The 144,179-nt window shown below is 43.7% G+C and overlaps 2 protein-coding genes across 3 annotated transcripts in view; one reads left to right on the top strand and one right to left on the bottom strand.

The window, feature by feature from the left end:
* Positions 1–3,180: 3,180 nt before the first annotated feature.
* On the top strand, positions 3,181–82,954 carry PPP2R3A (protein phosphatase 2 regulatory subunit B''alpha). Of its 2 annotated transcripts, none has more exons than XM_075861175.1 (13): positions 3,181–5,654; positions 62,542–62,808; positions 63,936–64,039; positions 66,972–67,074; positions 67,777–67,851; positions 69,398–69,484; positions 70,936–71,092; positions 74,262–74,310; positions 75,546–75,635; positions 76,199–76,374; positions 76,478–76,596; positions 78,768–78,874; positions 80,447–82,954. In XM_075861175.1, exons 1-13 carry the CDS (start codon positions 3,675–3,677, stop codon positions 80,541–80,543), a joined length of 3,411 nt encoding a protein of 1,136 aa, XP_075717290.1. In that variant the 5' UTR covers positions 3,181–3,674; the 3' UTR covers positions 80,544–82,954. The 2 variants fall into 2 exon arrangements, with proteins under 2 accessions (XP_075717290.1, XP_075717291.1); XM_075861176.1 differs by lacking the exon at positions 3,181–5,654 and adding an exon at positions 46,285–46,678 and having other exon boundaries at positions 80,447–82,952.
* Positions 82,955–133,094: 50,140 nt separating this feature from the next.
* MSL2 (MSL complex subunit 2) overlaps positions 133,095–144,179 on the bottom strand; it is a 12,453-nt gene continuing 1,368 nt past the window's right edge. The window contains exon 2 of the mRNA XM_075861178.1: positions 133,095–136,907. Coding sequence (XP_075717293.1) covers positions 135,310–136,907 — 1,598 coding nt within the window. The 3' untranslated portion in view covers positions 133,095–135,309. The remainder of the gene's footprint in view (positions 136,908–144,179) is intronic.

Genomic DNA, 144,179 nt, shown 5'->3' on the forward strand with positions numbered 1-144,179 from the left:
GTGTTCATGTTATTACTAAGACAAAGTAGATTACGGTAAATACTTTATTATGAGGCGATGTTCACATTTCATTATGTCAACGCGTTCTATGTACACGCCGGGTGCATACACCAAACGTAGCTGTAGGCCTCCATTCACCCGACGGTGACTAAAAGAGTGTCCTTTTGGCCTTCGATGGAATGTTATGCTTTTTTTTTTTTTTTTCTTTCATACTGTATAGCAGACTGAGCTTTCCTATACAGTGGGCAACCACAAAAAACATATACCACACAGTTACCCAATGGCTGACATATGCCACTCTATGGCTATACAGTGACACATGAGATATACGTCAGGGAATACTCTGTTCACATCTATACGTCCGGTATGAGGCTTTAAAACTACCTGTTGTGATACATACATGAGGTGATAGTGAACATAGGAAACCCCCCCCCCCCCCCATAATTTTATTATTAGGTTTGGATACACTGATGTATGGGCTACTGTTGTGTACACACTTTGACTGTGTGTGTGATAATCTACACCACTCACATCCAGCATCCAATAGTCGTTTAAAATCTATCGCGTTCAGTCGTTTCACGTTTTCCTTCTTTTACCTCCAATGATCTGATATCCTCCGCATCTGCATAAAATGTCCTAATGGTCATAATAGCTGGTAAAGCCGGCCATAAATATTAAACTACAGTCTGAACCTGATGATTTCTTCGGGAGCAGCCGATGATCTAATGTGTATGGAGGGCCTCCGGACTATTCTCTGGTGGCAGGCTTTCTTTCTACTAAAGATCTGTTCTGCTTTGTGTCAGAGGTTATGGTATTTTCTGACCGGAAGAATAGCCTAGTCTGCAGCGCGATTCTTGCTGTCAAAAATACTGGAAACCTGATGGACCCCATTAAAATTTTTAATCGACTCTGCCGATATCCATTTGGAAACTGATCTGGTATTTCTGGCATGGCTCTGTTATAAACGAAGGCCATGACACTAATGTGTACAGAGCCTATAAGCCTTTTTGCACATGACAAAGTGCCACTTGGGTTGTTTTTCACGTCCTCCAAGTGGCACCCGATAGTTTTCACAGATCACGGGCGGGACACACGGTCGTGTGCATTAGGGCTAAGAAAATCAAATTTGGTTCCTGGACTGGTTTATTTAGATCATAAAAAACATTGATTTTGTGCGTGTGCATATATTGCCCCCAATCGTCTACCTCCATGAAAGTAATACTGCAGTAGAATTCAATTCAGATTTGAGAGATGCCCCAGAAATTTACAGGAGCTGAAGCTGAAATGCAAGTGTCAGGGATTTGTGAGAGGAGAAACACCGTACCAAGAGACAGACGACTTATACCGGTGATGTAGGGTTCGGACTTGTGTATATCTGGCCACAAAATATTTTGTAGGATCAGCGCTAATACCGTTAATCAAGATCCTACTGCAATGGTGAATGCGCTGAGGTTTGTACCCTGTAGCACGGGCCGCCCTGATAGTCCAGGTATGAGTAGTGCTATGTTGTGGGATATTGAGCGGTTCTTACTGCTTGTTTGATATATAATTGTATTTTATTGATCTAGGTCAGAGACTTGAAATAGAGGACTTTACGGGAATGACCTAAAATAGTCTAATGAAAGAATGGCCTTTGTCGGAGTAGTAATGTGTCCAGTTTTCAGCCTACGTAAAAATGTTCATGTTTCTGGTAGAAACAGGTTTTGTGTGATCTTTAGGGGTTCATCGAATGATTGCGTCCGATAGCGCATCACGTATACAAACTATTGCAGAGGCTTTTAATTTCTAGTGCTGGTTACGAAATGAATGAATTGGATCTAATTTAGTTTCTATGGGTAATTGCTGCACTTTTTTGTCTGCTTTTATTTTTATACATGAGGTCTCTGGTATTCGTCAGTAATCCTTGACATGCTTTGAAGAAAAATTAGACTCGAAGACCATAAAATATTGCCGGAGAATTGGGTTTTGACTGGAGTACAAAGCTTGACATATAAATATTACGGTTTGCAAACGGCAGAAAATCAGGACTCGGTCTCTTATGTTGTTAAGCAAACAGAATTTTCAGATGTTTATCTAATAATTTGTGGCAAGTGGCAAAAAAAAAATCTCAGGACTGCTTCTCTTCCAATTGAAATGAGTTCAGAATAAATATTAATATAAGTAATGGTATTTATCTTTAGAGTAAGTCTGAAGTGGCCAGCGCCTGGCAGTTATTTCAGCTGTCAGTACACGGGAGTCTGTGAGCACTCGGCTGGGCAAGAAATGATTTAAATACTGGTGTGGACTACTGATGCGGGTAAATCACAGTTTTAAGGTTGACAGCTGGTCACATGTCCACACAGGGTATATCACACACGTGCAAGCTGTCATTCTTAAATAGCATCAGGCAAGAGTTAGAGTGGTTGCGGATCTTAAAGGGGCAGGTCAAATCCATTATTGGTACATTTTCATGCGTGCCCAAAGCTTGTGCGCTTCTTGTTCGCTATGGGTAACAGTCTATGTCTCAGCAGATTGTTCTTAAAGGCATCTTTGTACATCTTTTGAAATCGTGTTTTGTTTTTTAAATAGTTGTTGATCCGTGTGATTGGTGCAACTTCCTAAATACATTTTATTAAAAATTATTTTAACTTTTTGAGATACAGCTACTTTGTATACTGTATACAGAGCAGCTGTATCTGGCGTATCTGAATCGGTCAGGTCAGCGGCACTAAAGGGTTCAATTGCAGCGGTCCTGCTATCCACTGTAAACTATCACATCTAAGTTCATAGCTTAGATATGATCGATTACAGGTGGATCGACCCGCAGTCAATGAACCCGTCACTCACGCTGACGTGGTGAATTCAGGTCTTGGTGCACGATACAGCTGCTCTGCATACAGAATACAAAGCAGCTGTATTTCAATAATTTCAGTAAAAAGTATTTTTAATAAAATGTATTTAGGAAGTTGTACCAATCAGTGATAGTTTTTTTTTATTTTTAAATAAAAGTCTATTTCAAAGGTGTACATAGCCTTCAACCGTGCCAAAAAAATCTACTATGCCTGAGGGAATGAAGGGTTTGTTCATCATACAAGAAGTTTATTTTATGTTATGCCCATTTCTTCGCTTGTACTATTTAATTTTACAAATATTTTGGTTCTTAATTTTTTTTTTCTCTTTCTTCATAGGTAGTCCTCTGAGTAGTATGCCTGAAGTTTCTGGGGAATAAATCTTCACTGTGCAAAAAGGAATTTGAATTTTTTTTTCTCAAAAAAACGGATTTCCTGTATGGGACTTGGCTGTTTTTTTATGGTCATGTTCTTGCATACGGTTGTCTGTATTTTTACACGGAGCCCCACACGGTTAGATGGAAAGACCATTAGGAGATGTAGTTCTGTACGAGCTGGAGACCAAATACAGAGATAAAGTATTACTTCGCGCATCCCCATCAAAGTCGACTGGAAACTGACATCGCTTATTGGATTACTCGTTGAATTGTTGTGTTTTGGAGTTGCTATTTATTCTCAGCATGTGTGTATTTGAATGGTTTTGTTATCTTTAATACCATTTTTATGGGAAGAATATGTCAAGCCTTTTCCATGTGGATACATTTTCAATTAGAACTAAAGCATAAGATGGGTACAACCTTTTGAGTTTCTTCCTTTTTGAATCTAATTTATTTATTTATTTTCCTAATGGCTGCACCTTACAAGGTGATTGTGAGCAAAATCACGTGTTACAATAGCGTAGTACTGGACAATCGGTTTCAGAATGTAGTCCATTATTGTCCCGGAAATTGTCAGGCTCATAGACTAGGAGTACAGTGCCTAGTTGCACATCACACTGTTTGCTCAGAACTTTTGAAAGCTCCGGAGGCAACCCCTGATCATGGCGGAGATATTAGCCACAACATCTCAGTGGGTGAAAGTGTGGTTTGCGGTGAGGATTACTCTCATCTGAACCTTAAGGTTAAAAAGACTTCTACCGTTCAAAGTACCAGCAGCCTGAAAGATATAACAGGTGAAGCTATAAATCTTGCAAGTGGGAAAACCAAGGAATTCTCTTTCGAAAAGCTGAAGAATGCCTCAAACCAGCATGTCAATCTCAGGAAAGGTCGAAAAGTCCGTCCCGAATCTTTTGGCAGGAAGTCTGCCGACTATGACTTTATATATGGCCAATTTAGCAACAATGAAAATTGTCCACCTTTTGGTTTGCTTCAGTCTCAGGGCTCAGAAGAAAAAACATTAATGTCCCATGGCACAACTTTAGAACAAAATATTAATATGGCCTCATTGTATCTGCAAGGGCTATCCGAAGAGAACCTGATCAACCAGATTTTGAAGAAGCATAAGCTTGACAGCTCTGGATCTGGTGAGGATATAAAGATGTGCTTAGACATTCTTCTGAAATGTTCGGAAGACCTGAAGAAATGTACTAATATAATAAAGCAGTGCATAAAAAACAGATCAGTGGGTGGAAGCAGCGGTGGTATGGGGGATGGTAAGGGTTCTGATCATTTTCCAAATCCTGAAATCATTTATATGAATGTCATGGCCAGATTATCTTCTTACCTAAAAAAGCTTCCCTTTGAACTGGAACAAGGTTCCCATGGAAGAACGGAGCCTAATGACCTGGCAGAACTTGTAAAAAGCCTCAACAGTCTACAGCAACATCCATTTTCCCCAATATACGGTCACGAACAGCCTCCGAAGTATGAAGATGTTGTTCAGACTCCCCCTTCTTTGAAAACCATATCTTCAATCACCAATGTAAATCATGAATCTGCTCCACAACACACCAGTGTCAGTGACTCTAGTACAGTAAAGTCCATGCCCGATGTTGCACCTCCATTACCTGCAAAGACTTGGCAAAGAAATAAACAGAACCAAGCCAGTGCTCTTAAAAATCAGTCCCCAACTACTCCGCAAACCAATCCTCCAACACATCTACACACTAGAGAGAGGTTGCCAAAGAATTTAACAGAAAAGCTTTTTATTGAAGAGGATTCAGATTCTCAAACCGCTCCTTCTCCCCAAAAGAAGTCACCAACCATGTGTGCACCAGTAATGTCCGAGCGTAAACGCTGGTCAGCTGAAAGTCTCTGCCATGATCAGTCAACCAGTTGTATTGCACCTACCGAATCTCCTTTGACTAGTTCTCCAGATCTTCCCAACAATGCCAATGAAAATGCCCGAACAGCTCCCATTAATGTGAATACACTAGTGCCAATGAGAGTGGGCAGGAGCAATGACCACGAGGAAATAGACAAACTGCTTTTAGACTTGGAACGTTTTTCTCAAAAAATTGAAAGCACTTTAAAAAACCCACCAATGTCTTCATCTGCACCTTCCAATTTACCAGCTGGACTGCCTGTTCTCAAGGAAGACTTGAAAGCACAATCTGATCCATCTGCATTTGGATACGAAACTAGCACAAGTACCACAGGAGATGATGACAATCTTTTGTTGCGCATATTAGGCAGCATTGAGGACTTTGCTCAGGAGCTTGTGGACTGGAGGTCCGGTAAAGGAACACTGTCTAAGCAGAAGGAAGTTATGCAGATCCTCCAAGAAACTTTGGTTCCTCAGACTCCCCTCTTGTCCCCAAGTTTTCAGAGCCAAGTCCAGGATTCTGGCTCCACTTTGTCGATTCAGCAGACACCTGAAGTTATCAAGGTAAGCACATGTATATAATACAATACTTTTGAGTTTTTGCAATAAAATCTGCAAAAACCCTGAGACCTAGTCAGAGACATTCGTTACTGAGAAACCAGGAGAGGGAAAACAAGATGGTGGATGAAGAGACATAACTAAGAATTTTTCTGCCCTGTATTTATATCCTTTGCCGAACTGAATTCTATCTAGCATTACAAAAATAGGTTTCATCTCGGTCGCGCTACATGTGCCCTTTAGTTGTTTTTTTTCTATTGACGAGCTATGGCTATATTCCGCCTCTTAAGCTCTGTTCACATCCGTCATAGGTACACCTTCAAAAATGACTGACACCTAACGGAACTAATTAAAGTCAATGGCTCCTGTTGATCACTGTTGGTGTCCATCATGTGACGGATCTGTCACCGCAATGAATTCAGTTTCTCTGCTCCTATGACGGAACAGAAAAACAGCATTTCTAACCCGAATGTGAACAGAGCCTCACTTAGGCCTCATTTACGCTTGCATATGAAAATATGGATGAAATGTGGAGGCGCAGTACGTATTTGTTCAGTTTTTTTTGTTAAAGGATTAACTATTTTTTTGCTTTATTTTGCAATGCTGGAGAAATACAGATGACCAGAAACCTGAGCAAATACGCACGTGTACTATGCAGACACGATTCTAAATTAATTGATTAATTTTATTGGCTAAAAATGGTACCCATAAAGATCAGTTGGGGGAACGCTGCGTATTGAAAAAGAAAATGCCACGTGCATAAACGCTTATATAAAAAAAAGGCAAATGTGTATATAAAACAATTTAAATGTATTGAAGCTTTTTCTATAAAAAAAAAAAACTGACTACGTATCTGTAATTCAAAAGTGTGAATGAGCCCTAAACCCAAATACTACTTGCCTGAGCAATACGTTTGCTTGGTTACTGTTAATACAACTGGATCCCCCTGCCCTCCCCTATTCCATTCTGCTTGCACAGATAACAGCTGGTTGACCGACTCATTCAGCATTTTGTATAACCCCCTTCGCATTTACATGTGGCTGGTCCACTGTATAAAAAAAACTACCTACCCTACTGTATCATGACCCTAATTACGCTTCGATTGACTCTGTTTGTGTCATTTTTGGAGATGGTTTGGGGTATAAAGTTGTCCAGTGTCGCTTCTGTATGTGCTTCATATTCCCTTATTGCACCTTATAAAGAATAGTAACACTCTATATTGCAGATATTGCTTGTATATTACGTATCCTTTAGATGTGTATGTATATTATACAGTGAAACCTCTCCAAAAGACCACCTCTTTGAGTAGACCATCCCCTTATCCGTGTCAGATTTCCAATTGGGCGTACTGGAAATCTTTGAGAAGACCACCTTTCGCTGTGTATATATATCACTTATCTTGCATACGTATTGCAGATATTACTGTTGTTTTTGTTTCCACTTTGTTGCGATTCTCCCTCTATTCTGATAATAGACTTTTTCTTCTTCGCTGTGTGACAATGAAGTAAAACGAACACATTACCATGTATGGAGCAGCGTTTAAGGCCTTTCTAACGCTTGGTTTATGAGTCTGGCTCCATTCTATCTCAAGGGAGCTCATTGATGAGACTTTGCTCAGCTTGCCTTCAGTGTGAGCTCTCTAACATATGTGCTCAAAAATGTTTGCTTAGGTCATTTGAGTATTTCTGATCTACGTCTTTGTTAACACGTTGTTAGAATTATCTCCTGCATAACCGTCTGAAACCGCAGACATTTCTTTTCATCCCTGCTCAATACCTTGTCCTTGTTTGCCTCATGTACTTACAAGGCTCAACTCAAAGGTTAGAGCTGGATGGATGAAGAATTCTATATGGCATGTGATTCCACTCCCCTAGTCTATGAAGTCTAGGATGTATTGAGGAACAATGAAACCTCATGAGTGTATGATCCAGAACAAGTTTTATCAAGTTGCTTTAGATGTATAACGCACATCTAGGTGTAAACCTGAAGTTGGAACATTTCTGAGGATTCATACTGAGCATGGAAAGAAGAAATAATCAGAGCATTTAAAGGGTTGTCTCTCCACAGACCACCCCTTTAATACAAGGGCCACCTCTGAAATCAGCTGTTCAATGTGGGTCCAGCTCTGAAGACCCCTGCATACATCTGATTATGTCAGATGTTACCATTGGGTGCTCATTTTCCCTGCAGTAGCCACCACAGGAGAAATGTAGTATTATATGGACTGCCCGAGCGAGAGCTGCTATTTGTTAGCAGCTATCCATTCTGGCTCCTAGTGGGGCACGCTATTGACTTGATGGGGCAACCTCTTTGAAGTTCCAATATATAGTAACGTGTTTACCCCTGTGAAGCAACCTGCATCATATTTCCCAAGGGGCCTGCAGCTTATTACGGGATATGGTGCACCCTCACTTGCAAATCCAGACAAGCATACCTTGGGGCCGTATGCCAGCCTTAATAAATCTTCCACACAGGCAGGCTAAGGGTGTACATAAGATTTGTGGGGTGGCTGATCTTGGATTAGTAAACCTGCCAGCCAGAACAGGATTCTTGGGTATAATAATGCATGGTATTTGAAAGTGTACCTAACTCTTTAGGTGACTTTTCAGAATAAGCTGGTGTGTGTACATGAGTAATAACACTATTTCTGGCCATCATATGACTAGTTTTCTGCATTTTTTTTAAACTTTTTTTTGCAGTTTTCCCCTCTGCAGGCTCTTTAATTCAGTTTTTTCTGAACTAGTGGGTGGAGCCTAAATGCTATCATGTTTTCTATACACTGTCAACATAGAATCTAATATATATATTCTGCTGCAACAGCATGTAGGAGATGATAAAGCAGTAATGAGCAGTGTAGCTGAGATCTTGGGTGATATATAACACCAGCAGTCTATCTCCTCTCTGTTCCGGCTTCCCCTCCTCCCTCCATAGACTTCTATGGGCAGGCTGTGAGGAGACTCACCCTCTTCCTGCAGTCTGTCTTCTCTGCTCTATAACTAGAGATTTTGCCTAACCGGGGCTGGACAGCAGATTACAGGAACGGAGACACCTAGAAGTTGATCTATATCCGATATACTATTAAGGGGGTTTTACACTGGAGCGATTATCGTGCAGACGAGCGTTCATATAACGCTTGTTTCCGATAATTGCCCTGTGTAAACAGCACAGCGATCAGCAGATGAACGAGCAAACGCTCGATCATCTGCTGATCGTATAGTTTAAAAAAAAGTTAAATATCGTTGTCTGCAGCACATCTACCTGTGTAAACAGGGAGATGTCCTGCCGACATGATAATAATGTATGGGGACGAGCGCTTGATTCACCCACACTGCATACTGGATCCTGGTTCACAAAAAAGATATGCAGTTCAGACATTTAGCATTAAATACAGCATTAGCCTCAATAAGTAAAATGCATCAAATTAAATAGATTCCTGCTCATGTTCATTGGGGAAGATCTATTAATGCTTTTGTCCCATGTGAGCAATACATCCTTAATTCTCCAGCCCTAAACGTTGTCTCAACATGGTAACCCCTTTAAATATTGAAGCCTGTCTGGATCCTAGGATCCGAGCAGGGGGACCCTTCTATGATGACCATATCCCTGCAAGCCTTTTAAAGCTATTTTTAGGGAAATCTGTTCTCATACCAAGGGTCCGATGGCAATTTAGCAAGGCATTAAATTCTGTTTGCTTTTGACTGGACTTCTAGGAGCTAAGCTTTCACCAAGTTCCACCTGACTCCTATTTTGGGAAAAGATTTCAGAGTCCCTAAAGTAGCGCATCAAAACTTTAACTAAAGGCCTAGTAGTGCCCAGTCTGAACCTACTATGTACCTCTGTCTAGAACAGGGGTCTCAAACACCTGTGGGGCACAGTATCTCCCTCGGGAGGGGAGAAAGCAGGCCAAAGGAGGAGCGTCCGAGTGCTAGAAGGGCTCTGGGGAAGCCCCTGACATCACTGTCCATATATGGGCAGTGATATCTGGATCAGAGCTGGAGTTCCAGGCTAGTAGCTCTGGGGTTGCCCCAGACATCCCATTCATAAATGGGCATCATATTGCCCATTTACCCCGCCGAATTTGAGACACCTGGTCTAGAATCACTCATTGAATTTTTGCACGCACTACTGTCGGTGTCTAGAAAGTAAAAAAAACAATCCAGAACCAGTTGATAAAATCTTTTGGTTACGTGATAATTCAGCTACATATACAGAAGCCATTCCTCATGATCAGGGAGAAGAAGTTTCTGCAGCGTATAACTGATTGTGTTCAGATTTTCTGGCAGTAAAGGCTTTAATTATGGCTTGGCATTTTTCCTTGCGTTTTCCGTTTGGGAATATGTTGATATAAAAAAAGGAAAATACCTAAATTATACATTTCAGTACAAATTTGGGCAAAACACGTCAATGCTGCAAAAAAAACAAACCACATTTAGACTTTTTCTGCATATTACAACTTTATTGTGGAGAAAATTTTTGGAAAGAGTCAGTCATGCAGTTTACTTCAGTCCAAATCCTAGATGTGGATGTTGTGTGCCAGTTATTATTGCTATGACTGTGTATGTGTGGGTTTATGGCTTGTTTGGGCAGGATTCACTTTCCTATTATATCATGTATACACGATGTTATGGTTATGTCACTGTTATAATTATACTTATGTAACTATGACTATGTGCAGCATTGTAATCAATAACAATCTTTACCAAATGAAATATCCAGAAGTCACATCATCATTACCAAAAACGTTGTGTGTCTGGGCTGTACCAACATATAGTGCGTTAGGGGCAGAGTTCAGGTTTTGGGCAGCTTTGACCAAACTGGGGCAGACCATACGGGATGTTTTTTTGCAAATCTCTCCATTTATCTACTGTTAGCTACTGTCCTAGAATCCACCTCGATTCTACAGAACTTGCTGATGGATTCCACTCGCCAGCAGGAACTGTAGGCTCTTTAACATTGTTCTTTACAGCTCGGGGGCCAGTTTTATAGATAATGGGGCCCTGGGCAACAAGCAAAGTTTCTACTTCTTGCAATTTTACCCCCATAATACCACCGAATTGTGCCTAAATATGTAGTATATGTAGTGTGAGTGGTCGGTGCATTGCCCATGCTGTCTACGTTATTTAAACAATAGCCACACATTGCCTGAGCAATACGTTTGCTTGGTTATTGTTAATCTATGATGGGATTTGTTTGCTATTTTGGGTTTGAGCCGGACTGTTTCCTGACATTTTAAATGCTGCCTGTGTCCGTCTCATCGTATTGCATGAACTCTCCCTTGGATTTGTATGACCAAACTTCTGTTTATCAAGTTAGGTACGTTTTTTCGGAAATATATCATCTTCAAACCATCAGCGGTTGCTAATAGACTACTCCAGGGATACAACCTGGGTATACCCTGCCCAAATCCTTTACCGGTGAGGAGCTTGTTTTAAACTGAATATTGCAAAATCCCTTGGCATGTCCTAGAAGTCAATATTCTGCAGTCTCCTTATAGTGACTAATAACCTGTGAATGTGTATATCATTTGAATATTAGAACATTGCAATTAATTAAGCAGTTTGTTAGGACGTGTGTCTATCGATGTATACAGAGCTGCTGCGTGGCGGCAGGGACCCAAGCACGTCCAGACTGTGGTGCTGGATGAGGTTTCTCAATGTGTTGGCTCAGCAGGAGATGAAGAATGCTGCGAGAGCTGCACAATTATTCAAGCTGTTTAACCACTGAGGTTTCTGGATAAGTAAATGGAATCCGACTGAAGTTTACTGTACAATAACAAACCAGAAGATCGTAGGTTTACTCTATGGTGTTTAGGAGTTCCCACTCTTGCACGCTGAGGTCTACTTGGCATAGTGCAGAATTACATCTTCAGCTACATTTGTAGGGTGGCCCAGAAGAGCGGGACATGCCGTTATTTACAGTTCTATACTATGGCAGTCTATAAGACTGTATCTCTGCATTGTGTATTGTGCACATCATACTTTGTCTCAATATCTAGCACATCTTTGGGCTTGTTATAGGACAGGAGTATTGAACACCGTTTCATAGCATAAGGCCTAATTCAGACGAACGTGTCCGCTTTGCATCTGCAAAAAAAGACCGTATTTCATACGTTTCAGTTCTGTGTGGTATTTGTGTGCTTTGCGTGTGGCATCAGTGTTCCTGTTTTTGTTTTTTTGTTTTGTTTTTTCCCTCATCGTTTCTTTAGCAACTGGTGCACGAAAAACACGGACAGCACACAAATGTCGTCTGCGTGCTGTACGTGTTTTTCATTCACACATTGACTTCAATGGGCGACGTGGTCAGCAAAAACTGATCAAAATAGGACATGCAGTGAGTTTCACGCAACGGACACACGCTTCATGAAAAACCACTGGCGTGTGAATTTTTTAACGGACAGCACACGGACGTATAATACGCTCGTCTGAATAAGGCCGAATGCTGTAGTTCAGCTTATTTTTATGGAAGATCAGCAGAATTCTATATACACTATAGCTTCTTTTACTTTGATTTCTGATGGTTCAGAAAATCTTAGGCAGTTGTTTCCAACACAGAACTGCAAAATGGTCTGAAATCTCATAAAACGATATTTAGAACACTATGTAGAGATGTCCATTAAGGAGTCTCCATTTGATTAATATAATTGTTTTTATTTTTGGAGGTTCTCTTCTTAAATACCTCCTTTTATATAGTTTTATGTGTCCTTCTAATAAGTGTGTGTGAGAATCCATGATCTGTCAGATCCCATTCATGCTGCATTTTAAAGGGGTTGTCTCATAAATGCAACCCCTGTCTGTATTCATTATTGGGGTGTATGGATATCATAGGGTGCAGGATTTAAGAGCCGCTCCCGCTCTGGCAGACCCAGCCTGTCAATACAATGCAGATATGGCTTCCCCAATGATAACAGCTGATCTCTGAGTTAGAGAAGTTGGCTATAACAAGGGGGTCGTCTTCCTGAGACAGACCCTTTTAGGGCATTTTACCTATGTAGAATTAGTGTAGCACAGGTTGAAATAAATTGGAAAATAAGAGTGACTGAAGTGCACTTTATAGTAAATGTTTGACAGGAGTTGGATCAAAAGTTTTCATAGGTAGGACCCCACCACCACTATATGTTAGGATGAAGCTGCTAAAGTTCTTTTCAGATTTAACCCCCACGACGTCTTCTGATGTTGTTCTGAAGAGCTAAATATGGCCAATACACTTGCTTTATTGTCTATAAGGTCATCTTCACCCCTCTTGAGTAAGGCCAAAAGAAGCTCCTACGCACTCTAATAATAATACCTATTCCACATCTGTGGACAAGACGCATACGAGCATTGCACGGCTTATACTATTGGTGTCGTCTCCAAAATCAGTACCAGGAGACTTCACTTTGAACAGAATATATAACGCAAGTAGAGCATTTCTAGAATTTTCCATATTTTAGCCATATTCCTCTTTCTGGCGAATCCCTTCCTTTAGGAATTGGGCTCTAGATCTGTTCAGCCTAGAAGGGGTTATGTGTGTTTACATACCAAGTCTCAGAGACACCTAGTCGCCTGCAGGAAACTAATCCGAGGGGCTGCTCGGCGAGGGGTGACTCCAGGGAACTTGATCCCAACTTCTGGCAATGGACCAGCTATGTAGACGTAGGGTGGATGTTCATGCCAGCCTGTCATTGTGCCGCCTCCTCCCTACAAGCCCACTTAGCGGAGAAAATTGATTTATAATACATAATTGGCTTTTCCTGTGAAAACGCAACACCCTACAAATAAAAGCAGTGCCCTCAGGAAGAGTGGTGAAGTTTAACAGAATAATGTAGGGTTGTGACTGAAGAGCAGAATACCCGTAATAACTCGACTGTCAGCGGAGATGCGTCAGACTTCTCATTATTTATGGACTAGTAAAATGTTTGATATGAAATTACAGCTCCCCCCCGGCCTTGTGTTTCATCCTACTATTCTTTGTTACCTCCTTTTCCTCATACAATTCTTCATCCCCATTTCATATCCTCAGGCTGGGGACAGGTTAAAGTCCCTTGATAAAGGTGGTGCCCACATGTGTTGGGATCTGGCCATTATCTCACTAGTGTTCCGATATAAGACTGTTTATCTTTACACCCCATACAATCAAAGATGTTCTATAATTGCTATATATATCCTAGCAGATATTATTTTAATTTAGAGAACTACTATGGAAACTCATTTAAACAATTTTCAAATGTAAAAAATACCTAAATCAATACTTTTTATAAGTTGAAGTGACAAGGCTGTCTGTGAGAAGAGATTCTGAACCTGTGTCCACATGACAGCACTTCCTGTCCCTATCGTTCTCACAGCGACTTTGGACCTTATTGCGAGCAATCGCAATCAAGCTCTTCTTCTTCTTCCTCTTCTTTTTTTTTTTTTTTTTTTTTAGCATTGAGATCTGATTGTTGGCTGTGAGGCTCAGTGGGTATAGGATAACTGAGCTTCCTGGGAAAAGTAGAGGAAGTGTTGTCATGGGGACACAGTATCGGAATTTACTCTTACAGGCAAGCCTGTCAATTCAACCACTGATAACTCCGCAAAGGAATTAGGTATTAGAATTATGTTTTTGTGTTATATTTTTAAACTAGGACGCTGAACACACGCAATGCCATAAATTTAAAAGTCTTAGTTAGTTTCTGCTAAAGGCTGTGATTGTAACATTAAAGTGTAACTAGGAAACGTGGGGTTTCTAGGATTAAGTTAGAGAAACTTCAACTTCCAAAACACGAGGGAGGTCTGGCCCTGCCGAATGCGTGGGTTTATTTTCTTGCCGCACAATGCCAACATTTTAAGGGATGGCATGACACTGATAATTGGGGGTCTAGTACGCTTATCTTGTTGTATTTTGGGGGTGGGAGAAAACTGCTTTAGGGGCTAGAGACATAGGCCGACTTTGCTCCTGATGCATAAAGTATGACAGAAATGCAAGCAGCTTCTACGGGTAGGCGAGTGCACTAAACATACTCCTTTATGGAATAACCTGGTTTTGTGGGAATTGTACAGCCTAGAGGGCATGCACGGGTGGGATCATAAGGGCATATCGAAACTCCGTCACCTATTCAAGGAAGACACAATGAAATCCTTCCAACAACTGAAAGATGAGTTTCAACTGGTGCAAACTGTTTAACCAAGATCTACAGATCCGTCATGCTTTACAGACGCAGTCTAACTCGGTTGATCTGGAGATTCATTCATTGGGAGTGCTGGAACTTGTGGCGCGAGCGGATGGGTCTAAGGGATTGATCTCCTTGGTATACAAAGTTAAATTGTCAAAACATCTAGGGGACCTCATGGAACCGGTTAGAGTGAAATGGGAGCATGACGTGGGCCCTATATCGAAAGAGCAGTGGAGAGATATTTTGGAGTCCTCTAGTACCCTGTCCATAAATATTGCGCAGCGACGGTCGCATCTCTTTCTGTTACATGGGGTGTATAGGACCCGTAGATTCTGCAAAGAATGAGGGTGAGCGAAAATGCTAGGTGTCCTAGATGTACGGAGGAAAGGGCTGATATCCTGCACATGTTCTGGACTTGTGGGGCTCCGGGAACGTTATGGGGGGAGATATCTGCTTTGGTTGGAACGGTGTATGATGTGAATCTTCGGGCAGATCCACTAGTGATTCTTCTGGGCTATGTAGGTAATCTGGAAGGGGATAGGATGGAATGTTTGGCAATTGCTAAGATTTTATACCAGGTGAGGAAGACTATAGCTAGGTATTGGTTGGATGCTGAACCACTGACACAGGGAAATCACCAGGGCAGTAAACCACACCATCTTAATGGAGCACAGAATATATTTCAAGAGAGGGAATATTAAAAAAGTTGACAAACAATGGGGTAAGTGGCTTGACTGCTCAGGGCTGGGGTCTCCGGAAGTGCTCAGGCTACGAATATTAGTATAAGGGGCGGTTGGGAATGCTTTGTATATGTGAAGGTCTGGAGGTGCTGGTGTTCATAACTGTTTCAAAAAAAGAGGCCGTATGTATAATAAGAAGCTCTAGGTCAGGGGTCTCAAACTCGGCCGGGTAAGTGGGCCACATATAGAAAAAAAGGGAAGTTGACGGGCCGCATTACTTTCAAATTTGATACAATACAAAATTATTGTTAATCAATTAGTTATTTGAACTACTATAACACTATATTACTATAATAATAATACATTACTATAATAATACCGCTAGATTTAAAACTTGAGAGAATTCTCCACGTGCTTATTTTAACAATCCAGTTTTCCAGTTTGACGCCCCAGTGCCCTCTGTGGATACTGCCCCAGTGCCCTCTGTGGATGCTGCCCCAGTGCCCTCTGCGGATGCTGCCCCGGTGCCCTCCGCGGATGCTGCCCCGGTGCCCTCCGCGGATGCTGCCCCGGTGCCCTCCGCGGATGCTGCCCCGGTGCCCTCCGCGGATGCTGCCCAGTGCCCTCCGCGGATGCTGCCCAGTGCCCTCCGCGGATGCTGCCACAGAGCTGTCAGGGGCAACACCAGAGCTGCAGTCCCGGGCAGAGCGATAGTAGGCTCTTCCTGGGACTCCAGCTGTGCTCCTGACATCACTGGGACTCCTGCTCTGGGGAAGCCCCTGACATCATTGTCGATGTATGGACAGCAATGTCAGAGGCTTCCACAGAGTCCCGGAGCAGAGCCTATACTAGCGCTCTGCACGTGACTCCGGCTCTGGGGAAGCCCCAGACATTGTGTGTCTAAACATGGACACCGATGCGAGGGTATTCCACAGAGTCCCGGAGCAGAGCCGATACTAGTTCTCTGCGCGGGACTCCGCTCTGGGGAAGACCCTGACACACTGTCCATACATGGACAGCGATGTCAGGGAATTCCACAGAGTCTCGGAGCAGAGCCTATACTAGCGCTCTGCACGGGACTCCGGCACTGGCGAAGGCCCAGACATCGCTGTTCATATGTGGACAGCGATGTCAGGGAATTCCAGAGTCTTGGAGCAGAGCCTTTACTACCGGCTCTGTGTCCCGTGGGCCGCACATGACAGCCCCAGGGGCCGTATGCGGCCCGCGGGCCGCGTGCTTGAGACCCCTGTTCTAGGTCATGTTTCATTTGGACTACGACATATATTGAGGGACTGGAGACATATTCCGGGGCATACTGTGGGGATGACTGTGAATTGCTAGGGAGACCCAATAAGTTATGGCTATTTGTCTTAGACGATTCTATGGTATTAGCTGAGGGTATAAGTTATTGGGACTGTACTGGGAGGGCGGGAAGTTTGTGTGGGGGGTGTTTGATATGTTTTTATTATTATGTCCAATATGTGTTCTCTCAAAGATTGCCACTGTTCTTACTTGATGACCAATGTATTGAGAAACTTTGTCCATAAACTTGATCTGATTTAAAAAAAAAAAATTACAAAAAAAGCGTAACCGCTAGAAACAAATTTTCAAGGGCTTTTTTTACGGTCTTAAAAATTGTGTGCAAATGGTTTTATTGCAGTTAGATTTAGCACATACCTACTACTTTTATACCTGCCAATATTCGGCCGGTGCAGCAAGCACAGATCAACGAGACATCGTTGATCGGCGCTCGTTTGCTCCTGTAACACGGAGCTAGGTATGGGGATGAGTGGTCGTTACTCCAATCGCTCGTCCCCATACATTATCATGTCGGCAGCGCGTCTTCCTGTTTACACAGGGAGATTTGCTGCCGACAACTATCACTTTTTTAAAACCATACGATCAGCAGATTATTGAGCGTATGCTTGTTCATCTGCTGATCATTGCCCTGTTTACCTAGGGCAATTATCGGGAGCAAGCGTTCTATGAACGTTCGTCTGCCCGATAATGGCCCAGTGTAAAAGAGCCTTAATGTACTGCCTGTAGGTGAAATGCCTCTGTAAGCTAGTCTCCCATGCAGTCACAATACCATGCTCCTGGTGTTTATCTCCTGCTTGTGTGATGCCCTGTACACTGAACATGTGGTTATCTCAACTCTCCCCCTCCCTGTAGTACAGGACACCACACCCTCCTCCCTACCTCTGGAGGGATCATGTTCCACATGCTGGGCAGCAGATAGTGCTGATTATAGCAGCAGAGCAGCAGCAACGTTTCTCCATAGCAGTGAGTAATTACAGCACTACCTTATACTAGAAGGCCATGCATGCAGGCAACTGTAAATAGAGGCAATGATTATGAAAGCAGAAAGGAATCATGGGAACTGTAGTCATTACATGGTAATCCTGCCCACAGAAAGCCCTAACAGCATTAAAACAGAGCTGCACAGCATTGGGTAAGATAATGAAAATGAAAAATAACTATTTCTGAGCTATGGTGAAACATGTTGGTACTTTTTTCTGTGTTTTTTCATAAGCTCAAAAAAACCTTAAAGAACCTTCCACATTGAAAATGCTGCCTGGACTGCGGGCAGCATGTTATAGAGCAGGGATAGGTGAGTAGATTGTTTTCCCACACAGCTTTATAATCATTCAGTATAACTTTTTTTTATTGATCTAAACCTCTTCTCATTCTGGTATTAGAAGTCCAGTGGACGGTCCTACTCAGTGATTGACAGCTATATGTATGTGCCCTCATACAGGGAAGGCTGCCAATCACTGAGTAGGTCCGCCCACTGGACTCCTAATAACAGAGCGAGCAGAGGTTTAGATCAATAAATTACAAGTTATATTGGATCTTGAACCACAAATCTATATAGCAATCTACTCCTCTCCTCTTGCTCTATAACATTCTGACCAACTACGTTGGATTGTCGTATTTTAATTACAAATTCAAATCACGCATTAGGAACACTTCAACGATATGCAAGCCGTAGGCATTAACAACTCTCATCCTGCTAGATGATGCCACAACTTGTAATGTAACATTACTTGTAATATACATAATGCAATACATCAGTGTAAACCGTAAAACAGGAACTCCACCGTCTATAGAAAATAAATTAGTCTTGGCAGTGAGAGTTTTTGATAGAATTGACTTAGGAGCGACCGGTTCGTTCTTCTTATGTAGCTATAGTATCTAAACAGAGCTTAGCCTTTATTTCAGAAATGGTTATATGAGCAATTTCTTAAAGGGGGTTACCATGATTTTATATACTAACCATTCCTGTGCTGCTACTGTGTTGGTACCTTGCCCTGGCTTAGTATAACCGCACCATTAAGTTTATTTCATGGACATGTGACCGCCACGACCATTTGCTGCGTGCCGCGAGGATTCACTGTGGAAGTCATTGCACCATTGAGGCGATGGATTGTCCAAGGATGAACCATCATTGCACTGTGAGGACAAGGAGCAGGAACCCTGAGAACTAGAACTTTAAGGGAGCGTATATTACAATTTTTACATTATACAATATTTGTTTCCTACTTTCATAAGTAGAGGAAGGAGAGCATTAAAAAGAGTAACAGCCCCTTATTAACTTTTTGCCCCTTGTTTAGCAGCATCCCCGTCATGAATACTCTCTAGTTCACTGAAATCACAGACTATTTTAATCTGCTCTATCCTCTGGCGGTGTGACAGATGATTATAAGGTTAGGAGTAATTTATTGATTGTGACAGCATTAGACCAGTACATCTTTCCGTAAGACGCTATGTCAAGGATGGTGAAATGATTAGATCTGTAATATCCCCATCTTGCAAAGTAATTGACTTGCTCAGACCTATTCCAAATAGCTGAATAAATCAGACTACTGATTCCAGCCCCCAGCCAAAACTATACAGTTGATGGAAAGCAGAAGGAGCAGTTCAGCCCGAGGCTGGAACTCATATCTAAACAATTCCCAATCATTATAATACATTCAGCAAGATAAAACTAGGTGGAGGACCCACCAGTGTATATTATATTGACTGGGTCTATGAAAAGTGCTCCCACGGTCTAAACTGTGAATGTGTAGACATCTGCATGCAAAATTGCTTTATTTTCCCACTACAAACATATCCGTAGGATCTGCCACAAATGTTTGTAAGAGCTCCTTAACGATGTGACCCCTCCCTCGATGAGCCAGCGTGAACTGTTGCTAACAAGCAGTGACTTGCGCCCTGGTGTATTCGGTCCATCCGTCCATCTATTACTTAGGCCTCATGCACACTTCCATCACCGTTTTCTCGGCCGTTTTTGACGGATCCGTGTGTCCGTTTTTGTTTCCGTTCCGTGTTTCCGTTTTACACGGACGTTTGGCTTCCGTTTTTCCGTTTAAAAACCGGATGTGAACTTCATTTGAACCTGTCACATGTCCCAGGAAACACCCATAGAAAGTTTACAATAAGTTTTTGGTGCTGTTTTCTGCAGCTTTCAGAGCATAGAGAACAGTTTGAGATTACTCTGCTTGGCTTACTTTGTTTTTTTTGGGTGTTTTGGAGTGAAAATATGAGCCTTCCGTGTGCCATCCGATTTTTTCACTGACCCATTGACTTCTATGGGCCACACGGTCACTGAATCACTGACCAAAGTAGGACATGCTCTACTTTGCACGAAACGGAACAACGGATCCGTTTAAATAACTGAAGTGTGCATGGGGCAATTGAAATGAATGGGTTCAGGGTGCCATCAGTGACAAAAACGGATAGCACCCTGAAGGAAAAGACTGAAGTGTGCATGAGGCCTTACTGGTGGATTGTCAAAGCATTGACGTACTTTGAGCTATAGCAGGTCTAAAAAAGTAGAAAAGTCACAAATATGTTTTTTGGCAAAATTTGCTACACTTTTCTATGGCAAAAAACGGATAAATTAGTGATCAATCCCCCCCATTGTGTTGCCTATCCCTTGGGTCATTAGGTACAATAAATGTATTTCTCCTTTAAGAGTATGTTTACCATCTTTTTGCATTGCCCTCTTTTCTACTAGCTGTTCTTTTTTTATAAACTGACTTGTTAATAAATTTACAAGACAAAACCCTCCCTGACATTTTCAGATCCCCGCAGGCATGAAGCAAGACAATGAAATCTTATCCATTAATAAACAGTGTCACTGTACACCGAGAACCCTCTCTATTTATACTTCCCATCCAAGACGCGCTGGGTAACTCCAGGACAAGCGCGCTTCTTCTCCCCTATCTGTCACATCCCCACGCTCTCCATAAAACCTTCCTTTTTTTTTCTGCCTGATCTTGCGGAGGTTTTTTGTGAGCGCTGCACATTCCGGCTCGGTCTCCCATTCCTGGCCAGGGAAACGTACAAACTTCATACTTTTCGAACATAAAACGATCGTCCCAGTTCACATTTGTAATCCGTCTGGTATGAATCACCCATACGATAAACCTATTAGGGATTTTGTGTACTTTCTAAATATTTCCGTTGTGTGAAGTCACAGAGGAATATTATGGCCCTCGGCTCTCTTCCCCAAAATATTATACGTGTTATTTCAGGCTCTGGAATCTTTCAATCTAGAAATATCAAGTTCTCCGGCATAGTGAGGATTAGATTTCAATAATGAGGGATTAGAAGTGGGAGATTCTGCCTCCCCTTGTATCTGGATGGTTGATGTCTGTTATGATTGCTGTAGATACATCTAAGGGAAAAGCCATACAAATGCTACAAAGGAAACGTGTCCAGATAATCCATCTGATCCCACCACGTTTGGTATGCACGTTCAGCGTGTGTAGGAAAGCGTGGCCTGCTGTGTTTTCCTATAGGGTTGACCACTGCAAAAATCATGTACTGCTCTGTATAGGTTTTGTTTTTTTTGCTTGGCGGACTATGGTGTATAGTGGTATACTTCTGGAGATTTCCCAAGTTGTGGTGCAGTATGGCCTATATCTGATGTATACTGTAGTGTACCTATAGGCTTTTTTTATTGTGCAGACTTGCGTAAAGTGTCCTTTTGGGTAAAGTTGCATGCCTATGTATTTGTTTATTTTGCACTTCACATTTTTTTTATAAACTTCACTTTTTTTTTTGCGCTATGCTTTTTTCGTCCTATGTGAATCAGAGGTCTGGTGCTTTAAAGATCCATGGTTAGTCATTTTTCAGCAGAGAATTAACAGTAGTCTGTAATATTTCCCTGTGCATCGTATATACACGTGTGCAGCGGACATCAGTGACCTCCTGTATGTCATTGTTTTTTTTGTTTTTTTATCCTGATGGTTGTGTTTCTTTAACCAGGAGCACAGGTGGCAAACTGTACTGCAGCAGTGATGCCTCCATATGATGTGACTACCAGCCTGTTACGAGCTACACATGTTTTATAGCTTAGTATCTCCAAACATTAGCAGGGTTTTCCATAGCAGCGCCAAAATATATATATATATCTCATATTCAATGACTGAGTGACCTCCAGGGCTGAATGGCATCTTCTGTAAATTGCACAGCAACTTATTGACTTTTCCTGATAAGTATATACACATTGATTATAATAAGAAACCCTTTCCTCTGTGTGCAGCTTGTGCGGAAGCCAGGTGTGACCATCATTTCTGCTGCTTCACACTTCTTCAGTATTGTGTATTTGGCGACACCTAGTGGTTAACATTGACAACACATGGGGAAGCGGTGAGAACTCGCCACCACTTGATGGGCTCTTGGACGATGTCCGGATTGATAATTCTTATATCCTTGTATTCATACTCAAAATAACACTTCACATAAAGTTGTAGTGTTCAAGTTGAATTGTTGGCTATTTTATAGCCTAAAGAGAGGTATTTACAATGAGGGTAAAGTTTTCTATATTTTAATAACCAGAAATGAAAGTCTAAAAAATATTTTGGGATGGATATATATATAAAATGTTTAGTGGTGCTGCAACGAAGTCTCTTCACTACCTCTATAGCTAGTCATGTCCATGCTATAGGTTTGCTTTTAGGCCACGTGTACACCGTTTTTTGCAGGCAGATTTTTGCCTGCCTGCACTTTCATTGCCACGGTTTTCATGGTGTTTTTCGACCACGGCCATTAAGCACCACGGGCAAAAAAAAACGCAGGAGGTCAGAGACAGAACTGCAGAAAGAAAGAGCATGTCGCTTTTTTTTCCGCTCGCGGGTGAAAACTACTCTGCTTCCCATTCAAATTGCGGCTTCCGCATCAAAAACCGTGGCATAAAACTGTGTGAACTAGGCGTTAGGCTAAGTTCACACTTGCGTTGTATATTCCGTCACTGATCCGTTTTTAATCTTTGTTCTGATCTAAAAATGGATCTGTTAAAAATCCCATTTAGTTCAATGGTTGCATCCGTTAGTGTTTGCGTCCGTTATGTTAGTCATCCATTGTTTTGACTGAGCTAAAAGTGCAGAGTACAGGACTTTCTTTCCGTTCAAAAAACGGTTGTCTAATGGATGGGTTGTTTTTATCATTCGGTGTCAATGTAAAACGGATACAAATGGATTGTAATCCGTTATTGTGATTTCAATGGAATTTCTAGCGGATCTGTTTTTATCCTTATTCTGATCTAAATACGGATCAGAGTAACTGATTATACAACGCAAGTGTGAACTTCGCTTTATGGACACCAAAAACTCTGTGTATCCAATAAAGCTTCCATTTTGTTCCCCCTTGTCACAGACCGGAGGTCCCTTTTGGGTATGTTCACACGCAGTGTTTTTCAGGCATATTCTGGGGCGTAAATGCCTCGAAATATACCTTGAAAAAACGCTAGTGAAACGCAGACAAACCGCTTCCCATTCTAAAAAAATGGGAAAAGCTGCGTTTAGTTCAGATGGGGCGTTTTTTTTTTTAGGCGCGTAAAAAGGAGCATGTCACTTCTTGAGCCATTTTTGGAGCTGTTTTTCATAGGGTCAATTAAAAAAACGCTCCGAAAACGTCTTAAAAAAAAAAAAAGGCCCGAAACGTTTCCCTTGAAAACAGCTCTGTAATTTTCAGCAGTTTTTATTTCCGCGTGTGAACATACCCTTTTAGTGAAGCCCCTTAGTCACACCCCAGCTCTTTTTCTTTTCATGCTATGTTTTGCCAGTGGCTCACATAAATAGATTTGTGTTGCCTTTTACGTTTTATGTATTTTATGACTAGGTTTAGTCACCCTTTCGGTGCGCAGGTTCTTTGTTTTTCTGTCTATATTTTATTTGCTCTGCGGACATCTGAATGCTGAAATCTATGCACATGTTGGAGAAACAACCTCATTCAGATGTATGGCACTTATTTTCATATGCAGATGTTTCTGCAGCAAATCTGCCTTGTGTGAACATACCCTGATTTCTCTTTGTGAGCCTATGGCCAAGAAAAGGGAAGAAAATCCTGCAATAAAGAATGGCATAAAAATCCCTACTTCCCGAGGGTCAATGTATTGCATTTGGTCATTTTAACATAAGTAATAAGAGGCTTTTTATTATATGGCTTTATTATGTTTGTAGTGGACTCACAAGTGGAGCGAATGAATAGTCGTAACTGTTATATGAATGGTGACAATATATTGTGTAACGCTTTATGCTGTCCCTGGAAGGATCTGTAGAACATTATATTCCTATTTAGCCACCCGGTATCCAGCAGTATTGATGAAAGTTGTGAATGTCAAGTGTTAGTCGGTAGACAATCCTATAGAATTACAAATCCTACTGCTATACAGAACACATAACTATAATGTATAATATAACTTAACATCATACAAGATGTCAAGTGGAAATAATGGGCCATGACCTTTATAAAAAGTGCACAAAAAAGAATAGAACTTAAAAAAAAAACATTGCCGCAATTCAGCTGGTAAGTATGGTCTTTTTTTTTTTTATTATTATTATTTAAAGTAGATAAAATCCCAACTATAATAACTTTTTTTTTTTTCTGTGAAAATGCATTTATTCCATAGCAACAAAAAAACAAACAGCATTTGTTGCAGATTTCCACTTCCCCATGAAACTCAATGGGGAAAACCAGCACAAATTCTGCGGCGCATTAAAATATCTGCACCGCAAGTCAATTACTGCACAGAAATTTTCCGGAAACTCTCCAGCAATTACGCTACGCGTGGACATCCTATAAATGGAGCTCAGCCATCGGCTCGGGACACTGAATGTGGGATCAAGATGCCTACGTATCACTGAAAGAAAAGGCCATACTTACTGATAGAAGGGTCTGTTGGAGTAGCAGCCCCTGCAGCATGCAGACGAGTCACACTGTTATATAGAGGAGGTAACAAGTGCAAAATACTGAGGAACAGCCACTAACACGGGCATCTATAAGGTGTAAGTCACGGGCAGTATACAGGATGGCCTTGTAATGTTGGGGGAGAATGGGGTGTCCGTATGGTGTGGTACATTCAGAATGTGCTCAGCAAGCCCGTCTGATCGAATAGTGCTCTATAGGGTGTGACGCAGGCTGCTAGCCTATAGCCTAAATAAGCAATAGATAATATGGAAATTATACAAATACGGCAGGCGGATGAGCGCACGGTCATGATCCAGAAGGTGGATTGCTACGGTGACAAACCTCTGCTGCAGAAAACCAATTTTAAAAAAAACAAAAACTAAAATACGGAGCTGTTTTCAAGGGAAAAAAGCCTCAGATTTCAGCCGTTTTTGGAGCCGTTTTTCTTCTAAGACCATGAGGACGGCTCAAGAAGTGACATGCACTTCTTTTTACGAGCCATTTTTCAAACGGCCGCGTAAAAAACCGCCCCGTGGGGACGGAACGCTGTTTTTCCCATTTAAATCAATGGGCAGATTTTTCGAGGCGTTCAGCCTCTGTTTTTAACCGTTTTTCGGGGCGTTTACAGCCCGAAAAACGGCTGAAAATAGCCCTTGTGAACATACCCTCATTGTGGTAGAATTCAAGATCCAATGTAACCTGACCAGGGAAGACTTCTTCCCCCGCTATGACCCACGCAAAATATATATTTAAAGGTTATTCACATTTTATAAAGCTATGGCATAGTATATTCCATCACTTTATGATCTGTGGGGTTGAGACCTCTGAGACCACCACGAATCCGGAGAATAAAGGGGCCGCATCGCTTATTTAGCACAGGTTTTTTTGGGTTTTTTTAACTTGTTTTCCCCTATTTAGGAGTCATAAATCAAGGTTTAATAATAATAATCTTTATGTAGCGCCAACATATTCCGCAGCACTTTACAATTTAGAGGGAACATAAACTGACAATATCAGACATTACATAGTGACAAAGCTAATTTACAATTCAGACAGGAGGATTGAGGTCCCTGCTCGCAAGAGCTTACAATCTATGGGGAAATAAGGGAGACACAATTTGTTCTGTACAATAGTCCAGCCATCTTTTATACACATGCGGTGGTAACATAAAGCTGCATGAGCCGGTCACCAGCCAGTATCCGTGTATGACCGACATGAAATGCAGTACGGTTCAAGGAGTGTGAGGGGACTAATGGGGCAAGGAGTCAGATTAGGGAATGTTATAGGCCTGTCTAAATAGATATGTTTTCAGGGCACGTTTAAAACTGTGGATATTGGGAATTAATCTGATTTGTCTGGGGTAGCGCATTCCAGAGGACGGGTGCAGCACGAGAAAAATCTTGGAGACGGGAGTGGGAGGTTCGGATTATGGAGGATTTTAATCTAAGGTCGTTGGCAGAACGTAGAGCCCGAGTAGGGTGGTGGACAGAGATGAGGGAGGAGATATAAGGAGGTGCAGCTCTGTGGAGAGCTTTGTGGGTGAGAGTAATAAGTTCGAATTTAAAGGGGATGTGCAACCAGTGCAGTGACTGGCACAGGGCAGAGGTATTGGTGTAGCGATCCAGTGCAGTGACTGGCACAGGGCAGAGGTATTGGTGTAGTGGTTGGTCAGAAAGATCAGCTTGGCTGCTGCATTGAGGACAGTTTGGGGAGAGGGGAGAGTTTAGTGAGGGGAAACAGACTAGTAATGAGTTACAGGAGTCAAGACGAGAGTGAATCAGAGCAACAATGAGAGTTTTGGCGGTTTCCTCCGTAAGAAAAGGGCGGATTCTGGAGATGTTTTTTGAGGTGAAAATGACAGGAGCGTGAAAGTGATTGAATGTGAGGAGTAAAGGAAAGATCGGAGTCAAAAATAACCCCGAGACAGCGGGCGTGCTGCTTAGGAGTGATGGTAGTGCCACACACTGAGATGGAGACATCAGGTTTAGGGAAGTTAGTAGATGGTAGGAACACAAGGAGTTTTAGAAAGATTCTGTTTCAGATAGAGAGAGGACATGATGTTAGAGACAGCGGACAGTCAATCACTTGTGTTTTGTATTAGAGCAGGGGTGATGTCACGGGAAGAGGCATATAATTGGGCATCATCTGCGTAGAGATGGTACTGGAAGCCAAATCTGCTGATGGTTTGTCCAATAGGCGCTGTGTAGAGAGAAAAGAGGAGCGGACCTAGGACTGATCCCGGAGGAACCCCGATAGCAAGGGGGAGAGGAGTGGAACCAGCAAATGACACACTGAACGAGCGGTCAGAGAGATAGGAGGAAAACCAAGAGAGAGCTTCGACTTTAAGGCCAATAGAGTGGAAAGGTTTAAACAGTATATCACACCAGTATTGATGTTTGTGTCAATGGTCTTTGGAATTGACAGGTGGGTTTTTCTTGGTTGTAGTAAAAACCCTTTAACATAAAATAATATGATAAGTAGATTGGGGGACGTGTACAAAGGCTGCCATGACTGAAAGCAGCAGTGGTATTTATATTCTCGGTGTGTACTTGGCACATTTTCCCTACACAGTGACTATTAAAGCTTTGACCACTAGAGGGAGCTCTAGGCATTCCATAATGTAATGGTTTGCACATAGGCATGAAGGATCGATAATACTTTTGATACGCATGCAATGTGTAATACACTTATAAGGTTTAGTTCCAACATTTCAACACCCGCTTAAACCTAGTGCACTATTCTTGAGGTACAGGAATATAATAGGAAGCCTCCACAAGAAGTTGCCGTTTGAAAGGTGCCATTGCAAAACAGGGCCCCTCACCTACGTATACCATTTATGATACTGGTGTCTTATGTGGCAGAAGGGCCATTATGCCAGGTCCCGGGTGAAACTGCGTCCTCTATACCCCCTATTTCTACACCCCTGAGCCTTGAATTCATATGATGCTTACCTGTCAAAAAATTCTTCAGATTTTTTTTTTTATCTACATGTAAATTCCATAAATGTAACTCCTACTTGTGTGAAAGGGGGATCCCATTACTCCCATTTTACAACACACGGTGGCCAGAAGTGACCCCAAATGGGAAGAGTGGGCAGAGCTGTCCATGCGTGTTCATGGCTCTCTCTATTGAAATCGATGGGAGTTATGGGAACCGCTAACCATCCTTACTCAACACTTTCTGTAACTCTCATAGACTTCAATGGAGGGAGCTACACCCAGCTCTCCTATATGTATAGAAGGCCTGTGGATATCCTCTTAAAGGCGAACATCTACTTCGCTTTCTTGATACTGCAAGCTAATCTTACAAAATTTCAAGTAAATAAGTTTCCATCATATCTAGTAGTAACGTTTCGTTTTCTTTTCTTATGAATGAGTATTTACTCTATATAGTGCAGCCTCCTATATATGTACTGAGGATCCTGAATCATTTATTACCATATCTAGGACTCTTCCCTGTGTTCCCATGGGCCGGATACGTTGCGTAAAAATCACGCAGCGTATCTGACCTGGAACCTGCAGCACCTTCCCTACATTGTGGTGCGGGTTTTTGGACGGGATTTCCTCTGCATAAAAAAAACCCTCCGTTCTTTGACTTCCGCTCCAGCCTCCTACGATGACGTTGCAGGCCATGTGACGCTGCGTTCTGTGGCTGGCTGCAGCGGTCACATGGGATGAAACTTCCTTCCAGGAGGCCGGACTGCAGGAAGGAGGGCGTACTGGGTAAGTATGATTTTTTTTATTTTTTTTTGCAATTTTTGTCATGTAATAGCTGCGAATACGCCACAATAGTCGCAACACTTGGCTTTCTGTTGCAGGTTTTGCATCCCCATTGAATTCAATGGGGAAAATCCACAACCGGAATTAAACAAAAACTCAGCATAAATTGACATGCTTCGAATTAAATTCCACCAGGCATGTCAATTTATTAACGTTTACACAGTGGAGTTTTTCCGCAGCGTGGGCATGAGATTTTCTATATCTCATCCACTTTGCTGCTACTGTAAATGCTGCGGTATTTCCGCACACCATTTCGTTGCTGAAGTTCCGCAGCATTTACGCTACGTGGGAACTTGGCCTACATCTTCTTTTAATACTAAAATAAATTTCCAACTTTTAACACCGTTATTAATAGGCCTTGTTCACACATCGTGGTTCCTGATAGTCCATTAGTATACCGCCGGCATTGCATGTGAATGGGGTATTTTATGTCGTATAAACATTGTCTGGAGAACAAATCTGTGCGGAATAATGAATGCGCCACAAATTTCAAAATGTGATCATCGGCACGGATTCCGGTTGGATCCGGATGCTAATCTTTGGCAGATATGAGTTTCGGCTACAAATTTCTGCCAAAGATGATCTTCAAAATCCACATTGCCCAGTGCAGCCGCCACTAGAGGGAGCTTACTGCATAAACTTTTATTGTTCAGTTCAATGTTAAAGCGTAACTAAACGTTCAATCAACTTTTAATTTTCTAGCAGCATGCGTAAGATAAATGTATTTTGTCATATGCATTATCAATGATTTTGGGACCCTTTTTTGTGTTGGGTTTTAAATGGCCACTCAGAGGCTTTTCTGCCACATTTTATTTCTTGTATTTCTCCTGTTGCTAGCAGAAATCCGTACACTGTTTGAATGTACTTGGTGTGCAGCCTGCGTATACAGGTGGGCGGCGGATCCATCATGACGTCAGGAAGGTCTCTCTGCCTCTGTACTGTACAGATCTCTATAGAGCAGCAGCAGAGCGCAGGGAAGAGAATGTGATGCGCTCTGCTGCTGTCCGGTTTATAGTATGTGATAGGCACTACACGAGGAGAAGCGCAGGTCTAAAGAGGGTACAGGGAGCCGCCGCCGCCAGACCTGCGCTTCTTCTTCTAGTGAAGCGCCTGTCACATACTATAGACCGGACAGCAGCAGAGCTCATCACATTCTATTCTCTGCGCTCTGCTGCTGCCGGCTACTCTATAGAGCAATGTATAGTACATTGAAACAGATTTATGAATGTTTTTCTTTTTTCTTTTGTGTTTTTTTTAACGCAGGGTGTCTGAGATTTGTTCAAATCTCATCCACTTTATATCTATTGTATTACACTGCAGATTTTACGTAATTAAATCCGTTGTGGAAAATCTGCATTATTTACACCAATTGTGATCCTGGCCTATCGGAGAGACGTGTCAGAAACGCGTAGGCACATTCTGATAAGGAAAACTTTGATCCTCTACCCATCACTCATCCCTGTACTGTCACATTGTAGAACTATCCTATTTAGTTCTTTTTACTTGTTATACTAATAAAATTGGAACAGGAGTTCCTTTTTACTTACATCAAGCGCTGGATTTTGGCTTCACTTTTTCTCCTGGTGGCAGGTAAATGTGCAAGAATGGCATGGGTTCAGGAGCTGAGCACGCGCACTCCGCTGTGGGTGTCATCTGTTACATACAGTTGACACCTGCTGCAATAACGGGATTAGAGCCAATTCTGAAGCCTGCCATTTTAACTGCTTAGAGGCTGTAGCGATTACAGCACCTCATTGTTTTACAGAGGGAGGGGACGCCTAACAAAGGCCCATGAATGCGAGCCTATTAGGTTATGCCATATCCGTTACGACCCGTACTTTAAAATCATCATGATAATTATCCCACACATTGAACACTGTAAAAAAAACAAAAAAATGCCAGATTTGCTGTGTGTTCATCTCGTCTGCCCAAAAAAAAAATCATAAACAAAAAAATGATTACATTGGTGGAACAGTAAAAGTTATTACTTTTGGAATGCAGAGATAAAAGTAAAACAAAAAATCACTGTCCTTGAAGCAGACCTCCAATTATAAATGATAGTCCATAAAGCGATCGTACAAGCGAAGATAAGAACCATTGCATTACAGTATATATTTAGAGAAAAATGCCCCTTTCTCCACTAATCAGACAACCGTCTGGAATTTTGAGGCAGATTGTGTAATCCTGTTTTCGGTACGTGACAGTAGTTCCACGTGGAGGCAGGGACTCCTAGCATCATAGTTATGTACGATGCTAGGAGTCCCTGCCTCACTGCCGGACAACTGTCCCGTGCTGTAATCATGTTTTCAGTACGGGACAGTAGTTCCACGGAGAGGCAGGGACTCCTAGCGTCGTACATAACTATGATTCTAGGAGCCCGGCTCCCTGCAGTGTGTTCGGTCCGGGACTTGCGGCCGAAATATGTTCTATCCATTACGGACGTAACATGCTCGTGTGAGCCCAGCCTAAGGCTGTGCTCAGGGAAAACTGACAATTCGAGGGAGAGAGCATACAGAGGGGGGAAACTACTAAAAAAAAAAAACAAATGCAGAAAGCAAGCCATATAATGGTCAGAAATTGTGTTATTCCTCAGGAACACACATAAGACAGCTTTTCCTAAAGTGTCACCTGACGCTATGGGTACGTTTTAAGGCCCAAATTAGGCCGCATCCTTAAGTGGGTTAGAGCAGGATTCCAGTTGAAGTGTATTAAATTGTAATTAGTATGCCACTGAGACGGTGACACTTTAAATACAAAGCTCTGTAAGACTATAAGCAGTTATGACAGCGGGCACAGACTGCCGCTGAACTGCGGGCCGCTGGAACACGCAGCACTAAAGATAGGAGGAGAGCTTCTGATATACTAGGCTCTCCTTTCAACCCCTTACCACATAAGCTTTTCACAGGGACTGCAGAAGGGACTGCATTCACAGTGCAAGAAAGTACATTGACTGTATTAACCAATCATTGACAGTCTTGTGCAGGAGTTTGTGATTGACATTAGGTGTATGTGCATTAAGGTCCTTTTACTTGGGCAGATATTACGCCCGTTAAATTAGCGCCAATCAACAATACAATACGTCAAATGGCGCTTGTTTGCTCCATTCAAACGCAGCAATGGTCGTAAGTATTGGGACGAGCGATCCCCATACATTTTGCATCTCCTCGGCAGCACATCTTACAGGGGAGGATATGCTGCTGACAAGCGACAATTTTTCTGGCCGCTTAAAAGATGCGACCAGCAACAAACGAGCGTTTGCGCGTTTTTCAGCTGATCACGAATGAGCATTCATACAAGCGCTTGTTCGCTCCATTATTGGCTTGTGTAAAAGTGCTCTGCATGTGAATCTAAGGCTGGGTTCACACAACCTATTTTCAGACGTATTGGAGGCGTTTTACGCCTCGAATTACGTCTGAAAAAACGGCTCCAATACGTCGGCAAACATCTGCCCATTACTTTCAATGGGCTTTACGATGTACTGTGCCGACGACCTGTCATTTTACGCGTCTCTGTCAAAAGACCGCTCGTAAAATTACAGCCTCGTCAAAAGAAGTGCCAGGACGCTTCTTGGGAAGTTTTTGGAGCCGTTTTCTCATAGACTCCAATGAAGAACAGCCCAAAAACGGCCGTAAAAAAAGCAGCGAAAAACGCGAGTTGCTAAAAAAACTTCTGAAAATCAGGGGCTGTTTTCCCTTGAAAACAGCTCCGTATTTTCAGACGTTTTTTGTTAAGCGTGTGAACATACCCTTACACTGTCCAATCAGTGCAGACTGTGTAGAGCCACGCCCTGTTGACAAAGGGAATGGTAACGCCCTGTACTCCATTTATTCATACATTTCCAGGAGGAAATCAGACATGTCAGGAGAGCTGACGGGTCGGCTTCAATGCCAATGTCCCTAATGTGATAAAGCTCCTGTCCTCGTACTGTACATATACCAGAGTACAGATATAGCCCAGCTGTCATCAATGTCTGCCAATTTCAGATTTTTCCTTACATCTTTTTCATTGCTCTTAACCTGGATTTGGCCATGCGTTCGCCAGTACATTTTTATATCTAAAGTGTTGTGTGACGTGGTAGCCGGTGAGGTGTACTCCGTATTAAGACAACCACCCTTCCCCAAAAAAGAGGCTTTGGATCTATTACAGTAGTGTTATTTTATTAAAAGGATAAAACTGCTTTCTCATAGTCTATAAATACAGATACAGCTGGTATTCGCTCCCCGATGTAATCTCCACACCTGTCAAAAGATGGCATGGATTCAAGCTGTCCCATTCCGCAGAAGGTGAAAAACCCACAATGTCACCTCTTGATGTACTCCTGATCTAACCCTCCCTCCCTCAGCATTATACAGATGTCTTTTTTTACAAGTTGAATCTCATGTATGAAAGAGGTGGTGGTGGGTTAAAGGGGTATTCCCACTATTGACAATTATCACCTATTCACAGGGAATGATAAAGCTGAGTTATCAATTTACTCATACATTTCCGGGAGGAATAAGTCTATGTTCACACGCTTAGCAAAAAAACATATGAAAATACGGAGCGGTTTTCAAGGGAAAGCAGCTCCTGATTTTCAGTAGTTTTTTAATTAACTAGCGTTTTTCACGGCTGTTTTTGGAGCTGTTTTTCTATAGAGTAGATGAAAACGTCTCAAGAAGTGACATGCACTTAGTTTTCGCGGCCGTTTTGAAAAACGTCCGCGTAAAAAAAAATTGCGGATAAAAATACTGACACATTAATTTCTATGACCCAAAGACCCCTCCCCGTATATTTACGATTAAGTATCCGGGCCGCAGAAATGACTCGCAATAAATAGGACATGTCTTATTTTTTAATTTGCGATCTGTGTTCCTATACTTTATAACAAGAGCACGACCCACAAATGCTAGTGACAGTCCGCGGCCGTCCGTGCACGTAATCACGGACCGTGCACAGGGGGCCTTTATTATGTCTGCTGTCGGACTAGTATGTGTAAAGGCACTCAAAATGTTATGTAGATTGTAATTCTAGAATATTTTAGCCTTTGTTCACAGCTGTTCGACGCATCTCCGTCGCAGATCCGGTCCAAAATTTTGGCCAAAAATAGCACAGCATGCTACGCTATTGTAACGTCTGTGGCCGAGGGCCGTCGGTCAGACTTACCCTCTGACGGCCCTGGCCATGGATATCTATGTTCTCGGCGACATCTTCCTCCAGGGAGACGCCGGCACTCTCTTCCGGATTCTCGGACTGTTTCCCGCAGGCCGCGTGCTCCGCCTTAAAGGGCCTTAAGTACGCGTCCAGCTGTCATCACTCAATAATTAGCCCAAATGGCTGCTGGACTATAAAAAGGGCTCTGCCCACTTGATCCTTGCCTGAGCGTTGTTATATAACTAAGTTTGTCTTGCAAATGGTCTCCCAGTGTTTTCCAGTTCCCAGTGTTACCTGTTCCTGCTGAGTTCTCCTATAACAACCATACTAGTGAGTCAACCACCTCCAGTCCGTTCTTCATAGTCTACGGCCAACATCCTTGAATACCTCTGCCTGTCTCTACTATGTCCCAGGTGCCGGCAGCTGACTCTACCTTCAGGGACTTTCTGCAGATATGGCAACAGACACGATCTTCTATTCTGCTAGTGGTGGACCGCATGAAGAGAAAGGCAGACACTAGAAGACTAGAACCCCCCCTCCCGTTTCTTCCAGGTACAAAGGTCTGGCTGTCTTCCAGGAATATCCGGCTGAGGGTGCCGTCTTGCAAGTTTGCTCCCAGATTCCTCGGACCCTTTGAGATTCTGCTACAGATCAATCCTGTGTCGTACAAGCTTCGACTACCTCCTACCCTCAATATCCCTAACTCCTTCCATGTCTCCTTGCTGAAGCCTGTGGTCCTGAACCGCTACTCCAGGACTCCTAGTACCGCAGTGTCTCCTGGCTGTTCGTCTGGGACTTTCGAAGTGAGGGAGATCCTGGCCACCAAGAAAGTGGGAGGAAGGACGTTTTATTTGGTGGATTGGAGGGGATTTGGTCCAGAGCAGAGGTCTTGGGAGCCAGAGGAGAACATCGATGCCCCTGTTCTCGTGAAGAGATTTCTCTCCCGCTCTGGCCCCAAGAAGAGGGGGCGTAAGTGGGGGGATAATGTAACGTCTATGGCCGAGGGCTGTCGTTCAGATTTACCCTCTGACGGCCCCAACCATGGATATCTGTGTTCTCTGCGACATCTTCCTCCAGGGAGACGCCGGCACTCACTTCTGGTTTCTCTGACTGTTTCCCGCAGGGCGTGTGCGCGGCCTTAAAGGGCCAGTACGCCATCCAGCTGTCATCACTCAATAATTAGCCCACTTGGATGCTCGACTATAAAAAGGGTTCTGCCCACTTGATCCTTGCCTGAGCATTGTTGTATACCTAACTTCGTCTTGCAAATGGTCTCCTAGTGTTTTCCAATTCCCAGTGTTACCCTTCCTGCTGCCTGTACCCTGTATCCCGTGATATCGTATCTACAGTGAGAGTCAATTTGTGTATAGGTTCAGACAGCACCAGATACGTGGAAGGGTAGGGTTTTGCACGGATAGGGGCCCAACCCATATATAAATATAAGAGAGTAGTGGCGCCATGACACAGCGGCCAGCCGCTATCAGCACCACTAGCGCTCGTCTATACAGTTTTCCAATACGGCTCAGTGCCTGATGAAGGCCACTTAGACCGAAACGTCGCACTATGCCACTGGCATTAAAAACCAAAACGAAATAAAAATACCTTTTGTTTCAAAATTGGTGTGCCGGATACTCTTTTATATTTACAGTGAAAGTCAAGTCGTATCTTCCGCTGCATCTACTAGCCATCTGCAGTCAAAGTCAAGTTGTGTCTTCGCTACTTTCTACATTGCCTCAGGTACCCGTTCTGGACTATAGACATTGTTTTGTACCTAGTTGGCCAGCCGCTACGCTATTTTGTCTGAAAGAACGACGGACCCCATAACAGGAAACCTGATCGGGCGCCTTAGGTGTCAGTCATGCAACGGATCTGGTGCTTTCAGTATCTTCATTCTGCTCATATGACAGAAATGGTGAACAAAGCCTTAAAGGGAATGTGTCGCTAGAAATGTTATTTTTTTTCAGTTAAACAATTAGTATTTGAGTGATTACACATTGTTTTAATTTTTTTAATTCTTTCACAAGTCAGGAAATATTATAAATTAGATTCTAATTTATAACATTTCCATGTGCTGGGCACTAGAGGGAGCAGTTCCCAAAATTGCAGCCTTGTCACTGTGGTAAAGCAACCTCATTGATTTATGCTGCAAATTTGGGGTGGACACACTCTCTCTAGTGTCCTCACACATTCCCCCCTCCCTTTTTCTGGCAAGTGCCAGGAGAAGGAAGGGTTTGAATCTTCAAACCTCCTACGCTGTGTGCCGCCGTTTTCTGAGCGACTGCACAGTGTAGGAGGATTAGATACAGGGCTCAGCAGACAGTATCACACGAACATAATACACATATCACATACACGAACATAAATTACCTGCCGCCGCTGGTCTACGCTCCTATTCCTTGCTCCTGAACATATGGCCAGAAGCCGCGGCCGGAAGTAGTCATCTTACTGTCTGGCAGCGGCTTCCGGTCCACATGAAAGTGGTGCCGGATTTCGCTCTGCGATCGAGCTTAGTTTTGGTCTGTGTAGGAGCAGCGCATGCGCCATTCCCACACAGACGGCGTACGCTTCTGAGAATGGGACGTATCCCGTTCTCATTCTCTATGGGGTTGTATGTGCCGTATTCCATCTCTGTATGTGTCGTTAATCGACACATACAGAGATGAAAAAAAAAATGGCAGCCCCCATAGAGAAGTAAAAGTTTGAACACAGTAAAAATGAGAACGTGACAACACTAATAAATTAATTTTTTGTTTCTTTTATTAAAAGCAATATAATAAAAAAATGAAAAAAAATCATGACACCTTCCGTTTAAAGGGTTGTTCAGTATTGGAGTTCTGCTTTAAACATGTTGCACCCAAAAAAGTCTAAAGATCTGGTCACCACTGGACAATAACCAAACTGAACGGTACTGATATTTTCATCATGAAACTTGCAGATGAATAAACTCTTCCTCCTTTTATAAAAGTCCCTTAAAAGTATGAGGAGTCCGTTAATGGTGACACATGCTCAAGGACAAATGCAGATCATTCATTAAAGGGGACGTATCATCCCTGCTATGGAAACTGAGCCCATGTCAAAGGAATGGCTGTTAAAGAATCTTGAACAAACACTTTAAGGAAAAGGCGCTTAGACCTATTTTTATTCTTTAATTTTGGTGTAGAGAGGACGGGACGAGTCTTTGTACATGACCTTGGAAAATGATCTGTTCCTTCGTTCAGAATTACAGATCTTTAATTTGACACTGACAGAGTTCCGTGTGACAAAGTACAGTGGTCGCTCCGCTTCTATAGTGGTGACTGTGCATTCCCTTCCTAAGTTACATAGGTGGCAGCGAGCCAAGTTCAATAAACAGATGTGCTCTATGGGTCAACTCATGACAAAAACGTTTTTTTGTTTTTAGGGATAATTTGGACAAAAACAACTATATAAATATGGGTTTGTCCAATATTTGTGGTGTATGTTTAAGCCTCTGATTTTCTATAACTCAACGTGACTTGGTGTGTGATTTTGCATACATAGTTCCATTCACATTGGGAATAGACTCGGTATTCCCTAGGATTCTGGCAGCTAGACCCCCAAGCTGTAACATGTTACCATAGTGCTTCAGTGGTAAACCCCTTTACAAGCTGATTTTATACATATATAGCAAGGTAAGTGGTTTTCCTTGTTGGTTGGTCAAAACTTAAAGCATATATCCTCTTTGAACACCATTATAAATTTATACAACATTTAGTTAGAAAGTTACCCAACTTTTTATGTATATTCCGTATCTTGCACTGATTATGGCTTACATCATGTATTAGGCTGGATTCACCGAACACAGTGCAGGGAGCCGGGCTCCTAGCATCATAGTTATGTACGACGCTAGGAGTCCCTGCCTCGCTGCGGGACAACTGTCCCGTACTGTAATCATGTTTTCAGTACGGGACAGTAGTTCCACGGAGAGGCAGGGACTCCTAGCGTCGTACATAACTATGATGCTAGGAGCCCGGCTCCCTGCAGTGTGTTCGGTCTGGGACTTGCGGCCGAAATACGTTCCGTCCTTTACGGACCGAACATGCTCGTGGGAATCCAGCCTTATAGTCCAGAGCTGCATTCACAATTCTGCCTGCAGTATAGCTGAAATCTGTTACAGACTTAATGTCTGCAAAGAGTAGTTTTACACCAGAAAATGTAAAGTATTCTGATGTGGGTAAAAGCAACTATCTCACTGCATTTTAGGATTTTAGCTACCTTTGACAACAAGCGTGTCATTTGGTATGACCTAGTATAATTGTGAATTCAGCTCTGGTCTATAATATAGGCTGTAACTCAGGGTCAGTACAACATAAGATATTCAAAGTATTTACATATACATTGTTGTTCAACGTTTTTATGTAGATTGATTCTAATTATAAATTGCACATTTGTGCTCGAAGGTGTACATATGCTTTAATGGGTTTCCCCACCATTGATATTTATCACCTATTCACAGGATAGGTGATAAGTGTCTAATCGCTGAGGTTCCCACAGCTGGAGCCCCTACCGATTACTATAATGTTGTCCCCAGACCCCTGTTCCTCTTCACTGCACGACCACAGTGAGCAGTTTGAATCGAGCATGTGCGGTGCCGTTACATTAAAAACCTGCAGGAGTGATGGAGGCAGCCCAGTACAGCGCTCAGCTGTTTCCGTCAGCCCCATAGACATTGGACAGAGCCACTCCTTTCATGCTTCTCCTCACTGTGACCGTGCAACAAGGAGGAACAGGGAGTACGGTACCCCCATTTTAATGACCGAACATGAAGCAATCAGATATTTATCACCTATCCTTTGGATAAATGATAAATGTCAATTATGGGAAAACCACTTTGATGGTATATCTAGAGGTGCCCTTCAAAGAGTGCCACTTGCTTTGGAGGATGTAATAAGGTCATTCATTACTCAAACAGCCCATTGATTTAAATTTACATCGTGTAATGCTTAATTTCTCCCGTGGTGCTGGTGACGCAGGGGTCCGTTCGCATGTTGTGTAAATACTTACGGAATTTGTTGCAGAAAATCCGCAGCAAACACAGAAGCAGCAAATTGGATGAGATAAAGCAAATCTCATCCACACGCTGCGTAAATACGGAGCGGAAAAAACACTCAAATTTACCTGCGGTGAGTTTTATTCCGCAGAATGTCAATTGTATTTGCATAAACGCTGCTTATTTGTTGCGGGTTCATGTAAATTCAATGGGGAGGTGAATCCCGCAACAATTAGCAGTTGTTGCGTTTTTTTAGGCGGGTTTGCAGCGATTCCGCCGCAAAAAACGCAACTCAGAAAAAAAAAATCATCTCATACTTACCCAGAAGTCTGTGTTCCTCCATCCCAGGAGGCCGGCCTTTTAGCAGGCTGGCTAAGTGCTGCAGTTTTTCGCAGCGGACATTCCGGGCGAAAAACGGCACAGTTTGGTGCGCTTTTTCGTCCGGAATACCCTGCGGCGCACAGGGCGGATACGCTGCGTGCTTTTACGCAGCGTATCTGACCCGTGTGATTCTTCCACGCATTACAGTTAATCTCTGGGAGTCCCAGCAGTGAAAAACCCTGTAGTATATTGTAACGGGTTTCTTGTAACAAAAAGGGATTACCCAAAATGGGCAACCCTTTTATTGTGCGTGATTCCTTCGTTCAGAATTAAGGGGAAGCCCGGTATATGATTCCTATGCTATGGATAACTTCTCTGGCAATGCCTGCGACTAGCTTTGCTGCGCTTGGGGGACCCTTGCTCTTAGGCCTGACAGCAGAGTGCAGAATTTCATTAATGGAAAAAGGAAACCTCTACAAAGCCCTAGCAAGGACTCGACTGGCAAAGTGACAGGTGCAGCCTATATTTAGGAAGCTTAGAATTTTGAACTACTCAGCATAGAATCCTTATTGCTGACTACAAGGCTTGTGTGATCACTGATTCCTATGCACCACTGCGGCCTTTAGGTTGCAAATTCAAGAGTTGGGCCATGTTCAGACGTAGCGGATTTCCTGCACTGCGAGGGCATTTCTTCTTCGTCATAGGGCAACAGGATCTCAAGTATTTTGATATATTCAAACTGATCCATGATCCCTTGTATGCGATAAATAGGCCCAGCCCAGCACGTGGTATGAGAAACATCCCCATATCATGATTTTTGCAGCACCATGCTTTACTGGTACATACTGCGGCTACCAGACCCAATTAGAACAATTTTGCTTTAATCAGTCCACAAAATGTTGCGCCGTTTCACTTTGGGCCAGTCAATGTGATCCTTGGCAAATTTTAACCTATTCAGGACATGTGTTTTTTTTCAACAAGGCGACTTTGCGGGGAGTTCTTGCTGGTAACTTGGCTTCACTTCGTCTTCGGACTGTAGTCGTACTCACTGGTAACTTCACGTCTTTGATCTTTCTGGAGGTGATCGTTGGCTGAGCCTTTGACATTTTGGCTGTTCTTTGATCCATTTGAACAGTAGTTCCCCGCTTCCTTCTGTGTCTTTCAGGTTTTGGTTGCCACTTCAAGGCATTGGAGATCATTTTAGCAGAGCAGCCTATTAATTTGCTGCATTTCTCTCTTTTTCCCTCTCCAATCAAGTTTTTAATCAAAGTAAGTTTTTCATCAGAACAATGTCTGGAACGACCCATTTTTCCCCAGTATTTCAGAAGGAAATGCACTATAACCAACATGTGCAACATTTGCCACCCTCCAACCTTAACTCGTTAGTGACCACCCCATAGTGTTTTTACGGTGGCCACTAACGGGCTTTATTCCGATGCAATAGCCTCTTTACGGCGCTGCATCAGAATAAATAAACGGCAGGGAGCTGTTAAATCTCCCTGCTCTCAGCTACCAGAGGTAGCTGAGGGCTGGGGGCATCCCTGCTCTAACAGGTGAGATTGATATCCATATCGATCTCACCCGTTTAACCCCTCAGATGCGGCGCTCAATAGCGAGCGCCGCATCTGACTGGTTTTGGAGAGAGGGAGGGAGCTCCCTCTCTCATCGCACCAGCACCCGGCAAAGATCGCCGGGTGTCGGGGTCTTCTATGGCAGCCGGGGGCCTAATAAAGGCCCCCAGGTCTGCCTGTAGTGCATGCCTGCCTGTAGTGTATGCCTGCTAGGTGATGCCGGAGTCATGACCTAGCAGATGCCTGTCCATATTACACGGACAGGCACTAATACACCAATACAGAAGTATTGTAGTGTATTATAAATGCGATCAGAGGATCGCATAGTGAAGTCCCCTAGTAAAAAGTTTGATGAAAAGTGAAAAATAATAAAAATGAAAAACCCAATTTTTCCCCTTACAAACTGCTTTATTAAAAAAAATAGTTCAAAAGTTACACCTATTTGGTATCGCCGCGTCCGTAACGACCCCAACCATAAAGTTATTACATAATTTAACCCGCACGGTGAACGTCGTAAAAAATAAAATAAAAAAACATGCAAAAATTACTGTTTTCTTTGAATCCTGCCTTAAAAAAAAATTTGATAAAAAGTCGCATCTACTCCAAAATGGTACCAATAAAAACTAGAAGTCGTCCCGGAAAAAAATTTCCCTCATACAACTACATCGGCGAAAAAATAAAAAAGTCATGGCTATTCAAATATGGAGACCTATAAACAAATAAATTTGAAAAAAAAGTGTTTTTACTGTGTAAAAGTAGTAAAACATACAAAATCTATATAAATTTGGTATCGTTGCAATCGCAACAACAACAATAAAGTTGTTATTTATACCACATGGTAAACGGCGCAAATTTAGGACGCAAAAAAAGTGTGGCGAAATTGCAGGTTTTTTTTCTATCCCCCCCCCCCCCCCCCCCAAAAAAAGTTAATAAAAGTTAATCAATAAATTCTATGTACCCCAAAATGTTGCTATTAAAAATTACAACTTGTCCTGCAAAAAACCAGACCTTATGCAGCTATGTCGACGCAAAAATAAAAAAGTTATAGCTCTTTGAATGAGACGATGGAAAAACGTAAAAAAAATAGCTTGGTCATTAAGGTCTAAAATAGGCTGGTCACTAAGGGGTTAAATAAGGGCCAAAATTGACCCCTGTTATTCCACAGAATGAAGGACTTCAAAATAATAGCAGTGAGGAGTTCAATTGGTGAACAAGCCCCTTTCAATTAATGATTCAACTCCTCCGAATGAGCGGCCTGCAAGTCCTAATTGTTGGCTCTGGGTTTTTTTTCTACTACACGTACAAGTAAATTATTTTTATATGTAGAAATATCACCTCTACCAAAAGCATTGATTTTATCAGGTTAATATGATGTTGGACTGCTATTTTTGTGACCACTACTGTAATGTCGAGTATGCTGTCCATCTAAACGGCAAACCTGCTGGCAAGATTTAGTAAAAAAAAAAAAAAATGAAGTGAATGAGACCGAAGCGCTTTGTTTGCGTATTTAGGCGCCATGCCCACTTAAGTCTTTTTCTTCAGGGTGCTAGCCGTTTTTCAGACGGCTAGCACCCTGACCCTTTCATTTCAATGCGGCCATGCACACTTCAGTTTTTTTGACGGTCCGTTGCTCCATTCCGACAAAAGTAGAGCATGTCCTACTTTGATCCAAGATTCCGTGACCGTGAGACCCATGCAAGTCAATGGGGCCGTCAAAAAAACTGAAGGCACACGGAAGGCGGCCGTGTGTGACGGAGCCATTGCCTAGCAACGGCTGGGCGGGCAGAAGTACATTAGAGATATTACACTAATCGGCAGCCACTTCTCCTATCCATCACTGATAGAGAGAAGAGGCTGCTGATAAAAATTTAATAAAAAGCAGTTCATACGTACCCCGGCCTTCTGACGTCATCCAGTCCGGCGTGACCGCCACTACAGCCTGTGATTGGCTGCAGCGGTGACATGGGATGAAACGTCATCCCAGGAGGCCGGACAGGAGGAAAATGCACAGAAAGTATGAACTGTTTTTTTTATTTTTTATTTCATTAAAATTGTATTTTGCGAGAGCCGAGCATGGTCATTCTTCAGCGCTAGTCACTGTTCAGGGTGCTGAAAGAGTTACCGCCGATCAGTGCAGCCCAGTAACTAGCGCTGAACAACCCTGCTCTTATAGCACCCTGGACAGTACCATGCTCTGCGCTCGGAAACAGAAACACGTATAGTGCACATGGAAACCACACGGCCAACAAAACGGGCACACGGATCCGTCAAAAACGGCTGCTAAAACGGTGAAGGAAGTTTGCACGAGGCCTAACTGAACATATATTGTGACTTCACTCAGGCCAAGTGTGCGGGTTTTTACAAGTAGAAGAGAAAACCGAAGACGATTGTAAGGCCTCACTGGGGAGTTCTCTGGCCATTTACTGGTTAATATTTAAGCGTTTGCATTTCCAGTAGGGGTCGTTATATAAAAAAAAATTATCTCGATGATGAATCTAAGTTCTTCCTGATGGAAGTGTCTCTACTTGTGTAAAGCAGATAACTTCAGAGGAAAAGAAAATCTGAGGTATCACGTATGAGCCATACGTCCGAGGTATTCTCCTGGACGATTTCCCAACATATACCTCCTAAGGAAGACTGCGACGTATCCCACTAGATCAGCCCATAGGATCCCATTTTAAAGGGAAAAAAATAATTTCTTTACTGCCTTTGTATAAAATAGTGTAGTCTACTACGCTATTCCTCTCTGCAAATGCATACCAACCTGGCGTACGCTAAAAGAACACCCTTTTGTAATATTCCGGGTAAATGGGGGCATGTGGATAAGTTTGGTGTATTCGCTGGAAGCTCTTTTGTCGTATATGTCGAACGTAGGGCTGATGTGATGTGAATAGAGCCTTAGATAAAAACTTGGGTTCCTCACCTGGAGCCTTGATTTTTTTTTGATTTCTTTTTACTTCCATTGTTGGCTACATTCAGAGAAGTGGAAAACCGTGTGCACTAAGTAAAAAGGCTTATGCCAAACATTTTTTAAAAAGTATCTGCGCTTTCAGCAAACCTTTTAATATGTCAGAGAAATATCAAAATGTTTGGATCGATGGGGTCGGGGTGCTGAGACCCCATTATTACTGAATCTAAGCATCAGAAGCACTCCGCTCAGCGCCCCACACCTTTGGCTGTGATCAGCGCTCCTTGAAGATGGCTTACATAGAACGTCTATGAACAGTCTTCCTGATAACGAGGAGCGCGGTTCACAACTGAAGATGCAGGGTGCCCAGCTGAGCGCTTTTAGAACTTAGTTTCAGTGACGGTGGGGGTCTTAACACCCTGACACCCCTTATCCAAACTTTTAATTTGTCTCTCTGACATAAAGGTTTGCTGAAAGTGCAGATACTCTTCAGTTTTTAAACCGTTTTATTTATTTAACGTTTCAAAGTAGTGCCCCTTTTTCAGAGCTGGGCAGGGCTTGATGATGCTACTAAATTTATTCGAATTTAAAGATTTTATCAAATTCCTGTAAAACACATGGTACTATAAAAGAGGTAATATCTGATTCAGTATAGCTATAGACCTGTATCCTACTTAAAGGAACACTCCAGGAAAAATATATCCACTGTGTTATATCTAATGCAGAGTCTGAATGACTTCTTAATTTGGTGTTCTAGTCATGCTCCGCCCCCTCAGGCCCCGCACTAGGCATGACACACAGTGTGTCAGTTTTGCCTGGAGTTTTCCTTTAAAGTGCTTCTCTAGTTTGATACCAAGAGGGCTAAATAACTGAGGACTTGTAGTGCTATGGTTACTAATATTGTACGTCTTAAAACTCACTACCTCAAGCAGTGATCTCTGATACAAGTGGCTATAGATATGAGATTATTTTTGGCAGATGGCCAGATCTGCCAACAAGCTCATGTCTGTGTAGTCTGGCAAATGCCATGCATCTCAATATTCACAAATACATGTGTGCTTCAAACAATGACACTCAGGACGAAAAAAACACTCACGAACCTGTTATAGGCGAAACGCGAATCAGGCGTTTTTTTGTTTTGTTCCTGCTACTCTGGCGTTGTGGTGGTTCCTGCCTCATGGATTCTAATTGTAAATATGAGTTTATTTAAACCCTTTATTTTCTTCTCTTGTGCATTTACTTCACAAGTAGATTTGGGCCTAATATATTGTTTTGCCATTCTGACCCTTATTATTTGAGCTACTACCAGTGCAGTAATGATCGTACGATGGACCTTCCTTCAGTGACTATTGTGCACTATTGCTTTATTCTCATGGGGCTGTGTACCGCCACATGTGTATTACTGTCATTTACCTTCAGTAATTTACCTTTTTTGTCATGCATCAGTGACCTTTTTGTGGGTTTAAAGCGGTTGTCCGGTTTCAGAAAATGTTCGTTTTTACTTGTTGTCATTCAGTAGGAATATTCATGGTTTACTTCCAGTGGATAAAATTCTGTCCATGGTCATGTGATAGACAGGTGCTAGGATTGTTACATGGTCATGTGATGGACACACAGGTGCTGCGATCGTTACATGGTCATGTGATGGACACACGTACTGGGATTGTTACATGGTCATGTGATGGACACACATACTGGGATTGTTACATTTGATGTACACGCACTGGGATCGTTACATGGTCATGTGATGTACACGCACTGGGATTGTTACATGGTCATGTGATGTACACGCACTGGGATCGTTACATGGTCATGTGATGTACACGCACTGGGATTGTTACATGGTCATGTGATGGATACACGTACTGGGATCGTTACATGGTCATATGATGTACACATGTACTGGGATTGTTACATAGTCATGTGATGTACACGCACTGGGATCGTTACATGGTCATGTGATGGACACACAGGTGCTGGGATCGTTAGAAGACACCGCTCTGATAAACAGACTAACAGTAACGATCCCAGCACCTGTGTGTCCATCACATGAGACAGAATTGTATCCGCTGGAAGTAAACAATGAATGTTCCTACTGAATGACAACAAGCAGAGATCTTAAAAACCATGAGGAATGAATACAGAAAGTATAATGTAAAATTGCATAAATTTTAATTATGCAAAAAAAATAACAGTAATTTTCTCAAACTGTACAATCCCTTTAACTGTCTGTGCGAGTGTCTCTGTTTCAAACACATGTAGTTGTGAAGTAATTTCAAGATGCAATTATGTGTTTGTACTTAATACTTTGATACGTTAATCATTTTTATTTATTGGTTTGTGTTCCTCTTTATGATTGTAGGTGGGATAACTTTGGTTGACATATCGGTATGGGACTTTTTCTTATTATTCTTCCATATACTGTATGCTGATCCTTATGCAAGCAAACACTGAATGCTTTACAGCACCCTGAGGTTCGTTTTGGGGATCCGATTTTAACCCAATGTATATTAGTTGGAGGACTAGACTGCTGTTTTATCATTTTAGTTGATTGTCATTAGTTTGTGCCAAGTCCTATAGCCATATGAGACCAGGTCACATTGCGTACATGCTGCTTTGACCTGTAATCGCTCTGTGTAGCTGGTACTTTGTTCCCGTGTATGGCTGACCTTTCAGACCATTGAGGCTTATTAAGTAAACACAAGAAGGGAAGACTCTTTATATTAAGTATGTTGCTTTGGAGTGTCTAAGTTTAGCAACAGCCGGCAGCCGTTGGGTGCTTCCTTTCCCAGAATCCTTCCTCTGGGCTCCCACTCCCCCACTACCCCCACCATCCCAGGCCAGCACTGGCTGTCTGTCACCCAGCAGCACTATTCCGAGGTCATGTTTCTCAGCTGCTCAGTGTTAGGAGATTTCAGAAAAAGACAGACAGTTTTGTTCTTGCTAAGAATTTGGTTTTGTCAAGACAAGACAAACGTTGGGGCTCCGTGTCGCTGTACAATGCTGGAGTCTGGGAGAAAAGCGTTGGCCTTCCATTGCAAGACTCGGGGACTCTCCTTGCTGCAAGGAGTCTAATAGAATCACCGCTACCAAGATCCTTGAACTCTTGTACCTTGCGCCTTTAAATACAGCCCAAAATTTTATTTCAGACCAGTCTTGAGAGCTGGTTCTCCAAGATGATGATTAAGGACACGTCGTTGAGAATGGACCCTGATTTAAGGGGGGAACTGGCTTTTTTGGCAAGAGGCTGTGATTTTGTGCTCCCATCCCGTTTCAAAAAGCGGATCAAGTCTTTCCAGCAAGCTCAGGTTTGGAGGTTATTTTCTTTGTACGCTTTGAAAGATTATGTAGGTTTGGTGGGTTTTGGACAGGTGCGGGTGGTGCGGGAACCCTCCTCTAATAAAAAAAGTGTAACAAAAAGTTGTTGCATTCAAGACTCATCGATGGAAAGATTGAGGAGATGCAATAAGACGTTTTATCATTTTGACTATTTGGAGGACTGTAGAGCGTGTAGATATAGGACTCCTTGTGCTGGATATACATTGACCTGGTTAGGAAAATTTGCAGACCATTTAGGGTGGAGTTAGAAGTGATGTGGTAGTTGGAGGTGGAGTTGGGGGATCACCTCTGAGGTCAGCAGGCCTTGAGATGCTTTACTGCGTATGATGTAATATTGCTGGAGCACGTTTACATTTCAATATTTCGTCAAAAACCCTTACCTCCTATGTAGTCACATCCGATTTAGCATTTCTATATTGATTCGTTACAGTCGTTTAATCAGCAGCTTACTATAAAGCTCCATGTCTGATTTGTATGGTTTGGGGAATAATTCACGTGTATATTTGAGACCTCTTGTGGTGACCTTACAGAAGACCCGATGATTGCACATTTTCCATCAAGTCACTTCTGTTTAACGCTCTGATAGGACTGAATTACAGACTAAGGAGATGTTACTGTATATATCACATTAGTATAATTTCTCATAGTGCTCAAAAGGATTGTGACAATTAATTTTAGCCTCTGATGTGTCCAGCGCCTCATGTTCCTGGTAAAAATAGGTGTCTGAAATTAAAATGAATGTTCCTTCAGTTATTCGCGTTGGATGTGTGTTTCATGCTCTGTTTTTAGCAGAGTGAGCTCTATTTTCATGGTGTCCGCTGCCTAAATCTAGACTACCAGGATTTTACCAAATCATGGATTATTCCCAACCCTGTATCCTTTAACATAATTTATATCTAAAATTATAAAGAAATTACCACTGAATACTTGTCCTTCGTCTTATGGAAAATCTGGGTGACCACATTTTGTCTATTAGACTATGTTTACACATCACGATTTGTTGCAGTTTTTTGTGCAGATTTTGATGCGTATTTTTTTTTAGCCAAAGACAGAAGTAGTTTCGAAAGGAAAGTATAAAGGAATAAATTGGGCCTAATTCACACGACCGGTTTTAGACCGTAATTAACGACTGCCGAGATGGCAGTATTTCCCGGACCGAACAGAGTGCAGGGAGGGATGCTACTAGCATCATAGTTAAGTAACGATGCCAGGAGTTCCTGCCTCGCTGCGGGAGTAAAGGGACAGTAGTTCCGTAGGGTGGCAGGGACACCTAGCGTCATGCATAACTATGATGCTGGGAGCCCGACTCCCTGCAGTGTGTTCGGTCCAGGAAATGTGGCCGACATGCGGACCGTATGTCACGGACCGAACACGGTCGTGTGAATTAGGCCTTAAACTTCTTATTTTTCCTGGCTCCACTTCTGGCTTGGGCTCCAAATCTGCACCTAATCGCAATGGTTAAACATAGCCTTACAGCAGGGGTCAGCAACCTACAGAACTCTAGCTGTTGTCAAACTGCAATTTCCAGCATGCACTAACAGGCTTTGGCTGGAATATTAAAGCCGTTGGCTGTCGGGGCATGCTGGGAGTTGTAGTTTCACAACGCCTGGAGTGCTGACCCTTGCCTTACAGCTTCCACAGTGGTTTTTTGAATGGTTAATCTGCTTAGATAAGCAGTGATAGATTATTACATGGCTGAAATACTATGCAGATTTCCCTGTCATGGGGGTTGTTACCAAGATTTCCGAAATCCTGAATGGTAAATCTACCAATATGGGATTCATGGGTTTATAATAGCACATCTAGACAGATTTATTGTTTAGGAGGCTGGGAAAGCGGAGTTACGACCTTTGGGGCTGTAGTGGCTACTGTATTGTTTTGTCGTCTCAGTTTTCCAAAAAATAGATGGTGGAAGTCACGAGACAGTCCCGAGTCCATGGTACGACGGATGCCACTGTCGCCCGACAGACTCCATTGACCACAATGTGGTTAATCAGGGTTTCAACGTGGTGGCCATTGTTTTGACGGGACGAATAGTTCTGCATGCAGTGCTATTCAGTGCTGAGTCTTCAACGCAAATGTGAACAGATCCGAAAAGATTGGTGAATCAAGAAGAGGACATCAGGAGAACTTTGCTTTACTCGTGAATTGTTTTTTAATAGTACTGAAAACCAACTGAATTTTAATGACTGGTATAATCAGATTAAGGAGAAAGTTGACATGTAAATTCTTATGGTTCAGGAAAGGTGTGCAGTTTCTCAGCTCAGTTGCTTGAAACTGAAGATGGGAGAAGTTCGAAGCACAGACACTAGAAGTAGTTTCTTCCTGTCAGCCATTTTAGTTCTCGCTCGGCCAGCCGGCCAAGCACAGTCTTGGTCTCTATGTAATCATTTCGCGATTCTTAGTCTGCATATGCCTTTATATGTTGTTGAAAATCTACAATCCCAATGTGCTATGACATATGCAAACTGGGACTGGTAGTTTCACAGTATCTGCGGAGCAAAGTACCAAATAATGCAAGTGAGCGTTGATGGCACAAATTGAATAATGTCGGGAAAACACAGGAAGGGATTCCAAGCTAGTTGGTGCCCATGACAGAGAAGGCCGAATTCCATTCCTTGCACCTTCTCTTTCATGTACTACATCACACTATTTTACATAGGGTGGTATAGGGTTAGTGATTAGTATACCTGTCATACTCCTGTATCTAATATCCATGGAGGTCTTGGGTGGTTAACACTTAAAGTCGTTGTTCACTTTATGTATAATTTGAACAAATGTGTACTAAAGATTATTACAGGCAATTTACCAATATATACTTTGTGGAAGTTCAGTGCCCTAATCTGTGAGGCCACGCATCCATCTTCTGTCCCGACCGAACACCGCTGCATCCATAAAATGGCCACAGATTGAGGGGCTTCTGACAAGACACCTACAACAGCCTCCTCCATAGCAGCATACTGCGCAGGCCCTAGTCCTGGACCTCTAGATCCTGTGTAAGTGCCAATGAAAGTCTGACTCTATAGGGACATGCTCCTTTTACAAGGTGAATGGTAACACCCAGATGTCAATTTATTCATACATTTCTAGGAGGAATAACTGAGGAACAGCACAATGGAGTTCTAAGAAAAGATGTTCCAGAATTGTTATTTCATGAGGAAAACAAGTATTGAAACAAACATGACAGGAGAGCTGACAGTTCCTCTTTAACTCCATGTTTGCACCTAAGCTTTATTGGGGTGGGTGGGTTCCGAGTACTAGGACCCCCATAAGTTTGCCCATGAATATAAAGACCGCTCTGGCTCCTCAGTGGTTTAGCCATGCTAGGCCATGTAGTTCTGTCATGACAGCAAGGAGGGAGGGAGTTAAGACATGCAGGGGATTTGACTTCTGCTCTCATAGAAGTCAATGGAGTGAGTAGCCTAAAGAAAGTGTAAGCGAGATTAACAAGAAAAACAGCAATAGCAAATTTATTGTAGACCCTAGACATATCAAGAATGATTGTTTTCTTTCATTCCTGATGACTGCAAATGCTTTTGAAGATCCTGCATTCTTCTAAGTATACTTAGAGCCAAAAATAATGTGTGTGACAAATACATTCTGTTCTGCGTTTTTCATAGATACGGTATTAAGGGTTGAGAATTCTTATATATTCATTATGAGGGTTCCCGAAATCTCGAATTTTATAGACTTTTCCTATGGTCTCCCTTAAGGTTCAGACAGTTTTGGCAGTGATTTTTGTAGGTTAGACAAGCACCTCCTTAGGTGATGACTCCCATAAGAATTTATAGGGGGCATGACTCTATTTAGGAGTTTAGTTGTATGCATGGATGTCCAATAATTTGCATTTGTTCTAATTAAAAAAAATAAATCCCATATTTAGAAGCCTTTTATAGTTATAAGTAAAATGCGTTTACAGATGACATAACCGTAGCCAGCTCTGGTTACCCCTGCTGGTCAGCCGTTGGTGCTGGATATCCATTGGTCACAGTTCACAGCGGGTCAAGAGGCCTGCATGCCATATCTTAAGAATGTGAACACAGATGCCATGGCCTATTTATAGTGGCGAGTGAACAGTGTTTCAGTGTACTTGAAAGTACATAGCTGTTAGTGTTAGCGTGTGCCAAGTTACAAATCAGGCCCAGGCTTGTTCTTTAAAGGGAATGTATCAGCTATATGTATATTTACATATTTCACCAGATAGTGAAACCTATATAATTAGATTATTTTTTTTCCGTATTTAATTTTTGATTGTAGATCTTTTTTATTCAATTTTCTTTACATGATTTATGGGGTTGGCCATCTTGTTAACAGCATTTAAAGATTTGCTTTACAGCAGCCACAGGAACCTGTGAACAGGAGGAGACCCATTGACTTTTATATGGGAGAGTTTTCTAGGCACACTCTGTGGCCTGTGGGGAAAGGAAGGGGGAACTGTGTCCATCACCTATTTATAAATGGTGGATCCTGCGTTCTCTATGTAGAGGTGTTACCTGTCAGGGAAATCCTGCCTGTGATGATAATGAGATGGCTGCTGAGAAGTGATCTCTACAGAGCAGGAAGGGTCAGTCTATTGTGAGGATCGCTATGTTTTGTGCAACGTTATAATTACATTTTATTAAAATGACACACAGGATCGAGCTGTTCCCGAATACATCTATGTTCAGAGACATGCAGGACCCGCTTACAGTGCACCAGTCAGTGCCGCTGACCTGACGGATTCAGGACTTAGCGCACGATACAGCTTCTCTGTATACAGAATACAAAGCTTCTGTATCTCAAAAATGTAAAATATTTTTTACTAAAATGTAATTACATGGCACTCTGTATAGGCAAGAATGACATTGTTACCTTTTTTTAGGTTTACTCATGGCTTTAATTTCTGTTTTAATTAGTCATTTGACCACACCTTTCCATCCAGAAACATGAACACCCAATTTTGAACATGGCACAACGATGTAAAGGACGTGGCGCCATGTACACAAAAATGTTGCACTGTTTATGAGCAATATGTCGAACAAGACCTCTTTGTTTCTGTTGTCGCACATTTCTGTGACCATTTGCCTTTTTGTCACTAGTGTTAGAATTATTCCATGAAATCCATACCCCAGGCCTTCTGCAAATTTGCAGTTGAGGCGCTTTTTATACATGTCCATTGTCTTAAATTAATGTGGACCTGGTAATAAAATGTAGAGTGTGTGTGTGTGTGTGTGTGTGTGTGTGTGTGTGTGTGTGTGTGTGTGTGTGTGTTCATATATCTATCGCACAAAAAATGGCGACTGCAAACACTAATGCCACTAAATATAAATAAATATGCATTACTGTTGAATCTACACTACCGTTCAAAAGTTTGGGGTCACCCAGACAATTTTGTGTTTTCCATGAAAACTCACACTTATATTGGTTAGAAATAATGATTTTTATTTCAAATAATAATTTTCTCCTTCAAACTTTGCTTTCGTCAAAGAATGCTCCATTTGCAGCAATTAGAGCATTTCAGACCTTTGGCATTCTAGCTGTTAATTTGCTGAGGTAATCGGGAGAAATGTCACCCCATGCTTCCAGAAGCCCCTCCCACAAGTTGGATTGGCTTGATGGGCACTTCTTGCGTACCATACGGTCAAGCTGCTCCCACAACAGCTCTATGGGGTTGAGATCTGGTGACTGCGCTGGCCACTCTATTACAGATAGAATACCAGCTGCCTGCTTCTTCCCTAAATAGTTCTTGCATAATTTGGAGGTGTGCTTTGTGTCATTGTCCTGTTGTAGGATGAAATTGGCTCCAATCAAGCGCTGTCCACAGGGTATGGCATGGCAAAATGGAGTGATAGCCTTCCTTATTCAAAATCCCTTTTACCTTGTACAAATCTCCCACTTTACCAGCACCAAAGCAACCCCAGACCATCACATTACCTCCACCATGCTTGACATATGGCGTCAGGCACTCTTCCAGCATCTTTTCAGTTGTTCTGCGTCTCACAAATGTTCTTCTGTGTGATCCAAACACCTGAAACTTCGATTCGTCTGTCCATAACACTTTTTTCCAATCTTCCTCTGTCCAATGTCTGTGCTTTTGCCCATATTAATCTTTTCCTTTTATTAGCCAGTCTCAGATATGGCTTTTTCTTTGCCACTCTGCCCTGAAGGCCAGCATCCCGGAGTCGCTTCTTCACTGTAGACGTTGACACTGGCGTTTTGCGGGTACTATTTAATGAAGCTGCCAGTTGAGCACCTGTGAGGCGTCTATTTCTCAAACTAGAGACTCTAATATGTACTTGTCTTGTTGCTCAGTTGTGCAGCGGGGCCTCCCACTTTTCTTTCTACTCTGGTTAGAGCCTGTGTGTGCTGTCCTCTGAAGGGAGTAGTACACACCGTTGTAGGAAATCTTCAGTTTCTCAGCAATTTCTCGCATGGAATAGCCTTCATTTCTAAGAACAAGAATAGACTGTCGAGTTTCACATGAAAGCTCTCTTTTTCTAGCCATTTTGAGAGTTTAATCGAACCCACAAATGTAATGCTCCAGATTCTCAACTAGCTCAAACGAAGGTCAGTTTTATATCTCCTCTAAACAGCAAAACTGTTTACAGCGGTGCTAACATATTTGCACAAGGGTTTTCAAGTGCTTTCTAATCATCCATTAGCCTTCTAACACAGTTAGCAAACACAATGTACCATTAGAACACTGGAGTGATGGTTGCTGGAAATGTGCCTCTATACACCTATGTAGATATTGCATTAAAAAACAGACGTTTGCAGCTAGAATAGTCATTTACCATATTAACAATGTATAGAGTGTATTTCTGATTAATTTAATGTTATCTTCATTGAAAAAAAATGTGCTTTTCTTTCAAAAATAAGGAAATTTCTAAGTGACCCTAAACTTTTGAACTTGCAATAGTGAGGTTCTTGGCACACATTTTGATCAAATTGTGTGAGCCCATCTGCCACAACAAGGGAATTTATGCTGCACATACACCCAGAACTGGGACTAAGCCTACACATATCTGCGGGATGGTAGGAACCAGCATTAAACTAATTAAAATAACCCAGGCCAAAATGGGAAGAGCGCAAGATCAAAAAATGGAGTCAGTCACCAACCCCACATATATGAATCACATAAACAACACAAGTTTGAACTGCACATTCCAGCAAAATATATATATCTCTAAGGACTGGGTACAGGCCCAGTTATAATAGTTAACCCTGACAATTTGTGAGGAAATAAACCTGACAATGTGTCCAGATGTTGTTGTTGTTTTTTTGTGTGCTTTTTGTTTTTTTAAGACTTTCTGTTTAAAATTGTTTATACATATGAGATAGCTGACAGACGACAAATATTTTTTCCAACTCCATCATAGACATGCACCATCCAGCATGCATGATCCCTTTTCCCCCAACGTTTGCTAACCCAATACACATAAGACAATCGGCCAATCTCACCGAAATTAGCAGGTTTGTCCGGCTTTTATTGTATGTGTATGGCCAGCAAAATATGTTGCAGCAGTAAATATAATCATTACCAGCGTGGAGTTTGTGATTAGTTGTGCTATATTTGCCATTTCATAATGGAACAATGGTCAAAACTGTGGTTGGTGGCCAAATTGGTTGAAAACGGACAATTCATATCTGTGGTGGGTTCTCTAAATCGTTTTAGTTTATGTGAAAAAGAGTCGAAGACAACAAAATTCTATCTATGACTCTTTTAGATTGCTGCCTGGGAGTGGACTTTATCTTGATGACTGCATTTAACTACGCATTATTTGCGTTTGGTTCTGTCCCAAATGTGAGTGCAGTTTCTTTCATTCACACCAAGTCAACTGTGGTCCTGCACCAGGCACGTTTGTTAATAGTACTGTTGCCCATTACAGCTGCAACATTAAAGTGGTTGTCAGGGATGAGGAGAAGATCTGCTATTTTTTTCTTCCAGAAACCATGACACTGTTGTCCTTGGACTCCATGTGATATTGCAGCGATCCCCATTTACTTTGATAGTGCTGAGCTGCAATACTAAGCACAGCCAATGGACAAGATTGGTGGTTTTTCTAGGGGAAAAAAAGCAGACTTTTTTTCTAAGATCAAAATTAACTTTAGGGCTACATGGTGACTTTGGCCACTACACAGGTTGCATGGCCACAGATCACTTTGTCGCACTGGCTGCATCGAAATAAGGAAAGTGAATGCGGCTGTGTTGTGACCCGAATGTTGCCGCAATGTGACAGTCGCAAGCAATCCTTTACGTTTGGATCTCTTGCGACTGTCGTGTCGCAGTAACCTGTGGGTCAAAACGTGGCCACATTCAATTCAATTACTGCGATCACACAGTGATCGTTGGCCAGGCGTCCTGTGTCGCGGGCGAAGTTGCCATGTAGCCCTAGCCTAAGGTTTAGAGACTGGATATTAGGTCTTCAATAACCGGTGTTTTGGTTTTCCTGCTAGTTACTCACAGGGCTAAACGTATTATTTAACTGAGCAGGAAGATAATGAAGAAAAATGCATTCTATATTCCAAAATAAAAAATAGACTCACATTGAGTGGACCGCATGGATATGAAATCCGAAGTAGAGGAATTGCATTGGATTTACATATTATGATTTTGCCCCCAACTATTCTAGTAGTACATTATCAGAATGACTGAGTATCCCAAGTGAGCAAAAAAACACTGCTATTCCCCATAATTCTCTGCAACCGATTTTCTTTTTTTATTGGTTACTCTGCGGTACGCAATATCTTTGCAATGGGTCCAGCGGAAAAGGGTCTGGCGCCTGACCACCCATCACCAAGGCCAATTCTGGAGCAGGAGTCAGGACATAATGATTTTAACCCCTTCCCGCCGCAGCCCTTTTTCAGATTTTCATTTTCGTTTTTTCCTCCCCACCTTCCAAAAGCCATAACGTCTTTATTTTTCCGTCGATATAGGCCTATGAGGGCTTGATTTTTGCGGCACGAGTTGTAGTTTTTCGTAGCACCGTTTATTTTGCCATATAATGTACTAGGAAACGGGAAAAAAATTATTTGTGGGGTAGAAAATGAAAATAACATCGATTTCCTCCATGGTTTTTTGCGTGCTGTTTTTACGGAATTCAGTGCAATTAAAACAACATGTTAACTTTATTCTGTGGGTCAATACGATTACGGCGATACCAAATATATATAGTTTTTTCTATATTTTACTACTTTTACAAGTAAAAACCTAAGTGTAAAAAAGAATTTATTTTTCCGTCGATTTTAATAATACCATTTTAGGGTACATGCGACGTTTTGATCACTTTCTATTTCATTTTTTGTGGGAGATTAGGTGAGCAAAAAATAGAGATTCTGGCATTTTACTATTTATTTTTTCACCGTGGGGGTTAAATAATGATATATTGTAATAGTTCAGACTTTTACGGACGCGGCGATACCAGTTATGTTTATTTATTTTTTTACTATGCTCTAGGGGGAAAATGGGAAAGGGGGGGGTTTTTGAACTTTTAATTTATTTTTTTTGACAAAAAAAAACCAACCTCATTTTTGCTTTTAAATGTGCACCTATTATGGCAGGGCTTAATAGGTGCACAAAGATGGCGGACCTGGGGGCCTTCATTAGGCCCCCAGGCAGCCATAGCAACCATCACCCATCCCCCCCCCCCCCGGCCCGAGATTGCGTTGCGGGGGGCACGATGAGCTGTTAGAGGGGGTCGCCCCCCTCTTTCTAACGATTTAAATGCTGCGGTCGCTATTGACCGCAGCATTTAACAAGTTAAACGAGCGGGATCCGCTAGTTACGCTGAAGTATCGGCTTTAACAAACAGCTGACACCGGCATCGTATGGAGCGGGTTCACTCCGTGAGCCCGTTCCATACTTCCCCTACCCGACTTTGGCGTATGGATACGTCAAATGTCGGGAAGGGGTTAAAGGGCTTGTCTGGTTTCAGCAAATTATTAATTTTTTTTATAATTAAGTTACCGTATGTTATTTTCCAATATACTTAATATATTCATTTTTCAAGATCTCTGTTTTGATTTAATAGGAACATTCAATGTTTACTTCCAGTGGATAAGATCTGTCCCTGGTCATGTGATTTACACACAGGTGCACGGCTCGTTACAGTACGTGTATCAGAGCTGTGTCTTCTAAGGGTATGTGCACACGTAGTGACCAAAAACGTCTGAAAATACAGAGCTGTTTTCAAGGGAAAACAGCCCCTGATTTTCAGACGTTTTTTGAGCAACTCGCGTTTTTTGCGCCGTTTTCGCAGCGTTTTTTACGTCCGTTTTTGGAGCTGTTTTCTTTGGAGTCTATGAGAAAACAGCTCCAAACAGCTGCGACGCGTAAATAACAGGTCGTCTGCACAGTACGTCGGCAAACCCATTCAAATGAATGGGCAGATGTTTGCCGACGTATTGTAGCCCTATTTTCAGACGTAAAACGAGGCATAATACGCCTCGTTTACGTCTGAAAATAGGTCGTGTGAACCCAGCCTTACAATCACAGCACCTGTGTGTCCATCACATGACCATGGACAGAGGTTTTTGTCCACTAGAAGTAAACCATGAACGTTCCTACTTTTAAAAACAACAATCAGAGATCTTGAAAACCTATGAAGAATTAATACAGACAGTATATTGTGAAATTGTATAACTCTTAATTATACAAAAAGATAGCATTCATTTGCTGAAACTAGACAACACCTTTGAGACTTTTCTGGATTCTGCCCTGTGTTTCCAAAGGGTTGTCTGAGGTTGTCAAACACAGTGGGGGTAGCAGTCTCTTATCTGTGTATACCCGTTTCCTCCATTACGTTCTTCAGTGAGACACCTGGACTTTTAGATTTCAGAGTGTGGTGGTTATAATTTGTTTGCTCTTCAGTATTCTGTGGTGGTTTTTTTATTTTTTTTTACGGCTCATGTCTTACATTTTAAAAGGGAAAATCCACCTTTTCTATACACAGTCGAGTCACATTATTATGACCACCTCCTACTTTCAATGTCGGCAGCGCGTAGCCCATGAAGGAAGTGAGGTGTCGTGGGCTGGCTTGGTGGGTATATAAGGTATGCGATAGGCGGTCTTGACATACATCACTCGTTGCCATGGGTAAAAGGGGCGATTTATCAGAGTTGCAAAAAGGGATGGCTACTGGCTTTCAGGCCAAGGGTGGCGGTATTTCTCAAACAGCGCCGTTTGTGTACTGTTCGCGTGCTGTAAGTGTATCGTGAGTGGACAAATGGCACCATTGGGAATAACCGACATGGAAAATGTGGAGCACCACGTGTGCGAGGGCCGAACAACACGCTACAGTGGAGCAGCTCACCGTGAAAATCAACCAGGGGGCTACCAAACATGCGTCTAAAACAGTTCAGCGAGCCCTACTTAGTATGGAGCTCCGAAGCAGATGGATGGTCACTGCTCTTTTGCTACCAAAGGTGCATCAGAAAAAAAAGTTCTATTTGCACGGCCGTATCGGAATTGGGCCTCCGATTAGCAAAGGGTTGCCTTCACCAATGAGTCACGTTTTCTGCTTCATCAAATGGATGGACGTTGGTGTGTCAGGTGAGAAACATCAGAACAAACATCCTTCAACCATTGCTGGAAGAACACAAGCTGGTGGTGGCAGTGTTATGGTCTGGGGAATTTTTTCATGGCATTCTCTGGGCCCAGTCGTCCATGTGGAAGGCGCTCAGAACCAATTTGTATATGAATCCATCTTTGCAGATCACGTCCACCCATACATGCTGCTTGTCTTCCCAGGGGCAGATGGAATCTTCCAGCAAGACAATGCGACATGTCACACGGCTAGAATTGTCCCACAGTGGTTGGAAGAGCACGACCAGGACTTGCAAGTACTTCCCTGGCCCCCTAATTCGCCAGACTTGAACCCAATTGAGCATTTTTGGGACCACCTCTATCGTCTTGTTCGCTCTATGTATCCTCCCTCACGCACCCTCCAGTAAATGTGGGATGCACTGCAGTCAGCATTGCTCCAGATACCTGTGGCAATCTGCCCGCACCTTATTGAGTAACTCCTAGACCGTCTAGCTGCTGTCCGTGCTGCACACGGCGGTTACTCTGGATATTAGCTGCTGGTCATAATAATGTGACTCGACTATGTATATTCTAACCTCATATTTAAATCCGTGGTGGTCTGCTGCTGCTGATGTTAGGAGATTTCCGCCATTTAATATCTACATCACTCTAACAACGTGTTTGGGGCTATAGTAAGAAAGCCACGCTCCTTTATTGGGACCTGAGGTCGTGATCCCTTATTTATTCGCTCGCATATCTATAAAACATGACAAAATATACATTTTAGGTTGAGTTTCTCCAAGAGAAAATACGATTGAAATATTAATTTATGAGTGAACATTTTATAGGGAACCTTTCTCGTCGCATTCTTTAGCTGTTCACGTCCATTGAGGTCTTGGCTTAATTTAGATCCCTTTGTAACTTGTTTTAGGGTCGAGGGCTATCTTTATTTATGGAAGACGTGCTTCTTCTTACAACATAACGAGTGACCTTTAACCCCCACAGGTCAGGCTATGTTGACTGATGAGTAAATATGCTCAAGTTGCCAAAATATAAAAATTCCCTATCTCACACACCGCATGGTTTTTAGGATTTTTTGTTTTAAATTACAGTATGCCCCTAGCCCTCCTAATTTTGTCATGGCTTTCATCAAGTTTTCCCTATCGACTACAATAGGCACATTACAGAAAAAGAGAAAACTAGTGATTGTCATACCAGATTACTGTTTCCATGCAGTTTTTCCATACAAGCAGTCCTAGGAACATTTCCTTGAACAGAGTCTTTAAAAGAAGTATTAAACGGCATGTGGTTTATGCAGACATGACCCCCCAAACAGTAATTTTGGGTCAAGTTGGAAGTGTCCACCTCCAACCACAACTCTCATAGTCTTACAGAATCATTAAATTATTTCAAACTGGAATGTTGTGGGGTCACTCTTCTAGCAATGGAGTAGTAGCCAGCGCACCATCTCTGAGAGCCCAATATGTTGGTGTTAAGGGTTTGTCCTGGTCTAGAGAAGATTGATCTGCTTTTTATTTCTTAAATTTTTTTCATTTAGGAAAAAAAATGCTGAAAACTCCCCTCACTTGAATATATAAGCACTTCCACATGTGTATGAATGGGACCAAAGTAGAGCAAATTCATACAAGTTCTCCCAGCACTTTGTGGGGTCGTCCTCCTTTTTATTTAACGAAATCACATGGTATGCGTTGGGTCCTCAGGCTTTTGTGAATATGTTGTTAATTCCAAGTGGACAGATGAGCGGTATTGATATCCCACCTTCAGCCCGTGTAGACAACCAATTTATAGGTACTCCCTTTCTTTAATACTCGGTAACAATACAAGGCTGGGTTCACTGCGTATTTGTTGCGTTGTGTTTGTAGCATGGATTTTTCTTTTGTTTTGGTATATAAACCCTCTCGATGAAAGTTCATCAAAAAAAAAACGCATGCTAAAAACGCATAGTGTGAACCCTGCCTTATGCTGGTAGAGCAATTTGTTCCTCTGCCTAGGATACGGTCGTTCATATAATCATGTCCGCTGAGTTCTGTCCGATTCTTGGGACCCCCGACCCAGTTCCATTACACGACATATGCAATGTCTGGTATCCGTTTCTGCAGGAGTAAAGAAGTGTTGAAGTCAACATCTGCTTAAAGCAGATCTCCATCCCCCGCTACCCCCTTTTAAGTCTCCTTTGGGTCAGGCCATGTGTAACAGTTACCGGATAATCTTCTTTTTCTCACTGGTAATTTAGTTGATTGTAGTTTATAATCATTCTAGCCTTGCTATATTTAAAATCCGCTTTCGCAGAAGCTACTGCAGTATAAAGTAAGGTGGGCAGGAGAACAGCTTCAGGCTCTGATGTGACAGGAGCTAGCTTTCATACCTCAGACAGGCCGAAAGGCAATGGAATTAAGCTGCAGACATTGGGAATAGCTGTGCCCTAGTAGGGAAGAGCTTAATGGGTAACTAAACTTTCAGAAAACTTCTGACGTGTCAATGACATGTCGGGAGTTTTGATCAGTGCGGGTGCGAGCACTGAGACCCCCACCGATCGCTAAAACGAAGCGTCAGAAGCGCTCGAGCCACTTTGTTTATGATCGTCTTTTCTCGGAAAGCCGAGTGTATGGTGTACGGGCTCCATAGAAAGTCTCTAAACCCTTATACCAACTGCTCGGATTTCCGAGAAAAGCCGATCAGAAACTAAGCGGCTCAGTGCTCGCCCAAGCTCTTCTGCTGCTTCGTTTTAGCCATTGTTGGGGGTCTCAGTGCTCGGACCTCCACCGATCAAAACTTCTGACATTTCACTATGATATGTAAGAAGTTTTTTTGAAAAAGGCAAAGTTAAAAATAATAAGTGATTAATAAACCATCGTCCGTTATGTATCTGTGAAATCAGTAAAACAAAAATTGCTGACATCACTTCAATGACCCAGGTGCAGAGGTTTGCACGTGGCGTTCTTGTGGTTCACGTACTACAGAGCCGTAGGCACTCCATGTGCTGCTCAGCACAGCGACATATTACGGAATCATTGTCACCTAGAAGCAATGATCTGTAATCTTTGTAACAGGGTATCTGATGGAGCATTTCAGGATTTTTATTCAGTTGGATTTATACAGAATACGTATGAAGTCTATGGATGCCGTATTATGGCTCCCTACAATCCAGAGATTGTACAGAGCCGTAATACACCCGTGTGCATTAGTCCGAAAATCTGCTGCATTATTTTAAAAGCAAGACTTATCATGATGCAGTCCTAAAAAGTTGAATGACATATTTAGCTCTGCTACTTCTGTATTTAGCCACACTACTTCATCTTGCAGTTGAAATCCTAGTATTGATTTCCACCAACGCAGTGTTTCTTCCTTAAATAAATTCACCATGTTTTTCTTGTACTTTTAACTGTATAAGGTCTTGTTCACACAGTGCAGATTTTGCAATTATTTTTTAAGCCAAACCCAGGAACAGAACCTAAATAGAACCCTGGATCCAATTTTGGTTTTGGCATAAAATGCAAAATGTGCAGCAAATGCACACTGTATGATGAAGGCCTAAGTCTTACCGTGTAGGGGACTACTAAAACCCGGACCCGCCGGAGGGAGACTTATGGGATTTTCAACATTAGGGTCTCTCCTCTGGGATATTTTGGTGGGAAGATTTTTCCCGCCAAAATAGAGGGTAAAATGCACAGCTGCCTAGTGACAACGGTCATTGGGCCAGAAGTAGACCAATGTCGTCTCTGTTGCTGGGGCAGTTTTCCCCTTGGTGGTGACAGTGGTTTATTGGTAAATAACGTAAACCTATAAATGTGTAATGCGCGGTGTTCTTGGTCAGACCTCAGCGCGGTGTTAAAGAATTTCCCCACTCTCCCTCTCTGCTTATTTATTTATATTGTCACGGCTTTTTATTACAATGGGGGTTAGTTGCTCATAAACACGAATGGACATATGGTGACTGGTTGGCTTGAGCTTATGGCTAACCTCAGTATGTTAGTTTTGGTTTACATGTTATGTTATAATAAAGCAATATTTGGTATGTTATACCTTTTAATAAAGGCCGTGGGCAAATTTTTATACCACCAAATCTTTTTGTATTGGTTTTAATTGTTAGATAGTTTATTAAGGTAATCGGTATGTATGTTGTATAATACCATGTATACCACCGCCTGTGCAGTGCCTTAGGTCAGCCCCAGACTACCGCTTGCTGGTAACGTCTGTTCTGTCCACTTTATACTGAACAGTACACAAATTAATAGCAATGATGTATGAGAACAGAGGTTTATATTTCGGTATTCTGAATAATCTGATCTCCTATATCTTACCTTTCAGATTCAATACAAACAAGAGAAGAAGCCGGGGACCCCTCCTCCTGCCCCTGTCATTGCTCCTGTAATTCCTCGCCCAGCCTCGCCACCTCCTGCCCACAAAGTCACCGTTGCCCCTTCCGTGTCCATAAACATTCCACGATTTTACTTCCCAAGGGGGCTGCCCAACCCTACCACCAACAATGACGACTCCATCTCCAAGATTGAAGCGGCATTCTCTAGTATAGAGGATGAAAAGGCAGACATCTACGAGATGGGGAAGATTGCCAAGGTAATTCAGAATTTATGGGAAAGTTAAAGATTTTGTCTCTAAAGGAATTTGCCAAAATGGATAAACGTATTACAGAATGGACTTTTCTAATGGATTGAAATGTTTTATACAGATTATGTACTAATAAGCTGGTAATGGCGTGAATATCAGGGACCTCACGATAATCTTAGTGAATCAATTTGATGGATTCTCCTCATTTTTCCTACTATGTCATTGTACTGAAAACTTTACAGAAATGGGGGGAAAATGGTCTTGTGGTTTTGTTTTTGTATTTTAAGTCTGTTCTACCATTATATTGTAACGATTACCTAGACTGAAGTGACAACTATACTGAATTAAAGGGGTTGTACAAGATTAGAAAAACGTTGCTGCTTTTTTCCAGAAAACAGTGCCACACCTGTACACAGGCTGTGTGTGTTATTGCAGCTCAGCCGCATTCATTTCAATGGAGCGGAGCTGCAATACCAGACAAATCGTCTGGATGAGTGTAGCGCTGTTCTGGAGGAAGGAGCCATGTTTTTCTAATCCTGCACAACCCTTTTAAGCTGGGTTTGCACAGTGCAATATTTCAGCTGGATGAGATGAATCAGTCGCGTATGTAGAGGTATTCCACCTCCTGACCTCTTGTAGCGGTCAGTTTTGCACAGGGAGATTTTCTGCATGTCATGTGATCACCCTACCCAGCGGGATCTGACCAGTGTTGTAGCAGGGATACAGATGGCTATATGCATATAATAAATCCGTAAAGTACATGATATATTTAATATTCTATTTTTGGAGTCTCTATTGGACTGCTGGAGATAGCGGAGTCTATCACCCTGCTGTACTATAGAGCAGAATGGAGCTGCAGCGCGCATGCGACCTGGGACCCCTGTTCTCTTAAACAGTGGGGGTCCCATTGGCGTGACCCACAGCCATAAAACACTTATCACCTGTCCTGTTGATAGGTGATGAGTTGTTTTGGTGGGATAACCCCTTTAAGGAAAATATGTCCATTGGACCCAAAATATAAGAATGGGAACAAGTGTAGGGGAATCAGAGCAGTATATATGTCACCATTGCAAGGTGACTTCTCTTCCAGATGTGGGTATTGCATACTGAATATACATAAACCACTTGTTCTTTAGGTATGTGGCTGTCCATTGTACTGGAAGGCTGCCCTGTTTAATGCGGCAGGTGGAGAGAGGACTGGAGTCGTGTCCGTGCATTCATTCATTGCAACGTGGAGAAAGTAAGTAATAACTTTTATTTATATAGTGCCAATTTTTTTTTGCAGCTGTTCACAAACAGAGGAAACATTAAACATAAAAGATAAATAATTATTAACAAATAGAAAATGAGACAACAGGAGATGGTAATGACGTTCGTTTACAGTCTGAAGAGGATGTGAGGAGCGATACTATAGGTATAAAGTGCTTTGGCGCAGCCACTGGTATGTACAAGGGGGAGGGGGCGACATAAAGCTGCGTGAACTGATTACCCGGCCAGTATCTGTGCCAATGCTGATATAAAATGTGTAGTGATGCAATGAGGGCAGTAAATGAAGGACAGCAGAATTGACTAAGGAGAGATCAGTAAATAGATCCGGTTCCATGTGGGCCATGGGTTGTTATTCATCCAAATGTGATAATGTGACATAAACATCATTCGAAGGTCTGAGATTTCAATGCAAGCTTAAGTGAATCTACCTACATAGACCTACAATGAAATTAATCACGATGGCTGCCCGCAGTCACCACTAGGGGGAGCAGGAGCTTACTGCATGCTATTATTAACCCCTTAAGGTCATGGACCAGTTTGGATTTTTTCTGTTTTTGAGCTCTGCATTCCAAAAACTCAAAATATTTATTCCTTATTTTGTCCCCTCAATGTCAGTTGTCTATTTTTGGATAAATATAATGTATTATATAACTTTTATAAAAAATTTTGTGGGGTGGTATAATGGTGGGAAAAACTGCAATTCCATCCTCGGTTTTTGAGATTTCACAGCGTTTACCATGCAGTATGAATAACATAACTTTATTATGCAGGTCGTTGCGATAACGGCGATACCAAAATTATATTATGTTTTTTTGTGTGTGTTTTAATGCTTTTGCACAATAAAAACACTTTTTTTACAAAATAATTTGCTTTTGTCTTGCCACGTTCGAGAGCCATAACATTTTTTATTTTTCCATCAAAGTAGCTTTATGGGGGCTTCTCTTTTGCGGGACAACCTGTAGTTTTTACTGATAGACTTTTGGGGTATGTACGACTTTTTGATTACTTTTTATTGCTATTTTGGGGAAGCGGAATGAACAAAAAACTGCTATTCTTGCATTGTTGTTTTTAGCCCCCCACCTCTTTAAAACCACTTAGGTGCATCTGAGGGGTTAATCTGTCTGGATCGGAGTTACAGAAGGGTCTCAGCTGTATGTTAAAGCTGACACCCTTCTGCAGATGATGCGGGTACAGCTCCAGAGCCCGTGCCATCCCTGCGCCGCTCTATTACGGAGCTATGCGGGAAGGGGTTAGTTGAATTCAATGTATAAACCACAAACTCCCCTTAGTAGTAGCTGCCATAATTGTATGTCTGAACGGGATTTGTAGACCTGTATCAGAGAAATGGAACTCTAAGGCTGGGTTCACACGAGCATGTTACGTCCGTAAAGGACGGAACGTATTTCGGCCGCAAGTCCCGGACCGAACACACTGCAGGGAGCCGGGCTCCTAGCATCATAGTTATGTACGACGCTAGGAGTCCCTGCCTCTCCGTGGAATTACTGTCCCGTACTGAACATGATTACAGTACGGGACAGTTGTCCCGCAGCGAGGCAGTGACTCCTAGCGTCGTACATAACTATGATGCTAGGAGCCCGGCTCCCTGCACTGTGTTCGGTCCGGGACTTCCAGCCGAAATACGTCCGTCCATTACTGACGTAACATGCTCGTGTGAACCCAGCCTAAATGCTACGTATATAATAATAAATGTATCCGCACAGAATTTTGGACCAATTTAGATTAAAAATTACAAAGTGGTGTTCACGGATGGATGTTCATTCTGAGGCCTTGTTCACACGGTGCAAATTCTGCATGCATTTGTAAAGCCAAACCCAGACATGTATCCAGGAGAGGAGATATATATGGCCTTCCTTTGTATATTCTGTTTAGGCTCCATTCCTGTTTTTGGCTTGAAAAATACATGCAAAATCTTCAGCTAATCTGCACTATGTGAACAAGGCCTAAAGCTGTGAATGCGTTCCATAGTCTGAGTGCAGCACAGGGAGGAGTAATCTGAATGAAAGCCTGTAATAAGGGAGCATGAGAACTGTAGGTCGTTGAACCAGTGAAGAGCACAACTGGGTTGGTACACGGAGTAATGAAGAGCACTAATACAATGACTTTTGAATGACCAGACATTATTTTTTCCTGTACATATTGTAGGAAAAATACTTTTCTGTTGTCAAATACTTTAGAGAAAGATGGCGTTCTGTCAGAGTACCATATTTATAAAGCCCTCTGCGCCACTTTGTTCTGACACATAGGAAAAATGGACTAGTAGACAAGGCTTCAGAGACTCTTGGGCTTGAAGGTTTTTTGGTTTTTTTACCCTTATTTCTACTCCGAAAAGTGTCGGTAACTAACAGGTTTTTAGTCAACGCCAGATTTATCAACTGGGTCCACGCCAATCTAGCACATGTTGCATTGGGCAGAGAGTGGCACACCTTATATACGGTGTGCCCGCATTAATCTCATCCATTGTGAGTAAGCATCGTTCAGGCTGAGTGTAGTTCCCTTTTAAGGATAACTTAGCTTTTTTTTTTTTTTAACTCCTCCTCTTGCATACTCTTACTTTACATAGATCGGTAGGGTCCTTCCTAACCCCTATTGCACCCTCTGGTCATCCTTGAAGCACTAGCAAGTCTGGTGAAACAAGGACATTATTGGGGGAGCCAAAAATGGCGCCACAAATGAGGAAATCTATAGAACCAGGGAGCCTCACAGCAGAAATGATTAGATTCATAGTATGCTGCACTCAGGCTTTGTGGCCTTCTAACCCTCAGGTAGTTTATTATCATACCTGGCGTTTTGAACAGAACAGTAATTTTAATATAAGTGTTTAATACTATAAAATTTATTTTCTTATGATGACCGGCTAATATATATTATTTTAACTCTTCCAGGTTACTACAGAACTGCCATGATGACACTTCTAAGTTCATGAACCTTTTAGCAAAACCAAGCTGCAGCTATTTAGAACAAGAGGACTTCATCCCCCTCCTACAGGTGAGGACGTCCGTCTCCTGATCAGAGCCAGCATTGTGATTTCATTTTGGGAATTGTGTGGTTGGAGAGTAACGTTGGACCCACCAATTTTGTCTACTGTTTTTGATCTTGGGGAAGTCACTTTGTGTCTCTGGTTTCCAGACTAACAGCTGGATAATATACTGTATTGGTTAGGGAATTAGGCTGAATGAGTTTCAATTCTAAGTTTAGAGGGGTTGTCCTGGATTGAAAAAAACATGGCGCTATTTCTTCCAAAAATAGCGCTACGCCTGGCCACAGGCAGTGCCTGGTATTGCTTCTCATTCTCATTGACTTCAGTGGAGCTGTTCTGTTATACCAGACACAGCAAATGGGCAGGTGTGGTACTGTTTCTAGAAGAAAGCAGATATGTTTTTCTAATCCTGACAAACCCTTTATATTTTAAAGATGTACATTCTAGTCTGACAATAACAGTCCCTTATAGTAATGGCATTCTTGCCATAGAGGCAAACCAGTAAAGAGGAGGGAGTCTTTTGCCATGGAGACACTTGGCCTGTAAAGAGTTCTCTAGTTTTTATGTTTTATGGTGTGTGTTTGGTACAGGACTGGTCTCGTTTACCTCTGGTTGGTCTCAGCCATTTTTGTTTAGGGCACCTTTGCTCTACGTTCTGTGAACTCAATGTCCTCTGCTTGTTTAACAGTATTCATTTTCTATTTTTGCAGGACATAGTGGACACACATCCTGGATTGACGTTCCTGAAGGAAGCGCCTGAATTTCACTCCCGGTACATAACTACGGTATGTGCTTCATGTATTCAAGGTGTCTAATATTGTATATAAAAAATCTGTTCCATGTCTTACATTGCTCTATAGTAATCTTGTAGTATGCAGAGTATTACTCTAAGGCAGGGGTCTCAAATTCGGCCGGGTAAGTAAGCCACATATAGAAAAAATGGGAAGTTGAGCGCACCGCCCTCTGTAGCTGCTGCCGCGGTGCCTTCTGTAGCCGCTGCCGCGGTGCCCTCTGTAGCCGCTGCCGCGGTGCCCTCTGTAGCCGCTGCCGCGGTGCCCTCTGTAGCCGCTGCCGCGGTGCCCTCTGTAGCCGCTGCCGCGGTGCCCTCTGTAGCCGCTGCCGCGGTGCCCTCTGTAGCCGCTGCCGCGGTGCCCTCTGTAGCCGCTGCCGCGGTGCCCTCTGTAGCCGCTGCCGCGGTGCCCTCTGTAGCCGCTGCCGCGGTGCCCTCTGTAGCCGCTGCCGCGGTGCCCTCTGTAGCCGCTGCCGCGGTGCCCTCTGTAGCCGCTGCCGCGGTGCCCTCTGTAGCCGCTGCCGCGGTGCCCTCTGTAGCCGCTGCCGCGGTGCCCTCTGTAGCCGCTGCCGCGGTGCCCTCCGTAGATGGCTCCATAGGAGTGGAATCCCCAGCCAGAGTGTTGCCGACGCTTTGGCTGGGGATTCCTCTGCTGTTGGACTCTGGCGAAGACACACACATCAGTGTCCATATATGGACAGTGATGTCAGGGGCTTGCCCAGAACTGGAGTCCCGGAGCAGAGTCGCTTCTAGCACTCAACCTGGGATTCCAGCTCTGCTCTGAACATCTCTGTCCATATATGGACATGGATGTCAGTGGCAACCCCAGAGCTGGAGTCAAAAGCAGAGCGCTAGTAGGCTCTTCCTGGGACTCCAGCTGTGCTCCTGACATCACTGGGACTCCAGCTCTGGGGAAGCTCCTGACATCACTGTCGATGTATGGACAGCGATGTCCGAGGCTTCCCCAGAGTCACGGAGCAGAGCCTATACTAGGAATCTGCCTGGGACTGCAGCTCTGGGGAAGATCCTGACAACACTGTCCATATGTGGACAGCGATGTCAGGGGATTCCACAGAGTCCCGGAGCAGAGCCTGCACTAGCGGCTCTGTGTCCCGTTGGCCTCAGATGACAGCCCCAGGGGCCGCATGCGGGCCGCGTGCTTGAGACCCCTGCTCTAAGGTGAGCGGTCGGCAACATGACATTCTTCAGAGGTCTCACAAAGCGGCAGATTATTGCTACAAGCGACAATTTGCTATAGCCGAAACAGCAGTTTAGTCTGACTGAATAGTCAAGCGGGTGGTAGGACTACACCACCCAATGGGCTGCGCAGAATGTGATACTTTACTGTAGCTGTACTGTACTTGGCATCATAGTAACTAGATACTACACTTTGGAGTCATTTACTAGTTAAGGAGAAGGGAAGAAATTAATGTAATTCAACGTCCATTCATTTTGTTTGTTTGCCATGGAAGAAAAGTCCTGTTAAAAGTTATGAAAGTCGTATTAGCAATGAATGTAATTATGGCTGTTCTAACCGGCAGGTTATTCAGAGAATATTCTACACAGTGAACAGGTCGTGGTCTGGCAGAATCACATCTACTGAACTGCGCAGAAGTAACTTCCTACAGGTAGGTGACCCCTCATATGTGGGTGCCAACACTCCCAGGGCTAAGGATAAGAGGGCGCAGATGGCCGTTTCCTGAAAACATTACAAGAGTTATTGAGACTAATATTACCCTTCTTAAACTTGATAGAAGTACCTCAAAAACAGACCTAAGTGCAGTTATAGCTTGGACACATCCCTGCCCTTAGGTTTTTATTTCCATGCCTTTTAGAGTACTTTTTTTTATGGGCATAGTCTTGCATTCTTCTGGATCCCCAGCGGAATGGGTGGTGAGATTCCGCAAAGAGACATCACCTAGTTCTCACTGACAATTTTCTATGATCACTGTGTTCCCTGCATTCCCTTACTGGAGCGTCTTCAGCTTTCCCTTTCCTCAGCCCTCCGAGCCACTGAAGAAGGTTAGGGAGTTGGACACTGCGCATAATCAGCGCTGTGCCCTAGTGTTTTAGAAAGTAGGGACTGTTTCCATAACTCCCATAGAAGTGAATGGCAGTTACAGAAACAGTGTAGCTCGCGTGCTACGCTGCTTCCATAACTGCCATTCACCTCTATTGGAGTTACGGAAACCGCTCAGCGAGCTAAGCTTTCTTCGTAACTCCTGACCGTCTAGTCAGGAAGTGGCTGGGAGGTAGCAGGAACCAAGAAAGGTAGAACGGAGTTTAGGGGGCCCCGTTCTAGAGATAGGTGCGGGTCCCAGAGGTGGGTCCCACATCTATCTGACATTTATGGCATATCCTGTGGATATGCCATAAATGTCCCTGATTGGCAAACCCCTTTAAATAACCATTAAAAAAAGTCCTAGAGTTGTCTTTCTCTTTTAGGTTGTGTCTTTAGAGAAAAGCTTCCTTTGAAGTTATTACCCAGCTTTCCTACAATACTGTATAGCAAATCAATCTAATTACATAAACATACTTCTACTTTTCCCATACCACTGCATTACTAGGCCATTCAGCAGTCTGGGAAATGTGGGTGACAGTCACTTTAGGAACACAAATGGCATATTAATTTCTTAGAAACACGTATAAATAAACACCTCTAAATAGAAAATCTAACTCTTTGACACAAGAGGACAAATCCTATTTACTGATGATTTTCTCTTTACAGGGGTTGTCCACTTTGCACAATCCCTTTTTTGTTAGGATAGTCCCCTAATGAGGTGATCCCAGGATATTCCGCTACGGAGATCGATAGCAATAATCTGTACTCTGTGGGAGAATACTGCAGCATCACCACAGGGGAAATGAAGCATTACGCAGTTCGCATTGAAATCAGTGGGCTATCTGCGTAATGCATGGGCATATGAGAGACGCTCTTCTTAGTTGCTCCTCCTCACTCTGGCTAATAGAGGAGTCACAAATTGGAGATACCACTCTATTAACTTAGAAATGAGTTTCTTTAAGGATTTTGGCTGTTGCTCTACCATTATATTTATTATCATTATCTCCTGCTGTGCAGACGTTGGCTCTGTTGGAGGAAGAGGATGACATTAACCAGGTGACCGACTACTTCTCCTATGAACATTTCTATGTCATCTATTGCAAGTTTTGGGAACTGGACACTGACCATGACCTATACATTGACCAGAAAGACCTGGCAAGATACAACGACCATGGTGAGCATGTATAAAAAGGCATAGCTAATATACTGCATGCGCTGTGTCATCCATAACGCCCTTGACCTGGTTACATCTCCTCTCACTAAAGAAGTGTGTGTGTGTGTGCGTGTGTGCGTGTGTGCGTGTGTGTGCGCGCGCGCGCGCATGGTTTCACTGCAGAAGTGATTTTTTTTCTGTCATGCCGTTTACAACCCTGTGCTTTCCAAGCAGCTACATTGCACCCATCAGGTAATGGGAAACAGCGGACTGCTAATCCAGCAACTCTCATAACATATCGGATACTTCTATAGCCGGCTTTAGATTAATGACCATTACATTTATAGCACTGTAGCCAAACTAACTCGCGGTCGGTGCGAGACTTCAAAGGAGTGACCTCTCCTCGTAGATAGTAGAAAGAATTGCGGGGAAGCAGCACTCAAATAAATATAAAAGGATTTAATCACCAAAAATCTCACAGCAACGTTTCACCCCCTCTATGAACACATTTTCAAGCGTTACAAAATAGTGATCTTCGGGTATAAATAGGGAGCGGAAGCTCATTACACATCATACGTGATTAACAATATAAATCTCAAAATTACAGTGCAAATACCTATATAGGTCAAAATGATCCATCGCATCATGGATGTACATAAAGTGCAAAGTGAATCAAGTATTGTACATTCATATTATTCCACCACATTGTCATATAAACTTAAAAGTGTAATAAATACATACATAATTACTAACGTGTTTCCCTTAATCCAAAATGAAAAACAAGTTGGCACTCACCCCTACACCAGAACTAATGGATACCGCATCGTACAATGTGGATCAACATCGGCGTCCCAGCCTTTGCACTGCACATGCCCCGCTAGAGCTCCGTCATTCTACCGAGCGCACCATGTGACCCCAGATTGTTGGAACGCAATCACTGACTCGAGACTAAAGAGATCTCACACATGCTCAAAATACTATCGTTTAATCTCTATTGTTGCTAGACAAAGGTCTTGCGCTTGCCCTCTACACATCACTGAATATATAACCGCCATCTTTGTTGCGTTTATTATCCTAATTGAAGTATGATTCGGAATCTTCCGAAAAAGAGAGAAGACATTGGTATCATTAATGCAGTCAGAAAAGGAGGCATACAGTGGATATAAAAAGTCCACACACCCGTTAAAATGACAGTTTTTGAAGGTTACAAAATCAGTAGAAGATGAATCATTTCAGAACTTTGTCCACCTTTAATCTGCCCCATAATCTGTACAATTCCATGTGAATATGCATCTGTGTTAAAGCCATAATGTAGGAGCTGAAATTGCAACCGGGTCTCACTGTAGATGTCTACTGTCCCTAGGGAAGATACATCCGACAACCTTGTCCGAAGCATCTCCACTAGTGGAAGCCACGCTGCACCCATGGGACTATATAACCCCCACTGTTGCAACAGGAGGCTGCCATTCCGGGATCCCGGACTATTGTACATACAATCAAGTATAATAGCATTGTAAAATTTGAACCCCTATTTTGGGAGGGACATAGGCAGAATCTATTGTACATGGGAACCTATGATTGGAAAACCCCTTACGACCATTGCTGCAATATATGTTTAAGCTACAGCATGTCTACATCCTAGAGGATCCCCTCTAGTTAATTTAGTTAAACGCATTCAACGTATAGTCTAATCATCCCAATTTGTGTATCCAGTGTGTTTCACGTTGTTTAAGGAGAAAATCCCTGTTACCCCCACGTTTTAGAGGAGAAACACGATCAATAATACTAAATCTAAGCTGCTGTATTGAGTGGCCTACTTCCACAAAGTGTCGTGGGACTGGAAGTTTGCATTTTTTTTGTTTTTATACTGGACTTGAGGTTATTTAACCGAAGACGACATTCTGTTCTCGTTTCACCAACCTAAAGTAATTTACATGGACGTTGTAACACAAACCACGTACTCGCTTTTGCAAGTGTAAAAAGACTTGATTCTATATTATTCCCCAGTACCTGGGTGTGTAAACGAATCTCCGTTTATCATTGACGGGCAGCTCTCGCATGGCAAGTAGGGGAAACAACCGCTACGCCCCATACCAGATTTTCCTATCCCGGTCATATTATCACTGGCATTTGCCTTTACCAACTGATCTTCAAGGTGACTGAAGCTCTGTTCTAGAACTATAATAGTTAGCTAGGATCTGCCAATGTTTTTATTATGAATAATGCTACATTCTAACTGCATTTATTGTAGGTAGAGATAATAGGAAGTCGTCTAGTTTTATGAACCCTTTCTGACTGTTGTACCGGTTATCTATCCAAGTTATTCACCCTCTCCAGATGACCCTGTATAATTTTTTACATCTCCTCTAGCCTTTTTTCCAGATCAATCGGATCCTTCTACTATGCTGTCAATAACCGGCTAAATGGTAATGATCGTACCATGGGTCTCGGGTGGTGACTATCATATTTCAACACATTGTTGCGGTCCGTGGATTTTACATATAAATCTGTACTGAGTTTATCACCGACTATAAATACCTTCGTATCAAGAAATTGAAAGCTCTGTCTCGAAACTACCCTCGTAAACTTTATATGTAAATGAATATTGTTAAGGAAAACAAAAAATGCGTCCAGTGCAGGCAAATCTCCTGTCCAGATAAGGAAGACGTTGTCGATGTATCGCCATCACCTCAGCACAAAGTTGAAGCGGTGGAATACATAGATAGACGTCTCCTCCAAATCTGCCATAACTATGTTGGCGTATATCGGGGCCACTTTTGACCACATCCGCGCCCTATTTATACCCTGTGATCACTATTTTGTAATGCTTGAAAACGCCTTCATAAAGAGGGTGAAACATTGCTGTGAGATTTTTAGTGATTGAATCCTTTTATATTGAGTGCTGCTTCCCCACAATTTTATATATATATAATATGAAGATTAAATACGGAATGCTGGTTGGATCCAGTGTGTGGGGGGGGGGGGGCATGAGCTGTACATCTTTTGTCCAGGTTATACATATAGATATGTAGAGAATTGTTGCACTCTTTGAATCATGGGCTGTCAAAGTTGTTTTAGGGTGCAGTCTGTGGAAACCTGTACGGCAAGTATTTTATATAGAACCTGCAGTACATATTGTCTGTCCTATAGTAGTTCCACAGTTAAATTTTTTAATTTTTTTATCTTCCAGCATCTTCAAATAGAATCATAGAACGGATATTTTCAGGAGCAGTTACACGGTAAGATGAGGGCAGCTGCTTCATAAAGAGGAAATTAATGACATTATTTATACTACAAATTCAGTGTTGTCCCAGATAAATCGCATAAAACCCTCTTGATCTGCTAATTAGCCAAAAGCGTTAAAGGGCTTGTCTAAATTAGAAAACCCATATACCCTATTGGGGAAGTCTGAGTTTTAATTGAAGGTAGTCCTCTGTTCAGGTTCCTCATCTCTTGGCCAGAGTGAAGAGCGGTTATAAAGTGTGTCTCGCTCTGGAGGACCTGTCCTGTATTACACTGACTTGAATGGACAGTGTGTAATTCTTAATTAACCCTGTGGAGGCACTGCAGGGAGATTTAACACTTACTGCCAGGTTTCTACACGGATTACAGAGTGCTGGGGGGTCCCAGCCAATGGAACACTTTGTGATGAGCTCAATGTCAAGGTACTCTTCTAGCAAGTAGGCATTGTCTATAATGGACTCCTATAAGGAGAGGGAACCTCAACATGCACTCATTGGCATATGTGACTCATTCTAGACTTGGGGTGCCACCAGGTCGGTAAACCACTGGCCCAGCTGGTATTAACACCGGGATCCGGTAAAAATTAAATATTTTTGCCAGCAATGGCATGTGCCGCTATCTCTGCATAATAAAACAGCGGCTTCTATTGGGTAATATATATATATAGTGGCAATCCTATTCTAGACCCCAAGAGACTTAGCGATGAGAGGGAATTTTACTCAGTACTTTTTTACCCACTAGTTAAGCATTATAAGGGCATTTTACAGATTCCCTTATTTATAGGGATCTGCCCTGGTGACAGATTTTCTGTAAGAGAGCCCTATTTCTCCCTTTAGCTGTGTTGTATGCACACAAAAAAAAGTCATTTACATATACGAGACCAGCAGTTTGATTAAAATAATGAAGCAGAGTGACCTCTAGTGGCTGTCTTTTGGTATTTAACGTACAGTTATAACCAACTACATGGTTAATAAGTGCCAGTTGCCCAGCTATAGGTACTTCACTTTTATTCTGTCACATTTCTTTAATGGGATGGTAAGAGAAAGGAGGAAGCAGAAGGGACCTCCAAATGACCTTCCATAGCCGTCTGCTGGGTACAAACAATTGTCATATTAAAACTGAATTTATCATTTCTAGCACACAATGCCATAAAGAATGATAAATCTCCATGGTGCCGTGCAAGTGCAGCTTATTAATCTCTCATAGTAAATTATACTGTATTTATTCACAGAGGAAATGCTGTGCAGAGGGAGGGAAAGATGAGTTACGCAGAATTTGTCTGGTTCCTTTTATCTGAGGAAGACAAGAAAAACCCCACAAGGTAAGAAAACAGGTTACATTTTTTAATACAACACAATATGGTTTATTGGACTTGGGTCGTAGATCCAGAAATGAGGAAATTGTGAAAGCCGAGCATGCAGAAGATGTGTAGCCTGTTGCCTCCACCACCTTGACGACCTAGGCGGTCCTCCAGCACCTACCTGCACTCCCTAGGCCAAGTTTGTCCAATCTTCTTGGCTCAGCATTTTACAGTACCACCCCTGGCAGGAAAACAGGCTTCCCCTGATGACTGCTCAGCCATCCATGCTGACTCGAATGTCTCAATAACTCCCATAGACTTCAGAGGAGATTGCCTATAGGTATCTGTCATGGGGAGATCCGGATGCCAGGGGTGGGATTTCTTGCTCAGGGCACCTACATTCACCTGGCCCTGCCTCACTCTATGCAATTTAATAGATTCAAAACGGTAAATGAAAATGGTGCTTTATGTCTTGTTAGTAGTTGCACAGTGAATTGTGCAATATAATTTAAGGGCATATAAAAAGGTTGAGTTTTAGTGTCATTTGTCTTCTGACACAAAAATCTTGCCATATCTTGCTATAGCATTGAGTACTGGTTCCGGTGCATGGACCTGGATGGAGACGGAGTGTTATCCATGTATGAACTGGAATACTTCTATGAAGAGCAGTGTGAAAAAATGGAAACTATGGGCATCGAGCCACTACCCTTCCAGGACCTGTTGTGCCAACTATTAGACCTGGTAAAGCCGGAAGATGAAGGTACAGAGCACTCATATAATATGTGACATTATTGCTTGAATTCTAGACAATTATATGATCGTAAATTCTACATTTCATGCCTTTTTCTTACTTTGCCTTTTAGGTCGGATCACTCTAAAAGACCTGAAACGCTGTAAAATGTCTCACATATTTTACGACACCTGCTTCAATCTTGAGAAGTATCTGGACCACGAACAAAGAGATCCCTTTGCAGTGCAAAAGGTACCATCCTCTGGTCTAATCGTGTGTTCTCTCTTCATCCATTGACCTAGTGATGGAGTGATCTATGCTTCTTAATAAGGGGAAGTCAAATAATTCATGTATCTTCTGTTCTAAGAAATGGGATGAAAAAAGTGGAGAGGATTGATCATAGGGTTTAGGCCAGGTTAACCCCTTAATGACCAGCCTATTTTGGACCTTAATGACCAAGCTATTTTTTAAGTTTTTCCATCGTCGCATTCCAAGAGCTATAACCTTTTTATTTTTGCATCGACATAGCTGTATAAGGTCTTGTTTTTTGCGGGACAAGTTGTATTTTTTAATAGCACCATTTTGGGGTACATATTATTTATTGATTAACTTTTATTAACTTTTTTTGGGGGGGAATAGAAAAAATTTCGCCACTCTTTTTTGCGTCCTAAATCTACGCCGTTTACCGTGTGGTATAAATAACACAATAACTTTATTCAGCGGCTTGTTGCGATTGCAACGATACCAAATTTGTATAGTTTTTGTATGTTTTACTACTTTTACACAGTAAAAACGCTTTTTTTTCTAAATTATTTGTTTTTGTGTCTCCATATTTGAAGAGCCGTAACGTTTTTATTTTTTCGCCGATGCGGTTGTATGAGGGCTTTTTTTTGCGGGACGACTTGTAGTTTTTATTGGTACCATTTTGGAGTAGATGCGACTTTTTGATCACTTTTTAATCACATTTTTTTAGTCAGGATTCACAGAAAACAGCAATTTTTTCATAGTTTTTTATTACATTTTTTACAGCGTTCACCGTGCGGGTTAAGTAATGTAATAGCTTTATAGTCGGGGTCGTTACGGACGTGGCGATACCAAATATGTGTAACTTTTTTACTTTTATTTTGGTTTATTAATAGTAAAGCAGTTTGTAAGGGGAAAAAGTGGGTTTTTCATTTTTTTTTCACGTTTTTTTTAAATTAACTTTATTAAACTTTTTTTTTTACTTTTTTACTAGTCCCACTAGGGGACTTTAATATGCGATCATGCGATCGCTATTCTAATACACTGCAATACTTCTGTATTGCAGTGTATTATGCCTGTCCGTTTAAAACGGACAGGCATCTGCTAGGTCATGCCTCCGGCATGATCTAGCAGGCATTCATGACAGGCAGACCTGGGGGCCTTTATTTATTTATGCCATTGGAGTCACAGACACTCGGCGATCGTATCGCCGGGTGTCGGTGGGGGAGAGAGGGAGCTCCCTCCCTCTCTCCAAAACCACTCAGATGCGGTGCTCGCTATTGAGCACCGCATCTGAGGGGTTAAACGGGTGAGATCGATACTAATATCGATCTCACCCAGCAGAGCAGGGACGCTCCTAGCCCTCAGCTGCCTCTAGCAGCTGAGAGCGGGGAGATTTGACAGCTCCCTGCTCTGTTTACTTATTCCGATGCCGCGACGTAAAATGGCTATGGCATCGGAATAAGGCCCGTTAGTGACCGACGTAGAAACACGATGGGCCGGTCACTAACGGGTTAAAGATAGTTTTAAGGAATTGTTTAAATCAAAACCCTTTACAAGCTTAGGCTCTGTTCACATCTGCATCCTGGCTACTGTTTATAACAGAAACCAGAATACAGATCCATTGTACGATGGATACCGCAAGTGCCTGACAGACCCCATTGACTTATAATAGGTTACACTATGGTGTCCATCGATTTGACGAGAAAAATAGCGCTGCCTGCAGCTCTTTAATTCTCGTCAAACATGACGGAATCTACAAGTGAACCTCTGATGCAGATGTGTACATAGCTTAAAGGGGTTTTCCCAAAAGGGACATTTATGACGCATGGATAGGTCATAAATGTCAGATGCGGGTCCCACCTATCTCTAGAACGAGGCCCCTAAACCCCGTTCTACCTCGGTGTTCAGGCTGATTTTCGACCATGAAGAAGAAAACAGCATAGCTCGCTGAGCTGCGCTGTTTCCAAAAGCCCCATAGATCTGAATGGTAGTTATGGAAACAGCGTAGCTCGCATGCAATGCTGCTTCCTAATATTCCATATTGCATAAACCCCAAATCACCCACACACCACTGGAACAAAGGGGTCCAGTTCTTGAGAAAAGGGAAAATGGGTAAACATTTTGGAAATAACCTGCACTCCTGACTCGTACCCAGCATCATCTCTATCTCTGTGCAGGATGTTGACAGTGAAACGCCGGAGCCATCAGACTGGGACAGATACGCAGCTGAAGAATACGAGATCCTGGTTGCTGAGGAAAATGCCACTGAACATTTACAAGAGGGGTGAGACAAGTTATATTTTATAATCGGCAAGTGTTTTTTTGTACTTGGCCATAGCTCATAGCTGTATTCTGCGCCCCCAAGTGGATAACACAAAAACATAGTTGATGGTGGCATCTCAAGCTGTAAATGTTGAAAGGATAACCCACAATGTGTTTAGGCCACCCATCTTGATGACACTATATTAACTAGATCAACGTAGACATACCGGTTTCCTTATATACATGCCTTAGACATTGATCTAGGTTTGGCTTTGTAGGAGTAAATATACAATATATGCAAATATATAAGGCAACCTTGATATGTGTGCCTCTACTTTGGAGTTATACTAGGCAGTGATTATTAGGGAATTGCTTTTGCAGGAGCTCCATAATATACTGTAAATTCTTAAAAAGTAACGGAGACTTGATACAGACATGGCCATGAGCCCTTTAAAGAGAACCTGTCATCTACATTATGCTGTCATCAGTGGGAGCAGTATAATGTATTGGCACACACGCTTCAGCGGTCTGTCACGTATGTGCTATGGGAACCCTTTTATGAGAAGTTACATGCAGATCCGCCAGAGATGAATCCAGCCTATTGCTGAGCTGACGCTAGCGCCGCCCACTCTCTGCTGATTGACAGATGTCTCTATGCACAAAAAAGGCTAGGGCTACATGGCAACTTTGGCCGCGACACAGGTCACACAACCAAAGATCGATGTGTCGCCCTGCCTACATCGCAGGTAATGAAAGTCAATTCAAGGTTGACACGAGGGTCGCAAGAAATTAGAACATGCTGGATTTTCTGCAACTGTCATCTTGTGGTCGCAGCAACCTGTGGGTCGCAATGCGGCTACATTGACTTTTATTACCTGAGATGCAGGCAAGGGCCGTGCAGCGATCTTGCTGTGGCCAAAGTCGCTGTTTAGCCCTAGCCTAATAGAAAGACATCTGTCAATTAGTGTAGAGTGGGCGGAGCTAACGGTAGCTGGGTAGAGCACGAAGGTCTTTGGCTTTTACCAGACCCTGTGCCACCTTTGTCCGTACACTGTATTGCAGCTCAGCGTCACCTGAGCCCCAAACATTTAAATTGGGCTGAGCGGAAATACCATTGAGACTGTGTCTGGTAAAACCCAAAAGGTTTGCAGCGGCCCCATAATTCTCTTAAAAGGTTCGGCTACGTTTACACGGAGGAATTCTTGCGGCGCAATGTGCCGGAAAATTCTGCCTCTTGTTGATTTCAATGGGAGGTGGACGCTTTTTCCAGCTAGCTGATTTTTTTCAGCCAGCGGACAAAGGAAGCGTCCTGCCTGATCTTCGGGCAGATTCCACGCAAACTTTCCATTGAAGTGAATGGGAGTAGGAATCCTCCTGGTGACGGCAGGAATAATTCTGCAGCAGAACCCGCCAAGCAGAATCCGCCGTGTGAACATAGCCCGAGGGTTTGAGCAGTCGGACTTGTACCGATCCGCATTTTAATGGCATATTTCAGTGATAAACTATCAATTATTTTTAATACAGAACCACTTTAATTAACATGCAGAATAAACGTAAACCAGTAAAAAATGTTGTGATCTGTTGCTGTTCCCAGGTCATTTGAAGAGGACTATGATGGAGATGAAATCATTTCTGCTCCCGAAATCGTCAATAAAATGGATAAATTGGTGATCTCTGACCTGACGGCGTGAGACTGAACCTGCATCCTTCACTGGACAATCAGACTGACCAGTATTTATGGACTGAGCCCTGGTCACGAGAAGACTTTCAGGGGGAAATAATATATAAATATATTTTTATGATTTATTTTGTGAAGAGAATTGCTTTGTTTTGTAAAAAGATTTAAGTTCTGCTTTTATTTTACCGCTCGTGTGTGAGTGCACAAGTTTGCTGTCAAACGAACAAAAAGCCATTTATGTGCAATATGTCTTAAATAAGGGGCCTTCTGTATCCACACTAGTGCCAAGGAGGACTGAAGCAGCTGCTCTGAGCAACCAATAAGATTCCAGCTCTCGATTTCTCACCTGCACTGGATCGATGAAAGCTGGAATCTGATTGGTTGTTATAGGTAACCGTCCTGGTCCGTCTCTGCACTAGTATAGATATGTTGAGGGCCTGTGTGTTTATTGTAGAGAAATGAACTGATGTAATTGTATTTTATCACTGCCTTTACCCACCTCATATCTGTACGCTGCCAACACATAGAACCAAAGCTCCACCGACAATAAATCCCAAAACCTCCTATGAGATAAATTGTATATGTAATGAGGAGGAGATAAGCATGGAGTCAAGTGTTTCTATTTATCACAGGTTTATATTATGTATAATTCATACCTATCTCTATATAAATATGTGTAAGAGGAACATAATGGAATTATCATCCACAATTATTACAGGGATGGCTTATAATGATGAGGTTGGCAGAGCATTCTGGGACATGGTTTTCAGTAGTTTCCCTCTATTCGCTTTCAACATTGCAAGCAATACACAGATGAAGCAGAGCTGAGCTATACAGCTCGCCTGGATATCACCATGTGTTATATAGATTTACATAGGGCTGCAGGAAACCTACCCAACATGCACTTCATTGGCTGCTTTTACTTAAGGGAATTATCAGGGACTCTTAAAAATCATCAGCAGCGTCCCAGATAACCCTTTTAACCCCTTAACGACATATATTCGCCACGAGTGGGTGCTAGTTCCCGCATCGTGACCCATCACTCGGGTCTCGTGGGTACTACCACTGTACCCTACCGGATCAGTGGCAGAAGCATGGCTGTTATACACAGTCTGGCTCCCGCCAGAATCAGCAATAACTCTGGTTCCGGCAGTTTAACCTCTTAGATGCCGCGGTCAAAAGCGACCGCGCCATCGAAGGTGTTTGACAGAGGGAGGGGACTCCCTCTGTCAACCCATCAGCGTCGTGTGGCGCCGATGCTTTAAGACACAATGATGTACAGTTTTTGTTCCTGTACGATCACTACGGAAGCCCGGCAGTGATTAACAGCCAGGCACCCGCTCTAATGGCCAGGATTTGAGAGAATACTGATCCCAAAGCCGTTTAACACCTTAGATGCTGTGGTCCGTAATGAAAAGAATCTAAGGTGTTTGACATAGGGAGGGGGTTGCCACTGCAGTTGGGAGCCTAACAAAGCCCCCAGGCCTCATGGCTGTATGCCCATTAGGCATGGCCAAATAGATTGCCTGTCAGTTCTATACTGAGTATATCAAAGTATTAAATAAGCGATCAAAGGAATTGTGAAGTCCCCTACTGGGGCTTAGAAAAAGTATTAAGTAAAAAAAAAAAAGTGTTCACAGTAAAATAATTTATTTTCTTAAAAAATTGTTTTTATTTTGCAAGTGTTAAAAAAAAAAACATATTTGTCACTACAATCATAATGACCCGTATAAAAAGTGAATATGTTTTTTTAAACCACGTAGTGAAAAGTAAAAAATACGCAAAAACCTACAGCAGAATTGCCTTTTCCCCTGACTTCCATATCTCTACGTTTTCTGAATGAAATGTCCATTAATGAGCTCTGCGGAGGAGAATCACTGCCATTACACCAGGATGAGAGAGCACGTCCCAGAATGCCCAGCCACTCGTGTGTAGGACCAGATAAAATGTCCCTTCCAGTTGAATACGTTTTGGCCCCCTGTGTATGAGCCACTTTTAGAGCATTTTACGTCATCCACTCATCTGATGCCAGGTCTCCCTGTGTCTGCCTTGTCTGTTACTTGTTATTGTTTGATCCTTCCTAGGATGTGCCTTCACTCTTTGTAGACAAATATATCAATGCAGAGTTTTAGTTTTGTAAGTAGTGTATATATATTAAAAGTGAGTGGTACCTAATGTTGGTAGTGCTGTATGATCAAAGACCGAACCCTTCTCAGAAACAGGTTTGTGCATCTGTGGATCTCCCAACTTAGGCCCCATACACACGACCGTATTTCTCATCCGTAATTACGGACCCATACATTTCTATTGGCCGTGGACACCTTTCTGTATTTTTACGGATGGGTGTCCGTGCTGAAAAAATGATAGAACCTGTCCTATTTTTGTCCGTAATTACGGCATGGACTCTCCCATAGAAGCCTATGCGTGCTTCCGTAAATACGGATGGCTACGGATGTGCATTCGTAAGCCATCCGTATTTACGGAAGCGTTGCTATGCAACATGTTGGTGATAACCTTTGCAGCCTCTCTACTTTTTTTTATTTTTTTTACGGACCCGTATATACAGATCAAATACGGATGCATTACAAACCGTATTTGCGGCTGACATTCCATATACGGATAAATTACAGATCTGTATTTACGGACAGTATTTACGGATAGATGCAAATACGGTCGTGTGTATGGGGCCTTACTCCCCCAATCTCAGCTTCAGTTTTTAGCTATGGTTTGGGGATCTGATATTAATCCATATAAAGAGTCTGGCGATGTCATGTACTGCCAAGATCCCACTTATGGGTGACATACTGTATATAGTGACTACATCACATGTACACAATGACAGGCTTATTTATTAGTAACCCATAGCAACAAAAATCAACACACATGTTATCTGCCTGGCTAGAACTTAAGCACCTTTAGGGTTAAATTAGATAAGACCCTAACATGCAGTGATGTTTTCTATTGGCCCCTACAACCAGACGATAGTACATGTTTGCTACTTGGATGTTTGTTTTTTCCTAGTCTCCTATATTGGCGTGGACAGTGGTGGGATACACATCAGTGTAATGTCTCCAGCAGTGTGCTCTGGTGCTTTTTCATCTATGAAGAGATCTCTGTACATCTTAAAGGGTAACTAAACTTTTAAAAACCTTTTGACATGTCAGAAGTTTCGAGCGGTGGGGGGTCCGAGCACTGAGGCCCGCACCGATTGCTAAAACGCTGTGCTGCTTCTTTGCTGATCAGCTTTCCTCGGAAAGCTGAGCGAGGGATGTACGGACTCAATAGACGTTCTATAGAACCCGTACACAAAGTTGCTTGGCTTCCGGGAAAAGCCGATCGGAAAAGAGGAGGCACAATGCTCACCTGAGAGCTTCTGCCACTTCATTTTAGTGATCGGTGGGGGTCTCAGGGCTTGGACCCCCACCAATCAAAACTTCTGACGTGTCACTATGACATGTCAAGTGTTTTTAAAAAGTTTAGTTACCCTTTAAGTCCGTAAAATGAAGGTTCAATATTAAGGTGAATAAGTTAGATAATTACTTAATATGGTGTCATTAATGTCATTTCTCCCTCGGGTGTGCGAGTGATATGTTCTCTCCATTCTCTTATTTGGAGTTGGGAAGGAATTTTTTCCTTCCTCTGGATCATCACGTCAGGATTATAGGTTGGACTTGAGTCTTTTTTTCAAAACTTATCAGCTATGTAACCATGCCTTCCCTGCTACCAGTCAGTAGACAACAGAATATTAGGAAACCAAAGTGAATTAAAAATTTCCCAAGTTACTCAATGATTTATTTTAGCAAGTATCTCACAGCTGAACCTGCACTTTAAACTCCATAAATGAATGCATTATCGGGCGTTACGCTGTCCTGAAGACTTCTACATAAAATCTTCTCAATGAAACAGATTTACAAAGACCTGAGAACCTGTAAGGGCACGTTCAGACGTGGCGGAATTTTTCCGCTGCAAATGTTGGTGCAGATTTGGGGCAATTACGCAACGAATCTGCACCAACATTTGCATATTTGACAGGTAATTCAGACGTTGCAGAAAACACAGCGGACTTGCCATAGATTTCAGTTTTTGTATTGCAAAGGCTGAAATACGCAGTGAAATTCCGCTTCTCCGCAACAGACAGTGCATGCTGCGGACTGAAAATTCCGCACCGCAGCCTATGGTCCGCAGCAGAGTTTTCCGCAACGTCTGAACTGACTTGCCTAAAAATGTATTGAAACAAATGTAAAAAAACGTCCGCAGAAGAATTCCACAGCAATTCCGCCACGTCTGAATGTGCCCTTATAAGGAATGCTGTCAGGATCAGTGTTGTGAGCCATGTCCCCCAGCGGGTGCGCTCTTGCTGGAGACTGCAGTTCATATTGTCCCTTGAGTTGTTCAGAAAAAATTTCATAAATCTGTCACTTGGTCCAGCTGGAAAGCCACGCCAATACAAATGAGAAAAGTCGTGTGTGTTGGGAATAGTGGTGGTGCTATTTTCTATAGATGTTGTGTTCAAGTCCCCCCACCACAGAATACATCATTCATGTAATTTTCTTCATGCATGACATATACTTTGTATTATACGAAGTAACCTGCAGGGGGCAGTAGAGCATATTGGATTAAGGCCTCATGCACACGGTCGTGCCCGTAATCACGGCTGGCGACTGCGAGGCCGCGGGCCGCATTTTCGGGCTGTGCTCCCATGCAAAGTATGAGAGCACAGCCTGTAAAAATCGAAAAGTAGGACATGCTCCATAATTCCCGACACGGTTCTAAGGTGGCTGCAGCCAATAGAACCGGGCCGCAATTACAGAGTACGGTCGTGTTGTACATGGGGCCTAACCAGTACTGTGTTCACTGCTCTTCAGTATAGTATAGTAAGTGGCATCTATAAAGCAATCCGTTCAACTTCAGATAATTTATCATGTTATTTAACTGAACTACGATCGTCCCACACGCCGATGCAAACTGTATAGGACACGAACGATCATTAATACGATCGGTTGATCCCCATACAGTTCACATTATTGTCGGCAGCACAACCCCTGTTTACACAGTGATTTTATAGGATGCATAATCGCTGGTATCAGCCATCGAACAAGCGTTCGCTCGTTTGTCATTTGATCGCTGCCTTGTTTATACGAGCCAAGGATCGGAAACGAGCATTCGTACGAACGCTCATTCACCAGATCAATGGCCTGTGTAAATGGGCCTTTACTTTTTTGGGCAAATCAATGTGTCTCAGATGTAAATTACACCATAAGGGGCATTTCCCCAAAAATAAAAGTATACAAAAAAACAAACAAACTTGAGTTTCATACAGATATTTCTTGGTTAGAGTGTATTCTCATGGACAAGTTTTGTGTTGTATTTTTGCTGTGACTATCCCAAAATTATGGGAAAAATTCAGCCTTTTTTTTTCCAAAAATTTTTTGCTAAACCACTGCAAGGTGTTTGAAAAAGAGAAAAAAAACACAAAACCTGCCTGTGTGAATACACCCTGAGGCTGGGTTCCCACAGTGCAGATTTGCTGCAGATTTTGCATCAGTTTTTTTAAGTCAAAACCAGGAACGGAACCTAAACAAAAGAAATATGTAAAGAAAGGCCTTCTTGGTCTCCTCTCCTGGATCCAATTCTGGTTTGGGCTTACAAAATGCAGGCAAAATCTGCGCTGTGGGAACCCAGCCTTAGGGTCTGTTCACACCATGTCAGAGGTACATTTTGGGAGGATTTCCCAATGTATACCTCTGAGTAAAGCCTACGACATATGCCAGTGTATAGGCATACGTAGGCCACCGTTAAAAAAAAAAAAGTACAGCGCAACATGTTTTTTTCTGGATGTGTCTATTTGGAATAGTGTAGTCAACTTCGCCATACCATACAGTTGAAAAAAGGTATACTGGCCCATGGATGCCAAAAGGACACTCCTATGGTATCTGTCAGTTGATTGGGGCGCTAGGGATACGTTCAGTGAATGTACACTGCAGTGTGAATAGACCCTTCTATCTGTTGGTCATATTCAGTATGAATGCGCATTTACCTCCCACAGAGCTTGCTAGTTTTTGGAAACGAAAGCATAGCAATTCTTTCTTGCTGTGCAGTTATATTAGGCCTTGTTCACATCTGCGTTGGAGCCTCTGTTACGGGCCTCTGTTGCAGATCTGGCCATCACAGCTTAATTTGCACCCCACAGCCTGTAGGGCAGTATTACCAGTTGTCACCCTGCTTTCCCTGGAAGAGATGTAAGAAATGGTTAAATAGGTTTAACAACTTGACAGAACTTAAAGACTTATATTTACTTGGGATGTTTTATTTTAGGGGATAGTCTTTACTATAAAAGCATCACCCCGTATATTATACTTTCTGAAAATCTCACAAGTTCTTCAGCTGAGCTATTATAATAAACTCCCATTGTCATTAATGCAGAGGCGTAGCTAGGTTCTCCTGAACCCGGGGCAAAGTTTTCAGATTGGCGCCCCCCCCAAGAAAAAAAAAAAAATTCTCTACATCTCCTTCCCCCTCGACATGTTTGCTTTCTCTACCAATCAATGAGGTGTAATTTTTTTTTTTCCACAATTTCTTTTTAATGTAACTCGAGCATAAAACCATTTCTACATTTTTACAAGCGATGATAGTTATATAAGGTAGTTTAACATAAGTTAAAAGAGGCCACACACAGCCCCCTTGTAGATAGCGCCATACCCATCCACCTTGTAGATAGCGGCACACACAGCCCCCTTGTAGATAGCGCCACACACAGCCCCATTGTAGATAGCGCCACTCACAGCCCCCTTGTAGATAGCGCCACACACAGCCCCCTTGTAGATAGCGCCACACACAGCCCCCTGTAGATAGCACCACACACAACCCCCCCTTGTAGATAGTGCCACACACAGCCCCTCTTGTAGATATTGCGCACAGCCCTCCCTTGTACATAGTGCCACATTGCCCCCTTGTACTTAGTACCACACACCCCCCCCTTATACTTAGTGCCGCACTGCCCCCCCTTGTACTTAGTGCCACGCAGCCCTGCCTTGTACTTAGTGCCACACAAACCCCCTCCCCTTGTACTTAGTGGCACACAGCCCCCCCTTGTACTTAGTGCCACGCAGCCCTGCCTTGTACTTAGTGCCACACAAACCCCCTCCCCCTTGTACTTAGTGCCACACAGCCCCCACCTTGTACTTAGTGCCACACAAACCCCCTCCCCCTTGTACTTAGTGCCACGCTGCCACCAGAGCGGTAGTGGAAGCCTACCGCTACCACTCTCCGCCCCACCTGACGTGACTCACCATTAGGTGGAGCCATGAGGTCTTGCGGCAGCGTTTTTACTGGGGTCAGTGCCGGCCTGGGAGTGGACTGGTCCAGTCACCTGACCATGTCACTGACGTGAGGTCAGGTGACTGTACTGGTCCACTCCCAGGCCGGCACCGACCCCAGTCAGACTGCCGCCGTATGACCTGGCTCCTAACACTGATTGCTGCTGCAGCCGTCCGGCATACAGGGCGCCTGTCGTCAGTGATCAGCTGTTTTGATACGGCTGCTCTGCAGCGCCCCCCCCTTCCCTACATCGTAGTTGCGTCCGAGGCATATGCCCCGCCTGCCCACCCCCTAACTAAACCCCCGCATTTATGCTCTTTGGAATTGGTCAAATTCAAAGATGGTTGCTGTCTCTGCTGCCCGTTACATGCCCCGACATCAGTTTTAACTACTGATCAGAGTCCATTATTGCAGATACAGACAATTTCTTTAAATAAGCTGCTGTTATATGTATACTCTATTACAGTGGTCTCCAACCTATGACTCTTTAGTTGTTGTGAAACAACAATCCCAGCATGCCCCGACACCCTGCATCTATCAGGGCATGCTGGGAGTTGTAGCTTACCAACAATTGGAGAGCTACATGTTGGACACCTCTGCTCTACTACAAAATACACACATGATGACCCCTTCTATATTCATCCATAATTGGACCATTTGTAGAGATTTACAGCTACATGTGGAATATTGTCATAAGTTCGGGTTTTGCCCTAAGGGTATGTGCACACGATGAGAGGCTTTTACGTCTGAACTGACAGACTGTTTTCAGGAGAAAACAGCTGCCTCGTTTCAGTCGTATATGCTCCTCCTCGCATTTTGCGAGGCTTCTCTGACAGCCGTAAATTTTGAGCTGTGCTTCATTGAGTTCAATGAAGAACGGCTCAAATTACGTCTGAAATAAGTGTCCTGCACTTCTTTTGACGAGGCTGTATTTTTACGCATCGTCGTTTGACAGCTGTCAAACGACGATGCGTAAATCACAGGTTGTCTGCACAGTACGTCGGCAAACCCATTCAAATGAATGGGCAGATGTTTGCCGACGTATTGTAGCCCTATTTTCAGACGTAAAATGAGGCATAATACGCCTCGTTTACGTCTGAAAATAGGTCGTGTGAACCCAGCCTTATGGTAACATGACTGGCTGACTACCTTTTAGTATGTCTGATATAAAAGGGATTTTCATTGGTCAAAAGTTTCCTCTCCATAGATACACCTGTTACCACTACAGCTGCACATTCTCCATTGGATTGTATTCTGTTCTCACTTACTTAGCACAAGCAGTGACTTCTACATGAAACGTTACCATCCACAAATGTCCTGAAACCATTCCTACTAATAATAACAAAAATAATGGGTCAGATTAATTAACCCCTTCCCGCTTTAGCCACTTTTGACCTTCCTGACCGAGCCTCATTTTTCAAATCTGACATGTGTCACTTTATGTGGTAATAACTCCGGAATGCTTTCACCTATCCAAGCGATTCTGAGATTGTTTTCTCGTGACACATTGGACTTTAAGTTACTGGCAAAATTTGCTCGATATGTTCAGTATTTAATTGTGAAAAACACCAAAATTTAGCGAAAAATTAGCATTTTTCTCAATTTAAATGTATCTGCTTGTAAGACAGGCAGTTATACCACACAAAATTGTTGCTAATTAACATACCCCACATGTCTACTTTAGATTGGCATCGGTTTTTGAACATCCTTTTATTTTTCTAGGACGTTACAAGGCTTAGAACTTTAGCAGCAATTTCTCACATTTTCAAGAAAATTTCAAAAGGCTATTTTTACAGGGGCCAGTTCAGTTGTGAAGTGGCTTTGAGGGCCTTATATATTAGAAACCCCCAAAAAGTCACCCCATTTTAAAAACTTCACCCCTCAAAGTATTCAAAACAGCATTTAGAAAATGTCTTAACCCTTTACACATGTCACAGGAATTAAAGCAAAGTAGAGGTGAAATTTACAAATGTCATATTTTTTTGCAGAAATAAATTTTTAGTACAATTTTTTTTATAACACAGAAGGTTTTACCAGAGAAATGCAACTCAATATTTGTTGCCCAGTTTCTGAAGTTTTAGGAAATATCCCACATGTGGCTCTAGCGTGCTACTGGACTGAAGCACCGGCCTCAGAAGCAAAGGAACACCTAGTGGATTTTGGGGCCTTATTTTTGTTAGAATATATTTTAGGCACCATGTCAGGTTTGAAGGGCTCTTGCGGTGCCAAAACAGTCAAAATCCCCCAAAAGTGACCCCATCTGGGAAACTACACACCTCAAGGAAATTATCTAGGGGTACAGTGAGCATTTTGACCGCACAGGTTTTTTACAGAAATTATTGGATGTAGGCCGTGAAAATTAAAATCAACATTTCTTCAAAGAAAATGTAGGTTTAGCGATTTTTTTTCTCATTTCCACAAGGACTAAAGGAGAAAAAGCACCGTAAAATTTGTAAAGCAATTTCTCCCGAGTAAAACAATACCCCACATGTGGTAATAAACGGTTGTTTGGAGACACGGCAGGGCTGAGAAGGGAAAGAGCGCTATTTGGCTTTTGGAGCTCAAGTTTAGCAGGAATGGTTTGCGGAGGCCATGTCACATTTACAAAGCCCCTGAGGGGACAAAACAATGAAAACGCCCAAAAAGTGACACCATTTAGGAAACTACACCTCTTGAGGAATTCATCTAGGGGCGTAGTGAGCATTTTGACCCCACAGATGTTTCATAGAATTTATTAGAATTGGGCAGTGAAAATAAAAACAATCCTTTTTTCTTCAATAAGACGTAGCTTTAGCGCAAATTTTTTCATTTTCGCAACAAATAAAGGAAAAAAACGAACCCAACACTTGTAAAGCAATTTCTACCGAGTACGGCAATACCCCATATGTGGTCATAAACTGCTGTTTGGGCACACGGCAGGGCTCAGAAGGGAAGGACTGCCATTTGGAGTGCAGATGTTGCTGGATTGGTTTCTGGGCGCCTGTGGGCCCAAAACAGTGGAAACCCCCCAGAAGTGACCCAATTTTGGAAACGACACCCCTCAATGCATTTACCTAGGGGTGTAGTGAGCATGTTAACCCTGCAGGTGTTTTGTAGAAATTAGTGTGAACTCGATGTTGCAGAGTGAAAATGTGATTTTTTCCATAGATATGCCAATATGTGGTGCCCGGCTTGTGCCACCATAACAAGACAGCTCTCTAATTATTATGCTGGGTTTCCTGGTTTTAGAAACACCCTACATGTGGCCCTAATCTCTTGCCTGGACAGTCGACCAGGCTCAGGAGTGAAAGCGTACCATGTAAAATTGAGGCCTAATTTGGCGATTTACAAAGTATTGGTTCACAACTGCAGAGGCTCAGATGTGAAATAATAAAAATAAACCCCTGGGAAGTGACCCCATTATGGAAACTGCACCCCTCAATGCATTTATTAAGGGGTGTAGTGAGCATTTTCACCCCACAGGTCTTTTCCATAAATGAATGCGCTGCGGATGGTGCAAATTAAAAATTTATATTTTTCCCTAGATATGCCATTCAGTGGCAAATATGTCGTGCCCAGCTTATGCCACTGGAGACACACACCCCAAAAATTGCTAAAAGGGTTCTCCCGGGTATGACGGTGCCATATATGTGGAAGGAAACTGCTGTTTGGGCACACTGTAGGGTTCAGATGGGAGGAAATGCCGTTTGGCTTTTGGAGCGTGGATTTTGCTTGGTAGTAGTTTTGTTTGGAGTCTTACTGGTGTTTCCGTTTATAATGTGGGGCATATGTAAGCCGGGCGGAGTATATAAGGGGCATAGTCAGGTGGTATAATAATGGGGTAAAAAAAAACAATAAAATAATCCATAGATGTGTGTTACGCTGTGAAGCAATCCTTTCTGCACAGGCCAGTGTCGCACTGATATATGGCGTCCTTTATTATCCCCCTTTTGATCCACACTCCGCGCCTTTGTAGTTTGGGGAATTTTGCTAGGAAGTGTTGTCCTGGTATAATACGGGCATCGTCGCTTCCAGCGTATATGTTTGGGCCCTCCCATTCCTGGTTCCCTAATTTTAGGTCCTTGATAAATCGCCTCTTGAAACAGAAGAAATGTTCTCCTCGGGCACAACTGCATATTTTTTTATTTCCTGACTTATTGGAGCCATAACTAATTTTATTTTTCATAGACGTAGCGGTATGAGGGCTGGTTTGTTGCGGGACGAGCTGTAGTTATTATTGGTACCATTTTGGGGTACATGTGACTTTTTGATCACCTTTTATCCTATTTTTTGCGATGCCAGGTAAACAAAAAAACGCAATTCTGGCACAGCTTTTTTAGTTTTTTTTTATACAGTGTTCGCCATGCGTTATAAATTACATGTTAACTTTATTCTGCGGGTCCGTACGATTCTGGCGATACCTATTTCATAGGACTTTTTTATGTTTTACAACTTTTTGCAAAATAAAATTACTTTTGTAAAAAGAATGTATTTTTTCTGTCGCCAAGTTGTGAGAACCATAACTTTTAAATTTTTTTGTCGACGGAGCTGTATGAGGGCTTGTTTTTTGCGGGACGAGCTATAGTTTTTATAGGTACCATTTTTGGATACGTGCGACTTTTTGATCACTTTTTATTCTAATATTTGTAGGGCAAAGTGACCAAAAAACAAACTCTGGTAACGTTTTTTACGTTTTTTTTTTACGCTGTTCACCACGTGCAATAAATAATATAATATTTTGATACCTCCGGTCGTTATGGTCGTGGCGATACCAAATACATATGGTTTATTATTATTTTTCAATAATAAAGGACTTGATAAGAGTAAAAGGGGGATTGTGTTTTATTTGATTACTTGAAACTTTTACTGTTTCCAAACTTTTATTTTTTGCACTTTTTTATACCTTTTTTACACTTTTCTTCAAGTCCCACTAGGGGACTTGAAGGTCCAACGGTCAGATTTTTTTTTTTCTAATACATTGCACTACCTATGTAGTGCAATGTATTAGATCTGTCAGTCATTCACTGACAGCAAGCCGATTAGGCTTCGCCTCCCGGCGGGGCCTAAATCGGCTTCCGTAATGGCAGAGCAGGAGACCATTGTGTCTCCTGTTGCCATAACAGCAGTCGCCAGTCCCGATTGCCTGTCAGGGCTGGCGATCTGCTAGTAACCGCTACGATGCAGCAATCGCTTTCGATTGCTGCATCGAAGGGGTTAATGGCAGGGATCGGAGATAGCTCCGGTTCCTGCCGTTACAGGTTCCACCGCTGATGACGCCGGATCAGCTCCTGACCCGGCGCCATCTTGCCGGCAGCTACGGAAGCCGATCAGGCTCCGCCGCCGGGCGGATCTTGACCGGCTTCGGTGCTAGGCAGACCGGGAGGCCAGTATTAGGCCTCCGGTTGCCATTGCAGCCACTGGAACCCCGGCAATTTCATTACTGGGGTTCCGATGAGCTGCAAACACCTTAAGTGCAGCGATCGCGTTTGAGCGCTGCACTTAAGGGGTTAATGGCGGGGATCGAAGCTAATTTCGGTCCCCGCCGTTACAGCCGGATGTCAGCTGTAAGATACAGCTGAGATCCGGTGATGATGGCACCGGCTCAGCTTCTGAGCCGGTCCCAAACATTCGGCGTACTTGTACGGCAAGATGCGGGAAGTCAATGCTTTCCATGACGTACATGTACGGCAAATGTCGGGAAGGGGTTAAGGGTAAGGCCACACGGAGCAGCACTGACCCAACCGCAACACGGCCAACAACTGCGCCGGCACAATGTTCGGTGCGGCTGTCAAATAGCCTTTTAATGGCTGCGTGCTGTTGCCGGTAATACAGGCCTTTACCTGCAAAGTCGTGCAGCCATTAATTAATACACTCTTTATGGCAGCACAATTTGTTGCGGGTAAAACGGCCCTTGACCTCCAACAATGTGTGGCCATTAGCAGGGTATTTCACCGTTGCGCCGAACTTGGTGCTGGCACAGTTTTTGGCCGCATTGCAACCAGGTCAGTGGCGCTACATGTGACCTTACCCTAATACTAGCTAAGGCCTAGTTCACACAGAGTTTTTTGACAGGCACAAACCTTGTCGTTTGATGCTTTTTTTACTTCAAGTTTTTTGTGGTGGTTTTTTTTTCACCACAGTTTTTTTTCATTTCAATGGGAGGTTCAAGGTGAAATCCGACCGACGAAAAAGTGCCGCTTTTTTTTCCTGCAAGTGGCCAAAAGCCGCCAAGGGAAAAAAAACGCCTCTGCCTCCATTGCAATCAATGGGGGTGTTTCTTGGCGCTGATTCAGACGCGGTTCCCATAACAATATTAACGCCAAAAAACTGTGAACTGACCCTAAGTTTTAGACAATGTAAACTTTGATAAGTTTGGCACATTTTCTGACTGCCTTGTCTAAGTGATGCATGCTCTGATAAATTTGGCGCATCTTGCTAGACACTTTTGCTTATACCAACTTTTGGCTTAACTTATGCCAGGTTTTGCGCCAAAATCTTGGCGCACGGTGTCACATTCTAAACTACAACCCCTTTCTGCTAGAACACGTCTCCCGTTCTTTTGTCAAGCATGTCAAAAAAGTTTCTAAAACAGTTAATATGGCGGACAGCATGTATGCATCTGCCGCATGGTGTAGAATAATGCACTTCTATCAGCAGTGGCGGATTAAGTAGATCATAGGCCCTGGGCTGTTCCACAAACTTGGGCCCCCCTTCCCCACCGCCGCTCTGCTGTGTCTATAGTGAACACCACCTTTCTGTGTGAGCATTGACAAATGGACGTTACGATTCCCTTTGTCAAAGGGCTGTGTTCCTACATACTGACAGTCTCCAACCATCGCTGACAGTATCACACTGTGTAGGGACACATCCTCTTGACAATGGGAATGGTAACGCACATTTGTCTATTAGTCCACAGAGATATGTAGAATACAAGGGTTACCTGCAACAGACATGTCAGGAGAGGTGACATCCCCTATAGATACAGTGACTCTCAGGTGATGTCTTCTCTGATGGGAGCCGTTTTCTTTTCTTCTCCATCTGACGCAGAGCGATATGGCGACTTCTGATGAGACATCTTTGCCCATCACTTCTGCAGCCATTTCCAGCCTCTATAGAAACACACAAAGTTAGACACCCAGGCCCATACATTAAAGGAGTTGTCCGGGCACGGACTGTTTTTTTTTTTTTATACTGATGACCTATCGATGTGCCTGGACAACCCCTTTTACTCAGACTAATAAATTTGGACCCCAGACTAGATCATAGAATACATGCAGACCCCAGACCTTCTAAACTATTGCAGTCTCCAGACCAGACACCCCTACACAAACACCCCAGAACAAGCACCCTAAATAAATACAGACCTCAGACCAGACCCCTAAACTAATACAAACCCCTAAATACAGACCTCATAAACTAACATGGACCCCAGACCAGACCCCTAAATACAGACCCCAGACCAGACACCCTAAATACAGACACCGGACCTCAAACTAATACAGACAACCCTAAATACAGACCCCAGACCTGACCCCTACACTAATAATGACCCCAGACCGGACTCCCTTAAGTAATACAGACACCAGACCCCCTATTCTATCACAGACCCCTAAATAAAGACCCCTAAACTAATACAGACCCCTAAATAGACCCTATAAACACATACAGACCCCCTAAATACCGACCCCCAGACCCCTTAAACTAACACAGACCCCTAAATATACAGACCCTAAACCCCTTAAACCGATACAGACCCCAGACTAGACCCCCTAAATACAGACCCCTAAATAAAGACCCCTAAACTAATACAGGCCCCCTAAATAGACCCTATAAACAGATACAAACCCCCTAAATACCGACCCCCAGACCCCTTAAACTAACACAGACCCCTAAATATACAGACCCTAAACCCCCTTCAACCGATTCAGACCCCAGACCAGACCCCCTAAATACAGACCCCTTAAACTAATACAGACCCCAAACCTCCTAAATACAGTCCCCAAACCAGGCCCCCTAGATACAGAACCCCTAAATACAGTCCCCCTAAATAAAGAACCCTTAAACAAATCCATCCCCTTATACTTACATAGCAGCTCGCCTCAGTCTTCTCTGTGGAATTTTGCTGCTCCTGCTCAAGGTCCTGTGGTCATGTGACCAGCAGGTCTCTAATCAGTAATAAGAACTTCAGCAATGAGGTCATGTGACCTTATGTCTAAAGGTCCTTTTGCAGGACATACACAATGCACTTTCGCCGAGTTTTTTGCCGCGATTCGCGGCGAAAACGGGACAAAACTTCAATGTACTTTGGGCGCCCATGCCCCCCCCCCTGGAGCCTCGGGCGGCCGCCCAAAATGCCCTATGATAGCCCGTCATTGTCTATCAGGATCGTGTAGATATGATCATCAGCTGCACATTCTGTACAAGCGCCGCCTTGTCATTGATTATTAGATAAATGTAAACTGTTTATTTGTAATCAAGCACAGTAGAAGGAAGTCGGCACCACTCTCAATCTTCACAGCATGGAACAGGCAGATAGATGCAAGTGGAGTCAGGGTTTCCTCATTTAAAGGGAATGTGTTGCCAGCAAAACATGTTTGTTTTTTTTTTAGTTAAACAATTAGTGTGTAGGTGATTAAACATTGTTCTAATTTTTTATTTTTTTTTCACGAGTCAGGAAATATTATAAATTGGATTCAATTTATAATATTTCCCAGCAATGGTCACTAGATGGAGCCATTCCCAAAATTGCAGCATTGCATGTGGTAAAGCAACCACATTGCTTTATGCTGCAAAATTGGGTAAAAATCCCTCGCTCTAGTGAGCTCTCAGAATCCCCCCCTCCTTTATCCTGGCTAGTGCCGGGAGAAACGAGGGGTTTGAACGGTCTAACCTCCTACACTGTGTGTCGCCATTTTTTGAGCTAACACACAGTGTAGTAGGTTTACATACAGTAGTAAACACACACTGAAACACGAACATACATAGAAATAACTTACCTGCTCCAGTCGCCGCCGCTCCCTCCGGTCCATCCGCTCCGTCTGCTGCCGCTGCTCCGTGTGCACAAGTCCGGAAGCTGCGACCGGAAGTAGTAATCTTACTGTCCGGCCGCGACTTCCGGTCCACAGGAAAATGGCGCCGGAAGGCGCGCATTTCAAATTGAACTGTGTGGGAGCGGTGCATGCGCCGTTCCCACACAGCGGCGTACACGATAGTGGATGGAACGGGCCCCGTTCGCAGTCCCTATGGGACTGGAGCTGCCGTATTCCATGTCTGTATGTGTCGTTAATCAACACATACAGAAATGGAAAAAAAAATGGCAGCCCCCATAGGGAAGAAAAAGTGTAAAAATAAAAAAAAGTAACACACAAACACACAAATTAATCCAAACGTTTTTAATAAAGCACTAAGGCCTCATGCACACGACCGTATTTTTTCCCACCCGTAAATACTGGCGTAAATACGGGTCCGGTGTCACACGTATTCCACCCGTTTTGCACCAGTATTTACGAACCCGTGCCCGTAAATATGGGTCCGGTGTCACACGTATTCCACCCGTATTTACGAGCACGTTTTTGGCGGCAAAATAGCACTGCACTAATCGGCAGCCCCTTCTCTCTATCAGTGCAGGATAGAGAGAAGGGACAGCCTTTTCTGTAATAAAAGTTAAAGAAATTCATACTTACCCGGCCGTTGTCTTGGTGACGCGTCCCTCTCTTCACATCCAGCCCGACATCCCTGGATGACGCGGCAGTCCATGTGACCGCTGCAGCCTGTGATTGACCTGTGATTGGCTGCAGCGGTCACATGGCCTGAAACGTCATCCAGGACGTCGGGCCGGATGTCGAGAGGGACGCGTCACCAAGGCAACGGGCGGGAGACCGGACTGGAGGAAGCAGGAAGTTCTCGGTAAGTATGAACGTCTTTTATTTTTATTTTTTACAGGTTTATACTGGTCGGTAGTCACTGTCCAGGGTGCTGAAAGAGTTACTGCCGATCAGTTAACTCTTTCAGCTCCCTGGACAGTGACTATTTACTGACGTCGCTTAGCAACGCTGCCGTAATGACGGGTGCACACATGTAGCCACCCGTTATTACGAGAGCTCCATAGACTTCTATGGACTGTCCGTGCCGTTATTACGGCCTGAAATAGGACATGTTCTATCTTTTTCAACGGCACGGGCACCTTCCCGTGAGAAAACGGGAAGGCACCCGTCGCCAATAGAAGTCTATGAGCCCGTTATTACGGGTCGTGATTACGACCCGTAATAACGGGAGTTTTTACGGTCGTGTGCATGAGGCCTAACATCTTTAACATATTTAAAAAAAAAATTGGGTGACACTGTTCCTTTAAGCAAACTTCGGGCGGTGCTCAGCATAAAAACAGACGGTCTTGTAGTATAATATAGATGAAAGAAATGAAAATGCGGCACTCACCTGTTTGCAAATCTTCTTAACTTTATTGTGTCACCTTGGCGAGGGTAAAAGCATTACAGGGAGGACAGCTAGTTGTAGGTTACAGCCTGTTTCGCGCTGGAGATCGCGCTTCTTCTGTTTATTTGTAATGTATATGGCCTCATGCACACGGCCGTGCCCGTAATTACAGCCCGCGATTGCGGGCACGGTCGGAAGCCTGTGGGCCACGTGCCGCATTTTCGTGCCATGGTCAAAAAGCATGGCTTGCAAAATCCGAAAAGTAGGACATGCTCCATATTTCCTAGCACCAAAGGTGTACGCGGCCAACAGAACCAAGCGGGTCTGTAATTGCGGACCGTATTGCGGTCCGCAATTACTGAGTTTTTCCACGGTCGTATGCATGGGGCCTATATGTGATACTATAGTAAGAGGCCTTGTGTATAAAAATGAAAGCAAGCAAGTGTAGGAGTTGCCGATCTGGGATCTCATAGGTTGCTATGGGCAGCACTTTTTAGTATGCACACGTTTTCAGACCTGGGGCTACTGATATGATAACCGGCTCAGCTTCTTTAATATCATAGCACACATGTATGTACATATGAAACAAACATATTCACCCGTCAATTGTTCTTTTCTCATATAAGTGGAAATAAAAACAACACAGTAAATCTTATATAGGCCCGTCTCAAATGGCCAATGCAACGGCCGCAAATATTGCTCTAAGTTGGGTTCAGTAGAACCGCAGGGGTACGGTCTTTATGTCCACCCACTAAAATGCGCCTCATTAAAGGGAGCATGAATATACTTTATCAGCGCCGCAAGTACTGTATAAGCTCTAACTTCCCCTAAACTACTTGACATTATCTAATAAGTGACAGCATGCTGTAATAAACAGAAACACCGGAGGGAAACTGATGCCAGAACTAGTTAGGGTATGTGCACACACACTAATTACGTCCGTTACATACGGACGTATTTCGGCCGCAAGTTCCGGACCGAACTCAGTGCAGGGAACCGGGCTCCTAGCATCATACTTATGCACCACGCTAGGAGTCCCTGCCTCTCTGCCGGACAACTGTCCCATACTGTAATCATGTTTTCAGTACGTGACAGTTGTCCTGCAGCGAGGCAGGGACTCCTAGCATCGTACATAAGTATGATGCTAGGAGCCCGGCTCCCTGCACTGTGTTCGGTCCGGTACTTGCGGCCGAATTACGTCCGTATAATACGGACGTAATTAGTGTGTGTGCACATACCCTTAGAGGCGTAGCTAGGTTCTCCAGCACCCGGGGCAAAGATTCAGTTTGGCGCCCCACCCCCTATATATAGCCCCCCCTGTACATATAGTCCTACCCTGTATATAGTGCTCCACTAGATAGTCCACCCCTGTATATAGTGCTCCACAGATAGCCCACCCCTGTATATACTATATATAGGGGTGGGCTATCTGTGGAGCACTATATACAGGGGTGGACTATATGTACAGGGGGGCTATATACAGGGGTGGGCTTTCTGTGGAGCACTATAGGGGGAGCTATTTCTGGGATACTATATACAGGGGTGGGCTATATCTACAGGGTGACTATATACAGGGGTGGGCTATATCTACAGGGGGGCTATATACAGGGGTGGGCGATCTATGGAGCACTATATACAGGGGTGGGCTATATCTACAGAGGGGCTATAATATATAGACCCCCTGTATATAGTGCTCCATATATCGCTAGCCCCCCTGTAGATATAGCCCACCCCTGTATATAGTGCTCCATAGATCGCCGACCCCTGTATATAGCCCCCCTGTAGCTATAGCCCACCCCTGTATATGGTGCTCCATAGATAGCCCACCCCAGTATATAGCCCCCCCTGTAGAGACACCCCCCCCCCGTAGATAAAGCCCCCCATGTGTAGATAAAGCCCCCCACCCGTAGATAAAGTCCCCCCATAGATAAAGTCCCCCTTGTAGATAAAGTCCCCCCACCACGTAGATAAAGTCCCCCCTGTAGATACAGCCACACACTTTTTTATTACAATTTAAAAAAAAAAATCAAACTCACCTTAATCCCGCTCCCACGCCGGCCGGCAGCAATGGAGACCTGCTCTCTTCTGCGCAGTTCTCCTGGGGGTTGAACGAAGCATCTATGAAAGGCGCTGATTGGCTGGGCAGGATGACCTGTCAATCAGCGCCTTTCATCGACGGAAGCTTCACTGGTACAAAAGGTACCAGTAGCTTCACTGGTGCAAAAGCGCTGAATAGCCGGGCACGGAACGTGCCCGCTCATTTATTGATTCTAATTGTACCTGTGTCCTATAGACATAGGTACAATTATAGTGCATGAGGAGGTGGCGCTGGCGCCCCCCTCTAAGTTGCGCCCGGGGCACATGCCCCGCCTGCCCCCCCCCCCGAGCTACGCCCCTGGAACTAGTCCCATGCTTTCCTGTAGAATCGTTCCTGGCATCAGTTGCATCTGTTTTTACGCTGGATGTATACCCTGGCCGCATACAGCGTTTTTCTGTCCGGATATGGATAAAGTGTCATCAGTTGTGTCTGGCTCAGGCTAAACAACAACTGGCCAGACGCAACTGATATATGTGAACCCAGTCTATGATGTAATTTTGCCTGCATGGTAGATCGGCACTTGGTAGGGCAAGGATGAAAGAGCAACATCTCAATACTGAAACCTTTTCTCCTTTCGGAGAAACGAATAATCGTGAAAGAGGACGACCCAAAACCTCTCACCGAAAACATTAACACATCATTGAAAAGCCTGAAGACCCAACCAGGACATTGGACATTCTGGAGCAGTGTTTCCCAACCTTTTCGGTCTCGAGGCACCCCAGGAAAAAAAAAAATTATTCTCAGGGCACCCCTACCAAAAATTGTTTACAAAACGACCAAAAAATGGCTAAAAACAAGCACTACACTCTTAGGCCACATTCACACGACAGGGTCCGAGTGTCGGCCGGGAAAATCGGCCGTTTTTGGCCGATTTTCCCGGCCGGTTTGCATCCGATTTCGTTCCGGGCCGTGTTGCCGTTTTTACCGGCCGATTTGGACCCGATTTGCATCCGGTTTTTTCCCTGACCGTTTTTTAATCGGATGAATTTTTTGCACTTTACATATTACAAAGACCTTTTTGGAACTTTTAATATTTTTTTTCTTTCTTTTACACCAAGCTTTTCCCTTGTAACTGGGGCTGCACAGCAGCCCCAGTTACAGGGGAAATCAGCCCTCTCACAGTGGCGATTGTCACCAACTGGGCTATGCTGGGTCTAGTTAGACCCAGCAGCAGTCTGTCACTAACGGCACCCGGCGATCATGTGACCAGTCACATGATCACCGGGAGGAATAGAGACAGCGGCGCTGCCGCTGCCTCTATTCCTATACACAGCGTTCATTGAACGCTGTGTAAAAAGACATCGGAGAAGACAGAAGCAGCGAAAGCTGCTTCTATCCTCTCCTCAGGGTCCCCGGCAGTCACTGACAGCCGGAGACCCGACATTCAGCTGCCCGATCGCGCGGGCAGCAAGTTAAAACCCGAGCCGTAAAAAGTCTATGGCTCGGGTTTTAAGGACCCTGACCGCTGGCCGTAAAAACACAGCCAGCGGTCGGGAACCGTAACAAGCAGGGGAAGGGAGCCAGCGCAGCGTTCCCTTCCACCTGCTGTACACCCCGGCCCTGCCACACAGTATCACCAGCGTACAGCCATTCGTCCGAATGGCATCAACTCCTCCTCCTCACATGCACTCTGCGCTGTGAGGAGGAGGAAAGAGTGCACGAGCGACGGTAGACCTGGCCATCACTCGGGACACATTCCGGTGATGGCCGTGTATTACCTGGCCCCATAGACTTCTATGGGAGCCGGGCGGCCGGGTACCCGGCCGAAAATAGGGCATGTCCCATTTTTTGACGGCCGGTTTTCCCGGCCCGTCAAAAAATCGGTTGTGTGAATAGCCCCATTAGGGGTCTATTATTCCTAATGCAGCTGGGTGCCGGCCGATTTATGAACGGCCGGCACCCGGCCGGGAAACCCTGTCATGTGAATCCCGCCTTAGGGTATGTTCACACAACGGTTTTTTGTACTAAAAATCTGCCTCCAAATTAATTTAGGAATTTTGAGACAGATTTTGAATTGACAGCGTTGCTTGACTTTATTTTTTGCTGTGTTTTTTGCCCACATTTTTTTTAAGCCGTTGAAGCGAATGCAAAAACTGCAGACAAAAAAGGCACCAAACGAGCGCCGCAGGTTTGTTCTGCCTCCTATTAATTTAAATGGGAGGTCAGAGGCGGAAACCACTCGAAGACCATCAGCCCCCCACTCACAGTAATGACTATCAGCCCCCCACTCACAGTAAAATGACCATCAGCCCCCCACTCACAGTAAAATGACCATTAGCCGCCCACTCACAGTAAAATGACCATTAGCCGCCCACTCACAGTAATGACCATCAGCCCCCACTCACAGTAATGACCATCAGCCCCCACTCACAGTAAAATTACCATCAGCCCCCCACTCACAGTATAATGACCCCTCAGTAAAGAGACCATAAGCCCCCTCCAGTAAAGCGACCATCAGCCTCAGCCCCCCCAGTAGTCACCATCAGCCTCCGTCCCCCCCCCCGCCCCGTAAAATGACCGTCAGCCCCCTCCAGTAAAGCCACCATCAGCCTCAGCAGAGCCCGCCCCCCCCCCCCCCCCAACATCTGCCCCTCTAGTAAAGTGACCATCACAGAGAGAAAGTGTGCTTACTCCTGGGGAAGGAATAAATAAGGAGGTATAAGAACAACAACTCCCAGCATGTCCAGGCTATTATGTGATATCAATGGACATTACAGGGAGGAGATATAAGAGGAGAGAACTACAACTCCCAGCATGTCCAGGATGTTATGTGATATCAGAGAAAGTTTACAGGAGGAGGAGGTAGAAGAGGAGAGAACTACAACTTCCAGCATGTCCAGGCTGTTATGAGATATCAGAGGACATTACAGGGAGGAGGTATAAGAGGAGAGGACTACAACTACCAGCATGTCCAGACTGTTATTATGGGATATCAGACGACATTACAGGGAGGAGGTATAAGAGGAGACAACTACAACTCCCAGCATGTACAGACTGTTATTATGGGATATAAGAGGACATTACAGGGAGGAGGTATAAGAGAGAACTACAACTCCCAGAATGCCCAGACTGTTATGTGATATCAGAGGACATTACAGAGAGGAGGTATAAGAGGAGAGAACTACAACTACCAGCATGTCCAGACTTATTATGGGATATCAGAAGACATTACAGGAGGAGGTATAAGAGGAGAGAACTACAACTCCCAGCATGTCCAGGATGTTATTATGGGATATCATAGGACATTACAAGAGGAGGTATAAGAGGAGAGGACTACAACTCCCAGCATGTCCAGACTGTTATTATGTGATGTCAGAGGACATTACAGGGAGGAGGTATAAGAGGAGAGGACTACAACTCCCAGCATGTCCAGGTCATTGTTATGGGATATCAGAGGAGGTATAAGAGGAGAGGACTACAACTACCAGCATGTCCAGGATGTTATTATGGGATATCAGAGGACATTACAGAGAGGAGGTATAAGAGGAGAGGACTACAACTACCAGCATGTCCAGGATGTTATTATGGGATATCATAGGACATTACAAGAGGAGGTATAAGAGGAGAGGACTACAACTCCCAGCATGTCCAGACTGTTATTATGTGATATCAGAGGACATTACAGGGAGGAGGTATAAGAGGAGAGGACTACAACTCCCAGCATGTCCAGGCCATTGTTATGGGATATCAGAGGAGGTATAAGAGGAGAGGACTACAACTACCAGCATGTCCAGGATGTTATTATGGGATATCAGATGACATTACAGAGAGGAGGTATAAGATGAGAGGACTACAACTACGAGCATGTCCAGGCTATTGTTATGGGATATCAGAGGACATTACAGAGAGGAGGTATAAGGAGAGGACTACAACTACCAGCATGTCGAAGATGTTATTATGGGATATCAGAGGACATTACAGAGAGGAGGTATAAGAGGAGAGGACTACAACTACCAGCATGTCCAGGATGTTATTATGGGATATCAGAGGACATTACAGAGAGGAGGTATAAGAGGAGAGGACTACAACTACCAGCATGTCCAGGCTGTTATTATGGAATATCAGAGGACAATACAGAGAGGAGGTATAAGAGGAGAGAACTACAACTACCAGCATGTCCAGGCTGTTATTATGGGATATCAGAGGACAATACAGGGAGGAGGTATAAGAGGAGAGAACTACAACTTCCCGCATTCCCCTGGCTCCATTTCTTACACAACTGCTAACAAAGTAAAGAAAAAAAATACTTACCCTGCACAACGTTAATGGCCCCTCTCCCTCTGTCAGGCTTCTAGTGGGATGCGGTGGGCGGTACTCGTAACAGACGTCCGCACGTCACGTCTGCTACAACGTCGGGGGCGGAGCTTGTAGCAAAAAAAATAATATTTTTTTTTCCATTTTTTATTTTTTTTGCAGTGGATGAGCGGAGTGCCGCGGCACCCCGATTGGGAACCACTGCCTTAGGCCTCATGCACACGACCGTAAAAACTCCCGTTATTACGGGTCGTAATTACGACCCGTAATAACGGGCTCATAGACTTCTATTGGCGACGGGTGCCAGTGCCGTTGAAAAAGATAGAACATGTCCTATTTCAGGCCGTAATAACGGCACGGACAGTCCATAGAAGTCTATGGAGCTCTCGTAATGACGGGTGGCTACATGTGTGCACCCGTCATTACGGCAGCGTTGCTAAGCGACGTCAGTAAATAGTCACTGTCCAGGGAGCTGAAAGAGTTAACTGATCGGCAGTAACTCTTTCAGCACCCTGGACAGTGACTACCGATCAGTATAAACCTGTAAAAAATAAAAATAAAAGACGTTCATACTTACCGAGAACTTCCTGCTTCCTCCAGTCCGGTCTCCCTCCCGTTGCCTTGGTGACGCGTCCCTCTCGACATCCGGCCCAACGTCCTGGATGACGTTTCAGGCCATGTGACCGCTGCAGCCAATCACAGGTCAATCACAGGCTGCAGCGGTCACATGGACTGCCGCGTCATCCAGGGATGTCGGGCTGGATGTGAAGAGAGGGACGCGTCACCAAGACAACGGCCGGGTAAGTATGAATTTCTTTAACTTTTATTACAGAAAGGGCTGTCCCTCCTCTCTATCCTGCACTGATAGAGAGAAGGGGCTGCCGATTAGTGCAGTGCTATTTTGCCGCCAAAAACGTGCCCGTAAATACGGGTGGAATACAGGTGACACCGGACCCATATTTACGGGCACGGGTTCATAAATACTGGTGCAAAACGGGTCGAATACGTGTGACACCGGACCCGTATTTACGCCAGTATTTACGGGTGGGAAAAAATACGGTCGTGTGCATGAGGCCTTAGAGGAATGAATGGAGAAACTGACTTCCCGTGCACATATGAGATTCTCACGGAATTCCTGCTTATCCAGAATGTTAGTTAAACATCTTCATTTTTAAGTGTTACTTGGCTATGGAGAAAACCTCAATAGATCTCCAAATACAATCCATTAAGATTTTGTTCCCCATTTTTGAGGAGCCTAATTGTTCCCCCCCCCCCCTCATCCAAAGAAAAAGGGAGAACAAAAAACAAAACAAACAAAAACAAAACCAAACGGAAAAAGAAAAAAACATTAGAAAAAAGGAAAGAAGAGAGGACGGGGGGGGGGGGGATAATAGTAAGAAATAACAATGACTACAATATTTAATATTTCGGCTTACATATATGCAAAGTGTCAGTATACCAACTAACAGGGAGATTATATTATATACATATCCTATGGGATCTTTATCGATCGATTATCATTTCATAAAGGGGTGTATCTGACAATGGTGGCAGGGAGTGGGTATGGGACAATACACAAAGTAGTCACTGACCGAGTCCCCACCAGCCAAGCCAGATTACCCATAAGATTTCACTTTACTAAAGCTTATAAGGGCTCATGCACACGACCGTAGTGTTTTTCTGGTCCGCAAATTCCAGGACCGTGTGCCGTGAAATGTCCTCCGCAGTTCATCCGTATGTAATCCGCAGTTCATCCGTATGTAATCCGCAAAATGCGGATAAAAAAAAAAAGCCTAGGTAAAACAGGATGACGACAGAACTCATTCCCGGTCGTCGCCTAGCAACACTTCCGCAAATCCGCAAACTGAGGTTGACACACGGAGGTGTACCCGCATTTTCCACGGGCCCATTGACTTCTATGGGCATGTCCGCATCGAATTTGCGGGCCGTAATAAGACATGTCCTGAGTTTGTGCGGCACGGATTTGCGGACATGCGGGGACCCGTGAAAACACGGATAGTGTGTATGGGCCCATAGAAATGAATGGGTCCGTAATTCTCCCGTCGATTTTCGGGGGAATTGCGGACGCAAAAACACGTTCGTGTGCATGGGGCCTAAGTGTATCATGAGACAGGGAACAAGTCAGGGACAAATCAAGTGTCCATGACCAGGTCCCCATCGCCAGAGACCATTCGTATTTGGAGGACAATAAAGAATTTCATTATCCAAAACATTATCAATAATATATAAAATAATGCTAAAAATCGAGGGTGACATGGATTTATAGGGGATCGGCCGGAATGGCAGATAGCAGGTCATGGGCCATAACAGGACACAAGACCTGGTCCCCTCCAAAAAGGACCCAAAATAACCACAAATAATTTAAAGATAACCTTCTGTATAGGGGACTTTAGCCCCTTATATATTCATACATAGAAGGTAATAAATGATTATGATTTCAATGAAGAAATCAACAGTCCAAAGAAAATACTATTCTTTAAATTAAGGGACCATATAGATAAGTAGGGAATGGCTCGAGCAAGTCACAGATGGACAACATGAGGTTCAGATCCTGGTCCCCATCACCGAGGGCCAAAAAACCCAGTCTCACAAGTGTACTTTTCAAAAGATATAAGAGAAGGGTATTTACCCCAAGAGGGAGTATAAAGTCCAAAGGACAAAAAAATAATAATATTTAAGATAGGACCAGGGTGAAAGGATGTCATGAAGGAGACGCTGGTAATCAGCCATCACATCAGAAATCCAGACAAAATGGACCCTACAAAGGAACATGTTAAATTTAATGTCGTTATTTAGACCCCCGGGGCTCAAAGTTCCCAACATATAAATCCACATAGTTTTTTTTTCTGCCACAGGTCGAAACGTTGCCATTTTTTACTGGATGTTTGACCAATAAACGAACATATTGATTGAAATTTGGGAGGCGTGTGCTGCTGTTTTACCACGCTTTTTCTGTGGATTACATTATGTCAGACTGGGTTTGTCTGATTTTACAGCGTGACACCGCTCCTGATATCGGGATTTGTGCTGCTTCAAATACTTTATTTTTGGAATATCCTGTGTATATGTCATAAATGTCTCCGATGGGAAAACCCCTTTAAATGTGACCAATTCTTTATCATCAAATTCCGTAGTATGTCCCAGTGTGATCCATAACAGAAAATAAAACGTACCCTATCGTCTTGTTTAGCTCTCTTTGTCTTTTGGTGAATCTCCTTCCTATTACTTTTAAGAGCTTTCTTGTATCCATATTTTATCACTGAGTAAGGCCCCATGCCCACGACCGTAAAAATCCAATTACGGTCTGCAATTACGGACCCATTCACTTCTATTGTCCACGGACACCTTCCCGTTTATTTACGGCAAGGTGTCTGGGCTGTAAAAGTGTACCCCAAAATATAGGACATGTCCTATCTTTTGCTTTATACGGGCTGTGCTCCCCTTTGTATAGGAGCGCAGGACGGTAATGCGGCCCATGATTACCAGCACAGCCGTGTGCATGTGGCCTAACCCCTATTTTTCAAACATGTCGATAGATCTATAACTTCTGATTCGAAATCATTAAACTTTAAACAATTCCGACGTAACCGTAGAAATTGGCTTATTGGGATTCCTTTTATTTGAGATGGAGGATGATGGCTACTCGCAAGAAGTAGGGTATTTCCCGCTGTGGAATTTTGAAATGTAGAGGTAATTCATTTATTATTCTCTTTACGAATATTGAGATTAAGAATAAGCGGGAATATGACTTTTTGATGGTCAAAATACCTCGTATCCCTACTATCTATATGCTTCCTAAGATTCACAAAAATAAGGAGTCCCCCCCTGGGGAGACAGATTATATCAGATTGTGGGGGCCCAACGGATAATCTTGGGAAATATGTAGATGAGAAATTGAAACCTTTCGTTCATGATCTACCCTTCTTTGTTCTAGATGCAGGAGACCTCCTAAGAAAGATTGATGACCAATCCTTAGGGACAGACTGCCTATTAGTAGGCTTAGATGTGGAGTCTTTATACACCTCGATCCCCCATGATATAGGATTGAAAGCCGCTGCATATTTCTTGGAAAGACGTCGGGGAGAATGGGCCCACCAAAATGAGTTCATCAAAAAAATGTTGGAATTTGTCTTAAAACATAACTGTTTCACGTTTGATGGCAAATATTATACAGGTACAAAGGACGGCGATGGGGTCCCCTTGTGCCCCGTCGTTTTCATTTCTGCATTTAGGCTGGTGGGAAGAATTTATTGTCTACCAGATCCCTCTTTTCAGGAAATATGCTGCCTTCTGGTATAGATACATGGACGATATTCCATGTCTTTATTATTGAACAACTACAGTGTGGTCAGTCAATCCAAAATGTTAATAAACCTCAAACCTGAATATTTAAGAAAGTAAAAGTGAGGTTTTGGCTTTCTTAGGAGAATATTTATGTGTGCATAATTATGGGGCAACTATTAGTGGGCAGAATTATTATGCAACTAAATGAAAAAGGAAAATTTTCCTATCTCACTTGCTTATTTTCATCTGTTAACCCCTTCCTACAAAATGACGTGCCTGGTACGTCGGTATTGCAAGTAACTTAGTGCAATCCGACATACCAGTCACGTCCCGAAGATGAAGCGGCCACAGAAGCTGCGTTCGCTTCATCTTCCCTGGGTGTCAGCTGTAATATATAGTTGACATCCCGCTGCAACGGCGGTGATCACCATAACCTCGCCACCGTTTAACCCCTTAAATGCGGCAGTCAATAGCGACTGCCGCATTTAAGTGATTGACAGAGGAAAGTGGCTCCCTCTGTACCCCACCACCCTCCGCACGAGGATTGCGGGTGCCAATGGTTGCTATGGCAACCAGGAAGCCTAGCAATGGCCCAAGGCAGGACCTAATAGGCTAACTGTCATTTGAAAAATTACAGTTGCAATACACTGCCCTACATAAGTAGATGAGGTCTTCCAGTCCCATAGTAAGTGTAAAAAGAAAAGTAAAAAAAAATGTTTAAGAAAAATAAATAAAAGTTTTAAGTAATAAAAACAAGAATGTTTCCCTGATCAAGTCCTTTATAATTGGAAAAAAAGAAAAAAAACTATACATAATAGGTATCGCCGCGTTTGGAACAGCCTGAACACCGTAAAAATAACTCTCAGAACGCAATGATACAAAATGATGCTAAATGACGGCCCAGACTAATTTTTTTAGGTCCAGTAGTTTTTCCCTAAAAACCCCACATCTTCATTTGCTAGACCCCACAGGTGGACCCCATAGATGCAGCAGAGATGAGAAAACTTTAGGGCCTCATGCTGCTTATAGGTCTAGTAAAGAACTGGAGCGTAGATATTTTGTATAATACCCAAAAAATCTGGCCTGTGCATAAAGGATTGGTTCAAAGCATACTACACCAATTGATGGATTATTCATTTTTTTAGTCATTCACCCCATTGTTACATCATCCTATTATGCCATGATGCACTCCGCCTAGTTTACATATACCCTGATGTACTGTGCACAGCTTACATATACCCTAATGTACTCCGCCAAGCTTGCATATACCCTGATGCACTCCGCACAGCTTAGATATACTCTGACGAACTCCGCACAGCTTACATATACCCTGATGTACTCCGCCGAGCTTACATATACCCTGATGTACTCCGCACAGATTACATATACCCTGATGTACTCCGCACACCTTACATATACCCTGATGTACTCCGCACAGCTTACATATAGCCTGATGTACTCTGCACAGCTTACATATACCCTGATGTGCTCCGGACAGCTTACATATACCCTGATGTATTCCACCCAGCCCATGGAATACCTGCCATGACTAAGAACACAGCTAGTGTTTGAAACGCGTAGGCTTTGATACTTACCATTTTGAAACCACCTCGATACTGTGTGTTTTATACTCATCCATTTTCTATGCCAATAAAAGTGGCAATATCGATTCCTTTTTAATCACCAAACAGCGATGGATCGTACCTTCTTTTTCTTTATGCTATTCAGCGTGGGCCGTCGCGGAGATCTGAGCGAAGTGTGGTGCAAGACGCAGGACTGGTGAGCTGGAGGTTTCCTCCCTTCTTTTTTTCTCCAGCTTCCATATACCCTGATGTACTCCGCATAGCTTATGTATACCCTGATGTACTCCGCTCAGCTTACATATACCTTGATGTACTCCGCACAGCTTACGTATCCCGTGATGCACTCCGTCCAGCTTACATATACCCTGATGTACTCCGCCCAGCTTACATATACCCTAATGCACTCCGCCCAGATTACATGTACCATGATGTACTCCACACAGTGTAACGTCTATGGCTGCGGACCGTCGTCCTGACTTACCCCCTGACGGCCGCGGCCATGGACGATTGAGTGCCAGGCGGAATCTCACTCCTGGGAGACGCCGGCACTCACTTTCGCATCGTGATACTGACTCCCGCTGGGTGCGTGCGCACGCTTATGCCCAGCCTTAAAGGGCCAGGATGCGCACAATGAGAATAGCTGCAAATTAGCCCAGAATGCTTCTGGACTATAAAAAGGGCTCTGACCTTCCATTCAATGCCTGAGCATTGTTGTCGTTACCCTAGTTTGTCTTTGCAAATGGTCTCCTAAGTGTTTTCCAGTTCCCAGTGTTTCTTGTTTCTACTGCCTGTACCCTGTATCTTGTGCTACCGTGCCCCTGTGCCTTGAAGTGTTGGAGTCGTGTTGTGCTCTCTGCTACATCTACTGTTTTGCACCCCACCGGGTGTTTGTTTACTGCCGGAGCCTCATCTCAACCTGAAACCACCGCTACTGTCTATGTTGCCTCAGGTACCCTTTCAGAACTATAGACATTGCCTGTACCTGTTTGGCCAGCTGCTATCACGCAACGCGGTACGGCCCAGTGGGTCTACACCCCACGCCATGACAGTACGCTCAGGCCATGGACCCCGCTGGTCAATTCAAGGTCCTGTCACCTTCTCAAGCCATGCAAGCAGATCTGCAGGATCTGCGCACACTACAGGATCAACTCCTTGTGGCAGTGAACGCCATGGCACTACAGCAAGGGGCGCTAGCTGCTTCCTCCACTGCTCCTGTTCCAGTTTCCACGGCTGATCCTCCTGCTACACATCCTGTCAGAACCAGTTCTGATCCCCGGTTCTCGCTGCCACTACCGCCTCATTTTAACGGAGACGCAAGCGCTTGCAGGGGATTTCTCAACCATCATATTCACTCCACCTTGCATGCCAGATCATTTCCCTCGGACGGCGCCGAGATCGCCTTCATTGTTTCCCTGCTTGCAGGCAAGGCCCTGGCATGGGTGAACCCTATCTGGGAACGACAGGTACCTGAGACCCGTGACTTCCAGGGGTTCCTGCGGTTATTCTGCACTGTGTTTGAGGATCCTGGATGAGTCTCATCGGCAGCTACCTCCCTGCTGAACATTCACAGAATGGACACCTCCGTGGGCGAGTACACCATCCAGTTCCGGACCCTGGCAGGTGAGCTGTCCTGGAACAACGAGGCATTGGTAGCTTCCTTCTGGCATGGACTGTCATCTGATATCAAAGACGAACTGGCTGCCCGTGATCTACCACCTACCTTGGACGACCTCATTTTACTTGCTACGCAGGTTGATATGAGGCTCAGGGAAAGATCCCAAGAGGTTTGTCAAGAGAGAAGACTTCCTAGGTTGGCTCCCAACTTCCAGCAACCCCTCTTGTCCTCATCTGTTGCTCCATCCGAGGTACCTATGCAGGTGGATCGACTTAAACTATCTGTCCAGAAGAAACAGTGCAGGCACACTTCCAGACTTTGTCTATATTGTGGCCTCGGAGGCCATGTCGTGCGCCTGTGTACTCAGAAGCCAAAAAACTCCAACGCCTGGAATTGGTTGGGGAGACAACCCTACACGACACAACATTTGACAGAGAACTTTCTTCCAAGCTGTCTATCCCTGTGACTATTGTCGCTGGCGAGAGGACCCACCTGGCCTCTGCCTATCTGGACTCTGGCTCTGCAGCCAATTTTATACGCAGAGACCTAGTGGATCTCCTTCACCTGCCTAAAACCCTTCTGGAGAGGCCGTTGATTGTTGCCTCAGTAAATGGACTGCCGCTGCCTGACCCAATATTGTCTGTTACCAAACCGCTGAGGCTTCAAGGCCGTCAACCCTGTGCTGCTGGGTTTGCCTTGGCTCCGCCTACATGCTCCAGTCCTGGATTGGAACTCCGGAGAGGTCCTCCAGTGGGGTCCCAAGTGCCTGAACTGCTGCCTGGGGCATATCCATCCAGTTCAGCCTCCTCAGCATCAGTCATTGGCAGGGTTGCCCCCTTGCTACTCTCAGTTCTCGGATGTCTTCCGAGCAAGAAGGAGGCGTTGCTTCCACACCGGGCGTATGATTGTCCTATTGAATTAGTTCCTGATTCGCCTCCTCCCCGCGGTAGAGTATACCCTATCTCCGACCCTGCATGGACTACCGGGGTTCAACCAGATCACGATAAAGAACAGATACACGTGCCTTTGCGGAAGGCCTACAATCAAATCCGGATTTATCGGGGTGACGAATGGAAGACGGCATTTAATACTCGAGATGGGCACTTCGAAAACCTGGTTATGCCCTTCGGCCTGTGTAACGCTCCCTCGGTCTTCCAAGAGTTCGTCAATGACATCTTCCGTGATCTCCTCTATGTCTGTGTTGTGGGGTATTTTGATGACATTTTGAATTTTTTCCCCAGATCCAGCAAATCATCAAAGACATGTCTGCCAAATTTTTCTTCGATTGAGGGAGAATCACCTATATGCCAAGCTGGAGAAGTGCGTGTGTGAAAGAAAGTCTCTACCCTTCCTGGGCTACATCATCTCTGATCAAGGTCTCAAAATGAATCCTGAGAAGGTAAAGGCTGTCCTGGAATGGCCACCCCCTCAAGGCTTAAGGGCCATACAGCGCTTCTTGGGATTTGCCAACTTCTACCGGCTATTCATCCCCAACTTCTCCTCATTGACAGCTCCTATCTCTACCTTTACCAATAAGGGCATGAACGCCAAGGTGTGGACTCCAGAAGCAGAGGCTTAAAGAGCTTAAAAAAGCATTCACGTCAGCCTCAATTATCCATTGTCCTGATGTGTCTCTACAGTTTTCATTGGAGGTGGACGCCTCCTCTGTTGGTGCTGGCGCACTTCTGTTCCAGAGAGGTCCCGAAGGCAAGACTGTGGTATGTGGCTACTACTCCAAGATTTTTTCTCCCGCAGAGCGCAACTACTCCATTGGGGATCGAGTTTTACTGGCCATCAAGCTGGCTCTGCAGGAGTGGAGACACCTACTAGAGGGCGCAGCTCATCCAATCCTAATATTCACGGACCACAAGAACCTCACCTATCTCCAGACGGAACAGCGGCTGAACTCCCGTCAGGTGGTCGCTGTTCTTCGCTCGGTTCCAGTTTGAGCTCCACTACCGCCCTGCCGACAAGAATGTGAGGGCCGATGGCTTGTCCAGGTCGTACGAGACAGAGGACACTATGGAGTCCCCACAAAATATCATTGATCCCTCCTGAATCATCCCTGTCAACCCTCTGCAAGTTAGAGAAATTCCTCCGGGAGGACTTTTGTGCGTCTGGCAGACAGAAAAAGAATCTTCCGCTGGGGACAGTTTCAAACTGGCAGGTCACACGGGTGCCCGTAAGACCCGAGACATGATTGCCCGTCAGTTCTGGTGGCCCACGCTGTCCAAATACATCATGGACTTTGTCTCCTCCGGCACGGTGTGCACAGCAAATATAGTTGCCCACTCCAGACCAGCTGGCCTGCTCCAGCCACTGCCTGTGTCCGATGCCCCCTGGAAACATATTGCTATGGACTTTGTCATGGACCTGCTTCCCTCTGCTGCATGTAGTACGGTCTGGGTGGTAGTGGACCGATTCTCCAAGATGGCTCATTTTGTTCCACTGACCGGTCTACCTTCTGCCTCCCGACTGGCCAATCTCTTCATCCAACACATCTTTCATCTGCACGGCTTGCCTCTGCATATTGTGTCAGATCGGGGGGGGTTCAGTTCACCTCAAAGTTCTGGAAAGCCCTCTGCAGACTCCTCGGTGTGAAGTTGGACTTTTCCTCAGCCTACCATCCCCAGTCCAATGGTCAAGTTGAGAGAATTAATGAAAAGAAAGGCAGACACAAGAAGACGAGAGCCTCCCCAGTTTCTTCCAGGTACTAAGGTCTGGCTGTCTTCTAAGAATATCCGGCTGAGGGTGCTGTCTTGCAAGTTTTCTCCCAGGTTCCTCGGACCCTACAAGATTCTGCTACAGATCAACCCTATCTCCTACAAGCTTCGGCTGCCTCCCACCCTCAAGATCCCAAACTCCTTTCACGTCTCTCTGCTGAAGCCTGTGGTCCTGAACCATTAGGGTATGTGCACACACACTAATTACGTCCGTAATTGATGGACGTATTTCGGCCGCAAGTTCCGGACCGAACTCAGTGCAGGGAGCCGGGCTCCTAGCATCATAGTTATGTACGACGCTAGGAGTCCCTGCCTCGCTGCCGGACAACTGTCCCGTACTGTAATCATGTTTTCAGTACGTGACAGTTGTCCTGCAGCGAGGCAGGGACTCCTAGCATCGTACATAAGTATGATGCTTGGAGCCCGGCTCCCTGCACTGAGTTCGGTCCGGAACTTGCGGCCGAATTACGTCCGTAAATTACGGCCGTAATTAGTGTGTGTGCACATACCCTTACACCAAGACTCCTAATGGTTTGTCGGACACATTCGAGGTGAAGGAGATCTTGGACACCAAGAGAGTAGGAGGAAGAACTTTTTATTTGGTGGATTGGAGGGGATATGGTCCAGAGGAGAGTTCCTGGGAGCCAGAGGAGAACATCAATGCTCCTGCCTTCATGAAGAAGTTTATCTCCTGCTCTGGCCCAAAGAAGGGGGGGGCGGAAGAGGGGGGATACTGTAACATCTATGGCCCGTGGACCATCGTCCTGACTTACCCCGATGCCTGCTCCATGGACGAGTGATTGTGGAGCAGCATCTGCCTCCTGGGAGGCGCCGGCACTCACTTCCGCACCGTGATACCGGCTCCCGCAGGGTGCACGCACCCGTGCGTGCCCGGCCTTAAAGGGCCAGTACGCGCACATGCAGAATAGCTGCAAATTAGCCCAGAATGTCTCTGGACTATAAAAAGGGCTCTGACCTTCCATTCAATGCCTGAGCGTGTTGTTGTTACCGTAGTTTGTCTTTGCAAATGGTCTCCTAAGTGTTTTCCAGTTCCCAGTGTTTCCCGTTCCTGCTGCCTGTACCCTGTATCCCATGCTACCATGCCCCTGTGCCTTAAAGTGTTGGAGTCGTGTTGTGCTCTCTGCTGCATCTACTGTGTTGCACCCCGCTGGGTGTCTGTCTGCTGCCGGAGCCTCATCTCAGCCTGAAACCACTGCTACTGTCTACGTTGCCTCAGGTACTCTTTCAGAACTATAGACATTGCCTGTGCCTGTGTGGCCAGCTGCTATCCCACTACGTGATACGGCCCAGTGGGTTTACACCCTACGCCGTGACACACAGCTTACATATACCCTGATGTATTCCTCACAGCTTACATATACCCTCATGTACTCTGCACAGATTACATATGCCCCCATATTATAAGCTAAAATACCAGTAAAACCCCAAACAAAACTACTACCAAGCAAAATCTGCGCTCCAAGAGCCAAATGGTGGTTCTTCTGAGCCTGGCAGTGTGTCCAAACAGCGGTTTATGACTATATATGGGGTATTACTGTACTCTGGAGAACCTGTTTAACAATTTATGGGGTGTGTGTCTCCAGTGGCACAAGCTTGGCACAACATATTGGTCACTGAAATGACATATCAGTAGAAAAATGGCAATTTTCAATCTGCAACATCCATTATGCACTAATTTCTGCAAAACACTTACGAGGTCAAAATGCTAGTTTCCAAAATAGGGTAGTAATTTTTCAGGGTTTCCATTGTACTGGAACCTCAGCTCAACGCAACATGGTGTCTCCGAATACTAATCTTGTAAAATCTCCACTCCAAAAAACAAATTCCACTCCTTCCCTTTAGTCTTGCTATGTGTCCAAATAGCAGTTTACAACCACATATGGGGTATTGCCTTATTTTGGAGAAATTGCGTAACAAATTTTGGGGTGCTTTTTCTCCTGTACTCCTTGTTAAAATGAAAAATGTTGAGCTAAATCTACATCTTATTAGAGAAAATGTAGATTTAAATTTTCATGGCCCAATTCTAATAAAATCTATAAAACACTTGTGGGGTCAAAATGCTCACTACACCCCTAATTTAAAGGTAAAGTCCTGAAAATGAGGTCACATCTGGGGAATTTCTACTGTACTGGTACCTCTGGAAGCTCTGCAAGTGCGACATGGTGCCAAGAAACCAATTCAGCAAAATCTGCAATCCAAAATTCAAATGGCACTCCTTCCCTTCTCAGCCCAGCCGTCGGTCCAAACATCAGTTTATTTTTATTTTTTCATTATCGAGATTTATTATATTTTCAATAAAAATGTACAATAGAAATATAATTGCATAGAAATCAAATGACAATTTAACTGAAACATATGAGTAGAAAACGATAGAATACAATACAAATTGAGTATATATAATGTCAATAACAAAAGTTTACAATAGCATATGAATCACATAATAAAAATGTGAGGTGGTGGTTGGAAAAGGGAGGCGAAGAAGGAGGGCATCAACTAAAGATGTGTTAATGGCCAGAAAGATTCAAGTGTTATCTTCCAGCCAGTGATAAAGCGCATCACTATCTGTAAACAGAATCCAACCCTTCCAGGTATTTAAAGGGAATGTGTCGCTAGAATTTTATTTTTTTAGTTAAACAATTACTATTTGAGCGATTACACATTGTTTTAATTTTTTCACAAGTCAGGAAATATTATAAATTAGATTCTAATTTATAACATTTCCATGTGCTGGGAACTAGAGGGAGCACTTCCCAAAATTGCAGCATGGTCAATGTGGTAAAGCAATCTCATTGATTTATGCTGCAAATTTGGGGTGGACACACTCTCCTCTAGTGTCCTCACACATTCCCCCCTCCCTTCTTCTGGCTAGTGCCAGGAGAAGGAAGGGTTTGAATCTTCAAACCTCCTACACTGTGTGCCGCCGTTTTCTGAGCGACTGCACAGTGTAGGAGGATTAGATACAGGGCTCAGCAGACAGTATTACACGAACATAATACACATATCACATACACGAACATAAATTACCTGCCGCCGCTGGTCTACGCTCCTATTCCTTGCTCCTGAACATATGGCCAGAAGCCGTGGCCGGAAGTAGTCTCTAGTGTCCTCACACAATCCCCCCTCCCTTATTCTGGCTAGTGCCAGGATAAGGAGGGGGTTTGAATCGTCAAACCTCCTACACTGTGTGCCGCCATTTTCTGAGCGACTGCACAGTGTAGGAGGATTAGATACAGTGCTCAGCAGACAGTATAACACAAACATACACGAACGTAAAACACACATCACATACACGAACATAACTTACCTGCTCCTGCCGCCGCCTCTGCTCCAATTCCTTGCGCCTTCGCTTCCTTGAACATATGGCCGGAAGCCGCGGCCGGAAGTCGTCATCTTACTGTCCGGCCACGGCTTCCGGTCCACATGAAAATGGCGCCGGATTTCGCTCTGACAAAGGACTTCCTTTTGGTCTATGTGGGAGTGGCGCACGCAGCAGTGAATGGAACGGCTCTCGTTCGTATTCTCTATGGGGTGGTATGTGCTGTATTCCATCTCTGTATGTGTTGTTAATCGACACATACAGAGATGAAAAAAATGGCAGCCCCCATAGAGAAGTAAAAGTACGAGAAAAGTAAAAAGTAGAACACAAGAACACAAATAAATAAAATTTATTTTAATATCATACTAAAAGCAATTGGATAAAAAAAAAAAAAATTAATGACACCTTCCCTATAAGAATCTGTCTTGTTTTCCATTATCCCTTGCCAAAAGACTCTCCATTCTCATAATATGATTCAATTCAGTTACCCATTCAAGTAAAGAAGGGCATCTTGTGGATTTCCAGTGTCTAGGAATCACACATCTGGCTGCTGTAAGAAAATATCTGAAGATGTCTTGTTTGAGAGCTGTTTCATGACCTGGTAAGCGGGATAATAAACCTATGGATGGTTCAATAGGTACTTGAGAACCAAAAAGTACATTGTATAGCGAGAATATGCTTCTCCAGAAAGGAAACAGAATGGGACACTCCCACCAGACGTGTAGCATAGTTCCAGAGGTAGAAAGGCCTCGCCAACAACGGTCCGACACGAAAAGCTCTGTGTAGTAAAACCGGATAACGGTACCATCGGGTAAGTATCTTATAGTTCTTTTCCTGAGCATAGCAAGCTGTGGGCAGTCTATGTGTAAGCAAAAATATTTGTGCCAATCTTCGTCCTGGATATGAAACCCCAATTCACGTTCCATGCCTGTAGAGATGCCTGTAAAGATCAGAGGAAGAACGAATTAAGGTATGTAGAGTTGATAAAAGTTTAGAGGGTAAGAGCAGCACCGTCTAGCCTTCTTGCAAGAAACTCATTTTAGGAAAGACCAGATCCCAAGACTCTCGGACAGGAGGTTCCCGGATGTCTTTCACAGCTGCTCCCCAGACTCTAAAATGAAAGGGGTTTCCATTCTTATTGCATGTTCTGCACCCTGGATGTATGTGGATTGTCGCTGTGATGAAGCAGGACGATATCTGTTTGTCAAAGGTAAGATAGCAGAATCAACTTTTACGTTTGGTACGGCGTATCTTCACAACACTGGACAATCTCGTTATTTGGCTCAGGGATGTAGAAGATTTTCTGGAGGGGGTGGTTGTCCTTGGAGGGGACCTCAACATGGCATTAGACCCCATATTGGATACCTCAAGTGGATCCTCTCACTTGCCCTATATCTCCCTTAGAAAAGCAAAAGCCTCCTTGCAGCATTTTCAATTAATTGACACATGGCGCTTGCTCCATCCCTCCGACCGCGATTACTCCCATTTTTGTCACGTACATGACTCCTACTCACGCATTGATTACTTGTTCCTATCTCATACTCACCTTTCCTTGCTGCAGTCGGCGCATATTGATTCGATCTCTTTTTCGGATCATGCTCTCATATCCATGTCTCTTTCCCTCCCGTCCTCTCAACCGCGTACTTGGAGATGGCGTCTGAATGACAGCCTTCTACAAGATCAAACCGTGGTCGAAGGTACTCGCACAGATCTTACGGAGTTCTTCACTAATAACGCAATGCGACAGGTATCGTCTCCTGTGGTATGGGAAACTCATAAATGCTTTATCCGAGGCACTTTCATTAAACATGGTGCCCGGCTCCAGCGCTCGAGGAATGCTCATTTCACAGACCTTCTATCCAAGATCGGCGCTATAGGGAAAGCTTATAAACTATCCCTTGCGCTTCAAACTAAAGTTGAACTTTGCACACTATGGGAACAACTTAAAAGCTTATCTCTTTCTCACGCGAAGGCTTCACTCGCCAGATGTCGCCGCCATTTGTTTGAGTTTGGAAACAAATTGGGGAAGACCTTGGCACGGGCTCTGCGTGTACAGAGAGCACGCTCGTTTATTCCTCTCATCTCCGATGAAGGGGGTCGCAAACATGCCCTTTCCTCACGTATTGCAAAAACATTCCAGGCTTATTATGCTAAGCTTTATAAGATTACTCAGCCCCTTCAATCACAGGCCCTTGAAGAACGCAAACTCTCCATAGATAATTATCTGCAACGGGCCAGCCTTCCCACCTTTCCCCAGGACGCTGTTTCAATTTTGGAAGAATCTATCACACTTCCCGAGCTCAAACTCGCCGTTAAAGATTCTCGAACGGGTAGAGCCCCAGGCCCAGACGGACTCACATTAGCCTACTACAAAACATTTATGCAAGACCTTCAGACTCACTTTCTCTCTGCTTATAATTCGCTTGCCGCACATGCTGCTCTACCTCCCGACACGCTCAGGGCCCACATTTCAGTTATCCCCAAAGAGGGTAAGGATCTCTCCCATTGTTCGAAATATAGACCCATTTCTCTGTTGAACGTCGACCTTAAATTGTTTGCAAAAATCCTGTCAACCCGTCTTACTCCCCTATTGCAGCATATCATCCATCGTGACCAGGTTGGATTCATGCCCACCAGAGAAGCAAGAGATAACACCACCAGGACTATTAGTATCCTACATTATCTCTCCTCCTCCTCTATCCCAGCTGTTCTTCTCTCCACTGATGCCGAGAAGGCTTTTGACCGAGTGGATTGAGGGTTCCTTACCAGACCTTAAAACATATAGGACTTGGATCCAACATGCTCCGATGGATTGGTAGTTTGTCAATATTAAAGGAGTCCTCTCTATTTCCCTATTCTGACTGGTACCTGTCAGGGCTGCCCCCTCTCCCCTCTTATTTTCATTCTCACACTGGAACCTCTCCTTCGATGCATTCGTCAGAATGTGGATATTACAGGAGTTCAGGTCAGGGACAATACCCATAAAATTGCCGCCTATGCCAATGACCTCTTATTTTCTCTTTCACAACCGTTAATCTCACTTCCCAATCTTCTCACTGAACTCTCCCAATACGCGACCCTATCAAATTACAAGATTAATTTGCAGAAATCGGAAGCCCTCAATATTTCTTTGCCACAGACAGCTCTTGCTTCATTAGCAGCTTCCTTCCCGTTCAAATGGTCCACGTCTACCTTACCATATCTGAGAGTTCACCTCACCCCGCGTACGTCGGGACTCTACCAGGCCAACTTCCCTCGCGTACTGTCCTCTGTTAAAAAAGACCTGGATAGATGGTCTATGGGTTTGGTCACTGCTCAATACTACAGATGAACATTCTCCCTAGGATTCTTTACCTACTAGAGGCCCTGCCCATTAATATCCCTCGGTCCTTCTTCAGGGCGCTTGTGTCCCTCTTCTCCAAATTTGTGTGGAATAATAAAACAGCCAGAATCTCAAAGTCATTGCTCTATAGACCCAAACTACAGGGGGGAATTGGATTACCAGATATCTATGCATACTATAGGGCTACCTACCTCACTAGGCTAGTGGATTGGCATCGTAATGCTGATACCAAACTTTGGGTTATATTGGAATCACACTACTGCTCCTCGCCTCTCCACATATTGCCCTGGCTTCCCAATTCTTTTTTGCCCTCTCCATCTCACCCTACCGTTTCCACTACCTTGACAATAATCAGAAACTCTACTGGGTCCCAACTTCTACCCCGTCCTTCCCCGTTACTCCCGATATTGGGCCATCCTTCCTTCACACCGAGCCTGTCGGATCCTGTTTTTCAGAGATGGGCATCTTTTGGACGATATCGGGCCATCCATTATTTGACAGGGGAAACTTGGCCGACCTTAGAAGCTCTCGCTTCCACTCTGGACCCTTGTCCTTTGGGATTCTGGAAGGCAAACCAATTCCATCATTTCCTTGTCTCCCTCCCACCCCCTGCCGCCCTGTCCCGTTCAGTCACCCCATTGGAAACTCTTTGCTCGGGAACGGGCCCGATGCGACATGCCCTTTCTGCTATCTATGCCATTGTAATGTCCGTGGCTGCGGGCTGTCCGCTCCAACCTCCCTCTGACAGCCGTAGCCACAAGTCGGCAAGCGCCGGCCCCAGCCTCCTCAGGAGACGCCAGCGCTCGCGTCCACTCACCTCTGCCGGATCCCGTAGGGTGCGTACGCACGCTCGTGCCCACTCTTAAAGGGGCAGCACGCGCACAGGACCTCATGGATGAACTTTGACCCGTGAGTACCCTGGACTATAAGAGGGGTCCAGCCCCCTAGTTCTATGCCTAAGCATTGTTGTGTTCCCTAGTTTGTCTATGTGATGGCCTCCTAGTGTGTTTCCTGTTCCAGTCCCTGTCCCTATACCTGTTTACAGTTCCTGTTCCTAGCAATCCATACCTTCCTGGTCTAGCACTGAGCTGTGACAAAGTCGTGCCGTGCTGCATCCACGTCTGCCTGCTACGTAAGTCCCAGCCGAGCCTGCCCTGTTGCTGTCTGAGCTGCCACAGGTACCTATAGAACTACAGACATTCACCTGCTCCCTGTTGGCCAGCTGCCTTACCGCCAAGGCGGTACGGCCCAGTGGATCCACAGAACCTACGTGACACTACGCTCAGGCCATGGACCCCGCTGGTCGATTCAAGACTATGACAACGTCACAGGAGATGCGAGCGGATATGCTGGACCTCCGGTCTCGACAGGGCCAACTCCTCCAGGCATTGAACATTCTTGCGCATCGGCAGGAGACTTAAGCTGCCGTTCCTCCTACTACACCTCCTGGCAATGTGGATCCTCAGTCTACACCTCTTGGCAGTATTTACCCACATGTTTCTTTGCCACTTCCTGACCGCTATGATGGAGAAGCAAGTACCGGTCGTGGTTTTCTTAATCAATGCCAGATCCATTTCAGCCTGTATGATAGGACATTTTCGTCTGATAGTGCCAGGGTCGCTTTCATCATTTCTCTCCTCACCGGCAAGGCTCTTGCATGGGTGAACCCTATCTGGGAGAGACAAGGACCGGAGACTTGTGACTTCCCTGCCTTCCTCCGGACTTTTCACATGGTGTTTGAGGAGCATGGACGGGTCTCATCTGCAGCGGCCTCTTTGATTAACCTGCGCCAAGGAGACACCTCCGTGAGTACGCCATCCACTTCCGCACCCTGGCGGGAGAGCTGTTATGGAACAATGAGGCTCTGGTGGCTGCATTCTGGCATGGACTATCTTCCAGAATTAAAGACGAACTTGCCGCCCGGGATCTGACGTCTACCCTGGATGACCTCATCCTTCTGTCTGACCGGATTGATATACGGATCCGTGAACACCTCCAAGAGGTTCAACGGGAGGGAGCCCTTCCTAGTCTGGTCCCTACTTTGCAGCAACACCTGCTGTCCTCCGATGTCGATCCTCCTAAGAAGTCGGTAATAACGGACCAGTATAAGTTATCTACCCAAGAGAGACAACGCAGACGCACATCTGGACTCTGTCTTTATTGCGGTCTCGATGGCCATCTTGTGCGCCTGTGCCCCCAAAAATCCCAAAACCTAGGGTTGCTTGGAGTGGCGACCGTGGGTAAAGATGGACTTCCGTCTAAATTGTCCATACCTGTGACGAGGGTCCGGCGATAAAACGCATCAGGTCTCTGCGTATCAGGACTCTGGATCTGCTGCTAATTTCATCAGCAGAGAACTGGTGGACCTTCTGCAATTGCCCACCACCCTTCTGGAGAATCCATTGACAGTTGCTTCAGTAAATGGACTACCTCTGCCAGATCCAGTTATAGCTGTGACCAAGCCGCTGAGGCTCCAAGTGGGAGCCCTTCACTCCGAACTTCTCTTTTTATGTCTTGCCCAAAGCTGTTAACCCTGTGTTGTTGGGCCTGCCTTGGCTCCGACTGCATGCCCCAGTTCTGGACTGGAATTCTGGAGAGGTTCTCCAGTGGGGCCCTGAGTGTCATTGCCAGTGCCTGATACTCAGGAGGTACCTGCAGCTGGCTCTACATTTAGAGACTTTTTGCAGATCTGGCAGCAGACTCGAGCCTCCATCCTAATGGCAGTGGACCGCATGAAACGGAAGGCTGACACAAGGAGAAGAGAGCCTCCTCGGTTTCTTCCTGGTACTAAGGTCTGGCTGTCGTCCAGGAATATCCGACTGAGGGTGCCATCATGTAAATTTGCCCCCAGGTTCCTCGGACCATTCGAGTTCCTGCAGCAGATCAACCCTGTCGCCTACAAGCTTCGGATGCCTTCTACCCACAAGATTCCCAACTCCTTCCATGTCTCCCTCCTGAAACCAGTGCTCCTGAATCGCTATTCCAAGACTCTCAGCCTTGCGGTTGCCTCCAGCAGTCCCTCGGACATCTTTGAGGTCAAGGAGATCTTGGACACCAAGAGAGTGAGAGGAAAGCTTTATTTGGTGGCATGGAGGGGGTTTGGTCCGGGTAGAGGTCCTGGGAGCCAGAAGAGAACCTCAATGCCCCTACTCTTCTAAAGAAGTTTCTCTCTCGTTCTGGTCCCAAGAAGAGGGGGCGTAAGAGGGGGGATACTGTAATGTCTGTGGCTGCGTGTTGTCCGCTCCAACCTCCAACAGCCGCGAGTCAGCAAGCGCTGGCCCCAGCCCCCTCCTCAGGAGACGCCAACGATAGCGTCCACTGACCTCTGCCGGATCCCGTAGGGTGCGCGCGCCCGCTCTTAAAGGGGCAGTGCACGCATCGGACCACATGGATGAACTTTGACCCATGAGTACCCTGGACTATAAGAGGGGTCCAGCCCCCTAGTTCTATGCCTGAGCGTTGTCTATGTGATGGCCTCCTAGTGTGTTTCCTGTTCCAGTCCCTGTACCTATACCTGTTTCCAGTTCCTGTTCCTAGCACTCCATACCTTCCTGGTCTAGCACTGAGTGTAAAAATAAATAGACACAAATATGGTACTGCCGCGATCGTAACAACCCGAACAATAAAGTTAAAACATTATTTAAACCTTCCCTAAAAATTGTAATAAAAGTTAATCAAAAAGTGCCATGTACTCCAAAATGATACCAATGATAACTACAACTTGTCCTTCCAAAAAACAAGACCTCATATGGCTACATCGACGGAAAAACAAATGTTATGGCTTGGAACGTGACAATACAAAAGCAAAATATTTTCTTTTTAGGCCCCATACACACGAGCGTGAATCATGTCCGTGTGCTGTGTGTTGAAACAACGCACAGCACACGGACCCAATTTCAATGGGGCCATTCACACACGCGTGATTTTTCACCCAGCGAGAGTCCGCTACGATAAACTCTCTGCATGCCCTATATTGGTGCGTTATCACGCACCTACGCGCCCATTGAAGTCAATGGGTGCGTGAAAACCACACACCGCACAGGGATGCACATGCATGTGCGGTGCATGATTTGCACATCAATTCAGTTGAAAATAATTTAAAAAAAAAAATGATATGCTTTGCGAGTGCGTGAATAACGCATGCCCCTCGCAACACACACAGACCCGATTCATGCACGTTTTTCACGTGAATCGGATACACTCATGTGAATGAGGCCTTAGAGGGTGTTCACAGAGTTTTGTTATTTTTCCCCGCGAACGGTAAACACCGCTCGCGGGAAGGTGGTGACATGCACTATCTTCGGGCATTTCCGTCTCTAACCTCCCATTGACATCAATGGGAGGCAGAGAAAGCTTTTTTCGCCCACAGCGCTCAATGGCCGCGGCGAAAAACCGCTGAAAAAAAAGAGACAAATGGCATGCAGGCAGGTCAAAATCTACAGATTTTTCTGCCTGCAAAAAACCACGTGAACAGCGCTTAAGTGTTTTTATTGTGCAAATGTAGTAAAACAGAAAAAAATCTATACGTATTTGGTATCACCGTAATCGTATCGACCCCTAGAATAAAAGGTAACATGTTAGTTTAGCTGCACGGTGAATGGAGTGAAATTAAATATGCAAAACATAATGGCAGAATTGCGGTTTTTATTTTCCATTCCCCCCTCCATAAAAAGTTAAAAGTTCATCACTAAACCGCATGTACCTAAACATGGTGACATTGAAAAATACAACTCAACCTGCAAAAAAACAAGCCCTCATACAGCTATGATGACAGAAAAATAAAAAAAACGTATGGCTCTTTGTATCAGACGATGGGAAATCCAGATGAAATTGCATGGGCATTAAGGGCCAAAATAGGCCGGTCATTAAAGGGTTAAAGAGGCTCTGTCACCACATTATAAGTACCCTGTCTCCTACATAATGTGATTGCGAGATCACGCTGTAAATGACAGCTTACAGCGTGATCTCGCGAGATTACGCTTGCTGTGCTGTAAATCCCACACAAACGTTAGCGAAGTGTCAGGATTGTGAATAGACATCACGTCCTGGCTGGTAGTGATGTCTATTCACTGTCAAGACACTTCAGTAACGTTAATGTGCGAGTATGTGACAGCAGATTATGAACTAGCAAGATCACTATGTGCTGAATAAATGGAGAGAAGTGTATGACGCTGATTGGTCAGCATCATACACTTCACTCCACAACGCCCAGTTGTCTATTAAGAAAGTCATTAGCATAAATCTAAAATAGGTCATAACTCCGTCAAAATTGATCGTTTTTCTAAATAAAAAAACACTGCTGTAATCTACATTACAGCGCCAATCATATTATGTACAAGATAGGGCACTTATAACGTGGTGACAGAGCCTCTTTAAATAACATTAACTTTCTTGTTCGGATCGTTACAATCGCAGCGATACCATATATGTGTATTATTTATTTTTTACATTTTTAAAAAATAAAAATCTTTTTATAGAGAAAATGGTTTTATTATATTTTTACTGCGCACTTTTCTTTAACTAATTATTTTTTTTACTCACTTAGGGGACTTTACAATGCAATCTTCTAAGGATATAATGCTTTGGTATACTCAGTATACCAAAGCATTAGTGCCTGTCCGTGCAATACTGACAGGCAGTCTATTAGTACGTGCCTCACGTTAGGCCCGCAGCAGCCATGGCAACCAATTGGCGGCCGGTGATTGAGTTGACGAGCCGCCGATGGGTGACAGAGGGAGCTCCCTCCCTGTAAATCCACTTCCAGTTGAAGTCATAAGTTTACATAGACCTTATCCACATTCACTAAGACTTTCACAATTCCTGACATTTAATCCTGGTACACATTCTCTTAGGTTAGTTACGATCACATTTCAAGAATCTGAAATTTCAGAATAGACAATTTATTTCAGTTTTTGTCTTTCATCCTATTCCCAGTGGCTCAGACATTTACATACACCTGATTAGTATTTGGTGGCATTGCCTTTAAATTGTCTAACTTTGGCCGCACATTTTGGGTAATCTTACACAAACTTCTTACTATAAGTTGCTGGAATTTTGGCCCAGTCCTCCTCACAGTACTGGCATAACTAAATCCGGTTTGTATGCCTTGCTGCCACACTTTTCAGTTCTACCCAGAAATTTCCTATGGGCTTGAGGTCAGGGCTTTATGATGGCCACTGTTATTACCTTCACTTGTCTTTATGCATTTTAACTACCAGTATGCTTGAGGTCATTGTCCATGCCAAAGTACGTTCACCTCTAGGAAACAGAACACGTCTCCTTCCTGAACAGTATGATGGGGTTTAGAACTGCATATTATCATGTGAACAGATGACCGTAGTACCTTCAGGCGTTTGGTACATCCTCGGTGGCAATTTCCAAACTTGTGAAGAACAATTCTTTTTCTGATGTCTTGGCTGATTTCTTTTAATTTACCATGATTTCCAACCACGAGGCAAGTCGATCTTAATACTGCCACAAGCACCTCAAATAAAGTCAATTAGCCAATCAGAAGTTTCTGGAATTTTCTGAGCCACTGGGACCGTGATGAAAGAAATGAAAGCGGAAATAAATCATGGTCTCTAAAATTATTCTGAGATTTCACATTCTGGAAATATATTACCGATTCTAGAGAGGGAATTTGTGTTAGGATTAAATGTCAGGAATGGTGTAAAACTGAGTTTTAACAAATGTGGCTACGGTTTATGTAACCTTATAACTTCAACTGTAAACGTCGTGGTCGCTATTGATTGTGGCATTTAAGAGGTTAAATGGCCAGGCTTCTCCAATCCTGGCCGTTGCAGCAGAAGCCCAGCTGTCAATCACAGACAGGCTCCCGCAAGGATTGCACGGGCACTGATCATATACATGCATCAATGAATGGGACAATTCCCGTGACAATGTGTGAAGGGTTTAATAACAGACATTCCTAATCATACGTCTGCTTTAGCACGAAACTCCAGACCAAAAAAAAACAAATGTTCAAACCTTTTCCTAAAAAAAAACTTCTTACTTGTTCAGGTTTATTCAACAGACGCCATAATGGTACCTGGAGGGAGGAGTAGTCTAGATCGGATATTTGGCGTAAAGAAATAAAGACAGATCACAAGTCTTAACCCCATCTATAAATGCAGTTCAGTGGCGGACACACACACATTTTGGTCAAGTCAGAAAACCACAGCACAACACATAACGAAATACAATTCGGTTTTAATAAGACATCACAGAACCTCATATTTAATAATTAATAAAAATAAAACATAGGTGCCAGTGCAGGCAAATAATGACAAGAACTAAATTATTTCCCACCAGTTACTCATTATCAAAAATAGTTTAAAATCTTCTTGCAAAAACAAAAAATGAGGAGGAGGAGGAAGGGGGAGACCTGTGTGGGCATGGAGCTATTACAGAATAGAGATATCACATCTTACTATGGCTTTTTGCCTTGATCTTCCCTACACATCAGACACATTTGAGTTTATATATAGCAATCTACCGGACAACATTTACTAGGACAGTGTGAAACAAGACCGAACAGGAGAAGGTGTCACGAGACAGTGTTCTTGGAGGTGCATCTCATTGAGGTTTGGGTTGAGACACTTCTCTGCAAGCCGCTTCCAACCTTCCAAAGAGCTGTGAAATAGGTTATTAAAAAAAAAACAAAAAAAAAAAAACCACAAAACATGGAGGAACCCAATTTCAAAGCCATACATAGTGAAAAACCTCACCACAATTAGGCCGGGTTCTCACATAGGTTAAACGCTGTGGAATTTCCGCATTAGAATTGTGTGCGGAAATTCCACAGCATTTACAGCAGCAGCAAAGTGGATGAGATTTAGAAAATCTCATTCCTGCACTGCGGAAAAAGAACACAGCGTAAACGTTAATAAATTGACCTGCGGTGCGGAATTTAATGCTGCAGAAAGTCAATTTATGCTGCGTTTTTGTTGATTTTCTGTTGCGGGTTTTCCCCATTAAATTCAATAGAGATGCAAAACCCGCAACAGAAAGCCAAGTGTTGCAACTTTTGTAGCGGAATTGCAGCGAAATCGCAACTCCGGAGAATAAAAAAGTCATACTGACCCAGAACACCCTCCTTCCTGCAGTCCGGCCTCCTGGGATGACATTTCATCCCATGTGAACGCTGCAGCCAATCACATGGCCTGCAACATCATAGTGTGAGGCTGGACTACACGCAGCAAAGATGAAGGGGGTAAGTATGAATTATTATTTTGTCTTTCCGCAGCAGAAATTGTGTTAGAAAAACCGCACCACAACAGCGCAATTTTTTGGACAGAATGTACTATGGGTTTCAGGTCAGATACATAGTGTTAGTTTTACACAGCGTATCCAACCCGTGGGAACCCGGCCTTATGGAGAAACTTGTTCCCATCACAAAAGCCTCTTTTCTCCAAGAAAGGAAAGAAGGCCATGGTCAGCCAAAGACCTCAATAGTCCCACCAAGCTAATGCAGTGTGTGAACACCATTCGATACACTATCTGCACCTCCCTATTCACACACATTATGCAAATATAAGTAGCCAACCCCACTGTCCAATCCAAACCAAGGGCAGCAAAAAGCTTAACCCCTAGTATTGGCAATAACCAGGAACTGCAGCAGGTCATTGGCTTTGTGGGAAATCAGTGGAGAACAGAGTTTAGATAAAATGATAGACGACACACGTGATACTAGTGCATATGAAGAACGTCTGCATTGACACCAACACGAGGACTGGACTTGTCTAGATCAACTTCCAGGAGACGTGAACCAAGAAAAAAGTATTTTCAACTGAATATAAATCTCAAGATCTAGAAAAGTAGCAGAGAATCGGGAACCTGACAAATGGAGACGCCACCAACATTGCTTAGAGGGACTTGTGCAATTGAATATACGTTGTTGCGTGTAATAAAAGGACTGCAGCAGGTTTTTAGTACATACATGCCGGACAACAGCCATAGTACGAGTTCAATTTACCTTAAATATATTAACAGGGAGAAAATATAATGGAACATTTCATCTGAGCAATTAAATACCACATAAGAATTGGGCCTCAATAATTTAATGACAAATCTCTGAATCCATTTATACAAATCTAATATCAGGGTCATGAAACTGGGGTAACTACGGACATGTTTTTAGAATAGGACTCCAGCTATATAAAAGCACGATTGTATTAAAAAAAATTCATTAAAATATGGAGACCACAGCTCAGTCCAAATCCAGTTGAACAGTGCGCCAATGGGACTTCTTAAGAGTCCAACCAATATATTATCATTTTTCAAGTCTAAATGTATACAACATGAAGGGCTCTACCTGAGTGTCTAATACAGGGGAATATGCCCCATGTACATCTGTAAATACGGTAATAACTGCATTGATCATATCAGATGTAACAAAGTTTCACCTACACAAGATTTGTCTGACCCATAAACTCATGGCTACACCCGGATACTGAAGATAGATATATTTATTGTCTGCTTCACTGAGAAACCAGGCTAGCGCAGCCCTAAAGAAGTGGTGTCAAGGAAGACAACAGCAATTCTATTAGTTAAAGGGAAGGTGTCACGAAATTTATTTATTTTTTATATGTTATTGCTTTTAGTATGTCATTAAAATAAATTTGATTTATTTGTGTTTTTGTGTTGTACATTTTTCTCTTTTACTTCCCTATGGGGGCTGCCATTTTTTTTTTTTCATCTCTGTATGTGTCGATTAACAACACATACAGAGATGGAATACGGCACATACAACCCCATAGAGAATACGAACGTGAGCCGTTCCATTCACTACAGTGTACGCCGTCTGTGTGGGAACGGCGTATGCGCCGCTCCCACACAGACCAAAAGGAAGGTCTTCCACAGAGCGACATGCGGCGCCATTTTCATGTGGACCGGAAGCCGCGGCCGGACAGTAAGAGGACTACTTCCGGCCATATGTTCAGACTAGGAGCGGAGGCAGCAGCGGCGGCAACAGGTAAGTTATGTTTGTGTATGTGATGTGTGTGTATGTTCATATTATAGTGTGTGATTACCACTGTATCTAATCCTACACTGTGCATTCGCTCAAAAAATGGCAACACAGTGTAGGAGGTTTGAACATTCAACCCCCTCCGTTCTCCTGGCAGTAGCCAGGATAGAGGAGGGATTGTTTGAGCACACTAGAGCGAGTGTGTTTTCTCCAATTTTGCAGCATAAAGCGAGGAGGTTGCTTTACCACATGCCAATGCTGCAATTTTGGGAATTGCTCCCTCTAGTGACCAGCACATGGAAATGTTATAAATTATAATCTAAATTTTTTCACAATTCAGGAAATATTCTAAAATAGAACAATGTGTACTCATGTATATACTAACTGTTTAACTAAAAAAAAAAGTTTCTAGCGACACATTCCCTTTATAAAGAGCAGCATAGTAGGGGGACAGGTCAGCATAGAACGGGGATAGGCCAAAAAGCAAAAAAAAAATTAAATTAAGATTGTGCCATATGACTAGGACCTTTTAAAAAATACAGCAGATTCAGTAATGATTACAGTGTATTCATTGGGCGGACGCTCCCTGACATGCTCCCTGTATACATGAAGATATACAGCAGCAGGAAAATGATTGGGGGAAGGGGGGGGGGTGACACCGCTCATGAATACACTGGATTAGGAGTTCACTTTATTCATTCATTGCTTCTATTAGCCAAACGGCACAATATTTCTGTGCCTTTTGGGCTAATAGGAGAGCAGATTAGTCCCTATAAGGCTATGCCCACACCTGTGTTGCATTGTTCTGCTCCATCAGAACAAGGGAATAATGGAAGCAACTGCTCTGTTGCACTACAGATACCACCAGCGGCCATTTGAAAGGCAAACATATACATACATACACACGTGTGTGTGTGTGTGTGTGTGTGTGTGTGTGTGTGTGTGTGTGTGTGTGTGTGTGTGTGTTTTGTATAACTTTGTAAATACAGCTGCTCTGTATGAGCAGCTATATCTAGCACTACTCACTAAATGAGTCAGTCCCGCAGATCCGACAGGTTCAGTGACAGCAGGTCCTGCATGTCAGATGCACCTGTAATCCATTACATCTAAGTTCATAACTTAGATGTGATCGTTTACATGTGGACCCGCTGTCACTGAACCAGTCAGGTCCGTGGGACAGTGATTCAGTGAATAGTGCTAGATACAGCTGCTCTGTACAGAGAATACAGAGCAGCTGTACCTAAAAATAATTAAACAACATTTCCAAAGTTTTTAGCCTTTAAGTATTACAATAAGGCTAAGTTCACACACGCAGTTTTGATGAGCCAAACACAGGAGTGAACACAAAAGAAACTAGATGCGTTAGTCTCCTCTTTATACCTTTCCTTCCTTTTAGCTTTGGCTCAAAAAAAGGGAGCCAAAAACCGCATCGAAATGGTGTGTACGATCCAGGTATTATAGGGGGTGTTGGTATTGGTTCATAACATGCAGATTGTGTTTGGTTACATCCATACAGCACTGTATATGGACACGGCCTATATACTATTGCTGTATGGAGGGAGAATATATAAACTCAAGAACAGAATTTCCACTGCACACAAGTTACACTATAAACATTGAATCATATGCATTCTTTATTTGTTAAAAGGGATGCAAGATCAGAAAGTGTCTGCTTAGTTCAGAACCAGCTCCTTTCCTGTCCATGGGCTGTCTCTGGTGTTGAAGCTCATGTGAATGGGGCCGAGCTGAAATACTGGACACAACACATGGACAAGAGTGGTGCAGTGTCTGGCAGGGGGCCAGGTACAAATAATTGGTGCAAAGAATAAAAGGCATCACGTCAGTGTATTTTAAAACATGGGGCAACATTATACATAATCTGTCGCTCTCTCAAAGAGGAGACCAAGTGAAGTTCCCCTTTAGAATATAACAGGCAACTGCTTAAATAGCAATTCTACTTTTTGCATGTGAATATTGGAAACTACTTACAACCATGGAAATGTTCAAATTATAACAAATAGACAAAGCCAGACCTGTCAGATTCCCAATAGTTTCCCTGCAGACCAGGCACAGGCTGTTATAAACCAGCCTGGAGTCTGCAGAAAAACCACTGGGATTGTGGAATTCACTGGCGCCCTGTGTATGCAGATTAAAGAAAGCCATTTTTGTACAACGGAGGGGAAAACACCCCACAACGTTGCACATTAAAATAGAGGCTTAGGAGGTGTAAGTATAAGCGAGCAGGGTCCAGGTATTGCTGGTGTAATAAGGATTCCAAAAACGCCAGTGCCGCCTTAAGGGGTTTCTGAAGGTATGTAACAAAACCAGTTTTACTCAGCACTGGACATGGTGCAACTTAGCGATACAAGGTGTGACAATTTGGCTCACGTTCAGAACGACAGGGTCTAAACGGTCACACGACAATAGCCTAAAACGTCAATGTTTTTTCCGTCCATCTAAAGTCAGAAATCAGTTCTATGTATGTGAACACGGGATGCGTAACAATTAGGTATCAGTAACAGATTATGGCCACATTGAGATGGCCGGAAGGTGGGTGTATTGTGTGTCCCTATTATGGTCGTAAGACCCGGCTTCCTGGGGTCAAATTAACTGAACTTCGAGCCCTATGGTGTCCGGGTCCTGCGGCGCTAATACAGACGCCATCTGAATGTAACACAACAGAACCACTTAGTGGAAGTAGCAGACGGCTCCACAACGGCCTCGTGTGCCCACAGCCTAAAGTGACAATTGATTTCTCCAAATCAAGTGTACTGGATAAGCTCACATAAAACAAGGGACCCATTTATAAAAATACACGTGGTAGAACTTAACTTTGACCATCAAAACATTTTCAACTCTTCAATAAATACAAGTAACGTCTATTGCAGGCCATTTAACCTGTTATCTTCTGACACTCCTCAAACGGAATTCATTAGATGCAATTAAAATAATTGATCCAAAATAAAAATTCCAAAAACTTGATATGCAAGCTCGGTGATATCACGAGCCCTTCATCCATACCAAGGTCATGGCCACTTTAATTTTGGGCAGACAAGGCCTATTCGTATTCCATACAGCCAAACTATTTAACCCAATAGCTGTGTAGACAGAATATTGTTTAAAAATGACACCTGTGTGAGCCAATATAAGTAACTATTGATCTACCAGACACCAATTACGTCTTGTTTGACCTCGTGTAGGACAAGGGTTAAAGAAGGAAAGACTGAAGTAGTGAGAATACTAGATGTACTTGAAGGTTTGTTACTTCTTTGGAATGCAGCATGTACGTTACACTAAGATGTGATCATTAGACTTACAAGGGAGGGGGAAATATTGCCGAATGTCAAACCCGAACGTGCATTGTACGGACTGATGTAATAAAAACTACTGTGGAATTTGTACACGGCTTTCAAAATAAAACCAGCAAGCAGTTTAGAAAGCCGCTAGCGACATGGCTATGTTGGGCAATGGTTAAAACAATGTATGGCAGGACACAAGAGGTTATTGCGTGGTTGCTCTTTCTTGCCAATGGTCATTTTCTATAAATCAGGTGCATCAGAAAAAGCTAAGTTTTCTGGCCAAACCCTCATACTGAAGAATAGAAAACTGACGGACTTTAGGGTTACAGTTTCTCATACAAAATTCTTTGCCCCTTCCAACTCCTCCCTCCCACCCCCTCCAAAACCCACAAACATGAACACATAACTTAGCAATAAACACACTTGATACAAGTGATCTATATGCAGAAGCTCTGGCAAGTTAACCAAATAGAACCATAGCTGCCATAAAACTGCAACCGTTCTCCTGCCCTCGAACAGCCAGCTGGCTCAACAGTCAAATCTCAAGTCTATAGCTTCATCTAAACTTTTGTCATCGTGGGGACTGGCAGCTAGAAATGTTGCTACGGGAGAACCCGCGACATTTAGGACACTGGCGCTTGTGCTGGCATTGCGCACTGCAATGCTGGTCACGTTAATGCCCAGAGTAAGCCGGGTCTGCTCTAAAGCCTTCTCTGGCACCGCAAACGCCTCTAGTTTTTTCTCCCCATTTGCCATGTAAGAGTTTTGGCAGCCACGGCAAATACAGTCCAGACAAGCTTTCCGATTTGAATAACAAGGGCATCGCTGGCCTCGACAGGTAAGAACACTTGGATTTTGAGTAGCTCGTCCACATTTGCAGCCTCTCTTCTCAGGTGGCTTTTTATACACGGTTTTTGTTGGACTCCCGGGAACCACATTATTGCTGGGGAGTTTCTCCTTCATCTTGTCCTTTGTTTTCAGCAACGGTGGTTTGGATTTTGGATGTGATTTCTTATGCATGTGCTCTGGATTTTTCTTTAAGGTTTTATTTGATAAAAGAATAGTCTTGCTAATTTTAGACGAGCTACCCCCATTGGGGACAGTAACAATGGGCTGCAAGAAGTTCCTGTTTTCCCGAGTTAGTAGAAAAGGAGTAGGGGACCCAAGTGCAGGCCCAAGGATAATGCTGGAGATGGGAAGTGGCAAAACTTTTTCACTGTCACTCTCGGAACGTGACCGCTTGCGGTTTGTTTTCACCATTTTTAGGGTTGCACCTGTACAAGAGAGACCAAGAGGGGGTGCATGGCTGTCCGATAACAGAATAGCATGAGTAAGGGGCTGTGGGCAAATATCCAAAAATGCTCCATTTGACACGGATGTGTCCAGAGAGTGTTGCAGGTCACAGTCAGTAACTTCTGAACTGGAAACCGTTTCAAGACTCTGGAGAACTTCCTCTACACTAAGAAGCAGAGGGTCACTGCTTTTGAGATCATCATTATAACCACATATATCAAGTCCAGCTGCACATAATTCACTAGTGGAAACCGGGGCACAGACCGTCTCTAAGCCCTCAGACAAATCTTCTGTTTTAATATCGACAGCGGTGTAACAAAGGTCAATGGGGCTCTCAGGGGAAGGGATATTTACAGAGAGTTCCGTTTCAGATGATAACCCATTGCACTTGGGCAAACCATTAGCGACTGTGCATTCACTATGGAGATCGGGTGTGTCTTGGAGGATGGGACAGATGTTTGCGTCGAGCTCAGTAGCCAGTTCTGAATTTGAAGGTAAAGGAGAATGAGAAGGACACAGCGGTGAGGGGGGCTCAGAAGATTTGCCATGTTGTTCTTCTGGTGTCGATTCTTCAGGAAGAAATGCCAAAATGTCAGCCGAGCACTCCACAGTATTTAATAAGTCCTGTGCCAGCGGGGTGTGCGTGATGTACTCACATAGCTTTTTGTAGCAGCTCACCAAGATGCCCAATTGCTCATTCTCCTCAAACTGGTCATAGTCCTTACACCAGCTGCAGGAAGGCTTCATCATCATCTTCTTACCTTTGCACTGCTTGCAAACATAATGTTGACAAGCTGAATTGATTGGAGCTAAAGGGTCTTCAAGCAAGTTTCCTGTAAAAGAAAAAAAAGTTTTTTTATATAACAGTTTTGCATATATAGACTACTAAATTATATCACTGCAGTTATTGGTCACCAATGATACTCCGTTACTAAACTATAAAACTAAAGATACCATATAAAACATACCACCGTCCCCATCCAACAATCTATAATATCCATGTGCTGCAGTATGATGGCTCTGCCAGGCACTGTATTCTCCCAAAGGCAATGCTTCTAGAAGAGAAAACTTCTATCACATGCGGCAGATTTGGTTGCAGAAGTTTTCTGCGACTGAAAATCATTTCCATCCATCTTAATGGAACTTGCAGAAATCCAGGCACCTGCTGAAGAAATAACTACATTGAGATGAATGGAACGTATTTTAAAATGCAGAAATTTCTGCACCAAAATCTGCCGCATGCGACTGCACCCCAATACGACATGATTGAGCATGTGCTTTTTTTTTTTTTTCTTAAAGGACCAGTGTCACGGGAAAAAAAATTTTTTAGATCAATTTGATTTTAGTGTTTTATTAAACATTTTTTTATTTATTGGTGTGTGTGTTTTTTTGTTCACTTTTTCTTCCCTATGGGGGCTGCCATTTTTTTTTTCCCATCTCTGTATGTGTCGATTAACGACACATACAGACATGGAATACGGCAGCTACAGTCCCATAGTGAATGCGAACGGGGCCCGTTCCATCCACTATGCTGTACGTCGTCTGTGTGGGAACGGCGCATGCGCCGCTCCCACAAAGTCCAAGTTGAACTGTGCGCCGTCCGGCGCCATTTTCCTGTGGACCGGAAGTCGCGGCCGGACAGTAAGATTACTACTTCCGGTCGCAGCTTCCGGACTTGTGCACTTGGAGCAGCGGCAGCAGACGGAGCGGACGGACCGGCGGCGGCAGGAGCAGGTAAGTTATTTCTGTGTATGTACGTGTTTTAGTGTGTGATTACTACTGTATGTAAACCTACTACACTGTGTGTTAGCTCAAAAAATGGCGACACAGTGTAGGAGGGTTGACCGTTCAATCCCCTCGTTTCTCCCGGGACTAGCCAGGATAAAGGAGGGGGGGGGGATTCTGAGAGCTCACTAGAGCGAGTGAGTTTTCTCAAATTTTGCAGCATAAAGCAATGTGGTTGCTTTACCACATGCAATGCTGCAATTTTGGGAATTGCTCCATCTAGTGATCAGCACTGGGAAATATTATAAATTAGAATCTAATTTATAATATTTCCTGACTCGTGAAAAAATTAAAAAAATTAGAACAATGTTTAATCACGTATACACTAACTGTTTAACTAAAAAAAAAATTCTAGCAACACATTCCCTTTAAGGATTCTGTATAAGTCTGTATCAAATCAGAAACACACTGAATTACATTATGGCCCCATAGCAGACTATACACACCATATTACAAATCTGTACCAAATGTATCCATAATACTGTGGCATGCATGGGGCTTAAAGGCATTATTGATAGCCTAGCCTAAGGTAGGCAATCATATGAGCCGTGTGGGTCCGACTTTCTGCTCCCCCACCGCTTAGTTGTTTGAAGGGGCCGTAGAGCACATACGGCCATCGTTACCCCCGCCGATAAGCTGTTTGAAGGGGCCGCGCCGCTCGTACAAACTCATTTACATGGTTCTTCTCCTGGTTCATACTTGCATGCACCATTATACTTGTAGAGACCATGCAAAGTATTGCACTGTTGTCCTAGTCACGTGAATGGGACAGTGGTGCAATACCTTGCACGACCCGCTACAAATGTAACGGCGCATGCAAGTATGAACCAGGAGTAGAACCATGTAAACAAAGAGTAAATAAGAGTTTGTATGAGCGGCGCAGCCCCTTCAAACAGCTGATCGATGGGGGTGCCGAGAATCAGACCGCCACCGATCTTATAATAATGGCCTATCCTTGATGTCAATGGGAGGTCAGAAGCATAAACGCCCAAAGACAGGGCATGTCGCGGGAAAAAAACAAAAAACGCCTCCGCATCCCAATGAAATCAATAGGAGGTATTTTCGGCCGTTTTTTGGCGCGTTTTCTGACTCGGTTTCCATGTCAAACTCAGTGTGAACTGGCCCTTACCAAGGTTATACAGCCACTGTACACACTATCTGCTGGCTCAGTGTAAACACGCATGGCTGCACAGACATTGTTGTGTCTGGATCAGCTAGGACATCACGTCAGCAGTGTTGACCTGGCAGCTCTCACCAATCCACTCATCATACTCAATCACTCCCGCATTACATCAAGCAGAAGGGGATTCTGCTCCACTGGAGGCAGCGCAATTTTGTTTAACCTGCAATAATCTACATGTGGTATTTAACCAGAGCTAAAGCTTTCCCCAACATCAACCCAAAAGACCAGTCTTTCTGCAAAGAACTAGATGATAGTGAAGCTTTAAGAAGGTATTAGGTTATATTTTTTTTTTCTGCAGGACATACCCAATTCCAAGCTTACAGAGAAATCTAGAATCTACAGAAGGTTTGCAACCTACCAGATGTGAAAATACAAGCAGATCTACAATCAGCAACAATAAAGGCCCTATTACACCAGACAATGTTGGCCGATGCAACAAGCGCTGATCAACGAGACAGTCATTGACCGGCGCTCGTTTGCTCCTGTCACAAGGAGTTACGTATGGGGAGGAGCGGTCGTTATGCCGATCGCTCATCCCCATACATGGTCATCATCGCGTCTTCCTGTTTACACAGGGAGATGTGCTGCCGACAACGATAATATTTCACATTTTTAAAACTATACGATCAGCAGATCGATTGCTTGCTCCTTTATCTGCTAACTGCTGCCCTGTTCATACAAGGCAATTATCGGCAACGAGCGTTCTATGAACGCTTGTCTGCCCGATAATTGCCCAGGGCAAAAGGGCCTTAGGGCTGTAAATGCACCAAAAAAAAAATAAAAAAAAAATTATATTTAAAAAACAAAAAAAAATTCTGCTTCAGTGCTCAAACACCATTGTGCCAACTTTACCCTTTTTCCTTAATCCTTTTGTAGCATTTTCTTCACCATCACCAAATATACATAGGGCAATGCAAATGTGCAACACATCACAATACAGACAACTTTACTAATCAACATCGACAGCAATGAATATCAGAACTGCATCACGGCTGAGTGCCCCCATGTGCAACCAACTTCAGCTGTTTCACAGACACCCATGTGATCAGCACTGCGTAACACAAGACCTCCACATGTCCGAAGGGGAAGGGAGGACACCAATCAGGTAATAGGGGCGGCTTAGAAAGTAAGGAGGGAGGGAGTTTATAGTGAGGGGAGGCACCAAAACTCATCACCTACCATAGCTTTCAAGACCAGTGTAATCTAGGAAAGGAGTTGTAGTGCGCTGTACAAGTAGGAATACTTAATGTAATCATGGAGAAAACATAAAATATACAAAAACTTCAGTGATGTTACCCATAACTATGGTAACTTACAGATCACTTCAACGGACATTGGAACATAAAAGCAGGCAGCAGATTGGCTGCTGTCAGCACTTGCTCCGCTAATATATATATATATATATATATATATATATGATATTTTAGGGTCCCACAAAGGCAAGAATGGTTAACCCATTAGAGCACAGATGTCAGGAAATCTAATTTCAGAATCAGCACCATAAACAGCAGCTGTATTGTAACAATGAAATGGAGAGGACCTGCCAGTGCTCTGACTGCTATGAAGAGGATCCCCATGACCTCCATAATCGGAGCATGGCTACAATGGCAGCGTGTAAACATGATAAGCAGGGAGTCACTCTCTAGTAATAGGACTATATTCTGTCTGACTGTGGGCAAAATTCTGCACTGACCCAACAGGTTTTCTAGTGGCTATAGCGGCCGCAGGAACATTTGGCACTCCAGCTGCCAAAGGCTTTATTATTTCATCCAAAGGCCGGCAGGGCATGCTGGGAATTGTAGTTTTACAACAGCTGGAGTACTGAAGGTTGCTGACCCCTAACTCTAATGTAATAGATAACAAGCGCTCTTACTGATAACTTCTAACCACGGAAAACCTATTCCACAGCGGGACAAGCATGGATTATTCGGAGATAGGAGCAAACTCTGAAAGTGAAACTGAAAGTGTGCTCGATGAGACTACTGACGGAGTCCAGAGAAGAATTATTTTTTTTTTAACTAGGGCAGTTCAGGTCCATAATGCCTGCACCATAGTATATCTCCAGCGCTTTTATACCCAACTGCCCAAGCGATCGGCCAGCCGAATGTGGGCTGCCCACAAATCAGAGACTACCGGGCACTCGAGAGGACAGAAGCAGTTTTACCACTTCTGTGTTCTCATGTACACATCACTCCATGAGCGCTGCTTATAGAATGGAAGCAGCCTCTATTGGTCCTGGTAATCATGTGACTGGAAGGCTGCTGCTGGGTCTAACTAGACACAGACCGAGTCCCCCCAGTTAATGAGACCAAATAAATAAAAGCAATACAAAAATGTTTTGGTTTTTTTATAATCGAAAGACATCCATAAACATTGATTATTTTTTTTTCTTGCTCAATTAACTAAAAATATACCAAGACACAGGGCCGGGGTATGGCCTAAAAATAAAATCTCACTTCACATTGCTGACATGGGACTGGAAACAGGGCCGAATTTAGGGTACAGTCACATGCAAACAGATTTTGTTGCGCAAATTTCTGCGACTGAAAATCAGTTCCATTCGTCTGAATGTGGGGGTTTCTGCAGCAGGTGCATGGATTTCTGTAAGCTTTAATCGGAAATTTCTGCAACAAAACCTGCCGAGTGTGTCTGAACCCTAAGGGCTAGTTCACGCAGCGGATTTTGCGTGGCAGGTCCCACCGCAAAATCCGCCGTGGAACTATTCCTGCCGTCAGAAGGAAGTCCCCTCCTAGCATGGACATTGGAAGGTTTGGGCGGAATCTGCCCGAAGATCGGGCAGGAAAAGCGTCCGACACATTTAAATGAATGAGAGGCGGAATTGTGTGTCCGAAACCGCCACAAAATTTCTTCCTAACAGTTCATGCTGCCCAATATAAATGCACGCACACATCTGCACACTCACAACATACAGACATGAACACTTGCTACATACTATCTACACACTTGAACTAATAGGCACAATCCTTACTGAAAGGTATGCCCAGATGTAGCAATACTTACGCATTTTCACACGTTTTTTATTTTTATTTACTACATGCACACTATATACAGGCATGCATATATGGACAGTGATGTCAGGAGCTTCCACAGCGCCAAATTTCTTGGACTGAGCGCTACCTGATGCTCTTCCAAGGGTCCCTGAGGAAGCTTCCTGACATACATTTAACATATACCTGTGATGGATACATAGGCTCCCATATTAAAAAAAAAAAAAAAAAACTGTACTGCGCGGTATACTTTTTTTGCAGGATCCCTCAGGTTGGAATAGCATCGTTTTATGTATACCAGACTGACAGAGGCCGAAAGGACACTATTTTGGCCTCGGTCAGGCTAATGGAGCCCTATGGACACCCAACGTACACGCGCAAGACAGGGCACAAACACGAAGTGAATGAGGCCATACATGTGCAATGCAGAGGTACCATTTACATTATGGGAATTATCTCTACATCTATGCTATGCCCCTTCCTAATAAGAATTCTGATGACAACATTTCTGGCGTATGGAAAAGACCGACCCCTCCCCCGATCCTTACTCCAGCCATAGTCCCCTGAACAGTAGCTGCCAGGCAGAACCATTTTATCATGTATGATTACTACATCTAACGTATCATTTTTTGGGGGTCTCGGGATATGCTCAGTCTCCGTTCTATTACCGAAGTTGCACGTCTCCCATTGATATGAATTGCAGTGTGACAGTCAAATGCAACTTTTGGTGCACAGAAGCAATAAATTGGTTGTAGAAAATCTATGCCCAAGTGTCCTATTAGGGAATATGAACCCCTCTATAAAGGCGCACTCACATGTTGCAGTTGAGGTGCGGATACAACCGCATTGAAAAAAACAAATGCGAAATCAGCATGTATTTTTACCACGATTTGATGCATTTTTTTTTATGTAGTTGTGGTAATAATGCAACCGCATCAAAACACACCAAATCACAGTAAAAATAATACGCTTTTCTAATGAGGTTGTAACCGCAGCTCAATTGAAACGTGTGAATTGACCCCATGCCAGCTAAGAACGAGCTGCCCCTGCATTAGCACCTAGTACTACATTTCCCCTGCAAGAGGTGTGCTGGCAGCAACTTACCCCAGCGATATTAGGGCCTGTTCACATCACCGTTCCGGGGTTCTGTCAGGTGAACCCTGCAACGGAAAGTGAAACCACAGCTTCCGTTTCCATCACCATTGATAGCAAATGGTGACGGAAACAATCGCTAATGGTTTCCGTTCGTCACCATTCTGATAGGTTTCCGGTTTTCCAACGGAATAGCGCAGTAGACTACGCTATTGATTCCGTCGGAAAACCGGAAGCCTGCAGGAATGGTGACGAACAGAAACCATTAGCGGTGTTTTCGTCACCATTGAGATCAATGATGACTGAAACGGAAGCTGTGGTTTCACTTTCACTTTCCGTTGCGGGGTTCATCCGACAGAAACCTCCGATGGAACCCCGGAATGGAAAGCGAATGGTGATGTGAACAGGCCCTTACCCATTCTCCGAGGGTTTCAATAACCAGACCCTCAGTGATAAACTGAAAAAGGGGCTATCCTTACAAGACCACCCCTTTGAGGCCAGGAGTTTTGACACCGTTTTTTCTAGCCAAAGCCAGAAGTAGACGCAAAAGAAAGGGAAAGGCATAAGAAAAGACTGATGCCTCATTTCTATTCTGTCCACTTCTGCATTTGGCTATAAAAAAAAAGAACAAAAAAAACAAAAAAAAGCCAAAACGGTATGTGATCCTGGCCTAAAAAAGGTTTTTCCAGTTAAAATAAGTGTTTTTTTTGCAACACAATCTTCCAATATCCTTTTTGTATCTTGGGCCTTCAATATATTAAAAAAAAAAAAAATAATAATTTAAAAATGCATGCTAAAGAATAAAAAAAAACAAAAAAACAAGCACTGTGTGAACCCAGCCCAAAAGAGAAACTGGTCTTGCTGTTCACATCAACCAAAGTTCAGCATTCACTTATCCAAGAAGTTTAAAGTCTGACGATAATCCAATGTATATGGGGCGATCCAGTAGACGCCCGGCGGCAGAGAAAAGAAGGATCCGCCATGTTCGATTTTAACAAGCTCAATCATTATATTCTTCTGTTTTGTGTCTACAGCTC

Source organism: Rhinoderma darwinii, chromosome 4, assembly GCF_050947455.1.
Source record: "Rhinoderma darwinii isolate aRhiDar2 chromosome 4, aRhiDar2.hap1, whole genome shotgun sequence".
NCBI classification, from domain to species: domain Eukaryota; kingdom Metazoa; phylum Chordata; class Amphibia; order Anura; family Rhinodermatidae; genus Rhinoderma; species Rhinoderma darwinii.

Coding starts and splice junctions, on each gene's coding strand:
- PPP2R3A (XM_075861175.1), top strand. CDS start 3,675: ATGGCTGCACCTTACAAGGTGATTGTGAGCAAAATCACGTGTTACAAT. Junction 67,075..67,776: donor ACTTCATCCCCCTCCTACAG/GTGAGGACGTCC, acceptor CTATTTTTGCAG/GACATAGTGGACACACATCC. Junction 69,485..70,935: donor GCAGAAGTAACTTCCTACAG/GTAGGTGACCCC, acceptor CCTGCTGTGCAG/ACGTTGGCTCTGTTGGAGGA.